Source organism: Ursus americanus, chromosome 22 (genome assembly GCF_024610735.1).
Source record: "Ursus americanus isolate L20-20 chromosome 22, mUrsAme1.1.p, whole genome shotgun sequence".
NCBI lineage: Eukaryota > Metazoa > Chordata > Mammalia > Carnivora > Ursidae > Ursus > Ursus americanus.
The window spans coordinates 6,642,351-6,786,529 of record NC_142148.1 but is presented as its reverse complement, the minus strand read 5'-3'; the positions used below and the strand labels follow the sequence as shown (position 1 = coordinate 6,786,529).

At 44.4% G+C, this 144,179-nt stretch overlaps 1 protein-coding gene across 1 annotated transcript; it reads right to left on the bottom strand.

Moving 5' to 3' along the window:
- Window positions 1-59,678: 59,678 nt before the first annotated feature.
- Window positions 59,679-123,543, bottom strand: CBLN4 (cerebellin 4 precursor). The gene is made up of 4 exons (XM_045808475.2): window positions 123,253-123,543; window positions 120,041-120,157; window positions 118,247-118,382; window positions 59,679-59,764 (listed from the first exon to the last, which is right to left on the bottom strand). Exons 1-4 carry the CDS (start codon window positions 123,541-123,543, stop codon window positions 59,679-59,681), a joined length of 630 nt encoding a protein of 209 aa, XP_045664431.2.
- Window positions 123,544-144,179: the final 20,636 nt, after the last annotated feature.

Here is a 144,179-nt window from a genome sequence, read left to right as displayed (position 1 = left end):
AAACGCCAGATTTGAGAGTCACATACACGTGGTTTCTAACTCCAGATTTGTTCTTTGCTACCTGGGTGAGTTCTTGGGTGGATTGTTTAAGTTCTCCTAGTTTCATGACCTTATATGTAAAACAATGATAATAATAATACCGACTTTGTGGGTTCTGCTGTAAAATAATACAAATTGCTACATATTTTGAGTAGTCAGTATTATATATAAAATTATCCCTATACAGGCTTTAAAAATGTAGTGATGTATTTATTGCCTAGACATGATCTCAATAAACTGGTGAACTGCTTGAAAATTCCAGTTTAACTTCTTGGACCCCACTCCTAAGCTTCTAATTTAGGGCATCCGTCCCTTCAACACCATAACAACAAAGAAATCTTCAGGAGTGATTTCTTTTTCATCAATGTAATGTCATCGAGACATAAATTTGTTGGCCCCTTTTAGTTGTTTACCTACATAAAATATATATATATATAAAATTCTAGAGTCAGTCAAAGTTTTCTTCATCTTGTTTCTGAGAAATAACACGAATCCAAATGTATTCTGTCAGCAAGCTTAGAAGATGCGACTGGAATCTTCACCGGAGGGAGAAACACAGAGGAAGCCTGCTCCGATGACACTTAACTCAGCTTCTCCCTGGAGTGACACTTTCTGACTATGCTGCATAACCCACATCAAAAAGGAAAAAAAAAAAAAAACAGTTCCCCACATCTACCCCACAGTGTGGACATTGTTACATTCTGGCAATCTGTATCTAGAGCCTCAAGGTTGTTCCTCTCCTTTGAAGCTGGCATTACACTTTCAGGAAAAAACCCTGGAAAATATTGTCCGATACACAGACTTCAGTGTAAGTGTATTCACCACAGAACAATTTCTGAATGAAAAATCGAAGACAAACTTACCACCGAAAACTAATGAATTATGGCTTCTTCCTTCTAGTGGAATATTATCTGGCTATCACACGCCATTTTCCCCAGAACTCTTAATGATTTGGAAAATGCTCACAATACAATGTTAAAGTTAAAAAGAATATAGAATTATATGTGTTCCATTCTGCCAATTTTTTAACATTTCACATGGATACGCACCCTGAGCGTAGGCACACACACGTGTACATAAGCACGCGGAATGAAAAACTGGAAGAAACAGTCCAAAATATTTATATAATGCTTATCTCTCAGTGGTGAGATTATGGGTGATGTTTTCATTTTTCCTTAAGCTATTACAAATTTCCCAAATTTTCAACAATGAGCATGTGCTACTATTATAGTCACTAGAACAAATGTTATAAAAACAACAAGCTGCAGATGGTATCAATAATTATGCTTAAAGATTGCAGAAGTTTCCATTGATAGCTGAGGGCATCAGCCAAAAAGAGCACGGAGAAGGTGTTCGCTCTCATTATGGCTGCCGCCGGTATCCCCGGAAAAGCCCGGATGCACCGCCCCTATGAGCCATGTCACCAAGGAGAGTTCACTTTTTGACTTTTTTTGCCCGAAACTGACTTCAAGCAGGAGATTGGAATTAGGTAAAAAACGAATTGTGACACACTATTATTTTGTTTGACTAGCCAGTACTCCGCATTGTTCCCACTGTGACTGTACTGTTTGTCAACCTCAAGCCACCTTCGGAAAGTCACTCTTCATCAGAAAGATGTACAGGAGCAAAGCAGTCATTCTGCAACCATCAAAATGGCGTTAGATTTTTGCATTCATATTTTATTCTTATTCCTGATTTCTGACAACCCTGATGTTGACAGCTTTCAGGAGTTCATGTGTTTTCTCTCTCTCTCTCTCTCTCTCTCTCTCTCTCCACTACCTAGAATCTCTTCTCAGAAAGCTAAAGTTTGCACAATTTAAGGGGTTAATATAGTAAATTTGAAATTTTTATTAAGCTTCCTTCTTGCTAAAATGTACAGCTTGATTATGTACAAAACAATTTTAATTAAGTAGTATTTTTTTGGCTGTAATAAGAAAAATCATTTGGAAATAGTTTCCTAAGCCTATCACCAGTACCAAGTGGAGCTATTATGTCTTCAGGAAGAAACAAAAAGAGAGCTTATTTAAAAATATATATATATATATATTATATATATATATATTATAATATATATTATATATATATCCTTTTAGAAAGCCATTATTTTATTTATGAAAATGAAAAGACCCTGATCATTGATAACCGTGATTAATTCTTTCTCCCCAGCTTTCAGAGAAAGAGCCTAACTCTCTCGCAAAGTGGTTCATCCAGTTCGACACACCTAATTGAACCTGACGTTTCCCACGTTCTGCCAGATGATGTTAATCTAGCAGCTTCCTTCATCTCCTAGCTCCGTTAAAGGCAAAGAGTTTATTGACAGAGGCTGTGATTGGCATGCCTTTTGCTGACCAATTGCAATTTCCTCTCCTTGTAAACTCTATTTAGTGTTACAAAAACAATTCGAAGGCAGATTGTAGGTGCCAGGCTTTTCCTCTGACCTTTAAATCAAATTTAGAATTTCACAGGGTAGTATGCCTTCAAGCAAAATCTGTCAGCTTAATAAAGTGGAAATTTTCTGCAATAAATCTGCAGTAAATTTCCACCATTCACAAAGAAAGGTAAGCTTCACTTATTGTTCTGTAGCTCTGAACAACGGGCTGATGATTCTCGGGTCAAATAAAAACAAGTGCTGTTGAATGTAAGGACACCTCTGAATAATGGAAGAAAGAAGGTGAGCGGCATAAATCTTATGAGGGAAGAAAGACACACAGAGAAAGGGGGGAAGATAAAAGAAAAAAAGAAGAATATAGAATTATAAAGCGGCAAGACCAAAAAAAATGAAGGAAAAGGAAAAGAAAAAAGGGTGTAAGGAAAAGCATTATTACATCTCGTCTAACTCTACCAAGGAGTACAAAATCATTGAAATCATAAACCCTCCTGCTGGAGATACGGAGAATGACGACTGCTCTAATCCCCGCTGAGTCTCTTCCGGTGTTTGCTACAGCGCAGAATGACCACTTCCCAAACAAGTAAATGTCAAGCATTTGCTAATAAGCAAATCGAGACTGTATATTGTCTCTATTGTCAGAGGAAATCCCAGTGATTGCCATCAATAGACGGTCATGACTTCTGGGAGACATAAAAGCAGTGAGAAGTCTTCCCTGATGCCAAAATTTGGCTCATTCCATTTTATCAAACCAACGGTCCCCTAGAACATGTTTCAACAAAGTGTTTTCTTCAAACTGAAGCATTCTTCCACGCGGAGAACAACTTTCTAGACCAAATTGTTTGCCTAACTATTAATGGAAGATGCATGAAAAGCATGCTGAAGACCTCTTCTCTCATTTTCCACCCCTGCTAATGATCACAATAATTAACCTTCCGGCAGACACAGACGATGACCTAAAGTGCTGTACGACTTGACGGGCATCATCTCATCTCATCTTCAAAGAAGGGGGTTCCGTTTTACAGATGAAAGTCAGGCCCCCAAACCATTAATGGACTTGCCCAAATTCACACAGCTATTAAATCCATCTGTGGCTTGACCTTGGCTCCTCTTTGCAACCGATTTATAACATCTGATTTATGATACCGACTTACGACACTTTGATCAACTACCCTAATATTCTCATTTGAAAATGTTTGTACTGGATATACAAGTGAAATGAGGAATTAAGAAAAGGAACGAGAAATTTTTAAATTGTTCACCAAAAACAGTAAAACAACAAAATCGACTTCCTCCTAACTACTTGGAGAATAACCCTAGAGTGCTGCCTTGGAAAAAGCAAATAGCTGGATTACAGGGCTTTGGAGAAAGGGGAGACATATCTTTGCTTAAGGCAGGACTTTAAATCAAATCCATTTGAGGTTATGAAGGAGAATGAATTAAATACTGTGACAGTGAGATGTTTATAGTGCTGGTCGGTGGCAGGTGAAAGGTGATTCCTTGATATATTTGGCCAGTCTGTTTGCATTTTCCTTAGCCATATTCTCTCTATGACCTTGAGCTGGCCACGTGGCCTCCAGCCTTACTGTTTCTGGTTATGCACCTGTCAAATAGAAACTATTGCTCTAGCCCCTGTTTGCCTTACATGGGGGCTAGAGGAATAATTTGAGCATAGCTCAAAAAATGAAAATCCTGATCTAAAAAACTATTTGGGGAAGCATTCCAAGTCTATCTCTGCTCTTGCCTACATCACCACCTCCCTAATCAAAGCTGTCCTCACCTCTCACTTGCTGCGCGCTGTAGCCTCCTACCTGGTCTTGGTGACTGCATTCTCCAGCAAACGTGCTCTCCATACTGCCACCAAGGTCATCTTTTTAGAGCACACCTACTGGATTTTTCCTATTTAAAACACTCCAGTAGCTTCTCCTTGCCGTTTGAATAGGAGCCAGATGCCGTAATGTAACTCACAGGTTGATCTGGCCCCCTGCCTGGCCCCTCTGACCTCATCTTCTCCTATCTCGGGGGCCTTCCTGGCTTCTTTCCTTCTCAAACCTTCCCAGAGGCATTTGTCTCAGTCGGAGACGCTCTTCACCAGCCTTAGCACCTGGACCAACTGCTACTCATTCTTCAACACTGGGTTGCTCATACGAGGCTTAAAGAGAAATCCTGACAAAGAAATATCATCTTGGGCTTTCTACACTAACCCGATCCTTAACTTCCCACTGCACCTTGCAAATAACCCTTAGTCATTTCCATGTATCCAACCTCCAATCCTGGGCCATCAGTGTATTTATGTAAATGAGAGGGTCTCGACCTTGGGTGCAATCGCTTGGGGGGCATTATTAAAAACCAACCACCAAGAAAGGCTCTATTCCCAAGGATTCTAACCCAACTGGTGTAGGGTGGGGTCCACATGTTTGCCTGAAGTTCCCAGGTGAATCTTGTGAAACCAGGACTGAGATCCACCAACCAATAATGACAAAGCCAAGAAGCAACTGAATACTTACACAAGTCTTTCTCTCTGAGAAGTTATCTGGCTGAATTATTTAGTAAGGTGAATTGTCAGCAAATATGGGGTATATATGTTTAGCTCTACAGGGTGCTTAGTCATATACTGGGTGCTTAGTCATATGCTTAATTGTATACCTTGTCCTATAAGATGAACTTAGAACAGATGAAGGGGTGCAGGGCAGACCAGCTGTAATCATCGGATATCACAGCGCACACAGTTCTAAGTGCATCAACACTGTAATTACAATTGTCAGGGTGAGCAAGGTGGATGAAGGAGTTCTGCTTAAAAGCGCAGGGCATGTGGGTGAGGGAAGCACATGCTACAAATAGTAAAAAGCTCACTTAGGCCCCAGGAAGGTGGTAGTAAGACCTCCTTGCATTGCAGGGTCAACTAAAAGGTTCTCCATCCCATTTCTCCAACAAAGAGAGCTCAAATCTGTTTTAAATAATGCTTTTTTGTAAAAACGCTAATTTATATTTTTATATTGAAAGCCATCCTTTTGAAGGCAGAAAAGTTAGAAATACAGAAAAAACATGAATTTGGTAAAACAAAGTATTGATACAATGTGCATGTTTTAGTTAATTCCTTTCTCTGTGGAAAAGCACGCTTTATGAATTTGGGATAACACGGTACATAAAGTTTTACACCCTTTTTATCAGAGAGAGAGCACGAGCGAGGGGCGGGGGCAGATGGAGAGGGAGAGGCAGAGAATTTCAAGCAGACCCTAGGCTAAGCCTGGAGCCGGACTCGGGGCTGGATCTCATGACCCTGAGATCACGACCGGAGCTGAAACCAAGAGCCAGACACTTAACTGACTGAGCCACCCAGGCACCCCTATATCCTTTTTAAAAAACAAATTTAAACTGTATCAGGAGTATCTTCTTATATCATATATTTTCAGAAAATACAGTTCTGTTGTATATATAATATCTATTATATAAACCTACCCTTTTTATTTAACTATACTTATCTTTATACATTTTGGTCGATGTCAATTTTTCATTTAGAATACAAAGAATATAAAAATATAAAAATGTGTGCATTTGTGTCTAATTATTATTATATAGAATGACCGGGTTTGGGGAAACTAGTAACTCCAACATTATTTTCTGTAAACTTCATTACTGTGTTCTGGACCCACCTGTAAACCACAGAACCACCTGCCGCTCCCCTCCGAGTGTTTCGATACATTCGGTCTGAGGTGGGGCCGGTAATCTGCATGTTTTGGTAAGCGCTGTAGGCAATTCTTATGCAGATGATTCATAGCTTCTACTTGAGAAACTTATATCAGCCTTTTTAAAATTCGCACACATGTTGGCAAACAGTCTGTCAGAAAGACAACAACTTTTATTCCCTTGACCGGCGTATGATCTTTTAAAACTTCTGTGCTGATTTGATAAGCAATAGATGTATGTGTTGCTCTTTAATTTCCAATGTCTTTGATTGCTAGTGAAGATGGAGGTTTTTCATTTTTTTCCTGGTCATTGTGTATATTCTTTTGCAAATGTCTCTTTCTTTTCATAACCTTTGCCCATTTTTTTCATTAAGATGTCATTTTCTTTATTTGTGTGAAGAACTCTTTCCATATTAAAATTACTCCTTGGCTGAAAATGTTATTTCCCAGTTTCTCGTTTGAGTTGTAATTTGGTGGTGTTATTTCTTGCCCTGCAGAAGTTTCTGGTGTCTGTGTAGGTACGCTTATGTATCTCTTGTTAAGCATTCATCAGATCTTCCTTCCGGTTTTCTGTGTCATTGTTTTCAAGAGTTTCTTGGCTTTCTGTGTCATTGTTTTCAAGCTCTTCTTGGCTTTCATTGTTGTTATTGTTGCTTGTTCTTTCTTTCTACTTTAACTCTTCACATCACCTGGTTTTCTTTTCCTATGTGATATAAGGAAATAAACTCATTTTTCAAGAGTTTCTGTTTTTGCTAACTAAGGATCCTTTTTATCTCTTGGCATGTAGGGGTCAAGGGCAGGCCACCCCCCCCCCACGCCACTGTGGCATATTCATTATTTGAAATAAAAGTTACAGCCTGCATTGTGAAAGAGCAGCCCTGTGCGAGGACACTCACACCCTCCTCTGTCCGCCTGCAAGAAGGGGGGTGTCCACGTGAAAGGTCCCCTCCCTATACCAGGAGGTAAGGAGACATCCTTATCACCAAAGAAGGGAAATTTAGAGCCAAAAAGTCTGTAGAAACAATCTTTGTTACTTTTTACTAATTTACTCTCCCAGCCCAAACTCTATCCGGAATTTCTTACTCCTTGAAGCTTCCAAAGTTAAGTTTTCTCCATCCTGCCAACTCCTCACAGATTTATTGTGTCCTGTCTAAAAAATAGAAAAGCTGCCTTCCCTGGTCGTTTCTTTAGGTCTCAAGGAACACACTTTCATTGGGTGTCAAATGTAGTCATTATCTCCACATGCACCGACCACATAATCAGGAAACCGTGGAAGGACTAGAGACACAAGACACAACATGCAAGCTCAGCTCCCTGAGGAGAGAGTCCTGACAGAGACCACCTGCCCCTCCCCAGAGGCCAGGGTGGCACACACCTGTACATCGATGTCCCGTCCCACATGCCCAGAGCTCGGGTCATCCCACAGAGAAGGTACTGAGCACACATGGGCTGACGATGACTAAGCTTTACACCAGACACAGAAATCAGAGCTTCGGAGTTGAGGAAGGATCATCTATGAAGAAATAAGGAAAGCTCTGTTTCCACACCTGAGTTGTATGAGAGGTGAACGTTTCTAACGACCAAAGATGTATGCTTAAGGTTGTTTTTCTACTTTCAAGCAAAACCAAAATTAAAAACAAAACCAAAAACCACTTATAAGCGCACAACCAAGTTGTCCCCTGACTTGAAATGGCCCTTTCATCACATTTTTAATAATTGACTCTATTTCTCTGATTATCCTTTCTTGTCCATTGTTCTGCATATCTTCTTGGTTCATAATCACACTGCGTAAACTGCCATCAGTTTATAAACACTTACATAACTGGTAACAAAGCCCCACCTAATTATGCTTCCTTAAAAAAAAAAAAAACCTCAGCGAGCTTCTACATCATTTATTCTTTCAAATGAACATTAGATCCTACTCTGTCAACGACAGGGAAAACGCATGAGTTCTTCTGGGATTTTGATTAAAATTCTTTTAAAGCTACAGATAAATTTGGGAAGACTTCAGATCTTTAGAATGCTGATATTTACCATCAAAAATATGGTGTTATATTACAGTTAAGTGTGCATGCATCCATAAAGATTTCCTTATTTTAAAAGCACACATTGCTGGGGCACCTGAGCAGCTCAGTTGGTTAAGTGTCTGCCTTCAGCTCAGGTCATGATCCCAGAGTCCTGGGATCGAGCCCCCCGAAGCCCAGCATCGGGCTCCCTGCTCAGTGGGGAGTCTGCTTCTCTCTCTCCCTCTGCCCCTCCCTCCTGCTCGTACACTCTCTCTAGCTCAAATAAATAAAGAAAATCTTTTTTTAAAAAAGTACACATTTCCTTTAGGTTTTTTTTTTGGGGGGGGAGGGTGCAGTTTATTACCAATGCAAATTTAATAAATTTTATTCTACATTATTATATGTGAAGATATTGACTTAAATGTAATTACTTTATATTTAATCCTTTTTACTAAATGCTCCTCATTCTTCTAATACTTTTTACCTAAGTCTCTGAAGTCCTCCAGTTGACAAACTTACTGTCTACAAACAATATTTATCTAACTTTTTGTAGTCGTACCACGCAGGCTTTGCTGACGGCAGATCAGTCCTTCTCCCTGCTTATTCTAACAGTGGTAATGCACTCATCCAGTGAGTCATTCTTGAGAATGCAACACTGTTTTTCCAAACACCCCTCCAATCCTAGAGCCAATCTATGTCTTTAAGGGGCTTTTCCTTTGATGCTTCGGGCTGTTCATTGCTTAAAACTGGAAGATCAGGAGATCTTCCACCTCTGTCCTGAACACTTTCTGCTGTACCAGCTCTTAGTTTCCCCTGAAGGCCCTTTTCTGGTTCACCTCCACCTTCTAAAGCAAAAGCCGGTAGCTCTGTATGGTTCTCATCTACCTATTTCCCGGAAATTGCATGACAGTTCTACCAAGTGTTTGAACTCGTTTCATCTGCACACTGTGCCGCTCAAAATGTCTGACCCACAGAGGGTCCTTTTCCAAGTCACCACGTTGTTGCTACTTTTATCCTCAGTCCGATCCAGGAGACTTTAGAAGGACCGGAATTAAATGTCTTTTGTCACAGGTTACCCAGAAGATGACAGATGGTGGATCGCAATTTTATATTTCAGAAACAGCCACCGTACGCGTATCCAGTGAACATACCAGCAATGGAAAGCGAGGACAGAAGCAAACCCTATGGGGACACCGGGACTGCGAGAGAGGAGCAAGCGCCCAGAAAGCCCCAGAACACACATCATCGCGGAGTTTTTAGGGCGATTTTACAGGGAAACCTTTATCACTGAGGTGGATTTTTCCTAATGATGAGCCTGTTAAAATCTTTCCCTGCTACAGTCCGCGAGGAAGAGGGAGAGAGAGAAGAGAAAAAGGAGAGGAAAGGACAAGTAAGAAGAGGGTGCTTTTCAGAGCGGGCGCCGAAGCGAAGCCTCATCCTGCGGTGCTGCAATTGTGTGGGTCCCAACAGCAGCCTGTGTTTATGTGAAAATGAGCACTGTGGTATAATAATCACCGTTAGCGCTGCTAAGTTAGCCTCACTGATGGCCAAGACCTGTTTTTAAGTATCATAAAACGTCTGTAAGAATTTGTGTTCTCTGTCAATCCTTGAAATTCTCAGCCACCATCACTGCCCTTCTCCATATTCTCTCTGTGCTTTATTTTCTCTGCCTTTTTACCCTGTGTCTCAGGCTCTCCTTCTTCGCCTTTTTCTCCCTCCTGGTCGTTACTAGCAACATCATCACCTGGTCTTCTTTTTCTGGTCGCCTTGTTCTTACCTCCTGCTTTTGGTTTTTTCTTTAATGCCTTTGAATATTTTATATGCTGTTTCCTAATCTTTTTCCAATAATTCCATCATCTGAATGTATCGGGGCTATCATTTGGCTGATTCCTGCTGATGATGACTTGTTTCCTCCTATATCTTATAATTTTGGATTGTGGCATAATTCATAGTAGGACTTTATCTAGGGCAGTGACGCTCGACTGGGATAATTTTGCCCCCCCAACCCCCGGGCATTTGGCATTGTCTAGAGACTTTGTGACTTGTTGAAACTAGGTGCTAATAGCATCTAGTAGGGGTAAAGGCCCAGAATGCTGCTAAACATACTATTTACCAAGCGAAGGAAGAGGAGGGGAGACAAACAAGGGAGACAATCCAGAGGTTTTCAACAGTAGGGGTTGCTGGCACACAAAGGCCTGGATAGACCCTGGGAGGAGGTGGTGTTACCACAGCCCAGAAGCTACAACCATTAGGTAAAAGCCAGAACCACAGCAGGGACTGGCTTGGGGGAACTGAGTTAATGGAGAGAGGGCTTTGCAGCCAGAAGCTGGAATCATGGAAAACATGAAAACTCTTGTCTGAAAAATGCCTCCTTGAGTAGGAGAGGGAGAGAAACACATTAGCTTCCCCGTTCTGCCCTCCAGTTTTCTATAGATGCCTCTCATTGGTCAGACTAGCCAGAAACCAGTTCTCAAGGGATCCCAAGAAACCGTTTTGAAGAGAAGCTAGAAGGAAATAGATCTGAAAGCAACAGAGGATATCTGCACGTGTAGTCACCAAAGCAACGGAGCCAGTGTGCATCTCCGTCCAGAACCCTCCTCCTCTGGTTTTCACATCCCTCTTCAGGGATGTCCTCTTTTTGTTCTTTTTTCTAGTTTAGCCCTACATTAATAAGATGTTTATTGCGGTATATTTATCTACCCTTCCAAGTTGTCTCATAATGGGAAATTGTTTTAAAATATCTTTTCTGCACTGTTGTTAGAAACTGAAATAATTTTTTTTCCTTTTATGGTTAAAAGGTTTGCTAACATCTTAAGGAAAGACAATTGATCGTTTATAACAAACCTATGCTGTAGGGCATCTGGGTGTCTCAGTCGGCTAAGCACCTGCCTTCAGCTCAGGTCATGATCTCAGGATCCTGGGATCGAGTCCTGCATTGGGCTCCTTGCTCAGTGGAGAGCCTGCTTCTCCCCCTCCCTCTGCCCCTCCTCTCTGCTTGTCCTCACTCTCTCTCTCAAAATAAATAGTTTTAAAAACTATGTTGTAGTCATTCATGTATATGATCAACGAATATTTATGCTATACCTACTATTGCACCACTTTTCTGAGTTCTACCGAAATAATGAGGAACAAGTTCCAACGTCTCACATCTTCATGATTTTGAGATATATATATAGATATAGAGAGAGAGAGAGAGATATACACGCCTCCACAGATACATGCATTTTTAGAATTGAATCAGTGTCCATTATCTCCTTACTTAGACACAACTAGGTATACAATATTCATTAAAATACAGATATTCTAGTTGTTACAGAATGTGTGAGTTTGTATGTGTGTATGTGCAATTAAATGGGCAACTTGGCAGTAATGACATAGAGACACTGCTTACAGCAACACATCCTTCGTTTCTTCCTAAGACATTTTTTATCCTTTTATAAAGTCCCAAGTTTAACAAAAATTAGACATTACTTAGGATAAATGGCTGAATTTCAGAGCCTAGAGTTGGTTTATCAAACATTAGTTCTTATAAGACAAAAGCAAGCTTACATTTGTGCAAAAGTAAAAAAGCAGCAACAACCACATCGACAAACAGCAAGACTATGTTCTCTAGTGTTCTCCATGATTTCTGCCTGTTGACTGCCTTCCCGCCTTTCTAGAATGGGTAACCTTTCAGATTTCAAGTGACAAAGCACCAAAGTGATTGCTCAGGCCCTAGAGAGTTTTAGGTTCCAAAAAAAAAAAAAAAAAAAAAAGTCTAAGTAATTCACATTTGTAACTGTTGTTTTGGTTTTGGTCTATTTTTCATCTCTTAACCAATCTCTAGAGAAGAAATGTTCAGAGACGAGGCTTCAAGAAAGCAAAGTGAAAAAACACCAAGGCAGTTACCAATTGCGATTATCCAAATCCAAGCTTAGATCCCTATCTCAAGGCATTTTTATCTTTCGTCATTACGGTAAATGTATTGTTGACATCCAAAGAGCCTTTGAACCTCTAGCCAGGATGTCCTAGAAGTAGGAACTCATCTGGAAGGGAATTCATTGGTTCTCTCTTCACTGAAAGGGGAGGGGCACTTCGAGCTTCAGGCTTTAATCAAGACCCATTATACTTATATTGAGGTCATAAGATGCATACATAAAAACAAGCTCCCACTATTTTCATTCCTAGGAATTTGGACTCTGTTAAAGTTCTGCCAATGGGAGTGGAACCTACTTTGAAATTCAATTGTACACTTGTTATCCTCTCATAAGATGTATAGTTTTTGGCTCAACTCATATGAAATGCAGTAACTCATCCTTCAATTGTAAAACACAGGTAAAGATACACACAAATCACTTTTAGTTATCATTATAGATATTACACAAAGTAACAAGTTAAAAGTGGAAATATTCTATGGTGGTGTTTGGATGAAGTCTTGACAAGTATTCAAGAGTCCAGATGTAATCGAATCTTCAGAATATCTTCCTTACATACTAAACAAATGTGAAATCTTTGGTTGTTTAACGGCTCACCGTGGGATTTTTTTTTTTCTTCTGTTATTTACCAGGACTGGGGGAGAGAGAGAATACCGGCGGAGATTTTGTTTTGTTGAAAATATTATCCATAAAACAACAGACTGACAAGTTCTTCGAATAAAATATGGAATTTCACACTGGCCCTGTATTTTAACAGCAAATGAACTGGCATTTGCTCCTGTTGGCTAATGAAACAATTGGGGACTTTTTGGAGAATGAAAAATGGGTGATTAACAGCTTCATCTGGAGACAAAGAAGATTTGCTCATCTCTTTTTTTTTTTTTTAAGATTTTATTTATTTATTTATTTATTTATTTGACAGAGATAGAGACAGCCAGCAAGAGAGGGAACACAGGCAGGGGGAGTGGGAGAGGAAGAGGCAGGCTCATAGCAGAGGAGCCTGATGTGGGGCTCGATCCCATAACGCCAGGATCACGCCCTGAGCCGAAGGCAGACGCTTAACTGCTGTACCACCCAGGCGCCCCAAGATTTGCTCATCTTTTTTTTTTTTTAAGATTTTATTTATTTATTTGACAGAGACAGAGACAGCCAGCGAGAGAGGGAACACAAGCAGGGGGAGTGGGAGAGGAAGAAGCAGGCTCATAGCAGAGGAGCCTGATGTGGGGCTCGATCCCATAACGCTAGGATCACGCCCTGAGCCGAAGGCAGGTGCCCAACAACTGCGCCACCCAGGCACCCCAGATTTGCTCATCTCTTAATGACGAGTTGGCAATTCCTTATTTGGGAAATTTGTTTTGAATGCTCTGAGAGGAGGAGTGTGGAGAACTGCAAGTTTTCGTGTCAGAGTATTATTATTGCTATTATTAATTTTACTTCTACAGATGGAAAGATGAATGCCAGAGGCATGGAGAAATCGCTTTCATTTACTTTCATATCATAAGAGTATTTCTATCAAATTCTTGGTGCAAAAGAAAATTTAGAAAGTTTCCAGCTTGGCAACTCTGAGATGAAGCAGAGGCAGTGGACTCCAAGGGGTAGACCAGTGGTCCTTCTGGATGGTATCCTGTCTCCAGAGTTAGGTAATTGAATGTGATAAAGATATTACCAGCCATGCTACATAAATCATGAGACATAACACAGTGGATTGTAAATCAGTCATTAAAAAGTATCATGTAGACAGTAAAACATAATGTTTAAGGTCACAGACAATGGCATCAGATAAACCAGGGTTCAAATCCCTATCCTACCATTTATTATCCATATTACCTTAAATAAGTTATTTCACCTCTCCCAAAATAATCGTCTCAGAGAGTTGTAGAAATTACATGAGATAATGCACTTTAAAAGCTTATCATAAGACTGATAGTGGCTCAAAGATATTTATTATATGAATGAATGAATACTAAACAGATGTTTGCTCTTTTCATAGTATTTTTGAGCTAGAACTATATCCATAATATTGCTGAATTTTATTTAAAAAAATCAGTTTGCAGACCACATGTAAACTACAATCTCATTTACAAGAGTCCCCTGCATGTTTCTCTACATGTCTCTGCTCACGTGAGCTATACGGAAGGGTGTTCTAAAAATGAAAACAATTGTTACTTCCCTGAAATGATATTTCCAGTGCTTATCACTCATTGCTTTGTATTTTTCTCTATATGGCATCTTACAGAAACTATTAAGTTGTATGTAAAAAAATCAATATTCACCAGACAGGTCTCAACATTTATCTAAATATTCAGTAGATGAGGATGAAGTCTTACTGGAGAAAGAGACTAGGAAGAAAAGAACATCAGGAGCAATTTATCTTTAGAGACCTCTTCCAAAGAGAAAAGATACAAAGGAATGATCTTCCTGCTCGTTGGGGCACAAAGGAAATTGTCTCACCATTCCGGTGCTGCCATGCAACTGTCCTTTGAAGATTGTCTCTGAGACGCCCATGTAATAAAGAGACATTTATTACCCATTTCAAGTGACCGCTTAGAAAATCCCCACTACTAGACAGCCAGAAAATTTTAAAGAAAAATTAAAAGAGGTCAGTTCCCCCTTTGGGTTCCTGTCAAACTGCACCCTCTCGCTCACCAGCTTATGCACGAGGGGTAAACTGCAATACAATTTTGTGACGTAGGAAAAAATCCTGCACCCGGACTGACAGCCAGGTGAAACTTCTGTGCGTTATACTCATGTACGTGAAGTTAATTCATTTTCATTTACGTGATCATCAGCCATCCCCAGCGAGTCTCTTTCTGCTTTGAATTTCATTGAGTAAATTTCTTAGGATAGATCCAGGAAAGCTTTAGGGGAAAGACTGACCAGAAAACTGGCATTTCCTGGTCTGGGACAGAGAGGGAGCTGGCCACCATCTGGGACTTCATGTCCCTTTACTCTGTGTCAATGATTTTCCACAGGCAAAGCCTAAGTTTATGGGCTCAATCAAGGGGCACGATCATTCCCAGTTGACCCATATTGACTTAGCTCCCAAGCATCAAGAGCACTCATGGGGGGAAAAGAAAAACAAACAATTTTCATAAAAATAAGCATACATGTATATAAATGTGTAGAGTGCCCATGGAGGAATATAGAAAACCTGGAAACACAAGTAGCTTGGCAAAAGACAGGCTTAACGGCAGGAATTGTGTTGTCCAATATCACAGCTATATGAAGTTTTAAAATTAAAACAAATTAAAATTAAAAAATCAGTTATTTAGTTGTACTAGCCACATTCCAAGTGTTCAGTTGTCCCACCACAGCTAGTGGTTACTGTAATAAACAGCACAAAAATAGAACATTTCCATCATTCTAGAAAATCCTATGGAACAGCACTGGGCAAGAGTATACACTATACCCTTTGACCTTTCCAACTGAGTACTTTGTGCATGTACTTCTTATTCAAAATTTTAAAATTATTACATATTTGAAAATGTTTACATAATAATTTTTAATGGTTTCACATAATTTGTATCGAAAAATCAGAGGGACTTCTCTGTTTTTTCATTAGGGGGCTACTAGGATTGCAAACTCATAACACCCTTAAATGGCCAAATTCAAAAATCCCATTATAGGTTGCTCTCCCTAGAGCAATATAACAAAAAATAATTTAAGGCAAGCATTAAGTAAAATCATGAAGTGCAAAGCCCTAGTTTTGTTTCAAAGGCTAATAATAAGTTGCTCCTTTAAAATTGATTTTCACTCCCAGGTACAGGAATCATATCACAGATGGAGGGTATAATGAGACAAGTGTCAGATGGTCTGTGTTGAAGCTCCAGGTCCAACTGTGCACAGCAGGCCTGCAGCAGTGACACTCACAGGTATGTGACGCCCAGCCCTCTCCCTCCCTGTTGTCTTTATTAAGCAGAAGAGCAAGTACTGGGTGAGTAATGACATTTGAAATTTTGGTCTTTGTCAGCATTTTCAGAAGCCCAAAATAGAAACCTTGTGAAATCACCATTGATGCTGTTTATATTTGGGGGGAATGACATACTAATGAATAAAAATATTCAAAAAATATATTCAAATAAATATATTGAATGCTGACTACAAGTGAGGTTCTGTTTCAGGCCCTGGGGATCGAGCAGATAAAATCCCGGGCCTCAGATCGCTTATTGGCTAAGCTCCTTGATAGCCAACAAACAAATAAGTAAAATAATAATAGTAAACAAGTAAGTAAAAGCATGACAGGTGGAGGGGACTGAGTGTGTTCTCGGAAGCATGCCAATTTACACAGGAAGGCTGTCGTGGGCAGAATAATGGTCTCCCACAAAAGCTCACATCCGAATCCCAGAAATCTGTGTATGTGTTACCTGATAACAGTGAAAGAAACTTTGCAGGTGTGATTAAGTTAAGGATCTTGGGATGGGAGAGATTATCCTGGATTATCTGGGTGGGCCTAATGTAATTACAGGTGTCCTTATAAGAAGGAGGCAAAGGGAATGCAGAGAGGCGAAAGAGATGTGGAGAGAGAGGATGTTGGACTGATGTGATTGCTGGCTGGAAGGACCAAGGAAGGTGGGCAGCTTCTAGAAAGAAGCTGGAAAAAAGCAAGTAAGCTAATTCTCCACCAGAGCCTCCAGAGAAAACAAAGATCTGCCAACGCTTCGATTTTAGCCCAGTGAAAACCATTTTGCACTTTGACCTCCAGAACTGTAGGATAACACACTTGTGTTATGTCACTAATTTTGTGGTGATTTGTCAGGGCAGAAGAGGAAACTAACAGGGTGGCCATGGATGGCTTCATTGAAAAGTTGACCTTTGTACAAAGATCTAAGGGCAGTGGGGAGTCATGCAGGTATCTGAGCAAAAAGCTTTCCAGGCAGAGAAACAGTAAGTGCAAATTCCCTGGGGCAGGGACACCTTCGGCGTGTTGGAAGAGATTGGACTGCAGCGGGCAAGGGGAGAAGCCAGGTGGACAGTTAGGAGGCTATTTTGATAATCCAGATGAGAGATGATGGTGGCTTAGACAGGGGCAGTGCAGAGTGGTGGGTCTCTAGGTGTGTTTTACAAAGATCATTCTGTTTATGAGGTTGAGAAGAGGTTATGGAAGAGGCAAGTGAAGGGACCATGAGACCACTGGGAAATTATTGTAATCATTTATGCAAGATATTAAGGTCACCTGGACCTCCATCCAAGAGTTAATGGTTGACATTGGAATCTGTTTTCAAGGTAGGGTGGACAGAATTTTCTGACACCTGCTAAGAATGAGAGTTATCCAGAGAGAACTCCCACTCATAGCTTTGCCTTTTCCTTTATCACTTTCCATAATCCTACACCCCAGGCAGCCTAAATATCCTCCCTGGGAGACTCACTTTCAGGATCCATTTGAACAATCTACTAGATTGTTTATAACAAGGAAAGAAAAGGTTTGGGTCATTAAAATCAAGTCAGGTCTTCAAATGATACCTACAACCTCCTTTGCCTGTCAACTTTCATCAGAACAGTGAAACAATAGAGTTAAAAGAGGCTGGGGCAGCAGCTAGTTTTCTAGACCAGGCAAGTCAAGCATGGGTTCCAGGTACCAAAGAGAACGTTGGGCTATGTAAACTGCCTGCAATATTTCAAAAATCCTCTCAGGAACTTTCCACAGAAGTAGCATCTTGCATCAGCTTTCTGGTTTGGGTTATTTTATAGCTGCTTTGTGTGGTCCAAATTATACTAGTCAGTAAGCAATTAATAAAAATAAGAAAATCAACTATTACTTAAGAAAGTCAATGGGTTTTGAAAATTATCTTTAAAACCACTGGGACTATAAGCTAAATAATACAGAGGGTGCCCAGAGGGGATTTTGGGGACATATGGAGTTAGTTGCTTTTGGCCCAGGTGATTATCCTGACGCCCCCCATAGCTTTTTTCAGATGGTAAATTTGTATACCTCGTCTCCCACCCACTCATCCAGCATAGTAGGCAATTATGATTTGCCTTACCAGCATTCACTCCTTCTCACTTTTTGAGGAGCCTCGATACTGTTTCCACATGTTTTCGGTACATATCTACAATGGAATATTACACAGCCATAAAAAAGATGAATCCTGTCATTTGCAACAACATGGATGGATCAAGAGGGTATCACGCTAAGTGAAATAAGTACACTGAGAAAAACAAATACCATATGATTTCATTCATAAGAAAATCTAAAAATCAAAGCAAATGATAAAGAGACAACAAAAAGCAGGATCAGATCAATAAATAGAACAAATTGATGGTCGCCTGAGGGAAGGGGCTGTCAAGGATGGGCAAAATAGGTGAAGGGGAGTGGGGGATACAGGCTCCCAGCTATGGAACGAATAAGTCAGGAGAAAAGGCACAGCATAAGGAACATAGTCAATGATATTGTGATAGCATCGTGTGGGGACCGAGGAGAGCTATGCTTGTGGCGAACTGAGCACGTAAGTATAGACTTGTTGAATCACTACGTCGTACATCTGAAACTAACGTAACATTGTGTCAACTATACTCAAATAATTTCTTAAAAATTTAAAGAAAGAGAACTGACTAGCACTAAGAATTAAATGACAAGTTTTGGTTCCTGTTTCTTTAATTTACTTGCTATGGAGTAAGCCACTTAGTCTTGGCAATTACATTCAGAACTAATTTATTATCAAGGCTGTTAAGAGAAATAATTACAAAAAGTCTTTGAGAATAATTTGAAATGTATAATCACACTATACGAAAACAAAAGAACAAACTGAAATTATTATTGTCGGCTATTTTCCCTGTCTACTCTAATGAAAGCAAGTAGTGAAACTATGGAATGGAAGAGTCAGCAAGGCAAGGTCCAGAAAAAGTTGAGACTCGTTGACTGTAAATAATTATTTTGCTATAAACCTTTAGACTATGTTTGGTGTATATACTCTGAGAGATGTCTTCCACCAACACCTTTTACCTCTGTGTACTGTAATCAGCCCCAAAGAAACTGTGTGTGTGTGTGTGTGTGTGTGTATTTCTCCTCTGTTAAGCTTGAATAGGACACAAGTCATTACGGACTCTCTTCATCCTTTACAGGAGTATGTGAGCCTTTCAACATTTGCATATGAATAACTAAAAGAGATTTATGACTTTATCTTTGAACATAAAAAGGGTTTGTTGCATAAATTACACAAGCCCATTTGGCTTTCTCTACTGCCTATCCATCCAGCATGCATGAGTCGTTCCTGTGTCCCACTGGGAAGTGTTAAGTGAGATACATGCGTTTTAGGATGTTTGAATTACTGTACCCTCAAGTGGAGTTTGCTGACACAGTGTGAAGAGGCAGAGCTCCCAAGACTGCCAGAGGAGCCTTGCCAAGTTCAGTGTAACTTGGTTCCTTACATGCTGTAACCCAGGCCAGCAGTCTCCAACCGTGCACTTGCGTTCAAACCAAACACAAACCACAAATATGCTTCCTGAACAACACGGGAGATGATGTAACTCGAGAGGGCTAGAGGGAAGTAATGTGAAAATTGAAGGAGTTATGATTATTGCCTCCATTTCAAAAGCCTCACCAAGCCCAAAATTCCAGCCTAGTTGCGTGTACCCCCAAAGCCCGCCAATTAAGCTGCCATGTTGTACTTTGCAAACTGCCCCAACTCTTGAGACCTAACATTTGAAATAATTCTGTCCACAAGTACTGTACTGTCTTTATCCGTATCTCGTTCCCTCATATCTATCGGCATCATTCTTTAAACATAACTTGATAACTAGAGCCTTGAAAACTTGCCAAGTGTTCTGGTCACTTAAGCTGATCTAACTTATCTGCTTCCCCCCAAGCCTGGATCCAATGGTCCTGGTGAACTGCTTCCAATGCTAACACCACTCTACAGCTCTTTGGGAACTTGAACCCTTGACAATCCTCCTGAGCCCAGCCCCAGCCATAAGAAACCCTGTCATCTACTTGCTTGCATCCCACTTCTAAGCTAGCAAATACAGCCAAAGACTATGATAAAATTGGCCTGAATTAGGTCCCCTACAAATCTTTGTTCTCAGCAAGACCCACACAGGGCCACAGAAGCAAAGTGGCTTAACCTTATTATAAACAATCCAGGTAATAACTAGAGTGACCAATCATTGTCCCAACAAAATGATTTTATCTGAGACAAATAATAAATGTCATTGGATACTAGGGCTGTCCTAGGCAAACAAGTTATGTGTTTACTGGGGTTCTAACATACTCAGCCACAGAGATCAAAGGTTGAAAGCAAGGATTCTAAACTCTGATCCCACATTAGATCCCAGCGATGCCATAGTATAAGTTTGTGACCTTGACCATCTTGCTTAACCATAGACTCAATTTCCTTAACTATCAACTATGGATAAAACAATACCTAGTCCTAGTATTGCAGTAAGAATTTTAAAAATTAAGAATATTTTACTATCCTATTTTATTTAACTGCTCTCCCTAACATTGTTCTAGGATAGTAAGAAGTAAATCTATGTGCTTCTCCTTACCCTGGACCTACACAGAGTACCACAGTCTTAGGTAAAGCTACTCTGTTATAACCCAATCCTTGGATTGCTCTGAAGGACAACTGCCCTTATCTCCCAGAGTCCTGTGAAACTGACCCCCCCCCATGACACGTAGCCTATAAAGAAGTACGACCAACCTTAAGACACTTCCAAATTTCTCTTTTTTATTGAAGTATAATTAACATACAGTGTTACATTAGTTTCAGGTCTATAATATAATTGTAGTGTTTTCAACAGTTCTATACATTTCTCAGGGCTCATTAGAATAATGAGAATAATAAGGCCCTTTAATGCCCTTTATCTATTTCACTTATCTTCCCACCAACCTCCCCTCTGGCAACCACCAGTTTAGCCTCTGTATTTAAGAGTGGTTTTTTTTTTTTTTGTCTCTTTTTCCCTTTGCCCATTTGTTTCTTAAATTCCACATATGAGTGAAATCATATGGCATTTGCCTTTCTCTGCCTGACTTATTTCATTTAGCATTATACCCTCTAGGACCATCCATATTGTTGCGATTGATAAGATCTCATCCTTTTTTATGGCTGAGTAATGTTCCAAGTGGGGTGTGTGTGTGTGTGTGTGTGTGTGTGTGTGTGTGTGTGTGTGTCACATCTTCTTTATCCATTCACCTATCAATGAACACTTGGGTTGCTTCCATATCTTGGCTACTGTAAATAATTCTGCAATAAACATAGGGATGCATATTATAATCTTTTTGAACTAGTATTTTTGTTTTCTTTGGGTAGACCCCCAGTAATAGAATTACTGGTCATATAGTAATTGTATTTTTAATTTTTTGAGGAACCTCCATACCATTTTCCACAGTTCCTGCACCAATTTGCATTCCCACCAACAGTGTACAAGGATTCCTTCTTTTTCTCCATGTCTTTGCCAATACTTGTTATTTCTTCCCTTTTTCATTCTAGTCATTCTGACTTGCACATTTTATGTGAATTAATCCAGTTGTTGTTACATAACGGAGTAACAGATACAGAGGTAAGAAACTTTATATTAATGGAATAACTTATATAGAGAAGCTAACATGATTCTCAGTATACAGTAAATGCTTAATAAATGGTCACTTACCCAAGTATCACTCTGGTCACCTAACTTACAGAATGCACAAAGTATAGAATGCCCCAAGCTAAGAACTCTAACTAAATATATCTCTAGGATTTGGAAATATTGGCCAAACTAAAAGGATAAAATTTATTAGAAATAAATGTAAATTCCTTGAATAGTTCAACAATCTTCCACAGCAGAAGATTCAGAGATCCAGTTTAGCAATGATTTATGGGAAGGAAACTTAAGCATCTCTTTAGACCAATGAGGGAGGCAGGGAACATGGCTAAATGTAAAGGTAAATCCATCAATGGTGCATTCCTACACATCTATAGATTTCAACAGAGCAAAAGTAGTGGGCCATGAGCCATCAAAGTATATGGAATTTTACTCACAATGTACAATATATCTTTACTACAATTACAGGTTCATTCATGCAACTACAAAGAAATCTATGATATAGAAACAAACTTGGTGGGTCATCTGGCACGGTGGAGTATAGGGTGTAGTTTCTGGAAAGTGGAGAAGAGAGACACTACCCTAATGTCATGCACAGACAAAAAATTAAAAATCAAATGGAAATACAAAAAGCGCTGTTCTTAATTATGTAAGAGTATGTCAGGGCAGCAACAATTTCTCTTCAATCTGAGAAAAAAAAAAAGAGAATAGGTCTCCTACAAATCGCTGCATGTGCAAGACTCATATAGGGTCACAGAAATGGATTTACCCCACTCAACCTTATCAGAAACCACCTGATAGGTAGCTGGAGTGACCATATAATTTATCATCCAAACAGATGTTTTCATCTGAGACAAATGATAAATGTCAATGGACATCAGGAGTGCAATCAAGTCATGTAATAATAGTAGATATAATTGAATCCCTTTGGATGGGTCACCATTACTTCTAGTTTTCAAAAATGTATGGCTTAGAAATACCTCCTCTGGCAAACACCAAAGTAAAAAATTGGTAGGCAATAATAACCAGCGGATGCCAAAGGAGGGAGGTAACAGAATGGGCAAACCCATAGAGACGGAAAGGAAATAAGTGGTTTTCCAGAGCCTGTGAGGAGGGAACAATAGAGATTGGCTGCTAATGGGTATAAGGATTCTTTCTGGGGTGATGAAAATGTTCTGAGATCAGACAGTGATGAGGATTGCACAACCTTGTAAATATCACAAAAACCACTGAACTGTCCATGTTAAAGAGTGAATTTCATGGTATGTGAATTATATTTCAGTAAAAAATAATAATAAAAATTAGTGGACAAAAGAATAATGAGGAGCAGGATATTTACATAGTCTGAAAGGATCTCACCAGAAGATTATCGTTTGCAAAAGAAAATTAGTAACTACAGTGGAGAAACCTGCAGGAAACCATCTTAACTAAGCGATCACAGTGAACATCACCAGTAATGGGACAGATTGATGCCAGGTGCTGCCTGATTCAACGCACTGGAGCCCCAAGATGACTTACGTGTTGTTTTTCCCAAAATGCATAACCTGAGCCTCATCATGAGGAAGTGTCAAAATGTCCCAAGTTGAGGGATGTCCTACACATAGCTGCTGCGTACACGTCAAACGCACCAAGGTCATTGTAGCGGATTGAATTGTGGTCCCTAAAGATATATCCACCTAAAACCTGAGAATGTGAGTTGATGGGGGACAAAGGTCCTTGCAGATGTGATCAAGGGAAAGATCTCAAGATGAGATCATTCTGGATTATGGTGGGCCCTAAATCCAGAAATAATTGTCTTTATAAGAGACAAAAAAGAACACATAGGAACACAGAGAGAAGAGGCCTCTGCCAAGTGGAAGCAGATATTAAAATTAGGGAGCCCCAAATCAAGGATTGCCAGCAGCCCCCAGAAGAAGAAACAAGGAGAAGATTCTCCCCAAGAGCCTCCCCAGGGGACAGATCTTGACGGCACATGGATTTTGAACTTTTGGACTTCAGATGTGCGAGAGAATAAATTCCTGTTGTTTCATGCTGCCGAATGTGTGGCAAGTTGTTATAGCAGCCCGAAGAAGCTGATATGGTCACAAAAAAGAAAAGTTGAGGATTAGTTCTAGATTAAAAGGGACAAAGGAGGAGACCTGGCACGCAAATGTAACACGTTATCCTGAACTGGATCTTGGACCAAGAAAAGGGACATTAGTGGGACAATGTGTAAACGCAGATTATATAATAGTGTCGTATAAATGTTAATTACATTTTTTTTTCATAATTTCACTGAGATGATACAAGAGGTAAACATTTGGGGAACTGGGTGGAGGGTATATGGTCATTCTTCACACTATTTTTGCACCTCTTTTTTTAAATCTGAAATTATTTCAAAGTAAGTAATTTTTTAAATAATTTAAATGGTACAGCCAACCCCAAATGTAAGAACTGCTACTATGGTTTAGCTTTGGGAGAGGCTTAGACACACTGCATTTTCTAAGCAGATTTTGAACAATTAATTTGTTGTATGACTCAAAACGTGAGGATCTGGGATCGTCTGAGCTCCCTAATTGCTTACATATGTGTTCCTGAACACATTTCTTAATCTCTGCTGGCCTCAGTGTCCTTGGGTGTAAACTGAGAACGAGCAGAATACCTACCTCACAGAGTTGTTTTGAGGATAATTTAGGTAATCTATATAAAGTGCTTGCTTCACAGAGCACCTGGCAGGTAATAAGAGCTTGTAACCATTAACTGCTTTTACTGCACTGATCAGTGAATACACCCAGCCTTATGCTAGTTACAGAATTAAGAAAAAGAAGTAGTTTTCTCTTTTAAAAAAACATTCACGTATTAAGGCGATCATAAACCCAAGTAGAGGTGATGGGTAGTGCCAGATACTCTGAGGGAAGACCTCACCAGCCTACAGTCTTTTCTCCAGAAGATTATGGTCCTAACTGCAAGTCAGGGGAAATCCCTTACATGGGAAAAGACCACTTGCAAAGACAAGAAGATCAATGAAAGTTACTGAACACAATCGGTGACTGGCTCACAGTTGGACATGACATTGCAAAGGCGAAGCTCACCATCACTAGAAGTACTCAAGCCCAGGGTAATGTGCTCTCAGGTTTAGAAAATGGAATTCCTCCAGTAAGCAGGAGGTTGGAAAATAGGACTGCTGAAGGTCTGTGTCTTGGTCTGTTCCGGCTGCTTTAACGAAGTATCACAGACCGGGTGGCTTAAAAACAACAGAAACTTACCTCTTACAGTTCTGAAGGCTGGATACCCAGATCAGGGTTCCAGCCAGGGTCCAGCGAGGGTCCTCTTCTCAGTTTATATCTTGTGCCTTCTCACCGTGTCCTAGCACGGTGGAAGGAGCCAGGGAGCTCTAATCCTATGCACGAGGGCTCCACTCTCATGACCTGAACACCTCCCAAAGGCTCCACCTCCCAATACCCTCTCATTGCGGGGGTTAGGATCTCAGCGTAAGAACTGAGGGACACAGGTATCAAGACCACAGAAGTCTGGAAGTGTGTATTCTCTGAAATTCCTCCCTTCTTTGTGGCCCCTCCCCAGATCTCTTCACATCCTCCTCCATGTGGATTGGAAAGACATTTTCATCTCTAAGACTGAAAGCTGATTAAATGTTTATTGGGACCATCAGCTGAAACCAAACAATATGGCCAAGACTGAGGCCCTATATCGTCTCTCTGTTCTCATTAACTTCATCTAGAGACCATCATTGTCTCTTTCAAGTGACTTTGGGCCCTGCAGGGGCTGAGGACATTACCCTGTTCCCTGCCAGCTCTGCAGAGGGCAGGCGCTGTGCCTCCCTTCCGCCAACCACACAGTTTGCCAGCAACTCTCCAAGCTGGGAAAATGCACACACATCAAAAGATCCGTGAGGGGGTTCAGGAGCCAGACACAGAATGGAGGCACGATTGTAATTCAAGTCAAGACCACCAGCTCTCTGCAAAGCCTCTGTGAGTGGCAACTGGCACACTCCTCGGGAGCATTCTGCGGTCTCTCCAAATAACACAGCCGCCAAGAGGTACCAGAGGCACTTTCGTGACTTCCCCTTCATAGCAACCAGGAGGAGGGAACATATTTCACTTAGCCCACACCCAGACAGGTTTCCCCTCATTCTGCACTTCCCTTAGGGTTTCCTCTACACTGAGAAGTAGCAGGAGAATCCTGTCTGCTGGCAATCTCCCCAAGGAGGGCACACACAATTAACAGTCTTGAAAAAACACGCACTTCAAAGGCCTCATCCTCAGAAGGATCAGAGATGGAGCTGCTTATTAGCAGAAGCTGGAATTGGGTGCCAGGGGCCTTTGTTCCCACGAATGGTTCCTTCTCCTGCAAGCATGCCACCTGACTCAAAGAAGCCCACTGAGAGGACGGGCTGCAAAGAAAATTAACCCCCAGACCCCCGCTCCCCACTTACCTCCCCCAACGAAGAGAGATGATTCATTGGACAAAGAGGAAACCAACTTAATGCCATTTAGCTGCTTGAAAGGTTGTGCTTGCTTCTTAGTTTTTAATCAGGGAACTGGTTGGCCTACAGTTCATGGAGATTTTTCATTTACCATTTTGGCATGCAGTCTCTCAATCAATACTCATCTTTCGCATATCCAAAAGGCAGTAGCAGCTCCAGGCACTAGCTTGACTATTCTGGGTTATTCATTTACAAGAAGAAATTGCCTCACTAAGACATGGACGACCTGCCAGCCTGATACTGGGGCACTCAGCTTATTTTGGGGGCAGGGTCAATTAGTATTTGTTCATGTAAGCCGGGTAGCCTCCCTTAACGTGCGAGAGAGAAATCCCAGACGAAGTAGAGAGCTCTCCCTAAGCAGTTGGGAGGACAGGAAAATACACATGTCATAAATCAACAATACCTCACTTAATGAGTCATCATCTCATTTAAACTGGAGAAACTCTGTAAGGTGTCTATTATTATTCCCAAATGACAGGTAAAGAAGCAGGGGTTCAGAGATATGAAGTGACCTACCCAAGGTGACGAACAAGAAAGCACGTCATCTAATTGTTAAGCCAAAGAGAAAATGCTCCCCAGATTAACACATTGACCCTTGAACAACACGCATTTGAACTGCACAGATCCACTTACACATGTTTTATATATACACACACACACAGTACAGGACTGTAATGTATTTTCTCTTCCTTATGATTTTCTTCAAAACATTTTCTTTTCTCTAGCTTACCTTACTGTAAGAAAGCAGCATATAATACATAGAGCACACAAAATAGGCATTAATCCACTAGTTATGTTACTGGCAATGCTTCTGAGCAACAGTGGGCTATCAGTAGCTAAGTTTTGGGGAAGTCAAAAGTTTTACTCTGGTTTTTGACTGCATGGGGGACTCAGTGTCCCAACCCCTGAGTTGTTCCAGGGTTAGAATAGAACTCAAAAGTCATGAGTTTTCTAAATTTGGAAGAGACCATTGTAGCCCCTGGAACGTGAGAGATTGGCTATTCAACGCCGTCTCCATCCTCCCCACGTCCATTCTGAGTGTCCTAAGCTTCACAAAACCTGGTGTCAGCTCATTCTCTTTTCAAATATCCAAACTTTTATTTCCTCCTTTAGACCATGAACCTCAGCCAAAAAGGTTATCAGATCATTAAAGTCTACGTCAAGGAATGTGTCAATGATTGTGTCAGCCCCATTTCTCTTTAAATGGACTTTTTAGCTCTACTAAAAATAAGTCGTGCAAATACTTAGCAAATACGGACAGACACACACAAACACACATACACACACACATATATATATATTTCAAATAGATATGTATTTTAGATATATATATATTTCAAATACATATATATTCAAATGGATACATATATTCAAATAGATATAGGTATCCAGATATCTCTATCTATCTATCTACCTCCACAGTGGTTCTTTCTGGGACAGTGTGATTTGGGGAAGAGAGGAGCACAGGATGCTGAACGGCAGGGAGGTAAAGAAAGATTTTAACATTTTACTCTGAACACTTTTTTTTAAAGATTTTATTTATTTATTTGAGAGACAGAGCACGCTCAAGAGCACAAGTGGGGCAGAGGGAGAAGCAGGCTCCCTGCTGAGCAAGGAGCTGACCACGGGACTCGACCCCAGGACCCTGGGATCATTACTTGAGCCAAAGGCAGATGCTTAACCTACTGAGGGACCCAGGCACCCCTCAACATTTTCTTTAATCCTCTTTGATAAAAAATATTCCTATGCTTTAAAGTCATTTTTAATAAAGTAGAATAATTAGTGGTAATCAGTAGTATAGAGGACAAGAATTTTTTGGGAGCGATTTAATTGAATATACGCCAAATTTTGTCATAGGAACAACCGTCTTCAGGTAGATAATCAATGTAAGGAGTCCTGTTGTCAGAGAGTTTCTTACCCCCGCAGTGGGTGCCTCTGGGGCTCCACCAGAGCCCTTCACAGGGCCCGGACACTCCAGAGGCTGAGTGTTGGCTGCTAAGAGCTTAGAGTGGCTCCCTTCTCTAGAGAATTGTTCTCTGCCCCGTGGGAGCCTCCTGCCTTTCCAGGGAGGTTATTTTTCTACCCAGGCCCCATTTCCTGGAGGAGTAGGAGCAGTTTAAAGAAGCAGGCAGCAGCCAATGCTTGAGTGATGCAGGGGTCTACATGCCCAGCCTCCTCGGCTCAAGAAGACTAAGCCTGTGATGCTGTTCCTGCTCCAGGCTGGGATCAGGCTGAAGCTCAACTCCAGCTGTGACCATATCCTCGCTGAAATCCTTCTCCTGCCCCCTCCTGCTTCCTTGTTTCCTTTCCTTGAGTACTCCCTCAAAAAGTCTTTTGCAAGAATCCTTGTCTCAGGCTCTGCTTCCAAGGAATACAACCCAAGATGTCCCCACTGCCGCCCCTCCCCATAGGGGCCACATAGGGCCTGAGCTCCTCACAAATGAATCCAATAAACCTTCAATGAACAGACAACTCCAAACCTATTTAAATTGTTCCAGAACGTGAAGGGAAAAAAACCCACACAACCAAAACCATCTTGTGAGGCCTTGACATCATTGATAACTACCTTTACCAAAGCACAAGAAAACAACCAACTGGGTGGGGGATTGGGATAGGCCGGTGATGGGTATTAAGAAGGGCACGTATTGCATGGAGCACTGGGTGTTATATGCAAATAATGAGTCATGGAACACTACATCAAAAACTAAGGATGTACTGTATGGTGACTAACATAATAAAAAAATTATTATTAAAAAAAACCCAACTGATCTAACATATATAAGTATTAATGCAAAATTTTTTAAATAAAATATTAACAACAATAACAAAATTAGCTATTGAAAGGATGACTAACCATGCCCAAGTGAGTTTCATAACCTATTGACATAATTTGCCCTATTGGGTGGTCAGGGCCCACAAAACCTATGATATTCTGAACATTATAAAAAGATATTTGATTAAGTTCCATATTTATTTATTATTTTAGGAATAGTGGATACTTTAATAGAGATATGTAATGTAGATATAATAAAAACATCTGGAAAGTATAAAGGAAGAATAGCTTTCATTTCAAAAAGCAGAAAAAAGATTTTTTAAATACCAGCAAGTAAATTTAATAAGAAATATATAGGATCTTTAAAAATCTATAAAACATAACTACTAGAGTATAGAAGGTATTAATAAATGGAACAATATTTGCTACTCTTTTCTAAGATAGCTCAATCTTATTTAAAAAAATCAAATCTCCCTAAATTAAATAAAGTATGAAGGTAATGTGATCCCTATTAGAATTCTAAGAAGTCTATTTCATTGACTGGTTGAGTTTTTTTAGGAAGAAAACAAGGTCTCAGGGAACAATAATGATATAAAAATAACCAGAAAGACCCTGAAAAGCAGAGTAAGTAGGTGGCAGGATTAGGCTTGAAAGACAAAACATTATAAAGTTAGAGTTAATTTAATGAGATAATGAATGTAAATTGCTTAACACATGCCTGACACAAGAATGGAGAGAAAGATTAATGGAACAAAATTGAGTAAAAAAACCGAAACAAATACAGATGGAGATTTAATTTATGATAAAGTTTGCATTTTAAATCAGTGGGGGAAAGATGGATTGTTCAATGAATGGATTCTGGATTCCTGCAAAGATTTCTAAATGCAAAATAAAATAAAACTGAATCTCTTCATCATTTCTCTTATCAAAAATCATCAATCCAGTGATACGAACAGTAAGAAATGAAATCTTAAAAGCGCTAGAAGAAAACATAGGAGTTTAAGAGATTAGTTTCTAAGCAAGATCTTTCTAGTCTTGAAATAGGGACAATCTCTCGAATCAGGGAGTTATAAATATGACTATTCAATTTTTGCCTTTATTATCAAAAAACAAATGACCAACAGAGTAAAAGTACTTAAAATCCGTATGAGAACATAGTAATTCCCCTACTATAAAAAGAACACTTAATTTAGAAGATCATCATCCCAATTTATAGAAGTGAGACAAAGCTTTATAATGTCGTTGATATGTGGGTCTCTATGACTTTTGAACATATATAAAGATACCCACATTTGTCATCTAAAGATAATAGCAAAAATCAATACATCGTGCTTGGGGAACACATGAATAAACAGATACTTTCAAATCCTATTGTGTGACTGAAGATTAGTGCAAACCCTTTGGGGGGAAACCTTTGGCAACATCTGTACAAATGTAAAATACGCTTAGTGAGGGCTCCCAACAATCCCAGTGCTAAGTAGTTATTCTACAGACAAAGCCCCTTTTTTGCCAAAAAACTTTAGTAGAAGGAGGTTCATTGCAGCACTGACTATAAAAGACTGTAAACAGAACTGTTAAAACAAAAACAATCCATATAAAATTTACTCATTTAATCCATGCAGGCAAGGTTTAAATAATTAAATAAATAAACCATACGCCATACAGAGGTTGTCAAACTTTTGCTGGAAAAGGTCAGGTCGTAAATATTTTAGGCTTTTCATGCAACATAGTCTCCGTCACAGCTATTCAGCTCTTGCCATTACATAAACAAACAGTTGTGTCTGTGTTCGAATAAAACTTTATTCACAAAACCAGGTAGGAGACTGAACTTGACCCTGGGGCCATAGTTTTTCTATCCCTGACTTAATGGATTTATTTATAGATAAATTATGTGGGTTTATTTATAGATAAGTAGGTTCTATTTATTGATGGATGTATGGATACAAATATAGAGATTATATGTGCATCTGTTTATGGAAAGATACTCTGGAACAGTTTAAGTATATAATATATATTAAGTAGTATATACATGTTATATGTGTCACATCATCTATTTATTATATGATATTCATATATGGTAAATACGTAAATAGTCCCTGCACGATGACACTCCATAGCTGTGAGAAAGAATGAGGAAATCTGTGTATTATGATACAGAAAACCTCAGACATGGTGAGCAGAAAATGCAAGTGGCAGGCCCATGAGAATAAGTATACTCCCATTTGTATTTAACAATTTATATGTTTCACACAGTGTTTTGTAAATGATACAGAAGCTGTTATTATCTCTTGGGAGGGGACTGAGGGACTGGCTTTCCAGGGAAATAGAGAAAAATTCACTTCCCTTCTATAAAATTCTTTTTCACTGTTGGTTTTTTCACCATATGTATATGTAATTTTTGAACGCAGAAACATATTTTTAAAGAAGAAAATTAATACAATTTACAGAATGGTGCAGCAGAGTTTAGTAACATAACAGGGCTTGAAAGTTGGGCAGCTTGGTATCCGAGCCGGGATGGCCATGGAAGCTATTAAAGTGTTGAAATGTATCTAGACCAGTAGATAAACAAACATTGCCCTAATCTGAAATGTCCCCCGTCAGCCAGGCCATCCTGGCCCTTCCTTAGGAACCACCAAGTCCCCAGCTCCCCGTGATTCAGCAACTGTAAGCTCTTACCGAAACTCATAACTTCCCTGAGTTTCTTTTTATTTGTTGCCAGTCATACTTGGCCTACCCGGCCCTGGAGTGTGAAAGGAAGTAACATATCCAAAAGCATTGTGCAAGATATAAAGCTCTAGGCTAACATAAGATAATTAACATCATTTTTTTGCACTTAGAGCCTGTCGGCAAAAATAATGTAAAGTATTTGTTCTGGGAACACAATCATTTTCTACCATCCTGGCTCAAAACATCACCTTTCATTCATACGTCTATTACATCAAGAATAATACTATTGTCTAGTTTTTGAATATGTGTCAATTTCCTTTGCTATCTAGAATTCTTTGAGGACAGAAAATGTGGCTTATTTATTCAGACATAGTCAGGACCTGGTATAATGCCTGATGTAGACTCAATATGTTTGACGAATAAATACATAGGAAGGGAGCAAAGGAGCAAAAGGAGAGAGACCTATAAAAAGAAAGTTGGTTTATGTGTTAAAACTCTACTTCCCAATAGGTTCCTGAGTAACTCAGTGACTTAGTTCATAACAGCAGTCTCAGGGTAGTAAGAACATGATCAATGAAGCATTGTTTGAGTCCACTGATGGGATTCTAACTCCTTATTTTCTTTTATTTGACAAATATTTGAGTGGCTCTAGAAATCATGGTAGGTACTTGGAATTCAATATAAGCAAAGCAGACACCTCTCCATCTGTCTTGGAGCTTGTGGTCTAATGGGTGAGTCAAACATTAATGAAAACTATCATGAATGGAGGCATTTTTTTTATTTTTGAGAGGGAGAGTAGTAGGGGGCAGAGGAAGAGGGAGAGAGAGAATTTCAAGCAGACTCCACCCAGACTGCAAAGCCGATGCGGGGCTCAATCTCACGACCCTGAGATCATGACCCGAGCCCAAATCAAGAATCAGATGCTTAACCAACTGCCCCATCCAGGTGCCCAGAGGGCATTTTTTTTTTTTAATGGATGTATGCGGTGTGAACTGACCAGGGTTCTGTGAATGCATATAACAAGAAAGAGTCTTGGCGAAGGCAGTGGTGGGGGGCGAATTATCAGAGAGGTCCTCCCTAGGGAAATCACACACGGGCTGAGGGCTGAAGAAGTAGTAACTCAATCAGGAATGCGTCCATCTCTCTGTCCACTGGAAGTATATTCAAGGCCCTGTGGAAAAACAGGCATGGTGCCTTTAAACAAGGTGAGGCAGCATGGTTACAGCGCATGGAGAGAAGATGAAGTAATGATAGGTTGATTTAGGAAGACACACCGAAGCCCTTATCTTCCTGTTCCGGAGGGACACAGGACTGCATTCTCCAGCTTCCCTGGCAGTTGGGTGGGGCCAGAGGAATGTAAAGGAAGTGAGGTGCCCCTAACCCTAAAGGAGCAGCTGTCCTTCTTCCACATTTCTTTCTCAATTGACCTGTTGGATGAAGGTGATGATGAGGTCCCACAGGAAGGAGGAGCCCAAGGATAGAAGGACCCTGGGTCCCCCAGGAAAACTGTCAGCCACCTGTAATGTCTGTTTAGGCTTTTGTGTGAGTGAGAAATACACTTCTTTTGTGTTTGAATCATTATATATATTTTTGAATCTATTTACTTCTGCAGCCCAGCCTACCCTGCGAGAGAGAAGGGTGTGGATAAGGTCGTGCAAGGCTTGGTGGGTCACATGCAAGATATTGGATCCCCGAAGAAATGGGGAGTCTACTGAAGAGATGGCAAGCCATGATCAAATGTATATCTGAAAAAGATGATTCTGGATGCTCCGGGAAGAGGGATACATTTCTCCAGTTTTCCATTTTACTTTGCCTGGTTGACCATGTGGTGTATTAGATAAGGAGGTGGCAAAATGATCACATACTTCAGAGAATGGCAACAGGTTAAAAATAATGGAATAAAAATCATGAGTACGAGCAAATAGGCACAGAACTGACAAAAATATTAGGGCATTTTCCATGACCAAAAATTGAAGCAAGTATGGTCATCATGGGCAAAGAAGAAGGCGTAAAGTACTGTTAGGAGGATGTGGGGTTTGGAGTCAGGATGCAGCTTGAATGTTCACCGGCTCTATGATCGGCACTTTTTTTAAATAATTTTTTATTATGTTATGTTAGTCACCATACAGTACATCCTTAGTTTTTGATGTAATGTTCCATGATTCATTATTTGCATATTACCTCTCCTGGGTCTTCGCGATCCCCTATAAATGAAATGGGGTGACAGCGTTTGCACTGCAGAATGGCTATGAGCACAATGAGGCAATGGCGTGGGTCATCCGGTCCAGCTCCTGGCGTGGGGCTGGTGTTCATCCAGACCAGCTGTCACGAGCATCAGATGCCGGGTTGGGAGGGAAAGGGTTAAAGGCCCCAGTAAATGCCCAGGAGCCAAACATTCAGATGGATTCCAAAGACTGAGATTGGAGGCAGATGATTACATATTTTAGAAAACCATCAGGAAGTTGGTATCTGTGGAAACCAGAAGGGTCATGAAAGGGAAGTAGGGGAAAGTCCATCCCACTGAGAAATAAAGATCTGCTAACTTAGGAGCTCTCAACCTCAGCACTACTGGCTGGGTGTGCTGGGTGTGTGTGTGGGGGGGGGGTTGTCCTGTGCACTGTGGGGTGTTTAGCTGCACCCCTGGCCTCTACCTACTAGACGCCAGGAGCACCTCCCTCAGTCGCAATAACCAAGTGTCTCCAGACAATGACACGTGTCTCCCACTCTTCTGTTCATTCATTCGGAGAATGCTTCTCACGGGGGATATAAGAAGAATTACATGGATACATCCCCACCATCATGAAACTTGCGTTCAAGAATTCACATTTTCTCTTCCTCACTACTCAGCTCGTCATCTCGTGGATGCAGTGTCCCTAAAACATTTAGAGACAGGTGAGACAGATAGGCTACTTGAACAGAGTACTATTAGGTTTTGATTTTTCTTTCATCTCCTCATTGAAAAAAATACATTTTAAAAACTGTTGCTGAACAGGTACTGAGACATGTGATCTCAGCTGCGTGCCGGTTTCCTGTACTTTTAAGACTGATCTTGAAGTCAGAGATCTATGTCGGAGTCATAGCGTGACATTTACTTCTATGGGGTCTGGTGTACCTGCCTTTTCAATTACTTCTATGGGGTCTGGTGTACCTGCCTTTTCAATTCCTGAATTAGTTTTCTACCCTGTATAACAAATCACCATAAACTTAGCTTCTTAAAAACAACACCCAATTATTATTATAAAATAATAATACTCATTATCTTTTGGTTGTGTGGGTGTGGAAGTCAAGAATTCTGGGCAGGTTGCACTGGGTTCTCTGCTCAGGGTCTACCAGGCAGAAGTCCAGGTGTTGGCCAGGTCGTGTTCTCATCCGGAGGCTCTGGAGAAGGATGTGCTTCCAGGTTCATTCAGGTGGTTGGCAGAACTCAGTTCCTTGTGGTTTAAGGACGTGCGGTCCCATTAAACAGTCAGTAAGGGCTCCCTGTTGGCCAGGAGTTGTTCTCAGCTTCCAGCTGGTGCTTTCTGGTCCTGACACGTGGCCCCTCCATCAAAACACAACTGCCATGGTGCCTTGAATCCTCTCGAAGCATCTTGAATATCTCTGACTTCTCCTTCTGTCATCAGCCAGTGAAAACACTCTAATTTTAGAGGGCCCACCCGACTGGCCAGACCCACCCAGACAACCTCATTATCTGCAGGGCAGCTGACTCAGGACCTTAATTCCTCTGCAAAATCTCCTCACAGCAGCACCCAGATTCATGTTTGACTGGACACCCTGGACATGGGGCTCTGGAGGCATCTTTAGAATTCTGCCTACCACAGCCCTCCAGAAAGTGGAGAGTGGGGCCCGGAAGGAGGTCCGGGATCTCATAGTTTTCTTTCATGCCCTCCTTTGCCTGAGGCTGGGGACCTGACCATTTCACTTCCCTGGGCACCCGTAAGCCACAAGAAGGCAGTGAGTGCTGTGCTTGGTAAAGATAATTTAATCCTGACACCCATTTGCCTTGGAACCCTGAAAAGGCTGGAGGTGTTCAAAGGTGAGCAGAATTCACATAAAATCAAATTTCATCTTTCTTGTTACATGATTTAATGTTTACTTTGTTTCCTCTTACTGGGGTTTTAATTTAGTTGCTACAGAGAGTGAAGCCTCCCTGCTCTGCACTCATTGTGACATCCCAGTTGTCACCAGGCGCTGGATTATAGGCTTCACAAAAGTGAGGGGGCAGAAATATTCTAATTTCGTTTTTAATTATACAATAACAAAAGCTATTACGAACCAGAAAGAATACCTTAAAATTAATTATCAGCCAAAATAAGATCCTCAGAAAGGCCTTTCAAAGCTTAATCAAGATAAAATGAAACGAACATAAAATTAAATTTAAAAAAATCCAGTGAAAGATGAAGGAATTCAGAGAAGAACACGAAAAAAAAAGATAATTTATGGAAGAATAAGGGCTCTAAATTAGATACCTCTCTAGAATCATTGTCAAGGACATATCTTACTTGAATTATGATCAAAAACCCATATCAATCTCCCTCCACTAGAAAAATAGGAAACAAAACTCGAATCGTCATCTACCTTCCAAGTATGACTCAATTCCCAATTCTATGACAGTTTTCATGCTGTTTTTACAAAACACCAGAACAAATGAATGTCAACTTAGGTACAGAGAGCAGAGATCTCTTGACCTCAGTCTAAGGAAGAGTCAATAAACATTTGAAGATTCTCTAGCTTCTAGGAAACACCACCAATCTCAGAGATAAAATGCAGATGTGGTTGTTCCATAGAGAAGAGGGTCCCACTGTGTCTTTAATATGAAACTAGTATGTGTCCCAAGATGTCATCACAACTTATTTCTTCAATGAGTCAAGAGGGACTCTCTTAAAATGAAGGCACTCCTTCCAAGCCCACCCAAGTACTCGTTTTAGCCTTCTAGGATACAGTAAACCACCTGTATGATTTGTTTGTTTGCTAATTCACCTTCCCGCTGTATGTTTCATCTTCTTCTCATAGCAGCATTCTACTTTCCAATGGAGAAACTTTCCTCCCTTCCCTTAATCCATTTGCCTCAGGGAAGGGGACAATGACCCAACCTTAGTTCAAAAACAAAAAAACAAAAACAAAAAACTGTGTGTGTGTGTATACGCATGTATATATATTCATATATATATATATATATATATATATATATATATATATATTCCAAGTATATACATATCTCCGAGATCAGAACATTGGATGTTCTAGCCTCAGTGATTCATTCCAGGATGGGTATGTGATATCCGCTAGGTCAATAAGACAAGTATCTCCAACGTTTGCTAAAATTGTTGGTTCTACCATCTGGGTTGTCTAATCAGTGGGTAAGTCTAGATCACCTGGCCTCATATTTCTTCCAGGAAGAAGCATTCCTGGGAATGAAACTAATACAAAAAAGAAAAAGCAGAGTCAAGAGATGGAGAGAGAAAAGGTCTTGGCACTATAATTTGAGCACCTGGATCCAGCTTTACCTGAAACCACTTACACATGTAATTTCCATTTACATCAGCAAATAAATTTACTTTTTGCATTGAGCCAGTTTGAGCTGGTTTTCTGCCATGAAATCAAGAGTCATGACTAATCACTTTGTCTGGAAAGACTGTCACAGCTGCTGTGTGCTCTCAGCATTTTTTTTCTTTTGCCTCCTCTGCTTCCTCTATACTATGCACATTTCCTTCTCTATGGCTTTATTGACTTGCTCCCGCCAGTCTGAAATGCCCTTTGTGGTTCTCCTTCCTTATCAACGTCACAGCCCATATTAGGTCCCAACCTCAAGAAGTCATTCTGCTCTGCATCTAAATCCTGTTTCAAAAGTCTACACCGCTGTCGTTCCACCTTCTGTTGTTTATGTGCTAGCACGTCTGTTTACGAAGTCTGTCCCCAGCTACCTTACAGGATCCTAGAATAAAACACTTCTCCATCAATCTTCAGAGTTTTAAGACCATGTTCCCCTCAAGCCTGCAGCTTCTCTCATTTGAGCTGCTGCTAAAACCTCCAGACCGAACTCTCCACACCCACACTGCTCCTTTACCCTGCGCTTCCCCGAGCTGATAGATACCCCTGATGAAAATCCTTTGGTGCATTTGGAATGCTCTAAGAATCATATCTGAAGTCCTTAAAGTGTCCTACAAACCTCTGCAAGGTCTGGCCTCTGCCTTGCTCTTTACCTGCCTTTCTCACACTTCTCCTGCCTCCTCTGCTCCAGCTGTATTCAAAGTGCTCAGTCCCCCTTACTCACTATGCCCCCCCATCGCAGGGGAGTACCTGCTGTCCCCTTTTCCCTTAACATGCGCCCCTCCCTTCTTTCCTAATTAACTCTTCTTTATTCTTAGACCTCAGTGCAATCTCCCATTCCCTTGGGAAAAATGGCTATGACCCCACTGATTCAATTACCTTTCACCGTCGCCATTATAAGCTCTCATGATTCCATGGCCTTTCTTTCACTGCATTTGTTAAATGTGCCATTATTATGTTAATGTGTATATTCACATATATGACCGTTTTGTTAGCGTCTCTCTCCTGCTTGAACATGAGCTCCATGAGATTAAGAACAATGACTGTCTTTCCTCACTGTCCTATCTCCAGCACTTAGCAAATACAAGATCTCAGGAGGCACTGAATACTGGCTGAATCAATGAAGAATCACCTGGCTGGGGCCCAGCAAATATTGCTGGCTGGTTGGAAGGACAGACAGAAGGAGGGATGGACAGAGGAAGGGTGGATGCATGAAATTAGTGAAGAATGCACTTCTTTCCTCCAGCTGTGACTGCTGCCTGTATCAGGAAAGCTTAGTAAAAATAAATAAGGCTCTTAAGAAACGATTGCAGACTTGTCTGGAAAGATGAGCCCTTGGATGAGACACGGCAGTCACGGAGCCCTAAATTGAGAACAGGACAACCTCTAGGACAATAGAAAGCAGAAGAAGCACGGAGAAGCTTTGAACGGTTGATAATTTTGCCCTGTGAGTGGCAGGCACCAAACATGTAATTCTGATGCCTAGCACCCCAATTCTGTAATTGAGCTCCATGTTTGCTTTGGGCCAAAAGAACAGCTAGGTGGGGACTCTTTATATAATCACAGAGCCTTTTTTTGATGTAGATTTCTAAGGCACTAGAGTCATATTTTATTAACACAGGTTGTCTTTGTGTGAAAACTAACAGAGTTTCACAGACCCAAGGTATTTAAAAACTTTTTTATCATGCCTGTCTCTATCCAGGTAAGTCAAGCTATTGAAAAAAAATAAAAGAAATAAATAAAAATAAAACAAATTTCATTCTTACAAGTCCTATCACCGGCTGATGGGTTTATGTGTATTAAAACATGCACGGATGATAAGGATTTCGATGTTTTCGAATAAGTTTTTAGTTTCCCAGGAAAAATGGGCTGTAAGAAGGATGATCAGGAAAATAATTTAGCAGTTAAGAACTGCGGCAGGCACTTCCTGAGAGCTTTATATGTATGATTATATCATGGAAGCTGCAAACAGCCCCAGAAGTCAAGCATTATTTTCTTTTAAGAGATGAAAAAGGAAAGGGTTGGAGAGGTTTAGAGTCCTGTTCAAGGGCGTTCAATAAGCAAGACGCAGAACTGGGATTTGAACCCACGTCTGCCTGGTTGAGTAAACCTCCGAGCATCTTGCCTCACTTCATTGCCTCTCTGTCAAAGAGAGGCCCCATCTAGGAGTCTAGAGTTTTATGGTTTTTGTAGAAATATTCGCCAAACTAAAGGAAACTATGAATAGCTGTTTCCCTGATGATAATGACCAGCTCTATGCTAAACGTTGGGCATAAATAAATAGGACAAATCTTGGCCTTTGAGAGGCTCATAATCTAGATGGCTCTGTTCCTAATGTAAGAAGAGTGACTCTGGGCTCATTGGCTTGGAGGGGAAGGGAAGAGGGGTAATCTAGAAAGTCATATAGGGCAGGCAGTATTGGGAAGTCTTGGGGACCCTTCGGGGAGTGGAGGTCCCAACACAAAGCCCTCTGAGAGCCACAGGGAGAAAGCGTGCCCTACAAGTGAAAATTTGAAGTCTAAGTGTGCGTCCACTTACCAGATGAGGTTACCGTGCACAAAGACAGATATCAAAACCATATCCTAGGTCACCGCAAGCTTTCCGTACCCATAAACATATAACCACTGAGGCTCCCCCTAGGGAGTATCTCAGAATCAACTAGGCACAGTGTCAAAAATACAGGCTCCTGAGGCTCATCCCCAAAGGATTTCGTTCATTAGGTCCGAAGTGAAACTCCTGAATCTACACTTTTAACAAATGTTCCCAAAAGATGGTCACACCAGCAGACCGAATTTGGAATAAACATTATACTGGTAGGAGCTGACCATTATAAACCGTCCTAATATTCTGGTTTATTTTTAAAACCTTTCATTCTGGTTTTCCTAGCTTTCATCTTTAAATTACACATCTATTCGTCCACGGATTTACTCCATCAGTGTTGTATGTTGTGGGTGTTATGTGGCTTCAGGGAGACTCTGGTCTCAAGCAGGCTGGGCCGCACCGCTTATTGTCATACAACTTAGCGAAAGATATTTATCCTCTGGGTCTCTGTTTCATAGGAAGCGAAGGTGATCACGCCAGCCACAAAAGTGTTGCTTTTGAGTATTTAGTAAGTTAAAGTTCAGAAAATGCCTACCACCCAGAAAATGTTCAATGAATTTTAGTTCTCCGAGAGTTGGCCAGGTTTCAGACACTGTGCGTGGCATTGGGAAAACAGAAACAAGGAAGATATGGCCTCTGTCTTAAAATATGCTCACAAGTCTGCGGGGTGGATTCTTGGGATGCAATCCACATAAACCCACACTGGGTGACAAGCAAGAGGAAGGTTCTATTAGGAGGATAAAACAGGAGCTAAATTAAAGCAGAAGCTGGGGCACCTGGGTGGCACAGCGGTTAAGCATCTGCCTTCGGCTCAGGGCGTGATCCCGGCGTTATGGGATCAAGCCCCACATCAGGCTCCTCTGCTATGAGCCTGCTTCTTCCTCTCCCACTCCCCCTGCTTGTGTTCCTTCTCTCGCTGGCTGTCTCTATCCTGTCGAATAAATAAATAAAATCTTTTAAATAAATAAATAAATAAATAAATAAATAAATAAATAAATAAAGCAAAAGCTAAACAGGCCTCACACAGGAGGGAAACCAAAGCAGCTCTGGGAATGTGGGAACAGGAACCAGTGGCCAGTCATCTGGGGGACGCCATGGTCAAGAGCTGTGGTTTTAATGATCAGACTCAACTACAGGCCCAGGCCCTGCCTTTACTTGCTTAAGATTCAAAGTCAAGAGAGAGACTGATTGGCTGAGTTTGGGTAACATGCATGTCACATCGTAACGACAGCACCACCAAGGATGCATGGATGCCAGAGAGGGGGTTCTGTGAAAGACTGTGGAGAATGAGCTCTCGATGCCCAGCAGACAGAACCATGCATCCACCACGGACAGAGAGGGGAGGCAAGCTGCAGCTATTTTGGAGTGATTTTTTTTTTTTCCAAACTCAGTGAAATTTTTTCTTTCAGACATTTGCATGGAAAGCATATACTTCTCACCTCATCAAAGAAGATATACAGATGGCAAATAAACATGAAAAACCGCTCCACATCAGATGTCACTGGGGAATTGCAAATTAAATCAACCAGGAGATACCACTACACACCTATTAGAAGGGCCCAAATCCAAAGCACTGGCGAGAGTGAAGGCTGGTGAGGACGTGGAGCACCAGGAACGCTGATGGGAATGCAAAATGGCGCAGCCACGTTGGAAGACGTTCGGCAGTTTGTTACACAGCTAAACGTGATCTTATCGCATGATCCAGCAATTGTGTTCCTTGGTATTTACCCAGATGAGCTGAAAACCTATCTCCATACAGAATTCTGCACATGAATGTTTATTACAGCTTTATTCATAATTGTCGAAACTTGGAAGGAACCAAGACGTCCTTCAGTAGGTGAATGGATAAACAGACTATAGTATGTTCACACGATGCAGCATTATTCAGAGGAAAAAAGAAATGAGGTAAAGCCCCGGAAAGACGTGGAGGAAACTTCAAGGCATATTGCTAAGTCAGGAAGTCAGGCTGAGAAGGCCGCCTGTTGTATGATTCCAACTATACGACATTTCGGAAAAGCAAAACTGTAGAGACAGTAAAAAGATCAATAGCTGCCAGTGGTTAGGGGAGAAAGGGATAACAGACAGAGCTCAGAGGACTGTAAGGGCAGTGCAATTATTCTATGATACTGTAATAGTGGATATATGTCATGACACATTTGTCCAAATAGAATGTACAACGCTAACAGTGAACCCCAGCATAATGGACTTGAGATAATAATAATAATAATAATAATAATAATAATAATAATAATAATAATAGTGTATCGGTATTGGTTCATGGATTTTAACAAAGGCACCACATTAATGCAAGAGGTTAATAATAAAAGAGAAACTGAGGCAGGAAGAGGAATCATATGGCACTCACTTTCTGCTCAATTTTTTTGTAACCAGAAAACTCCCTTTAAAAATCTATTGATGTTTTAAAGAAGAGTAATACTTAAACTCTGGTCCGTCAGACTACATGCCACATAAAACAAAATACACATCACTATTGTAGCACTGTGGCCTAGAACACTACCTGACTCACAGTAGGTGTTCAGTGTTGAAATCAATAACATGTAAATGAATAAATGAGTCAAGGAAACCATATTCACTCATTCGGCATTTCTGATAAGATCGTTCTTACAGCTATAGATTCTGAATCCATTAATATCCAGGGACAGGTTAGAAAATTGCATGATAGAAATACAGAAACTCAGCAAATCATGAAAAAGTTGCCTCAAAACAAAATACATCAAACAGATACAGTGACGAGCTTTAACTACGTTTGAGAACATATGCACGAATAAATTTCTATGGCTTAATTCTATTAAATTGTAACCATAGAGGTTGCGTAGGAAATTGGAAATATGTGCAAATTATTTTCTGAAATTTCTTTCCTCTTTGGCATGCTTCATAACAATACATTTACTACAGGATCATTAAATAGAGACACCACAAAAAGATTTTTGCCTCTGTAGCAGGTTAATATTATGTTAGAAAACAGCTGGTATTAACTTGTTGTAGAGGTAAGCATCTTTATTTTTGCTGAGCACTTAGTATGCACCATCACGAAGATACAAAACTGGCAAAGACCAAGTCCTTTGTAGTGGGCAAGACTGGCCAGTGACACGGATGGCTCAGGTTCCAGGAGAAGAGAGATGCTAGGATTGATTCTAGAAAATTCTGGAAGTGGTGACCATGGGTCTTGCTGATGGTCTGGCTGACAGCAGTGAGGGAAAGTGTTTCAGCTCCCTACTTGAACAGAGAGAACTCTTTTGGAATAGCTGCAGTTCACCTAGGAACCTCTGCACTGAGGATCACAGAAGATTATCATTATACAACTCTAACCCACTACATCTTCAGCTGCCGAAAACTATTGTCCCCTAAATACAGGTGTGAGACAGGGATCCACGTCTATGGAACACCTACTATATGCCAGGCGCTCAACTACACATTACATGTGAAACCAAATAGAGGGCCTTGGAAAGGATCCCAGCTGGACAATGTTCAGCAAAAATATAACATTTTTAAAGTCAATCAATCCAGTTCAAGTGTGAACTGTCTATGCAGTGGTATAATACAGAGCCACTTTGAAAATAATGCGAAGGCTGTGTGTATGCTGATGTGGACAGAAGTGCAACAGTGGCTAAATGAAAAAAAAGATTATATCATGATTTCATTCTTGTTAAATGTTTTACACCACATAAATTTATGTATACATACACACGGCTTGTGTGTGTAGAAAAGCACTGGGAAGGGGGCTGTGGTAAAGGTATTAACGGTGGCTACCTCTAGAGAGGCTTTTTATTTTTAATTTTTTGCTTGGCACCTGGTTTCTGAGTTTTAGATAATGAGCGTGATTGGGTTTTAATAAGAGGGTAAGTAAACGTGAAAACCCCCTTAGGGGAGAAATCCGTCAATTCAATCAAACTGTTAGCCATTCATCCTGGAGGAAAATTAGAGCAGCCAAATCAATGGGCCTCACTTAGAGATAATAGCTTGCTCACTGATTTGACCAAATATTTTAAAGGTATTCCTTTGACATCTCATTCCAATTGTGATGGATTGTTTCCATCACATTTTAATAAGCACAAATTTATCGATTGATCTTGAGTGCCAAGCACCATGCTAGGCCCATGTGGTACAGCAGAAAACAAGGGAATGCATCCCCAAAATTCGTGTACTTTGGGGACATGTCTGTGCCTCTCCTACTGTTCAACAGATCCACAAATAGACCCATCTCCCACAGATGGCCAATTACATAAAATAAACGAATAACCTATTTAATCTGCCTACATTTTTGTTAATGTGTCAACAGGGGTTCTTTTTTTAATGCAAACATTTTTCCTCAAATGTAAAATTATTTAATAAGTGCAAATAATATTTTAAAAATCCTAATAAAATCCCTAACAGGGGCGCCTGGGTGGCTCAGTCGGTTAAGCGTCTGCCTTCAGCTCAGTTCATGATCTCAGGGTCCTGGGATCAAGTCCCATATGGGGTGCTCTGCTCAGCAGGAAGTCTGCTTCTCCCTCTCCCTCTGCCTGCCACTCCCTCTGCTTGTGCTCTCTCTCTCTCTGACAAGTGAATAAATACAATCTTAAAAAAAAAAAAATCTGTAACAAACCGTGTTGAGCTGACTTGAAATCTACCATCCCCGAGACAACGCACATTAACTTTCTGGTGACATCCTGTTGGCTGGTTTTCTATAGATTTGTCAACAACCAATCATCTGTATTCACCTGGACACTGGACTTGCGGTACAAAAACAGGGATTATCCCAAGCAAAGCAGGACAGTCACACACCCTAGATGAGTGTGTGGATTTCTAGTGCCATCCCCATGTTGGCATAGTGAGTGTTTCATCGTATGGATTTGCCATAACTCATCTAAACAGTTCATCACTAGTGGAGATTTAGATTGTTTCTAATTACAAGCCATTGTTTCTATTATAAACCATCTGTGATGAACATACTTGCACATATATCTTTGCACACTTGACAGTGATCTGTTTGGGATAAATTTCTGGAAACGAAGTTGGTGAGTCAAAGAGTATGTACCTTTACATATTGATTCATACAGCTGAACTGTCCTAGTAAAACATTCTGTTAGTTCATACCTTTGACCAGTTGAACATGAGACTATTTTCATGTATCCTTGTCAAATCTGAGTTTTGCCAATCTTAAATCTTTCCCAGTTTGATGGGCAATCCAGTTCAAATTCTTAATGTATGCATTCATTTTGTGGACAAAGTATTATTTTTCTATGAAAAAAATCAAATGCTTTATTATGAAATATAATTTCACAATCAATCTTAAATAGCTTTATGGAGATATAATTTACATATCATAAAATTCACCTGTTTTAAGAGTAGGAGTTGGTGAATTTTAGTACACTTAGTGCGGTCAGCCATCATCGCCATCTACTTTCAGAGCATTTCTATCACCCTAACAAGAAACCTTGTGCCTGTGTACGTCACTTCCCATTCCCTATGTAACCACAAATCAGTTTATGACTGCCTCTCTCAGAATTAAAATTGTTCAGTACAGCGTAGGGTGACAACCACCCTGGCTTACCCAGGACTGACGGATTTCTAGGGTCATACATAGGATGTGGAGCTAACACCAGGACAGTCCCGGGGAAACCAGAAGTTGGTCACTCAACCATAGTGTTTTTCGTAAACCAAACTTTCTGGTCTCCCCTCCCCTTCTCACCTTTCACCTGACCTCTGCCCACTGAAGTCGCAGGGTATGGTGAGTCAGGGTAAAGGCATCTTGCAAACGGAGAATCCCCTGAAATCAATGTCAGTAAAACATTCTGATTTGAAGAGAATACAGCCATGAAGCACTCTGCAAAGTGCTCCTTCCAACTCAGAAACAGCTGGCCGCCCCAGGGAAATCACTGGGACACAATGGTGATGCTCCTTATTTGATGTCCCTGACACACAATCCACTCCATCCAACCATAACGTCGAGAAGGCGTCAGTACCTCCACGATACCAAGAACTGCGAAGAGGCGAAATGGATGTTGCAATACTCTGGGAGAAGTAACTGGTGCTGAGATGTGCCACAGGACCACCCTGCATCCTCTCCTCTCCCCCTTCCCACCTGCAAGGGGTGGGTACCATTAATCCCATTTTACAAAGGAGGAAACGCAGAGCCAGGCAGATGACATCACCTGCCCACAGCACATAGCTGGGCTCAGAGGCAGGATTCCACCTGAATCTCAGCCCAGCACCAAAGTCTGGCTTCCCACAGTTACCCCCACGCCCTCCTGGAAACAAGGAGGACTAAAAAACCCTAACTCACAATGTAGGTAGAAATACACTCTCTAAATTTACATCCTTTTCCCAACAAACACAGAAACATAAAACCACTGTGATTTTTTTCCCCAAAAAATGTCTTCTCTCCATGAAGGAATATTAAGTTGAAGTGGGGGAAGAGTGGGACGGGAGTGGAGGGATTTGCAAGTAATAGGGAAGCCAGTATAATTCAAAGTGAAACTGATTTAAAATTTTGCTAAAATTTTTTATGTTTGCATATTTCACACTTACAGCATACCTTTAGTCTTATTTACAGTTTTGATTAAAGCTATACTTTGGTACTTTACATAGTATATAAAAATATAGTTTTATGTAAATATTTCTCAGGGAGATCTGTAAAAGTGTCTCCTATACTTGATATGACATTTCAAAATACAGTCAGTGTTTCAGAATCAGATACATTTGCTGGGCTTAATGGTAGAAGCCACCTCACATTTATATTTACTAGTTTTTAATTACCTCATTATCTATAGTTGTGAGTATCTCTGATTTACCCAGACAGGAGATCCGGGGAGTAATATATTTGAAGTTACTGGATAATTTCCATTTATCTTGGCCTAAAACTTTTCTCCTTCTTAGAATAACGGGGGTGGAGAGAGAGACTCTCAGCCTTGTTCTCATATCACTGGATACTGATTCCCATGTGTATCAGTCGGCTGCAAAACTTCACTTGGCCATAAAATTGGAAAATGTAGCTGATGTCAGGACTCGCATATTTAAACCCACACCGCCAAAAATAGATGCAAAGATGTCTGATATGTCATTTCATATCTAGATTACTAGATTTCACTGGTACCATTAACATGGCGGTGTGGGGAGAGCCACTTGAACGTGGCTTATACCTACTTTACCCATATCTGAGAATGAGGAGCTGAGTCCCCAGCCGTAAACAATTTGCATTTCCTGACACCGTATGTTGTCTTTTGCATGCTCTGTAATGTGGGCAGATAACTAGAAAATCATCCATTTCTGTTCCCTAAAGCCATTAAGTTCACAGCAAGTGGTTACAGCAACCATCGCAAATGATCAGAGTTGTGAAAGCAGAGAGATCGCTGGGACTCCAGATGTGGCTTCGCGGGAGGTGATAGTAGTTTGGACCGGGAAGCTGGTAGCGTTTCTGGACCTCCACACACTGACAGTTCGAACCAGAATGCTGTTGATGTGGGGAACCGTCTGTGCATGGCAGGGTGGGTCACCAGCTTCCCTGGTCCCCACCTTCTAGATGCCAGCAGTACCTCCCCGCAGGGGTGAAGACCTAGAATGCTCCAGACGTTGCCAAATATCTTCTGGCGGGCAAAGCTGCCCCAGTGGAGGCCTTCTGAGCTAGGCAAACCGGACAGAAGGCAGAGGGGTAGAAGGGGTGGAGTTAACAAGACTCGTTTCACTTAACCCTATGTTTTCAAAAATAAACATCAACTTTGTAATCAAGTTCTAATTTTTCTTAAAGTGCTAGAACCATTATCCAAGAGGTAATCCAGAGCCGTCTCCCTCTAATCTGCCCCTTCCTTCTCTGGCCGTTCCCCTGGCACTAGGAAGTACTCTTGCTGTCTCCCCTGCCCCATGCTGCGGGGCATGCATGCTTCTGCAGAGTGGCCGTCTGGGTCTCTCTAGGACCTAGAATGAAGAAGCCCAGACTGTGGCTCCCAGGAAAAAGAATTTCACAGGCTCAGATCAAGCGTGATCTTCCCTTCGGTTCTTCTATTTTTTTTTTTCAAAATAATAGCTTTATTGAGATGTAATTCACATATCATAAAATTTATCCTTTTAAAGTACACAGCTCAGCAGTTTTTAGTATATCCACAAGGCTGTGCATCCATCACCACTCTCTAACTCCAGAACATTTTTATCACCCCACGAAGAAACCTCATGCCCATTAGCAGTCACTCCCCACGCTCCCCTCCCTCCAGCCCAGGGCAACCACTAAGCTATTTTCTGTCTCTATAGGTTCACCGGTTCTGGACATTTCATATACATGGAAACACACAATAGGCCATCTTCGGTGTGTGGCTTCTTTCATTTAGTGTCAAGGGTTCAAGATCCACTCACGTTGTAACTTGTGTCTGAACCTCACTCCCTTTTGTAGCCGAATACTACTCCATCCTGTGGACAGACCACATTTGCTTGTCCACGTTGATGGCCATTTGGGTTGTATCCACTTCCCTTTGGTTCTTATTGGTGAGTTTGTCCCCTGAGCCCCTTCGTGGTATAAACAAAGTAAAACTTTCCAGTCTGACCCATGTCTGAAGTAAAGGAATAGTTGATTCTTTTTTTTTCTTTTTTTTAATGGTCTCCGCTGCTGTTTCTGAGGCTCTTGGAGTCTTTTTTTTTTTTTTTTAAGATTTTATTTATTTATTTGAGAGAGAGAAAGAATGAGCAGGGGAAGGGGCAGAGGGAGAGGGAGAAGCAGACTCCCCGCTGAGCGGGGAGACCGACGGACCCAAGGCTCGATCCCAGGACCCCGAGATCATGACCTGAGCTGAAGGCAGATGCTTAACAGACTGAGCCACCCAGGCACCCCAATAATTGATTCTTTTATTCAACGTGCATTATTAAGCACCTAATGTATGTTGGTTCTAGGGCTCTGTGTTAGCTCCTGGAAATACAATAATAAAAAATAATAAAAAACAAAAAACCCCAAGCCCCTACTCACAGGGATATTTCATTCTAGCAGGAGGAAACAGACACCAAACAAACTGGGCAGGACAGAAATTCATTGATTCACCCCCCTCTATTGAACACGACCACGTGCAGGCACCTCACCCGAGCGGAAAGACGAGAGTGGAGAAGACATAGAACTTACCTTTCTTACACTCACGTCTCCCCAGGGAAAGCTCAGACACAGGATTACGGTAGTGAAGGGGCTCAGGGCAGGCCGCCCCCAGATATGCCAAAGGAGCATATTGATTATTTTAAATAAACGTTACTTGAGAAACAGCTGGTGGAGGAAGAACAGCCTGCAGGAAGTGACTTCCCACGTGAGAGGTACCCTTCCGGCCCGGGGGGGGGGTAGAGAGGCATCCTTATGGCCGGGGGTAGAGAATACAGGGCCAAGAAGGCTATCTAAACAGAGTTTGTTTAGACTCTGCTCAGTTTCTCCAGTAATTAGTACCCGAGCCGAAGTTTCTTTGTCTTGTCAGTTCCTCACAAATTTGTTGTTTGTCTTAAAGGTATAGGAACAGCCCGCTTTGGTCACTTCTTAGGCTCCGTATCTATGAGACCCCCGTCCGTGCAAAATAAAATTTGCGTTATTTTTTTTCTCCTGTGAATCTGTCTTTGTGTGAATTTAATCATTAGCCAAAAGAACCAAGACAGCGGGGAAGATCTTCCCCTCGCAGCCAGCAGGTTGTGCCGAGGGCTAGAATGAGCATGTGAGCTGCAGTCTTTGGGAAAAGGCAGTAGGAGAATAAAGAAAAGCAGAAAAACCGTCATCGGGGAGGGGCACTTTGAAGTGGCCCCTGAAGAGCACGGACCCCTGTGGGGGACCCAGTGGATGGGACGGGGGCGGGGAGTCCTCCTGTCCGGCACATACATCACCGAGTCCCCGCCACTCTTAGTCTGGGTCTGCGACTCCCTCCGCCTGACTCCTAGTCTTGCTTTTGTCCCATCACCCCTTTGGTGTCTGTCCCCGCCTACCCATCACCCCCAGGTCTTCCAGCCCCCATGGCTTGTTTCCTTTGTGATCTATCCGGACTTAGAAGGTGGTCACTGCTCACCAGACATGAACCCTTCTCTTGGTAACTACCCCTAGACGTGAACAGCCTGGGGGGTCCCCTTATTCGGTCTCAGCCTCACCTGGATCTTCTGTGGACCAGAAGGGGGCAGCCCTCATGTCTCAGAGAGGAGGGGACGGGGGCGGGGGCACCCTAATCCAGCCCTCACACCTGAAGAGGTACAACCCTCTACTTCCTCAGTACCGATGAGGAAGCGTGCTCTGGAGGCAGACGTCCTGGCCCAAATCCCAGCCCCACCAATGAGGTGGGCAAGTGAGTTCAGGCTCAGTGTTCTCGCTGGAAAAATGGAAATAAAATTTAATCTTTGGCTGTCTGCTCTAAATGAGATCCTATTAGGTAAACCCCCTTCAGGACACAGCTGGCACTTGATAAATGTTAGAGCCTACTTCCTATTTATGTGTCCATGGCCTTTAAACCCGGCACCGAGAAGCTGCAGAGACCACAGGGGCCTGAACATAATGGAAAACGGTCTCCCTTCCTTTTAGAACTCAAGACGCCATCACTATTTACAGGATAATGTGTAGATGTTACGGCAGCATTTAATTTTAATGATCTATAGATGTGAATAAATGAAGCTGAACAACAAAAGCAGGTCGACGTTCTAAACCTAGGCAAACTCTCAGTTCAGACCAGCAGCGCATGCAAACGTGGGCAGAGGCGACACCACTGACCCCGTGTTCCCTCCTGCAGCACTTAACGGTTTGCAAAAGACGTCCCACCTCCTGCCTGGCTTCCCAGGAGAGCAGGAGATCGGGACCCCAGTGCCGGCACGTTCTCTAACAGTCCCCTCCCCTGTCTGACCACAATCCCTTTTGGAATATAGGTACTAAAAAGCCATTCGCAGGCCAAGGTGGAGTACTTCTCCTCCACTCTCTGTGACACTCAGTGCCTTGTGTTCCCTGCCATGGCCCCTGTGGTGACCCTTGGGCCGAGGCACTGCAGCTGGCAGGCGTGCGGTCTCTGAGGTCACACTGCTTAGATCTAGATGCTGGTTTGACTTCCCCCATCCAGGCAACCCTGGGCAAGCTGCCGACCTCTCTGTGCCTCGATGTTCTTACCTGCAAAATGGGGCAGTATCAGAACAGACTTTGTTATTATATGCCTTCAGCTTTGACGGGGGTTTGAATTAGACAAAATACGTAAGGACAGTGCTCAAATGTTAGCGATTTCTCCTTTCCCCAGCCAAATTCCATCAGAGCCTCGAACAAGCCTTGCAAGGGCGTAGCTGACTCTCAAACACTGGCTGGCTCTCCTCCAGGACAACGAAGGGCTTAGGGAGGTGTCTGAGGCAGGATTTCCATGTATTCTCTAGAACTGTCCCAAGAGGAGCAATGAGGAAAGAACTAAATTCTTAGGAAGTAAAAAAAAGGGAAGGGAGAATCTTCAGGGTTTCTAGAAATGATCTTCAGCAATATCAGCAAAACAAAACAGAGTTCACCCACCCTCCGTTCTTTAACATGGTCAGGGGCCAAGCAGCTATGCAGTATTGGGGGGCTGCTAAATGCCATTCAAAGGATTTGTCTTATTTTATTTCAAGTCAACCTGAAGTGAGAAATATTTTTACACAAAGCACAGTAATTTATGCAGCAACCGCCACATAATGATCGGGTTCAATAACAGATAATTATATGGAAAGTACTTAAATGCTAACTATGTACTTTTAAAATGTTGCAAAAGTAGGTTCCTAATTAAATTATAATTACAAGTAAAAATCAAGACAATGATTATTCCCTGAGAAATTTGTACATTTTTATTTCCAGGATTGCATGCGGCTTCTCTCACACTCCGATTCATTTCTTTTGTTGGTAGCTCCTCTCTGATCCAACTCGTTTTGCATGATGGATTTTAAATTTAAAATTAACTAAAATTATCTTGCAGATTACTAATTACCATATACAGTGATTTCAATAGAATGGCTGGGTTGCCATTAAAAAGCAGTTTGTGAATGTATACGTTTGAAATTGTGCAAGATTTATAGTGAGGAGAAGGAGAACACTGGCTGATCATCTAATAGAAATTTAGCTATTGGCTAAAAGGCTAGAAAGCCCTATCAGGAATTATGAACTACTTATGGGGATGGGGACGTGTAGCTGTGAAAGTGGCAAAGCTGTGAAACTTTCCAGAAGTTTGTATTAATGAGAACTCGTCCATCTGCAAGTGAAAAAATATACCCAGCTGGCTAAAGGAGAGAGTGTGAGAGACAGAGAGGCAGAAACAGAGAAGAAGATGGAGGAGGAGGAGAAAGACGGGGAGGCAGAGTAGTAGGGAAGGGGGAAGAAGGAGAAGAAGAAGGAAAAGAGAAGGGGAAGAGGAAGGGCAGGGGAAGGAGAAGAAAGGGAGGGGGAGGAAGAGGGAGATAAGATTTGTTGATTCATAAATTCAAAAAGTTTAAGTGTAACTTCACTTCAGGCCTGCCTAGATCCAGAGTCTGAAATAATATCATTAGGGTTTAACTTCTTGCTCTGTCCAGCCCCCAACCCTGCTTTCCTCTGAGGTCACTTTTCTCTCAGCCAGGAACTCTCCACATGGTGGAAAATGGCTGCCAGCAGCACTAGACTCCTGTCCTCAAAGCAGAAGCCCAGTGGAAGATGAGGGCTCCTTCCCCAAGAGTTTCAGCAAAAGCCCCAGGTCTTAACCTCATGGGCTCAAAGGAAGTAAGTCACCCCCTCATCCGGGCAATGCGGTACTCGGGCCACACCTGGAGCTAAGGTGGAGCCGTGCGCTAACATACAGGGGGTGGGATTCTTGCAGGGAAACTGAGCCGTTGCTCCAGCCGCAACACGAGAGCTGACTGGATGCCTAAAGCTCTCTGGGTGAACAGCCGCCCGACCAGACTTTGTCCCCATTCTCTACTCTCTCCCATCATCTTAGTCAAATAAAGGAGTTTCCTTCTCTGCTCAGCTTTCCCTTACCCTAGGATGAGTCCTCTTGTCATTCGGTCAAATCTAGGCTTCCAACCAACATATACTTTACAAACTGAGCCAGAGAAACTGTTTACATGCAGATTTGATCGTGGTAGCATCTCTCCATCACCACCTCTGACCCTGACTTTTGACTATTGAAGCATACGAGAAGTAGAAGAAATAATATAATGAACCGCCACAAATCTATCACTCAGCTTCAGAAATCATAGCCACTTGCCAACTTTGTCTGTAACCTCCATCCTCTGCACTTTTTTTTTTTTTTTAACCAGAGAATTTTAAAGCAAATTCCCACTGTTTCCCTTCTAGGTTCTCTGTCTGGCCTAATAGCTAAATTGACATAAGACAGATTAATAGGAAAAAACAAATTTAATTTTGTATGTGGGGAAGCCCCATAAAGACATGAGAGGCGCCCTTGGAGGTCAGGTAATTGAGGCTTATCCACCGTCCCGAGCTGAAGAGAAGGAGGCAGGGGTCTGGAGTCTCAAAACCGAAGGAAGACAGTTCCCAAGAAGACGAGAGGAGCTGATGTTGGGTAAACATGCCATGCAGATAAGTCTTTCTGATATAAAAAGTTGTTTTTGCTAATAGGTCTGTTCCTGGTACAGGTGCACTGGGTACATTCTTTTAGGCCGTGGGAGGGAGGTAGAAAGCTCCTCCTGAGTCTGCCTGGCCTTGATTGCCTTGAGCGCTAAGTAATCCACATGCCAAGGTGGGACATTCTGGGACCGCCCGGCCTGCACCCCCCCCAAAACTTGAGCTATTGACCACCACCCTGATTACACACTGAATCTTTGTTCCAGAGAAGAAGTACAATGGGGGAATTTTCCCCAAGTTTTCACTTCGAAATTAAAAAGGTTTGATATTTCTTTTCAACAGAGGATTATATCCTTTCATGTGATTCTAAGTACCCCCCTTCTTCAGGGCCAGTGACGGGACGTTCTGCTGTGTTCTCAGGAGACAGAAAATATTGCAGATATAGAGTAGCCATAATAAATTACCAAACTCAAATGCAATTCGACGTATGCAGGGCACCCAGTCACCCTCCACTATGTCCCCATATCTTGATGTGCTATGACATGACTTTGGAGCAAATTTTCTTGTGACAATTAACTAATCTGTTCATTTGTTTCCAGTTTATCCTAATTACAAAGCAACATTACATGCTTTAGCCCAAACAGCAAACAACAGTATTAATGAGAGGATAATTCCTACAATTTGGGGAAGATTGTACAAACAAGTCGGAATGCCTGCGAAAATCTCCACTCGTGTTCAAACACACTTCATCAGACTTATCAAAACAGCAAATCAAGCTACTACTTAAAAATAGTTCAGTTCAAGCAGCCATACTCATCAGAATATTCATTCGCTTTGAAGAATAACACTCAGTGAAATAGCTTTTAATCAGTTCTAGGACACTCTAACCTCGGGGGTTCTGGGCAAGCGATGGCTTTATTATGCTTCCATGAGATCACTGAGCTTCCCAATTGAATTTGAAATCCATTTGCTGCACGAGGATGTGTAAAGATCAAATGCCAGGTAATGTCCTCAGCCAAGAACAATTAGCAAACTCAGTTCTTTCCCACCTCTTTTATCAAGGAGAATCATTGGTCTGCTTTAAGGGGTTTGTTCAGCTCTGTTAAAATCACTTGGGGACTTTGGGGGGGAAATTCTAAATGCTCAGAATTCCATAAGAATGAGCGACCTACACAGAGTTCAAGACAAGGAACCAGACCTAACCAGCATGTCCATGAACAGATGGAAATAGGTTCACGCGCACACACACGCACGCGCGCGCACACACACACACACACACACGAGCTCATAAAGAATAATTTCAGTGATCGTAACAAAATTGATTAATAATCGAAATTAAGAAAACAGAAAAAAACAAAGCCATATGCCAAGCCTGTGGTCTGAATCCGGTCCAACACCTATTTTTTTTATATTTTAAATAAAGCTTTATTGTAAGACAGCCATGCTCATTCACTTATGTATTGGCCTAGACTGCTTTCCCTGACTGATGGCCGAGCTGAAAAGTTGAGGTACAGCCTGTCTAGGCCACAAAGCCTAAAATATTTACTATCTGGCCCTTACAGGAAAGTCTGCCGGACCCTCGACTAGACATACGAGGCTCAAAGAGAAGATATAAATTATAAATGGGCTTCAGGTCTACAGAGGGGATAAAAAGAGACATGATGAGAAATTAAGAGAGCAGTATGAATGCTTGCTGAATACAGAGATCTGTGTTTTTAAGGCCAGTGATGGCATCTCCTAGAAGGGGACTTTAGATTTGCAGAAGATATTTCAAAACCTCCCACTCTCCTCTCCCCACCGCATCGGGGAGCATAGCATCATCCACACAAATTTGTCCGAAGCCCCCGGCGCCTTTCCTAACTTCTTGCCAGGCATTCCCATCACACTCTGGGGCTGGCAATTTAGTGATTGGCTCTCCGACTCTTCTTTCCTCACTTGGCTTCTCTGATTTGGCATCTTTTCTGCTATTGACTCGGTTTCCCTCTCAGCAGAACCCTGACTCAGTTTCAGTCTCTGCACCAGGTTTTGGTCACCAGCCTGAAAACGCTGTCATTACTGCCCTTGGCCTGCCCTTGGCATCTTGGTGCTGACAGCTCAGATGGTCACCACACCATGAGAGTCCACAGCCAACACCAATCACATAGCCATGTTTTCAGTGTATTTTTTAAAAAGAAGCTTAAATTTCCTAAGTGCCTTCCCTGGCTAACCTGATGGCAATCACAGCAATTTTCTCCCATCTAGAGGCTTGTACATTATGCCCCTCTATGTGTATGCAACAAACACATAATATTCAAGAGAAAATGGGAGCTGGCTGAGATGGAGTCTAGCCGTGTGTGGTAACCTTGAAACTCAGTGCCTACACGTGATTCAATGACGAATCATCCTGTTCGAGACGTGCTGTAACTTTACAGACATCATGCTGCTGTTGTTCAAACTTCCTCCTTCAGCCTTCCACTTACAACTCCCAAAACCTTTGTTCGAGGATTACACACTCCTCCCTTGCCCTAACATTTCCCCATTTTGGTTTTCTCTTGAAGCATAAATTATTGACCCATAAATCATTTACTTATAAAGCCCTAACTTCTTCACCATACATCTTGAGAGAACAAGTCTTTCTAGCCCCTGATACATTAGGAAAGGGGAAAATCAGGGGCTCAAATCCTTCTGTAACATCTCCCTTCCTCCTTTATCATGAAACCCTTGAACACTCCACTTTACAAACAATTCAAGAAATTTTCAAGGATGACTCTGATACTACGGGATTTTTTTGCCATTTATGATTACCGGCTTCACAGCGTACCCAGTGTAAGGGGAGACACTACTATTTCCATCCCTAGAACACGCTTGCTCCCTGAATCCACTGCCCATGAGACTGCAGAGCTGGGGAGAGCAGGGTGGTAGCACGCCCCCGCCAGCTATCACAGTGCCTGGCACATAATAGGTGTCCAAAAAAATACATATACAACTGATGAATAAATGTAGTAGGAATCAAAATGGATGATTTGGCTTTAGAGCTAAGATGCAGAAAGACTATGGGTCAACTCTAACGTCCATCAGTAAAGCAGTGGCTGAAGAAACCGGGCACTGCTCACAGTATAGAATGTGTAACTATTTAAAGAAATGGGAGATATATAATAGGTCTGCATAATAATAGACCACAGAGAAGAAATAACTCACAGACACATATATATTATTACTTCTCCTAGGTCTATTATTGAGTGGGAAAAAAATAAACTTCAGGACAACATGAATGGCATGATATCATATACGTAAACAAAAAAAATTAGTTCTATATAATTTCTATGGATATGTATATGTACACAGATGTCTAGAAGTGTATTCTTAACAATAGTTATCTCTAAGGAGGGGGAGAGTGGGTCAAAGGAGACTTTGGCCTTATATGTAATGTTCTATTATAAAGAGAACATATGTCTTTCTTAGGCAATTAAAACCACTTTTTTTTAAAGTAGGCTCCATGCCCAGCATGGAGCCCAATGTGGGGCTTGAACTCACAACTCTGAGACCAAGAGCTGAGCTGAGATCCACAGTTGGACGCTTAACCCACTGAGCCACACAGGTGCCTCGAAAACCACTTTCTAAAAAGCAGTGAATGAGAGGTGATCACACAGGCCTACCCAGTTCAGCTCCAGCAGCACCAGCCTTCCTACCAATAAGCAAAGACAGAGCTGCCGCATAGAAAGCCCGTCTCTGTGCTCAGCCCGCCCGGAGCCCGTCCAGTCTTTTTCTCCTGCTCACTCATTCTTCCCAAGCCTCTTGAGCTGTCGGGTGCCTCTCATTCCCATCCCACTGACTCATGCCAGCTCCCAAACCCTTCTCTCTCCCCCTACCCCTATCTCTGCACCCACTCTCAGGATCCCAGCACCCGACCCTGCAAAGCTCCCGGAAGCCACCAGTCCAGGGGGCGGCGGGGGTGGGTGTGCTTCTAACAGCGTGATACACGTGGTGAGACCAAAATGTGAGAAACGGTGATTTGCTACAATATAAAAAGCCCCGGAGTGATTTTCTCGATATTTATTTTCATGCATTATCCCACTTCATCTTTACGGCGGCCTCCTGAAGCCGTTTCTATTAGCATTCCCACTTCACAGATGAGGAAACTGATCACAAGGTGACAAAATCAGTAATTGGGAAAGCAGGAATCCGGGCCGTCTCACCCCGGAGTCTTCGCCCGTGCCCGGCACCATCTCAGGGTCCCAGCCCCAGGGGGGAGCACAAGCTGAGGCAGGGAAGCGGTGGGACGAGGGGCCGGCGTAGAAGACAGGACCCGAAAGCGAGGTTGAGGAAGAAGAAAGGAATTTACACTACGGTGCCCGGATGTTGTTTACTACCCAGGTGCGGCCGCGGAGGGCTTACGAGCCAGGCGGTGTTCTAAGTCCTGTGCTTCAGGAAGATTAACCCGGTACAACGGCTTGGAGAGGCAGAAAGAGACCATTTGGAAGTCCTCTATTAAACTAGCCCAAGCATGACGTGATAAGGGCTTAAACTTGCTGGTGGAAAGAAAGAATGAGTTTGAGATTACTTACAAAGAGCACCTCGCCTTCTGTTGTCAATTCGGTCTTTGTGTGGCAAGTCTGTATTTTTCCTTCAACGGTTCGCAAAGCTCTCGCCCTCCCGCCTTCGGAATTTGCTCCATCCTTGAGCCCTTCCATTGTATTCAAATTTCGTCCTGCTTAACATTAAGCTGCGGTGCAATCATATATTAGGATGCCTGAGAAATATTCTCGAGGACCCCAGAGCAGAAGTAAGTTGGTGATTGAGAGCAGGGAGCATTAAGGTTAATTGCCTAATAATTTACTACAGTGAGTGCATCTGTAGACATTTTGATTTTCACTAATTGTGGTGTTAAACAAAGTAAACAACACTCTGTTCATATTCTAGCTGTGGAACTGTGTCAAGGGGAAGCTTTCCTGTGATTTATAACCCTTGCTTTACCCTTGAGCACAGGCCACTTGATGGGAAGTTGGAAAGAACAACGGTTTGCAGACCCCATGGATTGGTTTAGTAAAGATTTCCCTTAATATGACTGTGAGCTGACCAGCCTTTGCTCCACCGCTGAGTGTGACATTCGGAGAAACCAGGCACGAGCAATGCTAATGTGATTTGATGAGTCTTGGAGCAGCTGTTGTTAGCACGGATCACCCTCTGTGCTTGGGGGAAGGTTGAAGAAGGAGGGTAGGATGGGAACACTAGAACAGGGACAGATAGAATGAAACAGTCAAGAAGAGAGTCAAGTCTAGACTCAATACCCAGCTTTTGCAATTACTAACTGGGTGGCCTTGAGCAAGTGAGTTAACCACTCCAAGCATGCTCCCCTTCATCTAACCAGAGACTATCAGTACTACTCCAGGAATTATTGTGTGACAGAAATGAGATACTTCATTTCTATGAGGCATCCAAGATTCCGCTAACCCAACACCCTTCCCACTTCCTTGATTCTGTCTGAGAAAATTGGCTTTTCTTCTCCTCTCAGTCTGAGTGTTTTGAATGGGGACCGAATCCCCATCTCTGGCTTCAAAGACAGACATGTGACCTCGCCATGTCCACTGTTAATCAGTTTAAGGGTGCACACATCACCCAACCCAGACCAATCAAGCCAAATAAGGCCCAACTCAAGTTACTTTATTTTACTTTTCAATGAAAGAGAGATGTTCAGCTTAAATTACTAAAAGAATTGGACATCAGATCAGAACAGACGGCAGTCACATCACCACAAGAGGAAAACCCAATTAAGGAGGCCAACCAGAGGAACACGGACCAAAACCCTGAAGGAAGAAAGACCAGGTTCCTATGACACGGAGTTCCTGGATCCAACCATGCCTGAAGCTAGAATATACTGAAACTATTTCATAAGCAAGTAAATTACCTTTTGTGCTCATGAAAGTTGAGGTAATACTTTTGGAACTTGCAACCTGAAGAGTTCTAGTACTTTAAATTTTTTTGTTTTTGGTATTTTTTTAAAGAGAGAGAGAGTGCATGAGCGAGTGGGGGACAGGGGGCAGAGGGAGAAGGAAAGAAAGACCATCTCAAGCAGGCTTCATGTCCAGCAAGGAGCCCAACATGGGGCTTGATCTCACAACGCTGAGATCATCACCTGAGCTGAAATCAAGAGTCAGAGGCTTAACCAACCACCTTTAACATAGTTGGAGACACATAGAAGGCACATAAAACTACTTATTATTGAAGGCTCCAATATGCAGCCCAATTCGAAAGCCATATTTATTTTCCAAATTACCACAGGTCCATAGAAAGGGGATCCATTTCACAGTTTCTGATTTGGTTCAAAATAAAGCAAATGTTCTTAATTCAGATCACCTCTTTGAACTAACAGAAAGGCCCAAAGATGTTTAAAGTAGTAGTAAAAAGAAACAAATCTCAGCCTTTGGCCCGATGCCTGGTAATCTGGAGGCCATCCCATCCCGGCAGTGTGCCTGGCCATCGCTAGTCCAGAATTTAATCCCCTCGAGGGAGGTCCTTTGTTCATTCATGCCATCAAGTATAAAGTTTTGCACGTTTCACTTCTTCCCTTGCAAACTCATTCATGTTGTCAGATCTGTATCATAACCCACAGGACACACACCCTCTGACCAAGGTGGTATTTGGAGCTCCGCTTTCCCGGTGAGGAAGCCAAAGGGGTAAGAGATTCAGTGACACGACAAAGTCTCATGACGTGCCCCAATCATGTGCCCAACTGTTTGCTCACCATTTCCCCCAGAGACAACTATTAGCCTTTTGGAATCTCTTGTTCCTCATCCCTAAACGGAACTGGTATAACAGGCCCCACCTTACTAGTGACTGATGGTTTAAATGAGATGACAGATACAAGCACATCTAACACCAAGCCTGGGACCAAGGAAGAGTCTGGCAAATGCTTGTTAGGTTGGAACCTGTGAGCACAAATCAAACTCCTAAGAGGAGAAAATATCGATTGGGAAGCTCTGCCCAGAAGACTCACGTGGCGTACCAGAAGCACGTCAAGACTGGTCCGGGCGGTCTGTTTGTATTGGCAAAAAATCAAAAGCGATCTGAAGATCAGCCCCTACACAGACGTGGCAAAGGAAAGCACAGCTCCACAACACAGAATTCCACCTAGCAATTAAACAAAAAGGTATGCAATGCAATGAGCCCCGACACAGCAAGATCTAGAAGACGTATTTCTGAGCAGGAAAAGAAAAGGGTGACAAATACACGTGTAACAGAATAAAATAATATACATCCGCAAAGGATACACATGTCTCCTTCCAAAGAATATACATGGAAATGCACGTAAAGAGAGGTTTGCAAGGACACACACAAAACCTATGAGACAAGTACTGAACTGAGTGCAAGGGTCAGAAAAGAAACTGACCACATCTACTGTGTTTCAATTTTTAACAACGAAAATGTGATCGTGAATTACGGATGCAATTAAAAATTAACAATAAGGAAACACTTGAGGCAGTTGAAAGTAACCTCGGGTTGCTTCTGGCTAAAAATAACCTGCTTGATCCACACAGTGCTGAAATAAACAAGAATAAATAGGAAAAAGACACATCCAACCACTTACTGGGATAGAAAAAGAAAGGGGTGAGAAACAAGCTGATGGACTGAATTCTTTTTGCTTTAAAATTTTTATTTTATTATTATTGTTATTATTATTATTACTATTATTATTGCTTCTAACTGGCTGTGTTCCATATACACTCTGCAATTATCTTTCCTCAAAATATCATCACTCAGTTGAACGATCTCGCCACATGAAAAACAGGTTTGGCACAATCGTTGCATATTGTTGGGAAATTATCATCAACTTTCTTTTCTCTCCAAGAAAAACCTCACAATGACACTGATGAGTTCTGTTGTTCTTCATCTAATACCCTAACCCAGTATAAATTCATAATCTGCACGAAGTCCTTGAAGTGTGACATTAATGGAGGAAATATCCTTCTTGGAGGGCTGCGTCCAAAATACGATTCTGCTGGACCCAGCCCATCGGACAACGGCACATTCCCTCAGCCCCCCCCCACACAACATGCTCTCAGCTGCCTAGCCGCGTATCCCGTGCAGTACATGAGTTTCTACTCTCAAGAACCCCGCTTCTGGAACCCTGAAGGACAGGGGCCAGTTTGCAGAAGTGGTGTCAAGCCCACACGACAGTCTCTTCTCTCCCTTGGCTGACTTGGCCCATCTCTCCTGGCTTTAGATAATGTTTTGGCAACATAAATGTCTTTCTTTAGCCTAGATCCCCTTTTCTGAGTCTTAGGTGCATATGCCCACAGCTTCTTTGACATCTTTACTTTGATGACTCATCTGCATCTCAAACTTAACGTGTCCAAAATGAAAACGGTGATTTTTCTCTCCTAAGTCTCTCCTGGTCTCCCCCGTCTTAGTAAGTGACCCCAAGATCCAAAAGGTACCAATGTGAGAGTCATCGCTGGCTCCACGGTGCCCCTTATCTATTGGCCATACTCACAAGCCCTTCCGGTTTGACCCCCAAAGTGTCTCTCAGATCCACCTGCTTCCCTTCTCCTGTACTATCACCAGCCTGAGATGAGCACCATTGCCTCTCACCCGGTCTGTGGCCACACCTCTACTTGCGAGCTGGGAGGCTGCCAGGTTCATGAATCATTGAAGACAGCCAATTAGATCTTCAAATTCAAAAACAAAGCAAAACAAACAGGATCACTCCTCTGCTCTTAATCCCGTCAGAGGCTTTCCACCACACCTAGATTAAAACCCCAGCTCCTCCCTGGAGTCAGCAGGACTAGAGCCTGCGTGAATCTCAGACCCTAACATATATTCCATTCCCCGACGTCAGCACGCTGTAATCTATCCTGTTCTAGAGAACAATCTTTTCACACCACTCTTTTTCCCACCAGTCTCTTTCCTTTCCCCTGGATCTTTACATCCCTGTTCCTTTTCGCCCTCTAATATCACCTCCACATGGAGCCTTGCACGACCACCCCCTCTGAACTCGGCCCCACCTGTAGGAACAACCACATGGCTTCCTTCGTGACACCTTCGTAGATTTATCTACACCAGCCCTGTGTTGATTTGCTCAATAGCAGGAATCTTCTCTAGCTTATATATGGCTGTAGACCCACTGCAAACCTCAAGGCCTGACACACAGCTGAGCTGCAATAACTCAGGAACACGTGTATGGGGTTCTGTGCTATGTGGGCAACACTTTGATGGGGGAGGGGAGACTTTATAAAAGGCATAGAATTGAATGCCTGAGCTCTGCCCTGAAGCATGGTGTATTCTGTTGAACAGACAGAATCTACACCCCGAGAGGTGAAACGAACAACGTAAGCCAGGAGGTGCTTGAAGATTCAACTGAAGTACTAACCTGCATGCTTTCAGTCATGTGGAGTTGGCCAACCCAACTTCCGGTGTGGCAGGCCAAACACACAGGGGACTTATGAATAAAAGGGGTAAAGTCACAGAAGTTGAAGAGGTGAGAACTAATGAGCTCTGGAGTGTTCAGGAACAGTTCCATGGAAGAGGCTGAATTTATATCAACCCGACGGGTCAGAATTAGTTGCAACCACTCGAAACCTCCTAGAGCTGTAGCCTGACGGTCCTGGAGGGATGTAAAAAAACAAAAAGCCCATTCGCTTGCCAAATAGCCAGACATTTTACTCTCTCCCCAGTGTCTCCCATACCACGGAGTTCTGGTAATTTCCCAAGTCAACTCAGAACTGGAACGAGACGCTGTGTAAGATCTCTTTGGTTCCCAAACTCCCAAGTCCATGTCTCCATGTCCCCTCCCTTCCCGACCCAGTCCCTGACTGACTTGTAGGATTTTCCTGAGGCCAAAGAGAGACAAGGAAACCCTTCCGGAGAAACAGGCTTCTACCATCTATGCCCTTTGTCTGAAGGGTTCTTATCTCCCATCTTGTCCTTGTTAGCTCTAGTCATTTTTGTCTCGTTGGCATCTTCCCATAAGCAGTGACAATTTGGGACTTTGCGAGACAGCAAGTGCCCTCCACTAAGCCTCAGGAATCTTACCAGCTAGATGCAGATGCGTGTTCTTCACCTTCCCCGCCTTATTTACCTAGGGTTGTGACAGGTCCAAGGTCCAAGGTCTTGCCTAACAGATATATCCTCATGCAAATTAACTTGGAAGGAATGGGGAAAAATGAAGAAGCAATGCAAATGTTAGCCACTCACATTTCTCTATCTTAAAAATAACTCCTGGAACAAATGGGGGAAGGAGCAAAGTTCACAAATTCTTTATCCATTCTGAGTCCCCAGCTAATGTTCTTTTCATACCAGACCTTCATACGATTAATAAGAATATAGATCAAGAAATCGAAGGGCATTCCAAATGAAGGGAGGGAGAAAATTTGGATCGAGGGAGAAAGCTCTACGTTTGGTGTGCTCGGAAGACAATATGGGGCAAGGCTGTCTCCAAAGTTTCCATACAGAAAAAGTGGGAGGATGACAATTCGTTTGGAAGGGTATATAAGAGGAATGGACGTAAACTGTGTCTGCATGGCAAGCACGCTGCTGTGACTCATTGCTTATGTAGGGTGGCGGGACTGTGGAAATTACAGAAGGGGCTGAATTTTCTTCCAGCCACCTCTTGGCACTACCAATGATGAAGAGACAGGTGTAACGAAACTGAAGATGCCCACTGGAGCAGTGTGAAGGGAGGGTTGGAGCCCCCAGGAAGAGGACAAGACAAGAACAGGTGAAAGCCTGGAATATGCTGGTGACAGTGGGAAGGAGAGGGAAGATACAGGACCCGTTCCGGCGGTGGGGGGGGTGGAGATTCAACAAGATGCGGTGGTGACTGGATGCATTTTGGAGATGATGGAGATGAGCAAGGCAGAAATTCTCTAAGGTTGCAGGCTTGGCAAGCTGAGCGTGTATCAGGGAAGTCAGGAGGAGATATGGGTTTGGGGAGCATGATGATGAATTTGTTTCTCCACCTGCTAAATTTGAGGTAACAGCAGGATATACAGGTGAAAATGTCCAGGTTGTTATTGGAGATACAGGAGCCAGGTCCAAACAGAGTGCCTGGTATTTGTTAAAACAGCACGGGCTGAAAAACTCACCTACAACACACAAACACTGCAGGGCTTTGCTGAAGCCTCCGAAGCTTGTGAATTGTCTGTTCTCAGTTCCTTGTGATGCCCGGAATTACAGATATATAAACCCCCCAAGGCTCATGACACCCAGATCTTTCTAAACAGATAGCTATGAGAGCAAAGATTCACAGGGTGGGGAAGTGTATCGGAAATCTTCCAGTTTGGTCTGGAATTGGGACATTTGCCTCCTACCTGTATGATGCTTACGCATCTGGCTTATGTTTGTACGTATGTATCTTATCTTATGTATCTGTATATGCTTTATGATTGTGACCATATCTGGCTACCACTATATATCCATTCATAGCAACATGGCACCTGTATACTGTTATTAAGCTCTCATCTTTTTGTAAATCAGTACTGGGTTTGTTTTTTTTGTTGTTGTTTTTTTTTTTTTTAATAATGATTTTTTATTATATTATGTTAGTCACCATACAGTACATCCCCGGTTTTCGATGCAAGGCTCGATGATTCATTAGTTGTGTATAACACCCAGTGCACCATGCAATATGTGCCCTCCTTACTACCCATCACCGGTCTATCCCATTCCCCCACCCCCCTCCCCTCTGTAGCCCTCAGTTTGTTTCTCATAGTCCATAGTCTCTCATGTTTCATTCCCCCTTCTGATTACCCCCCCTTTCTTTATCCCTTTCTTCCCCTACTGATCATCCTAGTTCTTATGTTCCATAGATGAGAGAAATCATATGATAGTTGTCTTTCTCTGCTTGACTTATTTCACTAAGCATTATCTCCTCCAGTGCCGTCCATGTTGTAGCAAATGTTGAGAACTCATTCTTTCTGATTGCTGAGTACTATTCCATTGTATATATGGACCACAACTTCTTAATCCAGTCATCTGTTGCAGGGCATCTCGGCTCCTTCCACGATTTAGCTATTGTGGACATTGCTGCTATGAACATTGGGGTGCATATGGCCCTTCTCTTCACTACGTCTGTATCTTTGGGGTAAACACCCAGTAGTGCAATGGCTGGATCATAGGGTAGCTCAATTTTTAACTTTTTAAGGGACCTCCACACGGTTTTCCAGAGTGGCTGTACCAACTTGCATTCCCACCAACAATGTAGGAGGGATCCCCTTTCTCCACATCCTCTCCAACAATTGTTGTTTCTTGCCTTGTCTATTTTTGCCATTCTAACTGGCGTAAGGTGGTATCTCAGTGTGGTTTTGATTTGAATTTCCTTGATGGCTAATGATTTTGAACATTTTTTCATGTGTCTGTTAGCCATTTGTATGTCTTCATTGGAAAAGTGTCTGTTCATATCTTCTGCCCATTTTTTGATTTGTTTATTTGTTTCTCAGAGTGTATTGAGTTTGAGAAGTTCTTTGTAGATCTTGGATACCAGTCCTTTATCTGTAGTGTCATTTGCAAATATATTCTCCCATTCCGTGGGCTGCCTCTTAGTTTTTCTGACTGTTTCCTTGGATGTGCAGAAACTTTTAATCTTGATGAAGTCCCATAAATTCATTTTATCTTTTGTTTCTCTTGCCTTTGGGGATGTGTCATGAAAAAGGTTGCTTTGGCCGATGTCGTAGAGGTTGCTGCCTATGTTCTCCTCTAGAATTTTGATGGATTCCTGTCTCACATCGAGGTCTTTCATCCATTTGGAGTTTATTTTTGTGTATGGTGTGAGATAGTGGTCAAGTTTCATTCTTTTGCATGTAGCTGTCCAATTTTCCCAGGACCATTTATTGAAGAGACTGTCTTTTTCCCACCGGATGTTTTTTCCTGCTTTATCAAATATTAGTTGCCCAAAGAGCTGAGGGTCCATTTCTGGGCTCTCTATTCTGTTCCATTGGTCTATGTGTCTGTTTTTGTGCCAGTACCATGCTGTCTTTGTGATCACAGCTTTGTAGTACAGCTCGAAATCCGGCATTGTGATGCCCCCAGCTTTGTTTTTCCTTTTCAACAGTTCCTTGGAGATTCGGGGTCTTTTCTGGTTCCATACAAATTTAAGGACTATTTGTTCCAGTTCTTTGAAAAACGTTCTCGGTATTTTGATCGGGATAGCATTGAAAGTGTAGATTGCTCTGGGTAGCATGGACATTTTAACTATGTTAATTCTTCCGATCCATGAGCATGGAATATCTTTCCATCTTTTTATGTCTTCCTCAATGTCTTTTAAGAGTGATTTATAGTTTCTAGAATAAAGGTCCTTTACGTCTCTGGTTAAGTTAATTCCAAGGTAACGTATGGTTTTTGGTGCTATTGTAAATGGGATGGATTCCCTGATTTCTCTTTCTTCGTTCTCGTTATTCGTGTACAGAAATGCAACTGATTTCTGAGCATTGATTTTGTATCCCGCCACGTTACTGAATTGCTCTATAACTTCTAATAGTTTGGGAGTGGCTTCTTTTGGGTTTTCCATATAGAGTATCATGTCGTCTGCGAAGAGAGACATTTTGACTTCTTCTTTGCCGATTTGAATACCTTTGATCCCTTTTTGTTGTCTGATTGCTGTTGCAAGGACTTCTAGTACTATGTTGAATAATAGTGGCGAGAGTGGGCATCCTTGTCGTGTTCCTGATCTTAAGGGAAAGGCTTCCAGCTTTTCCCCATTGAGAATAATATTTGCAGTAGGCTTTTCATAGATGGCTTTTATGAGATTGAGAAATGTACCTTCTATTCCCACACTCTGAAGGGTTTTAATCAGGAAAGGATGCTGTATTTTGTCAAATGCTTTTTCGGCATCGATTGAGAGGATCATATGGTTCTTGAGTCTTTTCTTGTTGATATGATGTATCACGCTGATTGATTTGCGAATATTGAACCACGCTTGCATCCCAGGTATGAATCCCACTTGATCGTGGTGGATAATCCTTTTAATGAACTGTTGGATTCTATTAGCAAGTATCTTGTTGAGGATTTTGGCGTCCATATTCATTAGGGAAATCGGTCTGTAATTCTCCTTTTTGAGGGGGTCTTTGCCTGGTTTGGGGATCAAGGTAATATTGGCCTCATAGAATGAGTTTGGTAGCTTTCCTTCTGTTTCTATTTTTTGAAATAGCTTTAGGAGAATAGGTATTATTTCTTCTTTGAATGTTTGGTAGAATTCCCCAGGAAAACCGTCCGGGCCTGGAGTTTTGTTATTTGGAAGGTTGTTTATCACTGACTCAATTTCTTCATAATTAATTGGCCTGTTTAAGGAATCAATTTCTTCCGGTTTCAATCTTGGTAGTTTATAGGTTTCCAGGAAGGATTCCATCTCTTCCAGATTGCTTAGTTTATTGGCATATAGCTGTTGATAAAAATTTCTAATAATCCTTCCAATTTCAATGGTGTTCGTCGTGACCTCTCCTTTTTCATTCATAATTTTAATAATCTGGGTCTTTTCTCTTTTCTTTTGGATAAGTCTTGCCAGTGGTCTGTCAATTTTATTGATTCTCTCCAAGAACCAGCTTCTAGTCCTGTTGATCTGCTCTACTGTACTTCTGGTTTCTGCTTGATTGATTTCAGCTTTAATTTTGGTCAACTGCTTCCTCGTGCGTGGATTAGGCCTGTCCCTCTGTTGCTGTTCCAGCTTCTTGAGGTGAGAATATAAAAACTGCATTTTAGATGTTTCTATTCTTTTGAGTGAGGCTTGGATGGCTATGTATTTCCCCCTTAGGACTGCCTTTGCAGTATCCCATAGGTTTTGGACTGTTGTATTTTCATTCTCATTGGTCTCCATAAATTGTTTAATTTGATTTTTGATTTCCTGGTTTATCGAGTCATTCCTGAGCAGGATGGTTCTTAGTCTCCAAGTGTTTGAGTTTCTTCCAAATTTTTCCTTGTGGTTGAGTTCCAATTTCAGAGCATTGTGGTCTGAGAATATGCAGGGGATAATTTCAATCTTTTGGTATCGGCTGAGACCTGTTTTGTGTCCCAGAACATGGTCTATTCTTGAAAATGTTCCATGGGCATTAGAATAGAATGAGTATTCTTTGGTTCTGGGGTGTAGTGTTCTATATATATCTATGAGGTCCAACTCGTCGAGTATGGCATTCAAAGCCTTTGATTCTTTGCTTAGTTTTTGCCAGGGTGTTCTGTCTATTTCTGAGAGTGGAGTGTTGAGGTCCCCTACTATTAATGTATTTTTATCTATATGTCTCTTTATTCTGGTTAAGAGTTGGCTTGTGTATCTTGCTGCTCCCCTGTTGGGGGCATATATATTTATAATTGTCATATCCACTTGTTGAATACTTCCTTTAAGAATAATATAGTGCCCTTCTGCATCTCTAACTATAGTCTGTAGTTTAAAATCCAATTTATCTGATATGAGAATTGCTACCCCAGCTTTCTTTTGAGGTCCATTTGCGTGAAAGATGGTACTCCATCCCCTTACTCTCAGTCTGAATGCATCTTTGGGTTCGAAATGAGTCTCTTGTAGACAGCAAATGGATGGGTCATTTCTTTTTATCCAATCTGCAACCCTGTGGCGTTTGAAGCCAGAATTTAAACCATTAATGTTCAGGCTGAGTACTGAGAGATATGCTTTTAATTCTGCCATGTTGTCAGTAAAGTCTTTGTTTGTATTGGCTGTGACTTTCTGTTTTGTATCACTCTTGGGGCCTTTTTACTTTTATAGAACCCCCCGTAATACCTCCTGTAGGGCTGGTTTCGTGGTTACGAAATTGGCTAGTGACTGTCGATTCTGAAATGTCTTTATTTCTCCATCAATTCTGAATGACAGCCTTGCTGGATAAAGGATCCTTGGCTGCATGTTTTTCTCTGAAAGAGCTTTAAAAATGCTCCCCCAACCATTTCTCTCATTCCAGGTCTGTGTAGACAGGTCTGACGTAATTCTGATGCCTTTGCCTTGGTACGTGAGAAATTTCTTTGCCCTGGCCGCTTTCAATACTGTATCCTTGGATCTCATATTTGCGAATTGTACTATGACGTGACGTGGTGTAGGTCTGTCATGGTTGAGCTTGGGAGGGGTCCTCTCTGCCTCTTGGACACGAATTTTTGTTTCCCTTGCTAGATTAGGGAAGTTTTCAGCTACAATTTGTTCAAATATCTCTTCTAGGCCTCTGTTTTTCTCCACCCCCTCGGGGATGCCGATGATTCTAACATTGGATCGTTTCGTTGAGTCAGTAATTTCCCGTAGCCAACATTCGTGGGCGTGGATTTTTTTAAGACCATCTTCTATTTTTATTTTTTCCTCTATTAACCCATCCTCCAATTCACTAACCCTTTCCTCCGCTTCCGTGACCCTGGCCGTCAGAGCCTCTAGTTTTGCCTGCATTTGGCTCATAGAATTTTTAATTTCTGTCAAATTCACTCTCATTTCCACCCTTAGGGATTCTATATTCTCAGTAATATTTTCCTGAATACTTTTCTCAAGTCTACTCATTATCTTGACCATTGTTACTCTGAATTCCATTTCTGATAATTTGGTTACATCCATATCCGTTACTTCTGTGGCAGAGGCCACTGACTCACTGTCTTTTCTTTGCTGGGGGGGGCTTCTCCTTCTTGTCATTCTGATGAAGAGAGGTTGCGGGGTTTCCAGAGCCCAAAATTATTGACTGGGTCCCAGGCCGTGCCCCTTGTTTTATAGGGATCTTAGAGATGTGGGCTTCTTCTTTAAAGATTTTATTTATTTACTTATCTGAGAGAGGGAGACATACAGTCAGCAAGAACGAAACAGAAGCAGGGGAGTGGGAGAGGAAGAAGCAGGCTCCCAGCGGAGGAGCCCGATGAGGGACTCCTTTCCGGAACGCCGGGATCACGCCCTAAGCCGGAGACAGGCGCTCAATGACTGCGCCACCTAGGCGCCCTGGGTTGTGGGCTTCTTGATTTTTCAGCCTGCCTTCTGTGTTCTGGGGGAGGGGCCTGCCGCGCCGATACTCAGGCAACCCTGTTTGGGTAGAGTCTCCCTGTCCCCTGCGAGGGGGGATGGGGATGGACCCTCTCTGCGCCGGTATTTCCAGGCTTTTGTTCTCTGGCGGCTTTCCCTGGCGGCCGGCTATGCCTCTTCTGAGGGTCAGAGCAGCAGAGACTGCATTGTCACAGAACAGAGGGATTGCGGCCCATTCTCCACTGATGTTCTGGCCACTTTAACTCTGTTACTGTTGGTGCTGCTCAACCCTGCAGCGTCCCGGGATGTGCGCACCAACCCGGCGTCCCAGCCCTCACTTCCAGGGCCGGCGCGTCTCTGTCCTTTGTGTTTCTAATGCCGCCAGCCACCGGCCGCCCCGCGCGCTCCCGGGTCTCCCGGTCTCAGTCTATGCCCGGTGAGCGCACCTCGATTCCGGAGTTTCGTGAGAAGCCTGGTGGTGCGCGCACCCGGTTCAGGGTCTCAGTCTGCTGTTTCGCGGGTGCCGACCGCGAGTCCGCCCGCTCCCCTGTGCAGGTGGCCCGCCAGCCGCCAGCCGCCCCGCGCGCGCTCCGGGAGTTCCCGGTCTCAGTCTGGATCCCGTGAGCACACCGGGATTCCGGTGTTCCGGGAGATGCCTGGTGGCGCGCGCGTTCACGGCTCACCGGTCTCAGTCCGCTCTCTCGCGGGTGCCCTCTGTGAGTCCGCCCGCTCCCCCGTGCAGGTGGCTGCCGCTTCCCGGCGCCCAAACGCGGCGGCTCCCTCCCCCTTCCGTTTATCTTCCGATATCCATGCACGGTTTACAGCTTCCCTCTTCGTACCTCAATACTCAGCGCTGGAGATGTTCATTTGTAGAGATCCAGATGCATCATCCTGCGTCTCAGGCTGATTCCGTGGTTATTTAGGCTGGTCTGGTACCTATCCAGCTCGACTCAGGGGACCGGCTGAAAAAGGGGTCCCCTACTCCTCCGCCATCTTAACTCCCCTGGGTTTGGTTTTTTTTTACCTAAATAAATTTAATTTACAAAGCAGTACTATTATAACTGAAAAAAATAGCATCATTTGTTATAAATAGAATATAATTGTAAAATAGAGCCAAGGAAGAGAAAGACATTGAATTTAGCTGCCCGCTAGCTTTTCCGGTAGACATTTGTCATTTTATTTTATTTTATTTTATTTTATTTTATTTTATTTTATTTTATTTTATTTTATTTTTTTGCATACACGGCCTCTGAAAATTCTCCCTTTGTGGGGAAGTCCAAACTGTAGGGTCTTGATGTTCACAATGGGTGCTGAAGAAGCTTTGAGAGAGCTATTCCCATCTCTTGGCAAGTGACTTAGACTTGGCCAGTCAGAGGTTCTCGCTCATGACTGCGAAATTTAAAAGGAAAGAATCAAGGACGAAGAGATAGTCATAATGAATTCACACTGGGGCACCCAGACAAGGGCACGTGGTACATTGCAAATATCATCCACATACCCATGCAGCCTGTTTTCATGACTTAATTTCTCAGATTTCTTAGACTGTCTTTGGTTGCAGATAGAGTGAGCTGGAAAGTGTCCCACCACCACCCCCCCCCCAAAAAAAAACCATGTCCACTCAGAACCTCAGAATGTTCTGTTATTTGGGAATATGACATTGCAGATGTAATTAGTTAAGGATCCCAAGATAAAATCCTGGATCTGGGGTGGGCTCTAAATCCAATGATGGGCATCCTTCTAAGAAGAGAGAAGAAACAGACTCGCAGAGGAGAAGACCATGTGAAGGTGGGGGCAGAGACTGGAGTGATGGGTTGACAAGCTGAGGAATGTCAGAAGCCAGGCAAGAAAGGATTCTCCCCTGGAGGCTCTGGAGGGAGTGTGACCCTGCTGGCACCTTGATTTCAGACTTCTAGCATCCACAACAATAACAGAATACATTTCTGTTGTTTTAAGCCCCTGAGTTTACAGCCAGCCGAGCAAACGAATACGCTGCGTGTGGGGACATCTCTTCTGATTACATGGATTCCCTTACACCCGAGCTATGCCTTGGATGAACACATCCATTCATCCTGCTGGTAATTAGCATTTTCTGGCCTTGGGCTCTCATCTTCTGGGAGCTACCCAATTCATTTTCTTAAGTGGGTTCTGTTGTTTGCAACCAAGGACCAGGTTGAAATGCCTATCTAAGTGAGTGAGCCTGAGATCCATTTTCCGCTGAAATGAAAGAAGCAAGAGTTAAAGAGCAGTTGTGGTATAATAGCACCAAATTGAGACTTTCTCCTTGGGGCAATTGGGAAGACGGAAAGCATTTGAAAAGTAAGTCTGTGATTTAATGTTATTTGATGCCACATCTCTTTACTGCCTGAAGTCACCTAATATAACACTGGTGATATGTCTCACATCCTGGGAAATACCAATTTAGTAAAATGTCCCAACTTCACAAATAGAGAGACTGAATCCTGGTAAGGCAAAATAAAAGGACTTGCCTACGATCCTACAGAGAAGCCAAAAGAAGAGCCACGTCCATGATCCTGTTCTATATTTTCTCATTCGACACCCCACCCCACACTTTCACTATACTACACATCTCTTCTTAGGGTTTGGATTCACCGAATCTCCAGCATCAGTAAACTTTATGCTTTACCATCTGCCCTTCGTTCAAATATAGCAAGGATACACCTTGCTCGGGACAACTCCATAATATGTCCCAGCTACCCTGCCCTGGCCTCCTGTTTCCCTCATTACCACCACCCACTGGGGTGCTTTTCAGATGCAAACCAACCAACCTTAGAGTCTCTAACCCCTTCGCTCATCAGGCTCTCATACTCCAGGCCACTATGCTCCTGCCCTCATCACCCCAGGGCCAAGTTCGAGACAATCAGGGACAGCCCCCAGAGCCCACCGAGATCATTCAAACCAGCCAGCCCTAACCCGTTTATCCTGCCTGGCCTGGTCCCTCCCTCAGAAACCACAAGAAAGGCTCTTACCACGCTTTTCCCCTTTTTCTTCTGCCTCTGACCAGCCTCAGAGCTTCCCAGTGTGGCTCCCTCTTCCTGGGGGGCGTGAGTGACAAACTATCTTTTCAATGCAGTCATCTCCTGATTTGTTGGCTTCTTTGTTCATTCTGCACCTTCAAGTATTCCAAACCTAGCTTACTTCCAACACAGGAATCTGATAAAATTTCTAGAGAGAATTCCCTTGACTTGGAGAGAATCTCACTTTTCCAAAAGAAAAAAAAAAAAAAACTGATTTCATTGAGTTTTATCTTTTATACTCACTCAGAAATCATTTGTTAATGGCTCATGAGAAAGCACTACAGCCCATGTCACTGGAACTATAGAAATCATGGTGACTGAGCAACAGCACAACTACCTTATGCCCCGTCAAAGGTTCCAATAACTCATGATAACTCTGTAATGGCTTAACACCCAGGTCTGAAAAGAAAGGCTATTTTCCTGGAACATTTTACAGAAGCATTCTTCAAAAGTGATTCATTCTTGGTTGGAACTCTTTGGCATGTTTGGGGATCATTTATCAAGTGTGTTTACAACAAAGGTCTCTCTCCAAACTTAGGATGTGTGAAAACAGCCCTTAACACAATAAAAATAATTCTAACCACCAAAGTAAGCAGACAGAGACTCTGGACAGTCAGCTATAGGTCAAAGCAGACAAAGTGAACATGAAGTGGGGCTTATGCCGGGGCTCCAGGGATGATCTTGCTCTCCAAAGAAGAACTACGACTTGCTCACTGCTGCTGAAATTTCCACCCTTACAGCTCCATGACAGCTCATTCAGCTGTCTGTTTTGATCCTAGCTAACATGCAAAATACCAGGGCGCCTGCTGGCTCAGTGGGTTAAGCATCTGCCTTCCGCTCAGGTCGTGATCCCAGTGCCCTGGGATTGAGCTCCCACATCAGGCTCCCTGCTCAGTGGGAAGTCTGCTTGTTCCTCTCCTATGCCCTCTCCCTCTGCTGCTCCCCATGCTTGTGTTCCCTCTCTCTGTCAAATAAATACATAAAATCTTAAAAAAATAATAAAAATAAAATAAAATGCAAAATACAAAGTCTGCTGTTGAGAGATAATGCCCCATGAGTCTCTTGCATTTCTTCAAGTCTTGTGACTGCCTTTGTAATAGGCCATTCTTTCAAGAATTGTGTATAGACGACAGCGTTGGAAGAGAGGGATGGTGTCTCCTTAGAGAGCAATGGGCAAGTTTCCTGTTCAAAATAGGAACGCTAATGTCTCTCTCCACGGCAAAGGGTAGAAATTGCCCATTACAAAAGATTTGGGTTTCCTAAACTTAAGATTTCTCTCTTGTAACCCAACCCATAATCCACTGCACATGCAGGCATCACCTGGCCCTCTCTGTGGTACCCTGTGGGAACTTGCACTTGGAGAGCAAGCACAAATGCTAAAACTCTGGCCTACTACCTTTGCAATGAGTAGTGACCTGTCCTTTGTCTCTGACCCAGGACTCTCGTGTTTTCAACAACATCTGTAAACTGTAAAGTCCTTAACACTTGCTGTCTCATTAATGTTTCTTTATCAGTTGTAAGTTGGCTTTCAGGGGCTTCTCCATCAGGCCCTCCTTACATTTATAATATAAATAAAATCATAGGTTTGCTCTATGACTAAGGTGTCAGGACAAGTCACCTCAAATCTTTTTTGGGGCAAGCTTCCTCTTAAGTTCCTCCCATACCATTCCATGTAACTCAGCTACCCCAAACTAGGAGAATTTTGAGAATGCTGAAGACCTAGCAATGAGGAGAGAAGGAGCACAGAATGAAAAGGGAAATTATTCCAATTCTTGGCAATTGTGTCAAAAGTCAACCCGGCCAGATATTTTTAATTCAAAGCTGTGATCGATTCCAAAACTCAGTTTATAAATGCATCTTTAGTAAGAGTAAAGAATAAAGAACAGCTCAAAATCTTTTGTATCATTTTTTGTTTATTTCAGACCAATCTAATTGTCACAACTAATTACCAGGCTTAAATATTCTATTGGAATACCAAGGTTGCCAAACTGCAGGGCACTGATGAAATCCAGCCCCCTGCCAATTTTTATAAATAAAGTTTTATTAGAACACAGCACAATCATTCATTTATCATTGGTTATGGCTGCTTTTGTGCTACAATGGCAGAAGTGAGTAGTCGAAGCTGAGACCAGACCGTCTCTGGTCCTAAAGTATTTACTGTCTGACCCTTTACAGGAAAAGGTTGCTGACCCCTGGAAGACCCTAACTTTCTTTCAGTCACCCTTGTTGCCTGAGTTACCTTCCTGAATAACGAAGCTGAGCTTCCTTACTGAAGTCTTCTGGTGACTCATAGGAAGAAAGCAGACTCCCCAGCTCTGTGTGTAGCCCACACTGCCTGAGCCCAGCCTTCCTCTCTGACTTCAACTGCCCTCACACACCCCTCACTTCTGTATCACCAACACCCCAATCTTTCCCCCTCTCCTAGGGTCTTCCAGGTCCTCCCCCAGCTCTGTACGTTTGCAGACAATATTCCCTCTGCCTAGAATTTTCTTTATCAGAGCAAATTTCTCACCCCGCTCCCCTCTCACCTTTTACAGAAACCCATCCTCCTCAGGTCCCAAGCAGAGTGTGCTGTTCCATCCTGTGTCCCACTAGCATCTCTGCTGAGCAGGAGCCCTGGGGTGGTGTATGGGCTGGGCACATGTCTCTCCCCTGCCACGGTGAGGTCGAGCCAGAGGTCACTCCCCACATCACCTCCCCCTCGTGCCCAGCCTCCAGTCACTCCGGTTCTCCAGCTGTCCCTCGTGCCCTGAGTCATGGACACTGCACTTCCCCCTCCTGCTTTCCCGCTTCCACACATTACCCTTCCAGAAAGGTCTTTCCTCACCGCCTTTCTGACTCCCTCTCACCAACACCTACATTCCAGCAAAACACTCCATTGCCTTCTTAGGAATTATCATAAGGCCTAATGAACTTGTTCATCTTTTCATCTAGTTGCTTTTTCTCTCTTTTTACTAAAATATAAGATCTGCAAAAAGGCAAGAGACCTGTCTCGTGTGTGGACGTTTCCACAGTGCCTAATGTTGTCTGGATTCGATACGTATCTGTTGGTGGAGGAGGCAAATGTGTCTCAGTGCCTACAACCAAGCTTCACGGGAGGGCCAGAGCTGCTGGTCAGGGAAGCAGGACCAGTTCTATGAGGCCGACAAGATTCACTTTCACACCTCGATGACATCGAGCTGGCGGAATGCCGTGCTTCTCAGCCTCGGCTGCACACTGTAATCAAATGAGCAACTAATAAACAAACAAACAAGCACGGATGCCCTCCCCCTCTCCCTAGAGATTAGAATTAAATTGACATTGAATTTTAGAAGGTGTTCCAGGTGATTATAATGTGCAGCAGAGGGTAAGCGCCACTTTACCTTGCTTGGTATGCAGGAAAGAGAATAGACCCCCGGCACTGGGATTAGAGAGGCTTGTGTTACACAAATGAGAGAGACGGAACAAGGCAGGATGGAGGAAGGAAACCAGGCCACGTGTGGCCCCGCGATGGGAGGATGAGAGTGGTTCAGGAATGAAAGGCCATGACTAGCCCATCTCTGGGCACCTGTGGGTAAAGACAGGTGGAAAGACAGACAGACACAGAGATTGGACTGAAAGTAATACCGATGGCAAACAAACACACAGAAGTATACTCGACATCATTGCAATCACAAAGTCTGCAAGCAGGCGTCTTTTTTTTCTATCAAGTTGGAAATTTAAAAACCAATTGAGTTTTTTTACTTTAAAATTTTGAAAACTGCTCCATAATACTAGCAACAGCCAGTGCTGGTGGAGATGTGAAGAAACCGACACCCACAATCAGTGATCTTCCTGAATCAGGTTTGGAGGACGACCACTGAGACCCCACTTAATGGTAACATGGCGAGACCCCAAGATCCCTCCGTGGGACCAGTTCCCTGGCTCCAGGCACACTGGCCTTGTGTATTCTCTCGGCCACACCGGCTTCTGTGCTATTTCTTGAAGAATCGAAAGTCCCTCACACCCTGGGACTTTTGTATTAGCTGTTCCCTCTACCTGGAACATCACACAAAGAATCACACAACAGTTCTGCAAACGTGACTTTCCTCTAGAGACACCTGCCCTGACCAGGCCATGTAAAGGGAGCCCCTGGCCCCCCGCCCACATCCCTGGTCCCTAACAGGTCCTTACTTCACTCTGTCCCGCTGATCACTACTCCTAGTAAGTCCTGCTTATTGTCCACCCACGTAATGTTTGCAGCTCACAGATGCAGGCTCTGTGCGGGGCTCACCTGCTGTGCTGACAGCTGGATTCCCGGTGCCCAGAACAGAGCTTGGAACTTCCTAGGTAGTCAGAGAGCCAAATGAATAAGTGCTTTTGTTCAGAACTGCATCCTTAATACTGAGAAAACTGCATGGCACAAAATAGAAACTCCCTTACCAGATCTGGAAGGAAGGACGGGAAGAAATGGATTCTAGACGCTTCTCTGAGTGTGAGACTCAGTAGGAGGGGAAAATGGAATGGCGTAGGTGCAAAATGAAACAGGGAAGGACAGCACCAGGAGAGAAATACAGGACACGGAGCCGGGCCACGGGGTGGCTGTCCAAGACCAAGGCCACCAGCCCATCAGGGTCCCTCATCTCTGGGCACGAGTCTTTGACCACCAGCCACATACAGCTGACCCCACACAGGTCCCTGGAAGGACCTCCAAAGGGCCCAGGCCTCAAGGTCTCCCTCATGAGCAAACACACAGGATTGAGGGAGCAAGGCCTTGCAGCCCTGCCCGGCAGCCGTCACCCCCAACCCCACCGACCCCGGCAGGGCATCTCGTGGCAGAGTGTTAAAGGGCGTGGACGCGGAGGTGACTTGGCTCTTCTTCCCAGCAGGCATGACAGCTTGGGCAGGACTCTACTATCAGAGCCTCAGTTCCCTCATCTAGAAAATGGGCTAATAATGGGGCACCTGGCTGGTGCAGTCAGGTGAGCGTCAGACTCTTGATTGCCACTAGGGTCATGATCTCAGGGCTGGGGGATCGAGCCCTGTGTCGGGCTCTGCACTCAGTGCGGTGTCTGCTTAGGATTCTCTCTCTCTTTCTCTCACTCTCTCTCAAATAAATACATTTTAAAAAATAAAAAAATAAAATGGGCTAATAATAATTACTGTACCTCCCCTGTGGGATTGCCATGAGGGTGAAATGAATGCTTCTTTGTAAAACAGAATTGTGCCTGAGATGCAGGACCCACCCAGCATGGCTACTTGGGGATGGAATCTCTGCCGGTCACCTCCCCCGTCCTGTGACAGCGTGTCGTAATAATAGCTAATCTCTGTTACATCCTCCCAATTAGCCAGCCTTCACCTCAGCCCTTTACACGCACAGTCTCAGTTACCCCTGGTAAAGCCCCGATGGGTCGTTACCGGAAACGAGGAACAGCGATGGAAGACTTGCCTAAGATCACAGAGCTAACGTCTCAAAGACGGTATTTAAACGCACTCGGTTCTGCCTTTAGATCCATGCGTAAGTCAGTAAGTGAAGAGACCCAAATAAAGCGAGGCTTTGAGAAACCGTGAGGGAGAACCTTGGCGGGGAGGGGACAGTGATGGCCCCAGTGCACCCCTCCCTGAAGCCAGCTGGTTTTATGTAACAACCTCCTACTGGTCACGCCCTTTTAAAAATTTAAAATTATTCCCCAGGGCACTTCAGCTTAATCTTCTCTTCAACTGCTTTATTAAGACATAATAAAACACCTAACCTAGATAGGAAAGTCTTGCAGAGACACCAGCTTCAGTCAGGGGCTGGGGTGCCCCCCGCCCTCGCTGGCTCACCAACATCTGTGCTCGACACCGAGGGGGAAGTGCTAACAAAGGGAGGCCCAACCCAGCCAATGTTCATCAGGAAAAGGTGATTTATTCGGAGAAAAAGAGAGCAACCTACTTGCAAGAGACGGCCCTTGCAACCAGATCCGCAATTAAAGCAGAACCGTGCAATCTTTGCATTTAAAAGGAAATCGATGGCATCGATTGAGTCCAATAAGTCAGCCACCTATGAACGCGTTACAGATCTGACTGCTGCAAAACACGGTTTTGAAATAAAACATATAAGAATCGCCGTGAGCGCTTTATGGCCAAACATAACTCGGTTACCCGATGGGGAAGCTAAAGAGTGCTCATTTTATCAAGGGAATGGGGTGCAAACACTCTGAATGAGGTCTTTGCTGGAGTTCCTTGCTCTGTAGTCCCCTCCACTGCCAGTAATTTGCTGGAGGGTTGATTTAACAGGGAGGATTTGAATGGAGTCTTACTCCCTTTCCTGGGGTTGCACACAGCAGTCGATTAAGTTAGTGCCAAAACCTTAAAAGACTCCAACCAAGGTAATCAGTTTAGGGGGATTTAGGCCACATGGGCTCCAGATCTGGTTCTGCAAGGCAATTCTAAGTCTCCAGTCAGCTGGTTTGAGAATGATGCCCCTTTTCACTGGGAAGAAATTTAGCAGTGACGGAAGGCTGGCAGACTGGGGAGTCACCTTCCAATGTTAGCAGCATCGTTCCAGGCCGGCACCGAATTTCAGTCTTACTAGTTTTCTCAGTCTTAGGGAGGTTGAATCGCAGTAATTAAAGGATTATCCAACTCCCCAGGCCCAGTGTACAACAGGATATTTAAACATGTGAGTTGCTGTAAATTATGCAGAAACTGGGACAGATGGGTGGCTCCATGGTTAAACATCTGCCTTAGGCTCAGGTCATGATCCCAGGGTCCTGGAATCAAGTCCTGCATCGGACTCCTTGCTCAGCAGGGAGCCTGCTTCTCCCACTGCCTGCAGCTCCCTGGTCATGCTTACTCTCTCTCTCTGTCAAATAAAGAAATAAAACCTTTAAAAATAATAATAAAAAATAAATTATGCAGAAACAAAAATGTTAATGCCACATTGAAATTGTTGCATAAAGATCTGTTTGAAGAATTTGGGTGTTTTTTTTTTTTTTTAACAGTTAACGCAGATTTGGAAAAGGCAACCAAGCCAGGCACCAAAAGCTGCTTGGAAAATACTTATTCTCAAGCCATGATATTCTGGCAATTTTTTTTAAAAAGGGAGCCCCCGGGAAGCGTCAGAAAAGAAATGATTTTCCAAGCAACGCTGAAATGGAATTTCAGGTTTAACTTAGTTATATGGGGGTTTGGGGCTTTTAAGTTGCTTATGGCTTCATAATATAACCTGGCAATATTTTCATCCCATTACTAGGGTTTCCATTAAATCGGATGCTGGGAAAAAGAGAGGACTCCGAAGAACTGAAGGAAAGCACAGGCAATTTTCGTATCTCTAAACGAAAGTGAGGGGATGAAAACCAAAATGCGGCCAATCACTCCCGGGATCCTGGTGAATTGACCTCAAGGGGTGAGTAGCTAAACTACAAATAAAAACGAAACGAAATAAGGAGAAAGAAAACTGTACATCCAAGAGCTAAAGCTTTGCTTTTGTTGCTTTTCAAAATATGTAAATCCATGCATTCATTCAACAAATAGTTCTGCAGCACCCACCATGTGTCAGATAGAACTCCCAATACTGAGGATAGAGCAGTGAACAAAACAGACAAACCTCTCTGTTGTCCTTAAGCTTACGTGTTGCAGGGAAAGCTAATACACAGGTAACAAGAGAGGCACCTGGGTGGCTCTGTCAGTTCAGTATCTGACTCTTGGTTTCGGCTCAGGTCATGATCTCAGGGGTCGTGAGATCAAGCCCCCACATCAGGCTCCGTGTTCAGCAAGGAGTCTGCTTGAGATTCTCTCCTTCTGTCCCTCCCCTCACTCACGCACAGGCTCTCTCACTCTCTCTTTCAAATAAATAAATAAATCTTTACAAAAATACGCAGGTAACAAGGGTAGCATATCAGTATTCAGAGAGACGTGGACAGGCTGCAGCCAGCACAAATCATGAATTACATGAAGGTGCCCCATTCTGGGTGGATCAATTAGAAAAAGATGTCCCTCCCTCCCCTTCCAAATACCAGGAGTGCATGAAAGGCAGAGTGTGGGCTGGATTCCAACCACCCTCAGACTCCCTCTTTTGTGGAGAACACAGCTAGTACACGGCATCACAGAGGTTTACAGGTGGCCAGGAAAACCTTTTGGGGTAAGATCTAACATGGATGAGGAAGCAAGACGTTTTGATATCTGAGGGAAGAGTGTTACAGACAGAAGAAACAGCAGGTGCAAATGTCCTGAGGCATCATGCCTCATGTGGTTCACGGTAGAACAAAGGGGGGGGGCGGCGGGGCTGGATTGGAGGAGTCATATTTCCTTCATCTGGAATTCTAATTCTAGGTACTTTCCTTTTAGTAGGTATGAGACCTAGCTGGCTGCTGCAGACCTGCCTTGAAGAGAGATCTTCTTCCCTTAATGATCAGATATCAAAAAAAAAAAAAAAAAGTTTAAACTCATGTGGTCTTGTTTCTACATGACAGACTGGCAATCCTGATGTGATCTTGGACATTCATTCAACAAACACGTATTGAATATCTGAATATTTACTACGAACAAAGCTCTATGCCAGGCACCGAGTAAAAACATGAACACTGCGCTCATGATACCTATGGGCCACAGTGTGGGGGGAAAACAAACAAGCAGAAAATTTAAATAACAAACATTGTTAAGGGCTTTAAGATAAACAGCTTGTGTGGACTGCAGAAAGCAGAAGGTGGGGGCGTTCAGCACTTTAGACAGGAAAGGCCAGACTGAGTTCTGAAGGACTAGCAGGCATTCTCAAGAAGGTGGGGTAAGGGAGGCAGTCCTGGCCATACAGAGGAGCCAAGGTGCTGAACCAGGAAAAATTGTGATCTGCTGGAAGAAACGAAAGAAGTCCAGGGTAGCCAGAAATATGCCTGACGAGGAGAGATACTGGAACAGTCTGCCAGAGCCAGATCTTGGTGGGTCTTACAGCTTCGGGGAAGGAGCTTAAAGGGCTCTGCTATGTGCAGTGGGACACAGGGAGCCCCGGAAGAGTATTAAGGGAGTAGGGCAATCTGATCTCTTCACGTTGCTACACTTGATCCTCCCTAGGGAAGAGGTTCCCAACTACCTGAGTCTGTTCAGGCTGTTAGAACAACAACAACAACACCCATCTGTGGCTTAAACAACAGACACAGATTTCTTATAATTCTGAGAGAAATACAAGAAATGCCCCAAGAGCAACGTGCCAGAAGACTGGATTCGTACTGAAGACCCTCTTCCAAGTTAGTAGAGGGCCATTTTCTCATTGTGTCCTCACGTGGCAGGGGGCAAAGAGAGAAGCCCCAGTGGGACTGGCCTGGGCTGTCCAACTTTATGCCTTGTGTTCTGACATAATTCTGAAAAGCATCCTCTCTCACTGCCACAAGTACCTTGGCTTGGACAAAAAAAAAAAAAACATGATCGCAAAACGAGGAAGGACATCTCTCACCAAGCCCAATGCGCAGTTTCCCCCCAGTGTTGGAATGAGTTACTGTTGCTTTAGTTGATCCCAGATAAAGTAGCAGCTCACATTTAGTGGCCATGCTGTATGGAATACATAAATCATTAAGTTCTAGAATGATTGCATGAGATACTTGAAGACGATAACATGGACTGGGAGTAGAGAGGAACTTCCATTATGTGCTTATTCCAGGCGGAAATGCTCTCATTAGAATTTCTGGCAGTATCAGCTGCACAATTTAAATTGTTTCTCTCTCTCTCTTGCTATCTCTCTATCTCTCTCTCTCTTCTCCCCTCCCCACCCGCCCCATGGAGGGGTCACAGTTGAAATCTGGTAGGCGAACTGTAAATACAACGAGACCAAACTGTAGCTGTCTCACGAGGCTGTGAGATCATCCGTGAGAAACACTTGGTATAGTTCCTGGCATACAGGAAGCATTCAGGGGGGACTCTTGCTTTTGCCATCATTATAGATATGAACTATTTTCTTGGCTTAAGTAGGAACCAACTGCTCATCGTAATTTAGATATTGGTATTCATAATTTTCTCGAACAGGATTCTTTTGGGTAAAGGCAAAGTAAAGATGGCATGGCTGAGACTAATCTCAGAAAAAATTGTAATCTACAAGGATGGGAGTTTGGGAGTTGTTTGTTTTGCTGGATTTGGGGGGGGGGTGTTGGAAATGGCATTCCAGGCAAAAGAAACAGCAAGAGCAAAGAAATGGAAGAATGAGTTTGTGCACTTCAGGAAAGGGCTAGTATTTCTAGTACAGTGAGTCACAGAGAAGGATGGCTGCAGATGGTTAGAAAGAGTGACGGGGGCCATTTTGCCAAGACTATTGAATGCCAGGCTATGGAGTTTGAATTTCAACCACTGGGTGTGGGGGAAACTGAATGTTTTTAATGCAATGGAGCAACATAATTACAATGCTTGATAAATAAAGCTATAATAGAAAGTTAAGAGATGTAAATAGAGGGTAAGATTGGAAGCAAGGATACTGGTTAGGTGGCCACGGCCATAAACGGGAAGAGAGGTAACTGACCAAACCATAAAGGAAGAGAACCAGAAACGGAGAGATTAACTCACTTGTTTCTCATGCAAATAGCGTTCACTGTGGTTTTTCTCCTCTCCAAGTCTCACTTTGACCCGCTTTCCCATCACATCTTGCATTTGAAGAAGAGATGACCAAATGTGATCAAAAGTCAAAGATGGAAAAGTCTAAACGTGTTTCCTCTTATCACATGTATTGATGTAATAATGGCTACCATGCCTCGTGTACTCTACCTGCCCAGTGCTATCATAAGTGTTAACTTTCATTACCTGATTTAATCCTCATGATGATTCTATGACCTATGCATTATTTTTATTCTTCCCATTTTGCAGATAAGAAAACCGAGGCATAAGAGATTAAGTAGCTGGCGAAGATCATGCTTTGAGTAAGAGAGAGAGCTGGATTCAACTCTGAATCCAGAACCTGCCCTCTTAATGTACCCCTCCCCACCTCCTGATATAAAGAGCTCAGTCTGGACAGCTTAGTGGTGAGGGATATATGTGATAGTGTTGCGGGACATACATGATATTGTTGAGGGATATGCATGATATGGTATTCCACATCTTCAAGCAGGAAAAAAAAGCTATTTTTAAGACCAAATATTACTTTGAAGAGCATTCTCAAACACTATAATTTCTTTTTAAGGAATTATTTCTAGTAAATCCATTAAAAAATGGCTTGTGTTCTGCTCTGAAATTGGTTTAATCCTATCAAGAAAGCTGCAAGGCGCAAAGATGGGGAGATGGTATCGATGCTTTGTTGTCATTTTTTATTTGGGGGATAGATCTGTCCTGGTACTCTGAGGGAGACATCGCTCTCCCACCAAGCCCCGAACAAGAACTCAGATTTTCACACACCGAGATCTCTCCAATGCCAAGAGCAGCCTTTTCCTTCAAATCTCAGCTCTTCCCAGCACCTGTGCTTCTCCACGTTCTTAAGGCCATCAGATCTCTGGGATTCCAATGACAGCCCGGCTTTTGTGCTGTTTACAATGGCTGCCCCTTCCTCCTAAAACATACAGTGTCGGCACATCACAACTGAACCTAATAAACAAGAGCAGGCTGAAAGGAGTAGATGAAAAATGAACCCAGCTCTTTTCCCCCAGATGGTTCTACAAAAGACTCCATTCCACCTGAGTCTTTCTGTGCATTGGTGTGTACGTGTCTCTGTGTGTGTGTGTATGTGTGTGTGTGTGTGTGTGTGTGTGTGTGCATAGATACACAAATCCCAGGGGTCTCAGGACATTCATTTTGTGTGTCTTGAAAGCTGTAATATCAAGATGAAGAGGGAGGTATGGGGGTTGGGGGTGGGGAGGGCTTTTTGTTGCTGCTGTACTTTTTGCCAAAGCTAAAAGATTCTCAGATGGCCACATAGAAACCTCATCCTACTATAATGCTATAATGTTTATAATCATAAACAGAATTTCCTGCCTTTCTTGCCATTCAGAACCTGAGTCAACTCATTGAGTTTAACTATGTTTCATCTTCATTTTCTCCCAACAGACTATAAGCTTCCTTTATTCAATATGTATTGCTCCCCTATTATGTAGCAGCCTATATAGGACTCTAGAAGCCTAGAGGTGAGCAAAACTGATGCACATTCTGCCCTTCGTGGAGCCTCTAGTCTAGTGGGAGGGCCAACTGTAACGAAGGCCAGGACACAGCTATCACATAATCCACCTGCAGTGTGTTCTATCTAGCGGACTTCTGCTGCTCTTGCATCTCTAGTGCCCATTCTCTTTACTCAAGCAGCACCTGGCTTTTCTGCTCGTGCCCTCCTAGGTGAGGTGGTGTGGTGGATTGACCCCACCCTGCCCAGGCTCTCGGGCCACACACACTCTAGGCATGGCTGTCAGCCTCTGTGGTTTGTTCCAAAACGAGCAGGTGGTACGTGTCTATCCAGTGACAAGACTATCGTGGGAACCAGCGGAGCAGAGACGCTCTGCCAAAGACCCCCCTGAGACCTAGACCAGGCTGAGACCGATGAACAGCTAGAAGAAAGCAGCCGGCACACTGGACGCAGATCAAGTCTTCCCGACCCCTGAATCCAGCTGTGCCTGTCATGCTCCCCTCCTCTGCTCCGATGGCTATACGAGTTACCAGGTACATGAGTCAATGAGTCCTCGTTCTTTTTTCTTTCCTTCTCTTTGCTTAAGTCAATTCCATTGGGTTTCTCTCACTTATAGTAAAAAACACCCTGACGAGGGGTGCCCAGCTGGCTCAGTCGGTCAAGTGTTTGCCTTCAGATCAGGTCATGATCTCAAGCTCCTGAGACTGAACCCTGCTTCAGGATCCCTGCTCAGTGGGGAGTCTGCTTCTCCCTCTGTCCCTCCCCATGCTTACGCGTGTGCTCTCTCTCTCTCTCTCTCTCATAAATAAATAAATAAATAAATAAATAAATAAATAAATAAAATCTTTAAACACGCGCACACACACACACGCACACACGCACACACCCTAATTAAATAGAGCCGCAAGGAGAAAGCGCAGAATAACATGAGATAACACGAGACTGGGTCTTATTCACGGTCGTGTGAAACTCTGAAGTGTGAGTGACAGCAAGCCAGCTGAAGAGGGACGGACTTGAGGTTGGGGACCACGTCTTGGCTAATTCATAACTCTCTACCCGGTGCCTTCCACAGGGCACGTATCTAATACCTCTCCATGGAACAAATAGAAGACTAGAGTAGGAAATACCAGTTAGTCTCTCGTCCCCATTTCGGCCAGCTTACTTTGGCCACAGCAATTCTGCACCACAAACCACAGACCGTTGGTTCTCACAGTTTTGTGGGTCAGGGACCCGCGAGGTGACTCTGCTGACCGCTGCCCTCCACTGAGCTCACTCACACGTGCGCAGTCAGCAGGGCAGAACTGGAATCGATGTGCAGCCTGACTCTGTTCCAACGTCCTTCAGCCTCCCCTGGACCAGCAGGCCAGCCCAGGGACATCACTGTCATGGCGACAGCTGAGGTGCAAGAGGGCCAGTCAAACCACAGAAGCATTTCTTAGAACTTCGATCGTACCACGCCCCTAATATTTCATTAGCCAAAGCAGATGACGCAGACAGACTCAAGGTCCAGGGAGAGACAAATGTCTTCTGCCCCCTTAGAGGAAAGGACGGCAAAGTTGCTGCAAAACGCATGAACGCAGGGTGAGATGAAGCGTTGGAGCCATTCATGCAATCGACCACGCCAGTTTAACCGTCTTCGTTGTCTCCAATTGACTTCAAGCTCAGAAAAGTGAGACGTATAGTCCGGATATTAAAAATTTAGAGTTTACTGTCAAGAAAATAGGTGCTTCACAAAAACCAGCAGAGGAACTCACGGATGAGAGCTTGCTAAACAGGAATCTTCCCGTAAGAAACACTCGACGTGAGACTGAGTAGGCAGTAGTCTCCAGCCAGGTTTCTGGAATATCTTTAGTATAATCATTTTCTAGTAGCGCCACGTAACTTTAGAGCGAATCGCCTGCCTGAAATCCAACCACAGACAACACAGTGTTCGTATCATTCTGTCCTCGCCATGCAGCAACAAGTCGGAGGTATCAGGATTCCAGCAGAGAACAGCCCACTCAAAGGAGGAGAGGAGGACAGATCGATGAGGAGACTGTTCACAGAACCATGGGCGGGGTTGTCAGGAGCAACCAAAGCTAGTGTCTCACCCACGCACTGGCTCAGAAGCTGGGGCTGTGCCACCTTACAATGCACGTAAAGGGACCTGTTAGCAGAACCCATCAAAAGCTTCACTTGTCTTTTGTTTTTTTAAAGATTTTATTTATTTATTAGAGAGAGAGTGCACAAGCAGATGGGAGGGGCAGAGGCAGAGAAGTAGACTCCCCGCTGAGCAGGGAGCCCGACCCAATGCAGGGCTTATCCCAGGATCCTGGGACCATGACCTGAGCCGAAGGCAGACACTTAACCAACTGAACCTCCCAGGCACCCCCAAAATCTTTACTTGGGGGAGAGGCCGCCCCATGTGAGTTGTGGACAGATGGAGGAGAAAGGAAAGAAAGAAAATAAACTACCCCATTTTTTTTCTTTTTCACTCTCCAATCTCCCACAAGCACATCTCTTAGTTGTACCCAACCAGAAGCCAGAGGTTGAAGGGAGTCCAGGTGATGTATTCTGTGGAGGTCCTCATCCTGGGCACAGGGCCAAAAGAGAAGGGTGGAAGGTTCAGCAGAGATGTCAGGAAATATCCAGGCCACTTACGTATAGTTCCAGTAGAACCACTGCTCTTCGATTTATCTATACATTATCCTCTGAAGCGGTCGATAGTGTTAGTTACCAAATACCCCAGCTCTCTGCCTCTTAAGTGCATGACATGATCGCACTGTTCCGTCTCCTGGTATGAGTGGGCCCAAGAGATTCTTTCTGGCCAATGAGCAGGGACGGAGGTAATGTGAGGCCCTTTGGGATCAATTGCTTATTTACTAGGTTAAGACCCTTCAGGGCTCTCCTTTTCCTCTGCCACAGTAACCAACAGCATTCCGGATAATGGATACTCCACCAGAAGGGGGTGCCCAAGTAAGACAGGAAGTAGATTTCCTCCTCACCCCTGCCCCCAGCCACACATCAATGGATATGTAGAATAAATAAGAAATAAGCCAGTATTATTTAGGCCACTGGGACTTGTAGGTTGTTTTGTTACTGTAGCATACCAAGCCTATACTGACTTACATGCCCCCATCTGGAACTATACAAGCCTAGTTTGGGGGCGGGGAAAGCATTCTGGGAAATTTACATTTGACACTTATCCAGATGGTAGTTAATGAGAACCCACCATATGCAGCCCTGTGCTTTAGGTACAAAGATAAAATGAGTTAACTCCCGTCTTCCAGATGCTTTCTGCTTGCCAGATTACTTTCTCAAAGTAGGAATGTGCTAGGTATTTACTGTGTGCATGATGGCAAGACCCTAACGTGGCTGCCATAACCCAGACCTTCCGATGTTTATGCCTTTGTGTGATCTCTGTCCCGCCGTGCAGGCAAGATCTGTGAATTGCTATTAACCAAGAGAATATGACAGAAGTGACAGGATGACATGATGACATGTATTCAATTACCATATAGAAGATTGCAACGCCCACTTAGGGAAGAGACCATCTCCCTTGCTGACTTTAATGAAGCGTGCAGTTGTTTCTAGGGGTGGCCAGGGGTCAAGGCACTAAGGCTGGCCTCCAGTCAGTAACTAGATAGAAGCTGAGGTTGGTGTCCAGCTGACAGCCAGCGAGGAACTAAACTTTGCCAACAACAATGTATCCTTCCCCAGTCAAACCTTCAGACGAAACCCAGACCTGCCCGACACCGTGACTGCAGCCTTGCAAGGACCTAGCTAGGTACCTACAGAAACTGCGAGATGACAATTATGAGTTGTTTTAAGCTGCAAAGTTTATGGCCATTTGTTACGCAGCAGTAGATAGCTAACTGACTCGTGAGGGACCATGTAGGCGCTCCATATGCATCACTCCGTTAATCCTCACAACCAGACTGTGAAGTGGGTTCTGTTATTATTGTATTTATTGTATAGAAAAGGAAGAGACCAGAGACCTAGAGAATTTACGCTACTCACCCAAGGTCCCAAGTCCAGTGAGGGGAAGTCAGGACTCAAACAGGCTGATTCCAGAGCCCACACTCTTCATCTGTTCTCTGCCGCTCACCCGTTCTGAACTTTTGACCTTGACATTGTCCTGCTCAAAATCTGTCAGCTGAGAGCAGTGGCTTCCACCACCCACGAGATGTCAGAGACTTACAAAATGCAACAGCTCATACTTTCATAGCACTTACAATATGCCGAGCATCTCATGTGCCCTTCTTCATTTAATCTTCCCAACGGCCTCATGATGAAGGTAATGTTTTTTTCCCCACTTGACAGCTAAGGACATAGAGGTAACAGAGAACTTAAGTAAGATACCCAACATCATCCAGGGAATAAATAGAGAAGTCAGAAATCAAACCCAGGCAATCTGGCCCCTAAGATCATCTTCTAAACCACTATATAATCTATTGCCTCTAAATTGTCATTAGAATTCCAAAGTTAGGGAACGATTTCGTTCAAAATGAATCAGATGGGATCCATCCCTATGAAAAGTCATCCTCACTCACTTGCCTTCCGATATGCTCCCCCAAATGGAAGACGAAGGTATGGAATTACATCAGATCATGCAAAACCCTGGCTCTTCCCATAGGGAAGAGATGCGTATATGAACAATATCCATCAAGTATGTCAGGACAGAAGAAGTTTATGAACCACTGACCCAGAAATCCCATATCTCCCAGCCTTGCATTCAAGGCACTCTGTGGCTCAGCCCTGCTCAGTCATTCCCACTTTAATTCTAACAATTCCTTTTCCATGGAATCCACACTCCAGCTAAGCTACATTTCTTACACACACTGCACGAAACCCTTGCTCACGCTGGGTTTTTCCACCCTCCCCTCATCATCACATGCCCACTTCCCATCATTCAAGGGCCATTTGCAATTCCACATCCTCTCAGAATCATTTTTTATTTCCTGGTCTCAAGACCTTTGCCATCTACGTTCAAACCCTTGGAAGCAAACCCTCTCCTCTCTAAATCCCCATGCCGTCTTGTTTGTATTTTCTTAAGATGCTTAATGCCTCCTGACTTGTGTCATAGTTATCTACACACAAGCCATGATGACAATTACAAGAACTAATTTTTTCTGCATGAGGGCTCCACATCACAGGTAGCACTGAGTGCTTTCACACACCTTTTTCCTTGAAGACATGCGTCTAATGGGTGATGCGGTTATCCCCCAATTAACAAGCAATCCCCGTGCTCGGACATAGAAGAGATGATGCTTGAAGAAAGAAAAAAAGAGAAACTTTTCCCTGAAGTTTACCTTTAACAGAATCCTAGAGGTTTCAGCCCTGATAGCATCATCACTCCAGCCTTTGCACAACAAAGGCAAAGAACAAGGCCCTTCCATCAATGGCCTGAGCTGACCCTTCCTCCTGAAGGAAAGGGGAGCCAGTTAGGATGCTGTGGGAGTCGGGCTGACCCTCTCCTCTTTCATATCACTATGAGTTCAAGCATAGACTCCAGTCAAGAGTGAATGTGTGTCCCTATTTTTCACTCTGACAGTACTATTTGTGGGAATTGAACCTCAACGTCTTTTGGGAACTTTATGCTCTTCCATCCTGAACTAGGGGCATCTATGCTTTTTGGATCCAGAACTGTTATATGCTACATATACGGTAATAATTGCAGCTACTGTGTTTTGAGCTGAACACATTATATGTGTGCCTTTTAACCCCTGAAAAAAAATGACCCAACTAGCGGATAGAGATATGGGATCCAGAGCCCGAACTTGAAACCAGAATGTTACAGGACAACCAGTTAGAAACTAAAGGAAGTAACCTTTTTAAGTGTGTATTATGTCTCACCACCAGGATAAAGAAATACCCTTCCGTGCAAAATCCATTTAATTCTCACTATGATCTAGAAACTCATTGTGCTCACTTGACAGGAAGAAAGTACAAATCAAGGAGGTTAAAGATTTTGTCCAAGGTCAGCTGAAGAGCCGGTGGGAGCCGGTTGGAGCCTAGCATCATCTGACACCAGGCCCCGCGTTCTCAAGCACAGTACTGAGGGCGCTGGCATACATGGCGGTGAGCAGCTGAGTCACCCCGCTTCGTGTCTTAGTAAATTGCTTTTGGAAAAAAGAACCAAAGAAACAAAAAGGGCCCCACTTCCCTTTTAAAACAATTAAATATTTTTTTTAAATGTTTAATTCCAGTATACTTAGCATACATTGTTATCTTAGTTTCAGGTGTGCAATATAGTGATTCAACAATTCCATACCTTACTCAGTGCTCATCATGATTAAAAAAAAAACATTTTTAATCAAAAACTAAAATGGTAAATATACACGATAAAAAAGTAAAATTAACTGCACTATTATCACGCTTAAAATATGACATTTTAAAACCAAATTCTTACCTCATAGTCATACTAGAGTATGTATAGACAAAATGGAATCTGCTTCAAAAGACTATGGGGGAGGGGGATTGAGTGGGAACATGGATGAAACGAGATTGGGAATGAAGGAACATTGCTGAAGCAGAGCTATTGCTACGCCGGGATTTGTTGCAGTTATTTCTGAGTGTGTTTCATACTTTTTCATACTACACAATTCTCTTGACATAAAATAAAGAGACCTATAGAAGCAGAAGGTAAGCTCTCCTCCTCTGAGCCCAGATCAGATCCCTTGCTCTCTTTCCCAAAACAACCACTACTGTTCCTGGTCTATTCATCCAGAAACTTCCATTCCTATATGAATGAAGATAATCCTCTGACAAATGGAAACAACTACCCCTTAGTTCTTGCCTTGGCTTTTCTCACCTACAAAGTATCCTCCCTGCCTTCCCAGGCCGCCCAGGGGCAGCAGGCTCCCCACCCTCCCCATCCCTTTTGTCACGTTCCTTCTCCCCTCCTTCATGGCAAACAACATCTATATTCCTGGGCGCAAGGATTTACTTCGGATTTTTTTTAATTGAGGTAAAATTCAAGTAACATAAAATTAGCCATTTTACAACGTCCAATTCAGTGGCATTTAGTGCATTTGCGACTGTGCAAGCAGCACCTCTGTCTAGCTCCAAAACTTCTCATCACCCCAAAAGGAGACCCTGTACCCATTAAGTGGTTGCTCCGCATTCTCCCCCCACCCCCTGCCAACCCGCGGCTACCCCCAAACTGATTTCCATCTCTGGGCATTTACCTATTCTGGATATAAATGGGGTCGAACGATACACAGCCTTTCGTGTCTGGCTTCTCTCACTCGGCACCCCGCTTTCAGCGTTCGCCCTGTGGCAGCATCGTACTCCACCCTGCGAAGAGGCCACATCTTACTCAGCCTTCATTGGCCGATGGACAACCGGGTTGCTTCCACCTCCTGGCTACCGTGCATGGTGTTGCTATGAACATTCCTGTACAAGTGTTCGTATGAACACCTGTTTTCAATTACTTGGGGCACAGACCAAGGAGTGGAATTCTTTCGTTCGTCTGTTTTTATAACCGACTTATCTTTCCTGTGGCTCCTCTCCCCGACTGTAAGCCCCGTGAGGTCAGCTCCCATGGGCTGCAGTGACCACTTCGTCCCCCGCCAGCAGCACAGCGCTCAGGCGTAGGGGGCACGCAAATATTTGCTCAAGCAATGCATCAGTCAGTCAAGTAAGCAAACCAGAGCACAGCACCTAAATCCACCCTACTCGCTCCAAAGCCGCACGGTGAGTTCCCTTGCAGACTCGCCATAATTCCTTCCCATGTGGACCTGATCAAATATCTCCTCGGGCCCACATTCTCCCGTGGGTCCCACTTACTCAGAGTAGCAGCCGCAGTCCTAACAATGGCCTGTGTGGTGTTACGTGGTCGGCCCCCTCCAAGCCCCCGCATTACCGCGTGCGCGTCTCCTGCCCTTCTCCTGCCTTCTCTGCTCTGGCCAAACCAATCTCCTTACTGTTCTTCGATCTTGCTAAGCGTACCCCCACCTCTGGGCCTTCCCTCTGTCTGGGGAGCTCTTCCACCAAATAGCCACGTGGTTCCCTCTGTGCCCGCCTTCCCGTCTTGCTCATGATTTATCCTCCCAGCCAGCCCTTCCTTTAATGCTCGCGCCCATTAACACTGTCCGCACAGACTCACACACAGGCAGGCGCTCAGGAGCACAGCCCGGCCCCCCTTCCCGCCTCACCGTTGCCACAGCACGTAGCCTCAGAAAGACACTGTACCTAATGTCCAAATCAGCCCACCTGAAAAAGCAGCTTCATGAGGGCACACATCTCCGTCCTGCACGTAGTAGGTCCTAAGTGCATATTTGTTGCACGAACAGAGACACAATGAACTAACCACCTTCTGACAACATTCCGTGTCCTAACCCCGCCTCAGTGCGGAGGCTTCCTCTCATCTCCATGACCTGGGCATCAAACTTATGGATCATTTGCTTTCTGAATTCCGGGTCAGGCTATATCACCTAGCAGCAAGCCCTGCAAAGACCAGCTTCCGTGGCTCTGGGACGCTGAAATTAGCCCTGGACCATTGATGGCCCCTGGCTTGTCTGCACCAGTCCCTGCAGCCTTCACCATCATCAGTGGGAGCGATTTCCAAAATGCTCCCCCTGACTCGAACAAAGAATTCGATTAATTATGATTCTTTGCTCATAGCATGCTCTCATAATTGGTCCCTATGTGTTTATGTTTGTGTTTATTTTGAATAATATAATAAGCACCTAATACAAAAAAGAAAGGAGAGAGGAGAGGGGAGGGGAGGGGAGGGGAGGGGAGGGGAGAGGAGAGGAGAGGAGAGGAGAGGAGAGGAGAGGAGAGGAGAGGAGAGGAGAGGAGAGGAGAGGAGAGGAGAGGAGAAAAGGAAAACACTCCTCCTGGACAGAGTTACAGGCAGATCACTGACAAACCTACAAGAAAGCCAGGGAGTGATCATGGCTGGAGTATTCTGCACTCAACACAAATGCACACGCACAGACACACACACGCGCGTGCACGCACGCATGCCCATTCCATGCATGGAGACAGCATCATAAAATGCATGGATAAGGCCTTTCCCCACAGTGATCTGAGCTCTCAGACAACTTAAATTACAACACTAACCACGTGGCTTTTTGTTAAGTATTCTTTGGGCGCTGGAGTCAGAAGTGTATGGTTCAAACCCAAGTTGGGGGGGAACAAACACATCATTAACCTTGCTAAGCCTCACTTTCCACATCTACAAAACAGAGATGATCGCATAGGGATAAACTGGGGTTAAAATGAGATCACGTATGTAAGATACACGGCACTGAACCTGGCTCACATCTGGGGCTCATTCACTGCACATGGATTTATTGAGCACCAAGCATGTACCAAGCACTGTGCTGTTACATCTGCTCAGTGTTATGACACATGTAGACTGCCCCAACCCTCCTGGAGCTTCCCTTTATCAAGGAAGACAACCTTAATTTTACAAGTATTTGTGTGACCACAAGATCAAAAACTCAAATAAATACTTAGAAGAAAAGCAATTGCGTGCTGGCAGACTGCGTATTCTAATCGAGCTCAAGTGGTCAGAGAAGGCTTCCTGGAGGAGGTGCCACCCGAGCTGCCAGCTACAGGAAGAACACTAGTTCACTGAGTGAAGAGGGATGGGAAAGCGAGGGGAAGCATTCTCCATGGAGGCAGCATGGTCCACCTGTCTTGCTTTGTCCAGAACTTTCTTGGTTTTAACACTGAAGTTCCCCCAGCCTGGGAAACCCCTCAGTCCCAGAGAACTGAGCTGGTCCCTCCAGGTCAGGGATGTGCAGGTGGAAAGACCCTGAAGCAGAAGGGAGCATGGCTCATCTTGGGAACTAAGTGAGAGCATTAGTGGCTAGAACACAGGGATTAGTGACGATGAGACAGGAGAGTTGTCTTCAGAAGCTCTTGCGCCATATTAAGAAATGTATTCTTGGGATGCCTGGCTGGCTCAGTCGTTTAAGCGTCTGCTTTAGACTCAGGTCATGATCCCTGGGTCCTGGGATCGAGTTCCACATTGGGCTCCTGGCTCAGTGGACAGCCAGCTTCTCCCTCTGCCTGCTGCTTCCCCCTACTTGTGCTCTCTTTCTCTGATGAATAAATAAATAAAATCTTTAAAAAAGAAAAAGAAATGTAGTCTTGATCCAGTGAGCAATAGGGAAACCTAAAGAGCTTGAAGCAGGCATCGATGTGAGCCAAGGTGGGATTTTGTAAACTTCACCCCAGCTACTGTGTGGAGAATGAACTGGAAGATACTGGAAGCAAGTGAGCAAGTAATCAACTCAATAAGTGCTAGTTCTGGTTAACAGCATTAGTGTTATTTCGAAGTGGGGAGAACCCCCCATTACAGAGGCAGCGTCCGTTTGGGTTTCAGGTGTTTGGAGGCCGGTGGGCCTATCTGTGGAGTGCCACGGCAGCCACAGAAGCCAGCTCTGCATTTCTGCCACACGAACTTCCAGAGAACGTGGAGCAAAGACTGAATTATGCTTTGACTCGGGTCAGCAATAATAGAGTTCCTCGTTGTGAAGGACTGAATTCAGTCGAAAATTTAATTTTTTAAATAAATAGAACAGAAAGGTCAAAACACTGCTGGCAGAAATGGGGATCTGCAATTGGAAATTGCTCAGAAATGTCTTTCACTTCCTCTCTGTTCTATTAATGACTTTTCCAAACTCTCTCCCAAAGGAATTTCTCTTAGATATGCTAATGTCACTCCGTTTTTTCTAAAACATCAGGTCAAATAGTGCTATTGAAAAGGTCCTGATAGAAGATACACTTGGAAATCACCTGTGATTAGCAGTTTTATTTAAAGTGAAATGAAAACGAACCATCCCTATGGGTTCAAGTGGGAAAAAAACAGTAAGGTTTGCCACCTAGATTCCCATCTACTGTCTCCCCGCTGCCTGGACCATCCACACCCCCCCCCCCCCCCCGCCTCTCCCTGCACAGTCCCTACTCGTGGCTGGCTGACCTACGCTTAGCTTAGAAGCCAGATTAAACACCACTTTCCCCAGGGAGCTGTCCCCACCCCCAGGCCAGATTAGAAACCCTTCCTAGACCACCCGGACATCCATATTCCCCCTTATGTATCCAGCTTTAGTCTTGCTGGCTTAATCCTCCCTCTTTCCCCATCAGACTCTAGGCTGCGGGAGGGCAGTGACTGTCTGTACGTCTGTGTCCAACAAGCCTGCACGTCAGTGAATGCGTGCTGCGTGCTGAACGACGGTTTGTGGGTACTTAGTGCTCAAGGTGCTGTATTATCTGACATGCTCTATGAACGCCACATTCCATCTGATCCCCTCCACAACTCTCTAAAATAGATATAAAGTTAACAGACTGAGAAACTGATAGTCAGCGGTTCGATACATTTATCGAAGTCATGTTGCTCATACGTGGCTAGGCTGGAATTCAAAGCAAGTGTGTGACTCCAAATCCCATGTTCTCAGCCATTTCACCAGGGACTCATGACACAAGAACAGGAGGACGCACCACATTTTGCTTTAAGAAAAACTTTTTTTTCTGTTTTTAACCACATTGAACTCTTTCAGCCTATGGTGCTTTCCTTCCCCGGCACAGAACAAAACTGAAAGGGAAGCCAGATACCACGCCATGGTGTTTTCTTAAGACTGAATTCTACCTGCCCTCACAGAGAAGGGTATTTGCAGTTACTGATGTGAAACCCGGGTTGAGTGGGTCATCGAAGCCCTCCCTGACCAGCTACACGGAACGGTGACGCAGGAAGGGAAGACGCTGGGGCTGGGCGAGTGCGGCGGGTCCAGCCCCTGGGTGGCACTCGCCCTCAGGCTCAGCAGGGACAGGGGCAGCTCTGGGAGCCGCAGCCGCCTCCTGTGTGCGCCCCAGACACCTGGCCATGAGCTGAGGCTCCAACCAGTCCTCACAGAGGCGGGATCTTGATCTTTCCTGTGGATCAGAAAGGGGGTGGCACCAGGAGACAGAGGCTGAAAGAGGATGCAGGGGAAACCAGCATGCCTCCTCCAAGGGTTGAGCAGCCACCAGGAAGCGCCTGAGAGGCTGCTGCACAGTGGCCACAGCGATGGGTGGTGGCCAGCCAGCCAGCCCACAAAAGGCACCTTCTCAGCAGCACGCCGTCAGAGGGTCCCCGCTGACCATCCAGGCCGCAGCCAGGACACACCTTGCTCCCACCGCCGGAAGTACTCTGAGCAGCTGGCCTTCCAGCACGGCACTTCCAGACGCACAGTGAGGGCCCACCACCCCCTGGGGTCCCACGGTGCCCCATCCCAGTGACACTCTCAGTTCAGCTGTAAGACCAAAGGAACTACTTGATGGCTAGATGGATGGGGGAGTCGTGTGCGGGGAGGAGGAGGCCAGGTTTACATGGTGCCCTTTGTAGCTGATGCTGGGACCATCAATAGGCATTGGTCCACCCAACCCTAGTCCCATAGGATGCTGAAGAGATGCAGTGGGGGCTACGGTTTAAATGTTTAGGAGATGCACAGGGCACTGGGGTGGCTCGGTCGGTGAAGCGTATACCTTCGGCTCAGATCATGATCCTGAGGTCCTGAGATCAAGCCCCATGTCCAGCTCCCTGCTCAGCAGGGAGCCTGCTTCTCCCTCTCCCTCTGCCCCTCCCCTGCTCATGCTCTCTCTTGCACTCTCTCTCTTAAATAAAATCTTTTTAAAAATTAAATTTAAGTTAAAAATAAACGTTTAGGAAACACAAAATTACATCAAACTAACGGTGTGTTCATTCCAGGTCATTTCATATGTGAGCAAATTTTATCAATCTGTAAGGGTCGGGGAAGAATGTATTATGTCCCTAATTGATGTGGCTACAGAACGCTAAAAAGTTTCTAGTCCAGACATCTCATAATGGCTGCCCCACAGACGTGTTCAATCTGTCCGCAGGAGTTTTGAAAATGTTTGAATCCAACTCCCATATTTACAGATCAAGAGGTTTCATCAAAAAATAAACCCAGATGTCTAATATTTCTTGAAAAACATCAGAGGATCTGACAACAGAAATTCCACATTCCTACAAGATGGCGTCCCTTAGACGGCAGGAAGGCTGTTTGCCGGTCCACAGCAGTCCTAACGTCCCCGTCGCCAACCAAGGTCAAAGGTCCACTTCCGTTTGTCAGTCCGCTTGTTCTGCATTCTTCATTACAGTTATTTTTCTCTGTAGCTACGCTTCTAGCAGGAGGCAGAAAATGAAAGAGGCCAAGTAAGCCCTATTTTTATGCCCAGCCTTTTCCTTCCACGTACGTGTTACCCGCCTGGTCCCAAGACCCCAGGTCGGTCTTGGTCTGCTCTGCTGGGATCGGCACCCCAGGAGCCACACCTTGGAAGGGAAGCATTGCTCACTGCTGTAACATCGAGGCCACATAGTGTGACCCTCAACATTTTAACCTATCCCCACTGAGACCAGTCAAGGGGTCTCCACCCAGCATGCCATCTGTTATAGGCTGAATTATGTCCCCCCCCCCCGAAAATTCATATCCCCAGGGTGCCTGTTTGCCTTTAAAGTGGTCACTGAGATCAAAGGAGGTCATAGGCAGGGCTGTAATCCAAAACGACCGGTGTCCTTCTAAGAACAGGAAGAAGGGTAGGGAAGCCCAGAGAAAAGGCTGTTGTGAGGGCAGAGCCAGAAGGTGGCCCTGTGCAGGTAAGGGGAGAGGCCTCAGGAGGAAACAACCCTGAAATCACCCTCATCGTAGACATCCAGCCCCCAGGCTGTGAGAAAACAAGAGTCTATCCCTTAAGCCACCGGATGTGTGATACTTTCTCACGGCAGCCCCAGCACACTAGCAAGCAGCCCTCCTCAGGAGCACATTTCACACGGAAGTCCGTGAGACCACCTCGGCCTTCTTGGGGGCAGCCCCTCTTCACACCCCCAGGGTATGACCCCGGCAGCCCTTCTTGCACCCAGAAGTCACACTGTTCGGGTGCTCCGCTCCTCCCCCTGTGCCCCGCAGACCCTGGAGTTGGGCTCCCAGGAGCCAAACACATTGCAAACCATTTGCAGGACCCCTGCTCCAAGGCAGCACTGGGGAAAACAGCTCCCTAAAACGAAATCTCTGAAGAACGACCTCCTTTTCCTGACTTACCTGCAGGCCCGATGTTTCACAAAGACCTGTCAGTCACTTCCCTGTGCTGTCTCTCTCCGGGGCAGGCTCAGGTCTCCTCCCACCCTTGCTCTTGCCCTCCCGTGCCCTGCTCCCTGGACCCCGAGTGGGTGGATCGGCGCTTACACACAAGCAGGGGCCAATCAGTGGATGAGATCATGCCCATCCTTCTCACTGTTGTGTTCCTGTGCCCAGCATGGACTTTGGTATCTAGTGCAACTTCATAAATGTATGTTCAATTAATAAATGTTGCTCATTCAACAGAAACAACTAAAAGCTACTTATAAGACAGTAGAGCGGCAGCTGAGAGTAGCTGGATCCCAAGCCCTACTACTTACTAGCTGGGTAAACCTGGACCAAGTCACTTACACTCTGTGAGCCTCAGTCTCCTCATTTGAGAAACGGGCATAGTAACAGTGGCCACCCCACAGGGCATGTGATGACTCAAGAGAGTACGCAGAAGTGCCCAGCACAGGTCTGATTTATAGCAAGCACATACATGGTATTTATGACATGATCATTACTTTCTTCCCCAGGCGCCAAGTTTGAGCTATTCTTTCCCCCTTCCTCCCTTCCCTCTGTGCCTGATCCTGGGCTCAGCCCAAAAGGAGAACACTGGATATGTGGGTGCACAGTCTGTATTCACTAAATGTGTATTCCATTATCAAATAAATAATTGAGGGAGTAAAAACATCAGTTTCACAAGTAGTGTGTTGTATTGCTCGTATGGACACAGGAAGTGACCTATGGAAAGCTTTCAGTCACTGAATAAATGAAAACAGCAAAGAGTAAGGAGAGGAAGAGATGATGACATTTCAGTCCCAGAGTTTATTTCAGCCTCTGAAATTGACAGCTATTGTTTTTGTCCCCCTTTTATGGGTAGTCCCTCCCCTTTTCCCTGGGGAGCCGCCCCTACTCCACTCAGCCCCTGGAGCCTGGCAAGGCTGACCCAATCGGCATAATCCCATCCCACTGGCCATAATGATTTGTTCAGGCTGTATTCCTGAGCTCAGCTGACCCAACTGAAGTGAATTCTAAAGCTGAAGGATGTTCCTTAAAAGAGAAACTCTCTTTCCCGGCTGGAGATGAGCCACAGATAGCGTGAAGCTAGAATATACACCCTGAAATTGGGGCCACCACAAGAGACAGCCTTACTAGGCTAAAACCAATAATATGCAACTGGAACCAAGAGGTGGAGAAAGAATCCAATTGCTATCGTTTAAGAGCCTGGATGCAGCCATACCTGAGGCCATCATTCCATAAGCTTTTGAGTTTCATGAGCCAGCTTTTTTTAATTAAACCAGTTTGATTTGGATTTCTATCACCAGCAATTGAAATTATCCTAATAGAGTAGTCTTAAATGACCTTTGGTCCAAGGCAGGACACAAAACAAAAGTCAAAACCATGGATGTAATCCTTAATTACACAAAACAGCAACCATTGCGAACACCTACTACGTGGCAGCCTCCAGGCCAGGCCCTTCACACACATTGGCATTAGCTCTTGAAATAGCTTCACAATACCCGTATCATAAAATCTTCTAGCTATCCGATAAACCCTATGACCCTTCTTTTTTTAAGTAAAATAAATAAAACACCCAAATCCCCAATACCCATCTCCTTCTCCTGGTCTTTTAAAATGAATCTTGCGTCTCGGTTACCGTGCTTTGTGTCAGGGGGAAGAAAAACACACATACAAGAGAACCTCCACATAAATCAATCTTTATTCCATTTCAAAGCCTGCAAGATTTTCCAGATATTCCAAAGGTCTCCTTCCCTGAGTGAAATATTACATTTATTTAATAAAGCAGGTAGAATTTACTATCTGGGCTCGGGTAAGCACTTTTTACTTTTCACAAGATAGATGACAGCTGCTGGCAGGCTTTTTTCTCCCTCCTTTTTGCTTTTTTTTTTTCTTCCCTCCTCCTTGCTTTTGCTATGGCTGCACTACTTTACCTATCACAACTGAATTACCAAACCGAGCCCAAGAAAGATCGTCCCTATGGGGGTGCTGTGTAGGCTGCAGCCTTTGTTTTCCTTTAAAGACGACTTTGAAGAATTAGAAATAAATGTTAGCAAGTGTGGTTTTCAATGACTCTGACTTATTGCTTCGGGGGAGGCTGAACACCCCCCCAACACACACACACACACCATCACCACCAGCAGACCCCCTGTAACCTGAATCTGCCAGGGACAGGAGGTGGGACATGGGATGGGGACAGGGGAAGAAGACAGTGAATACCAAAAGCATTGCCAGCCTAAATTCGCCAGAGAAAGACAAAGACTAAGCCAGTAGATTCCTATCCCTTGGCTTAAAACTGGGAAAGAGTCAGCACTTTAAATAGAGTCTTGCCTGTGGAGGAGAGAAAGCAGCTGGGAAAGAGAGGAAAGTGGTTTGTTTTCATTTGCTGCCAGCAGGACAGAAGGTGAGGGTTTCTCTCTCGACATCTTCACCCATCAGTTGGGCAGCAAGCCAGTTTGCTCTTTGGCTGAAAAACTCCAATTAAAAATGCATGACTTTGGTCTTCTGGAAAGGAGGGGCAAAAAGTCAATGCTGGGTTGTACAAACACTCGAGGCAGCAGAAGTGAACTGAGGAATCTCATTACCTTACTTACTAACCACGGTTTGGGAACGAACACCCACGAATTCTGGCAGAGAAAGGGGCAGATCCGGAGTCGGCTTCCACAGGCCTTACGACTCAGACGATTTCATCTTGGGCCCCCAAGCGACAATTTCAGAAAAGGCCATTTTGGGTGCTTGATGAGACATTTTCCGGCCCAAATAACTCTTGCAGGTACTTATTTGCACACACACATACACACATGTGCAAATGTGCACGCAAGCGCACACACATACACAGCATCTTGCCCCTGGTCATGACTTGGAATATCTGTGGAGGCATTTGCTTCAACTCAAATCTATTCACACTGTTATCAATTCTGGGTAGCAACTGCATTGGTCTTTGTTCATCTCTGTATCCCCAGCACCCAGTGGTCTGGCCAATAATTTTCTATTTGTTGAATTACAGGATAGATGAATAAAGAGGAGGCAAACACTCAATTTCCTCTACTTTTCATCTTCTGAATATCTGACATTCCTCAGAGGCAACCCCTTGTCCTCCTCTTTATGTCCCCATAAGATTCCTTCCACAAAGCCATAGCGATCACTGGAGACTTCCTGATGATTTTATAAAAGGAAGTGGATATTTGAAATGAATCTCCTCCCCGATCCCCCTCCGCACAGCACAGCCCTCTCGAGCTGGCTGTCCCTCCCAGCAAGCAACTATGCTGACTTCCCTCTGTGTTCTTATCCTGAACAGTTCCACTCCACACCCAAACTTGCATTTCTGTTTTCATCCAAACAAAATCACCTGGACCCAGAGGTAATTTATGAACCACGGACAACCCTGAGTCCAATTTCTTACGCCAATGGCTTTTCAAAGTATTTCTTCCCAATATCTAGAGTTCTGTGTCTGAGTGATGATCTCGTAAATGAAATTTTATCAGTTGGTAACTTTTAAGTTTTACTGTTCAAACTCAACACCCCCCGAGTGTAAGGATGCTTTCCATTACCTTTGTTGCCGTGGGGTCTCAGATCCAGTTAAACCCGAGAACCAGCTTTATTATGCCAGTTACCCTATCCTTGAATCCATCAGAATTCCCTTTTGATGGTGTACCTTGGATGTAGACAGTTTCCTAAAATCTCTGCTTATCTTTCTTAGTTCAATTTCTTTATGAATCAATTCTTCTTCCTTATTAATATCTCCCAAAATCCCCTGGTATTCTCTCATATAATCCCATCTCTTGAGGGAGGGCTGGATCGATCACTTGCTTTTATTCTATTCACTTTGAATAGAACATGGCAAAATGATGGGGTGTCATTTCTGAGATCAGACTGCAAAACATGTGCCCCTCCCTGATCGTACACTTTGACGAAGCTGCCACGTCGGCAAGGTCCACGTGGCAGAGAAAGGAAGGCAGCCTTCAGCCACCCACCAGTAAGGAACGGGGGCTTTTAATCCACCAGCCCTCCAGGAAAGGAATCCTTCCAACAGCCGTGTGAACGAGTTCAGACGTGGGTTCCTCCACAGCGAAGCCTTCAGATGTGACCGTGGGCCCCGGAGGCAGCTGTGTGCAGCCTTCTGAGATTCTCCGAGCCACAGGCGCTTAGGGAAGCTGTGCTCAGACTCCCAACCCGCAGAAACTGTCGCATAAAATACGTGTTGTTTCAAACCACTGTTGGTGATTCGGAACCACAGACACTTGGAGGTGGGGTCCCATAAAATCAATCACTGGTAACTACTCACCAGGCTACACTACCTTCTCAAAATTCTAAGGACCCGAAACAACCAAGATGAATAATCTCTGGATTATCGTTCTCTGAACGCCTTATGGACATCCTTATTCTTCTGGATTTTATTTAAGCTGCTAGCCGTCCGTAGCTATGGCCCTGCAGCCATGACAATGGCCACTGCTCCCCCTACCAGACTGACCCCCATAGGGGAGCTCTCACCTCCAAGCGGCCCACCTGCCTGGATCGGTCCTCTACTTCCTACAAATAAGTGGAGGCCTTCATCCCCCAAGAGGTCTGCATGACTAAGGTTTTGAGCGGCCACGTCTTGTGGGGAAACTCCACTCCGGAAACTCATTTCTCAGTCGCTGGAGTGACCAGCTCCACAGCAGCTGTACAAAGCTAGCCCCTCCATAGTTCAGCTTCTAATCACAAGAGAGGAGTTCAGCCTGAGCTCTCGAGAAACCACCATGGTGGATACAGAAATGCAGCACTTGGACCCCTCCTTCCGGGAAGGACTTGCTTCAGGGGACGCCCGGGCAGCAGACCTCCCCTGTCAACCCCTCAGGCTTGGCCTGAGGCCACGCCCCTCCTCGCATCCAAGCACCGTGGTGTGGGCGCGTGGCGGACCCGGCCGGTTGGCCCAGTGCGGGACTCCGATCAGCAGTATTTGCTCCAGGGCTCCTTCCTGGCGTCCCTGAAGCTTTGAGGCCAGGCCTGCACCTCAGTTTGACTTCTTTCTGCTCATTCCTCCTTCGTCCCTTCCTTTCCATATGTCGATCTCTCCTAAGGATTTTCTGTGCCCAACTCCATCTCAGCATCCACTTCCTGAGAACCCCGGCTGTGACATCGCTGTTAGAGACCCTCCCGAAAACCTGACTCCTCAGGAGAGTGTGTCAACAAGCCCAGTATAGCGCCTGCTTCCATGTCTGCTTCCATGTGCGTGGTTCTGTCCCTATTTTCTGGCTTTCCTTCGTCTTCTCAAGATGGCGAACTCCACCAGAGCAGGAACGGTCTCCCCTCTTTCCTTATACTCAAAGTTCAGTCGAGGACCAGCGACATCAGTGTCAGCTAGCGGATGCTACTCGTAGTGTGGAGTCTGGGCCTCCCCCCTAGACTGACGGGGTAGGAAATGAACTGTTAAGAAGACCACATCGAAGGTGCTAAGTGCTATTCTAGTCATCGCTACCGCCTGCCAGTGGCTGCCTGAGCGTACGGGAAGCGTGAAGACCTGGTCAGGCTGTCTGAGTTTACTTTAGGTGTGGGATGAGAAAGGTTGAGGAAGGGAAGAGAGACTTTGGGTTCTGACCCTATCAGCTAGGAAGTTGGAATCTTCCATTTTGGAGAAAAGGCACAACACTCAAAAGCTGAAAACGACAGAACCACCCAGCTGTCAGGGGGCCCTAGAGCAGTTTTTCATTCAACTGTGACCTTCTCACCACCACACCTAAAAGGGGCGTTTCTACCATCGGACAGGCCTCTCCACATTCCTCTGTCCCCCTCTCCAGGCCCTTTACATGTCAGGTATGTAACTAAGTGAATAAATTCAAGACACCTGAGAAGACTCAAAGTTAGACAGTTGGTCAAATGGGCCACTTTTGTGAGGTGTGACCATGTGGCCTCTGAGCCGAGTCATGCGAAGGATGATTTAGGCATTTATCACTTAGACACAGCATGGAAACAGAGATGTGCGAGGAGCCTCAGGTCAGCCTTCAAAGAGCAATTTTAATGAACTGGTTGCACTTCATCATGTTGATAATCACAGAAATTAGAGGAGGAAACGAGAGGCTTGGCAGGTCATCAGCCCATCACCCGCCTGCACCGAACGTATCTCCAGTGTATATCTTGTAGGTTTTATGGCACTGCTAGCTGAAACGCTTTGCCGGTCTAGAGAAAATTGGGGGTCGGTTCACACTTGCTCCTTCGCTTCTCCCTCCTACAAAGGTCATAGTCCAAATTCTGTTCTGCTCATTTGCAAACTATTTCTTGCAAGCAGAAAGTGTTATTATGAAGTAAAATGTCATTTTTTGTTTGTTTTAAACAGTGCCTCACTGGCACGGTCTAGGCGTGCAACAGCAATACCTCTCAAACAAATAAACATCAGGTGTTTTTGTGGCTCACACTACATGCCCAACGCAGGTCAGCAGGGGACCTGTTTCTCGTGACTGAGGCCCTGGACTGATACAGTTCAACATGCTCTTCCACAGTCACCATAAGACAGAGATGGGGACAAAGCGAATTGCTCGTGGGCTTTGAAAGTGTCGTCATGGAAGTGACACACGTCACTTTTGCTCTCATTTTATTGGCGTATCACTTAGCCATATACTTATCATACAGCCCACCCATGTGCCTGGAAGCGAGCAGAACCAGAAATATTTTGTGGGCAGCGAGAACGATTACCACAAGGAAGAACTCTACTGCAATGCCAAATGGCCAACCTCAATCTCAAAGAACACCTGACGGTTAGAACAGGACCCTGTGAAAGTGGACAAATATGTTAGCATACTGTCGTCAATTAGGGGTTATCTACTGATTCCCGACTATGTCAAGACTTGCAGTGACAAGAGAAACAAAATCACTTAATGATGGTAGTTACATTCAAAAGAGGGAGACAGGCAAAAGAAAAAAACAAGTCAGAAAATAAACCATAACAAAAGTGTTGTGAAGCACATATACAAGACAGGTTGTAGGCGTGTAATGGGCCAATGCATTATTGATGCCTAAGCAGGGTGAAAAAGGCATCCACATGGACAGGTGACCTGCCTTGAGATGATGAAAGCCCAAGTGGATGAGGAGGGAATTCACACAGGGGAAGCAACCCTATGCCAGGTGTGGAGTGCGGGTGGGGTCAGGAAGGCTTCCACTTTGGTTCGAGGAGGTGAGCCCTGAGATGCTGGATCCTAAGTGAGGTAGGGAGAGCATCCATGCATGGGGAGGAACAATGGTAGAGAACAGAGATTAGTTCCACATTGTGGAACCTCAAATTTCTAAATGAAAATGAAACCTGTGCTGTTGGACTGGAATTAGAGATGATCAGGATAAACTCAGCTTTGACAGATAAACAAACGGACAGATGTTGGATAAATAGATCTGTGTTTGTATGTCACACAGATATTCCCTAGCTTGTCCACTGAGAACGGGTAGGAGCAGAAGGACCCACAGCGAGCACACCTAGTGCCCAGATCTTGGTTTCTAAGTACCAATATCCACTAAAGGGAGCCAGAGCCTTGGAGGAAGAACTGTTTCCTGTGCTGGGGAAGAAAAAGTACAGGAGTCTGGAAACATCTTTTTGTGCAAGACCGTGCTCAAAGAATGATAGAAACAGGTTTTTTAAAAAATCTGAAACCAAACCAAAGGAGTTCCCTCTGACCAAACCGAGGACAATTTGAGCATTTAAGTAAATAATGATAGTAATGGATTATAACCCAATGAATTAAGTAGGAAACCAGGAGTCCATACACGTGCAGACAGTTCAGTGATAAATGGGATATTTACAAGGTCTCAAAGCTCTTCTCCATCAAATCCCTCTTAATTCCAAAGGCGAAAAGAGTTACTACAACAGATGAGCCTCATAGATACCACCATAATCTGACAATCAGAAGGAACATTATCAAGGAGGACACAAAGGTAAATTGTGTGTCACCCGCTAGGATGCAGAGTGGCATCACTTCTGCAATAACCCTGGCGAAGATGTGTGACCTGAATCCAATCATGAGGGGGCATCAAAGAAACGCAAAATGAGGGACGTGTGACAAAATAAAGCATTGGCCTGTCAACCTCGAAAGTGGGCAGGTTGAAGGAGCACCTGGTGGCTCAGTTGGTTAAGTGTCCAACTCATGAGCTCAGCTCAGTTCTTCACTTCAGGGTCATGAGTTCAAGTCCCGCATAGGGTGCGGAGCCTATTTAAAAAAAAAAAAAAAAAAGAAAGAAAGAAAGAAAAGGAAAAGGCAGGCAGGTCGCAAGAGTCAGCCACAGACTGATGAGACATCCTGGAGTAATGGCATCTGAAGGGACGTGGTGACAGAAGCAACATAGGATTTTGACCTGGAACCTTTTGCTATAAAGGACATCATTGGGACAACTGGTGAAACTTGAACAGAATCTGAGGATGGCAGTGATGCAGCAGGATTTATTTCCTGATTTGTGCGGTTGTATAACGGCCATGTATTAGAATTTCCATATTTATAAGAAAGACACACTAATGCATTCAGGGGCGAGGGCACACAGCCTGCAGCGGCTCGGGAAGAAAAGGATTCGGCGTCGTACGGACACATTTTATAAGAGTTTTATTGCTTCAACATAACAAAAAACCTCAAAGTTATACTAAAATGAAATTAATGACACATTAAGAGAACAAGAAACTTACAGAGCTGAACAGTAGGACCCCAATTTTTTTTTAAAAAAAAAAGGAATACGCAGGGGCGCCTGGGTGGCACAGTGGTTAAGCGTCTGCCTTCAGCTCAGGGCGTGATCCCTGCCAGGTGTGGAGCCCCACATCAGGCTCCTCTGCTATGAGCCTGCTTCTTCCTCTCCCACTCCCCCTGCTTGTGTTCCCTCTCTCGCTGGCTGTCTCTATCTCTGTCGTATAAATAAATAAAATCTTTAAAAAAAAAAAAAAAGGAATACACACATCTGCAACGTTAGCGGTCATCCTCTCTGGGTGGTAAGATTAGGTCTAGCATTTCTGTTGTTGTTTCTCCAAATCACCCGCAATTCACTGCCGTGAGCAGGTGCCCCCTCTTGACGAGTAAGTGCCCAGTGTCGCTGGGCGTGGCTGTTCTCAGTGCTTGTTCGGGTTCTCCCAGCGCGTGGATCCGTCGGCCACGGCCTCCCGGAGCTCATGGCTTCACGCCAGCAGCGGAATCAGGGCACAGTCACCTACAGGAGACAGCGGGACTCTGCACACGCGGAGCTCTGCCTGGTGCACACGAGGTATCTCCAGAATCTCTCCAGGAGAAGCCCTGAGCCCTTGAGCTCACCACGAGTAGAACCCTGTCTACACCGCCAGCACCAGTCACTGGCAGCCCGGAGCGCCAATCCTGGCTGTCGTCAGAGCAATGTGAGGCTTGTCCGTGTTCCACAAGAGTTTCCGGTGCCGAGGAAGCCAGGTGGTTGGGTGCTGTCTCAGGGCCTCCCCTCAGCCTGTTCCCCAGGGCTGAAGGCGGGGACCCACTAACAAGCTTCCCCTCACCTCCTCCCGCTCGCCCCGAGAGGCTCAGGGAGAAGGACGTCCGGCTGCTCCCCCATCCCTCACTCTGCCCCCCACACATCCCAACTCCATCAGCACCAAGAGGCTCCTGGTGACGGCACCGTGGCAAGTTTGTCATGATTCCGACCTACAACTTGGAGCAGATATTTTTACAAATTTGAAGTCAAAAGGTGGGTTAACGTTGAGCTCTTGTTTGGGACTGAAGGATGGCAACATCTGAAAAGTCACTCCGGAGCATCTTCAAAACCTCGCTGATCACTGAGTCACCTGGAGAAGCTGAGAACCAGGACCCATCTGTGGGCTTCAACCCCCGAGCCATTGAGCCCAGTAAGCCAGCAGCGAGACCTAGAACGATCTTTCTGATTTTACCCCACACGCGCAGCATCGTCCGCAACGTTTTTAGGCAAACATGCCTTCATTTGATCATTCAGAAGACATGAGGGAAAATTGAACTGCCATGAAAATGAGAGCGGACTCTGTAGGTTGGGAATTTAAAAAGCAACTTCCCACTTTCAGACTCATGGGTTTGGTGTAGACTTAGCGGCTGCATTCAAAAGACAACGAGCAATGATCTGTCGGACGTTCCACGTCACAGGAGCAAGGACAGTCTGCACACGGTGTGGCGCTTTATGGTTTGTAAAACCCCAGGACGTATTTTCACATAACTATTCAAAAGGTCAGAGAGAAACAACTAGCATCAGAATCCCCTATGGTGTTGGGCAAAAATGCAGATTTCCAGGGAGCCACCCCAGGCTTACTGAATCAGAACTTTCGAGGATAGGGGAAGACATTACAATATTTTTAACAAGCGTCCCAGGGGAATCTTATGGCTAAGTTCAAAAACAACTGAAGAGCATTCTAGCCCTCTTATGTAGGCAAGGCAGATCGGACTGGTACTTGCCCAAGGTCACTGCACCCCCCCTTTCCATGAACATGCAAAGCCACAGGGAAGAATTCCTCTGAACATGCTGGAAGCAGGTCCCAGACCCCGCAGTTTTATCCGTGACAGAAGTAACAGAAGACCAAGCACTGAGGGAGGTAAGGAAGCGGATTCCCTCTAACCCAGCAGGAGCCAGGTTCTTCTAGAAGTTATGTTCCCCTGGAATCATGAGAGAAAGCCTTTTAGTGGCACCATGGGAACGGTTTGTGAAGGGAGGGCTCTCCACAGTGACTAACATTTCATCACTTCTGTGCTGTGAGCCCAGACTCCAGCAGTTAAGAAGAGACACACGTGCACGTAGTAGGGAGCACAGCGGCGAGTACCAGAGCTCGAACGGGGTCAGGAAGTCGGAGAGATGGGTGCACAGTCCTGTATCACCCGTACCCCAGGCGAACTCCCTGGGCGGGGCGCATGGTGGTGGCGGGGGGTGGAGGGGACTATTTGGACAAAGTGAATACATGCCTTTTCTCCTCTTCTCTTTCCCTCCTACACCTTTCAAGCATGTAACTCCCTGTTTATCCATTCCCTCGAAAGAAACATGTGGCACGAGACTGTAAGACTTTGGGCCATAATCTCCCTGGCCTCGGACCAAGTAGGCCTCTCCCCACCCACAATCCATAAGGCCCCAAATCACTGCCTAAATCCACGGCCAACTGGGCAGAGCAAGAGAAACAGAAATTTCCTACCAGCCAGCCTAAATTTGGAGGTTGGTCTTAAAAGCAGAAATAAAGTTGAGTTATAGAAGATTTTTGAGGGGCGCCTGGGTGGCTCAGTCATTAAGCATCTGCCTTCAGCTCAGGGCATAATTCCAGAGTCCTGGGATCGAGCCCCACATCAGGCTCCTCTGCTGGGAGCCTGCTTCTTCCTCTCCCACTCCCCCTGCCTATGTTCCCTCTCTCACTGGCTGTCTCTCTGCCAAATAAATAAATAAAATCTTAAAAAAAAAAAAAAGATTTTTGAAGATTTTTGTTTTCCTCACAAACCTAAATTTATAGATTTATATTTAATGTGCTACACTTTTGAGGAAGTTGTGTTTCTTGGCTCATAAGAAGGCCGGCTCTCCTGGAGAGAGTCCCCTTCACCTTCCAGCTCTAGGTGTCAATAGGGACTTCCCATGGACTGCATCGGACTGGAGACCTGAGCTCCAAACTGACTCAGGTAAGCCTGGATGGGTACTGGGTCATCTAACACAGACACAGTGGTATGCAGGCCTGCTGTCCTGACTTCTCATGACCAAAGACATTCTTTAGGAATAAGGTATGAAGAGCAACATTTAGGAAAGCAGGTCACACTTCCTTCTCTCCAGGCTACCACTAACCTCTGAGGTACTTTCATGCAAATTCAGAAAAGGACCTTCTCACTAAAGATACTCTCATCTGTCAGAAGATTGTTGTAATATTCTTATTTTGTTAGAATAGGACATTCCCTACTTTCTGCTAGAAACAGTTCCATGATGTCTAGGATAGAAGCAGCACACCCCTGAAATAGTGCAGTGTACAACCCCCACAACTATACATGGCACCCCTATATCATTCTTCATTTTAAGCAAGGCTGGACTCTGAAAGATAATTATGGTGAAAGAGTGATAAGGTCACCCAGATCAGGTTGCCATTTCAAAACACTTATCATTAGTGTTTATGGAAACTAACACTATGCTCTGCTTTCCAGATTGCAGAATTTCCACCCAGAAAGTGAAGAAGCACTTGCAGAGGTTTGGAACTTGTAGGAAATATGAAAGAGCAGATTCTGAGTCTACAGAATGTGGGGCACACAGTAGGTACACATTAAGTATGTGATTGTTTAGTCAGTTAAAAAAAAAATGGAAGCGTCCAAACTCCAAGAGAAGGTTCTTGCTTACTTCCTTCCTAACAAACTGGGTCTCTAACTCTCAGAAAATCATGGATAACTGTGTGATTCTCGCCAACTTCAACTCATGACTTTGCACCAATCTCTAACAATAAAGGAGGACTTGATATTTTTTTTCTTTAATCTCTAGCTACCAAGTCTGACAACGAAAAAAAAATCTTGCAAAATAGGACTTTTTTAAATGGCTTTTGGGCTCCATCGTTCCCTTTACAGATGCTTATAAAATATTGTCTTATCTTCTCACTAGAGGGAAAGGGGGCAAAGTCCTATCTCCCCGGAGACCAGCCCCAGGCACTTCTGGTGCCGCTCTTAAATCTTGCAGCCTCCTGCGCTGAGCGGCTCTCCCCAGGCACAGCGCTGGACGTGGCTTCCTTCCAAGCTCAGAAACAGCTTCCCTGAATTACTGAAATGTGGGGCGTTCCTCTCCCTGGAGAGAAGTTACCAGACTCCTTCAGCAGCATTTCTCCTTCCAATCAGGCTAGCCAAGAAATGGAAGGGCAGAATCAGGTACACTTTCTGAGCCCCTGGTTCACAATGTCACCCTAATGAAGAGAAGCTGGAATCTTTGCTGGTGAGACAGCATCCTTTTACCTGCCGAGAGCTGACCTTAGCACTCAGAGAGAAAGGAAAAGGAAAAAAACAAAACTTGAACAGAAACCAGAATCAATTTTACTCCTTTTCATTCAATTGTCATTCATGTCAGATATCAATGAAATTTTATCATTCTTTTTTCCTAGATTTTGGTTGAATCTGTTTTTATCCCTGTGCATTTACTTCTTTGAATGCTTCTTATGCTAGTAGTAGCTCCGTTTTTTACATGGGGGGAGGGGGGCATGATGCTTTTTCCACTGTGGTGTTAAAAATGCTAACACTCAAAGAAAAAGCAAAGCTATTTTAGAAGAAACACTCATGACTGCTTATTTCTAAATAGTTAAGGAACTTGGAAGACAAACAGCCCCACACGACTTACAAAGGGAACTGGGTCCATTTCGTGTAAACACAGAAAAGGATCAAAGCCCCGGAGCCCCAACTGGAACGCTGAATCACGCAGACAGGCGTCGTCTTGGGTCAAACAGGATAATTGCCCAGTCACAACAGGGGGCTACAGACTGTAGAATAAAGAAGGATTTTGCTGTGTCACTCGGGGCCTAGAGAGTTTTCTGACATAAGTAGGCAGGGTGGAAGCATTCGGCCTGTTCTGCGTCCAATGCGGCAGCCTCATGGGGTCCGGTGCCACCCTAACCACACACTACGGTCTTGTCCCTTGTCATCGCACAGCCATCTCCAGACCCACCAGAACTTGTTTCCGGCTTAATGATCTTCCGCCGCTTCGACCGTTCGGAGCACCGTATTCCCACCCTGAAATGGGCCCGGACCTGCTCCTGCTTCTCCACACGTCCCTTCTCTCTGGAACCCTCTGAAAGAAAACCACTGGGTGGAAAAGTCCTTTTAAGCCATGTCGTCCTATCCCAAAGGGGGAGAAAAAGTAATGTGAAAATAGCCACTTGACCTGCATTAATGTCCCTACATTTTCTTCCTCTTACTGATCATACCTTGGCAGTGAAGCCGAAACATGACCGACGGCATAAATAAATAAACAATAACAGCAGCCTCTCTCCAGCCCTAACCTGCGAGCGCAGAGCGGATTTCTGGGAGCCCCTCAGCTTCCCGGGAACGGCCGGACCGAAGCCCTCTAGGGTTTCCTGGAAAGTCAGAGGGTCAAAATTTATGTTCTCAAGGTGACCCAAGGGAAATAAAGGCTTCCTTAGCTCAGTACAATGTGGTTCTCATCGTCAATATCACCAACGGGTCCTAAAAATTGTTAAGAAAGACTTCTGCCCTTGGATGAATTTTAAACGTACTGAATGACCTGCTAGAAAATGTTGTTGTTGATCCTTCTGAGCACACACACACACGCGCGCGTGCACGTGTGCAAGCACACACCCTTTACTCGACGGAGCAGTGTCTTCTGAAGCCGAACACCACCTGTGCTTACACTTGCAAAGAAAAAACGCAACGTAACTACATCTTTATTTCAGAACAAACGCTGACAGAATGAGGAGGGCCACTAAGGGTTTTCTCTCTTCACCAGAAAGCCACTTTCCGTGGGTGACTTACCTTCGTTTTCACGCAAGCATCTCCCACACTTTTGCTCTAGGCAAAGTCTTCCTGGAGTCCTTCCTCTGCACACACTGGCAGCAGTCCCTGGAGCCTCTTCCCATCGCAAAGTAAGAGTCCCACGTTCACCCGCACGAAAGCTCCCGGCGCGTTGCCTTCAGCCCGCGGCGTTATCAATAGGGAGGCTAACAGGAGCATCGGTAGTTCTGCGTCACTGCAAAGAAATGCCCTGCACCTGGATGGATTGAGGTTAAAAGAATCACCTGGGGACTTGGTGAAACGGCGGCTGCCTGAAGCCCAGCCCGAGAGAGTCTGATGCTGGCGGTCTCGGGTTTTACTTAAAGACAGTAACTCTGTCTTCATAAACTCACGAACTCTCCTGTGCCTAAAAACCATGGAGCAGGCCAAAAGGACCTTTGGAAAAATGCAGATTCCACGTCAGCAGGTCTGGGGGGAGTCTAGACCCCACCTGGGATTTCTGATAAGCCCCCAGGTGATGTGGACGCTACTAGTCCACAGACCACGTTTTGAGTAACAAGCCTTTAACAAACAACGACGTCCAGTCTCGCCATTCAGCGTGGGGTACCCGGGCCAGGACCATGAGCCTCATCCGGGAGCTTTTTAGAAAGGCAGGTTCAGGGCCCACCCCAGACCCACTATATTGGAATCTACATTTTTATCAAGATTTCCAGATGGTTCTTATGCACATTCGTTTGAGAAGCTGACTTAACAGAACTTCAGAATCAAATTCCCAAAGGAGTTGTTTTCCTTAAAAAGTTCGGGGGGGGGGCAAAAAATTGCATCTTTTTTATATTCTAAGGCATTTGAACTCCATATTAAAGGAAGGCCTGCAAGTAACCTATTTAAAAAACCAACATCTTAAATCCCACCCTCTCCCTACCAAAGGGAACCACTTAGCACAAGAACTCTATTGTAGCTGCAGGGCTCTGAATGCCAACTATCATCAGCTGTCACCTTCCTGTGTTCATCACTTCTCTGTGGGCATTAGGTCAACCAACTTAGGGACCTTGCTATAACCAGTGGATTACCACTGTCCTGGGGACAAGCGGTTTACACTAAAGGGGGATTGATAAAGCCCAGTACGCCCGGTCGGAAGGCAAGTTGGAACCGCACGTTTAGACCTTTGTTGCTCCTTGCAGAGATTCTAACTGTGTCTGATGTTTAGGGAGGTCTGAAAAGGGCAGATGTCACCACTTGTATGAACTCAGCTCCTTAACAAAGCGTGTGACCCATTAGAAGGATAATTTCATCGATGCTGGCTGAAGAGATTTATTTCAAGATTTAAAGCAGTGGTTTGCTAAAAAGTAGAAGCCAAAAGAAGACATGAGGCTATAGAGCTCCAGAAACCAAAAAGAAAGGGGAAAACAGACTTAATACAAAAAAAAAAATTAAAACAAAATTTTAATTAAATAATCACATTCTAAGAGAATCTGGGGTCATGGGGAGCACCCCAAAAGCAGTTGGAATCAGTGAGATCCTATGCACAACCTCTTTATTTCCTTCAGTTGTGTTTTTCTTGGGATTCTGCTCGCTACAGACAATTGCTTGCATTTGTCGATCAATAGATCAAGGAACAGTCAAAGGAGATGGGGAACATCTAGGAAGGGATGGTGCTGGCATTGATGAATGTGGACAGGGCCAATGCAAATACTGTGTTCAATTAGCATTTTTGTGGACCGAGCAATTTCCGGAAACTATTTTCAAGTCATAGAATACACAGGGAGCATCTGGCTCCATTTCTGGAAGCACTTCTGATACCCCTGCCTCCAGCTCTTCCACCAGTCCCCCTCAAATTCAATTCTTGACCCTTTGTCGGGCCAGTCTTAACATCCTCCTTTTGCCCTACTTGCTTCTTCGCTGTGCTGGGGCTCAGGTGTTAGTAATAACAGCCAACCCTTCGTTGAGCTTCCTTACGGAGTGAGGCACTTCACGTGCTTACTAAATTCTCACAATTTCTTGTTTACAAAGGAAGTAACTAGAGCTCAGAGAGGTGAGGAAACCTGCCCAAGGTCACAGAGCTGGTAAGTGAAGGTTGCAGAATTCCATCCTATGTCTGTCCCAAATCCGGACTCCCCTGACTAAATCATTCTGTCCCTTTTGTTCCCTGCCTTCAACCTTACCTTTCCAGCCACTGTGTCTGTTGTAGCTCGTACCTCCTAGACCCGGTCTGGAATAAGAACCCGAGGCTTTCATCGGACCTCATGAATGAGATGTCTCATCTCTCGACTGGGGGTCCTCCCTGCTGCCAGTGTCCTGCCACATCTGATAGCCACAGCTTCGGCGCCTTTTCATATTGAATTTTTCGGGGAGGTTTTGAATGGATTTTGCATTCCAAAATATACACACTGGAGCTTACGGATTACAGTCAAGCCCTTTGCCAACGTTTTTTTTTATGTTCGGAAAAAATCAAGACAAATAAGGGCAAGCCCCAACGGATGGCCACAAGCATGTTTATATAAGACACTTCTACACTGGTCTATTTGGTTAAGCCCCACATTTTCTCTGTTCCATCATAGGTGTCTATTAATAATTCCAATACCCTTGAGCCTCTTTGCCAAAACAATGACTAATGGTGTATTTATTCAAGTACAATCCAGTCTGCTGCAAGGCAGAGACGCAACCCTGACTACAGAGAGCCAGGGCGCAGGTTACGTGAGAACAGGTACGTTTGCGGAGGATGCCGCTCATATTTAGATGAAAGTCCCCTGTGCAGTATTGTTTTCTCACATTATGCAATCACCAAGGAGGAAAGTTTCTGACCGAAAGCCAGCTGGAGAATGAATAACTTGCCAAGCAAAACACTGAGGATCCAATGCCAACATCTCCAGATCATTCTCCTTGGGGCGGGAGGAGCGTGTTCCTGTGATGAATGAATATTCTGAGTTGGTGATTAATCACAATTATGCTAGAAGCCCTGCCTACATGTATTCTCCTACAGGGTCCACTAACACCTTCCCTGCCGCCACCGTCTACAGAAGGGGCTCTCCAAATTTGCTTTAATTGACAACAGACCAGGAAACGGAGCCAAAGCTCCAGATGAGACATCATAATAGTTCCTCCTCAAAAGAAACCTGTGATCTTCTATTTGTCTTTTAGTGTTGTGAAGGGGGCGGAACTTTTCCCCGAAGTCTTCACGTTGAGAACAGCGGTCTTTACACTCACGGCCACGCACTCATTCACTGAGCACCCTTAGGAGATTTTATCCAATTTTTTCAACTTAACTACCTAAGAGTGAGTCCCTTCTGAAAGAAAAGTTTACCAAGTCCATCGATTCTCTTTTGGCAGGCTGACAACTCCCGGGTTTGAACAGATTAAACACAGGGAAGACTTCCTACACCAATTCAGAGAACGTTCCCCCCAGATTCAGAGAGCTTTTCTTAAAATCCAGGAAAAGGCAACAAGAAAGGGGAGGAAAAGAAGGTTTGGTGAAAAGGAGGAAATAAACCACAGAGAATACATATTTCCCAAACCGAAAGGACAAAACAATTCAACTAACATATATTAACCTTTATTCTATGACAGAGACATAAATAATTTTATGATTCATATGACCTGTACAAAAGACAAAATAAGATATTGCACTAAGTTTAGATGTGGGATATTTGGATTTAATATTAGCTAAACAGATAAATATATACAATTTAAGGAATTAAGGCAAAACCAGATGATACTTTCAAACACAACAGAAGGCTTGAAAAATAGGTATAATTAAAAACAAGGGCATCCCATCTCCAGTTAATAAAGTGGTCATGTCTAAGGGAAAAAAAATCCCTTAGCTTTTTAATAAAGTGGTTATTATCCATCATGTTAATTCAAGCTGAGCAAGAAAGTACAGGATTTCCAGTGGAGGAGGGCAGTTTGGTGGAGGTTTGGGGGCTGAGCACTTAGAACTCGGGTAAGCAACTTTTTCCTTGTCGGATTTATGATCTATTCTTCCTATTAGAAAATATAATTTGGAAAATATGACTCTTTCACATATATAATTAAAATACAACTATGAAGCATTCTGTTTCGTTAAGGGAAGTCATGTTGGTGACCTCGTAGGGTAACTTTGAGGGCAAGCCATTCATTACCCTACCTGTAGAGAAGACACAAAGCCAGTCACCGAAAAACAATCCCCAGTTACCGTCAGAGAACAAAACAAACTAATTCCAAAGGAATAAAAACGAGTGTAATCAATATATCAGCACAGCACACAGTTCTTTGGCAGTATCGCACTAACCGTTGATTGAAGTCAGAACTTGAGAGTTTTCTAATTCTTTGACCCGGTTGCCAGTCTTTTAAAAACAAATAAATAAAATTCCACATCTGCAACGAATTCAGCAATTCCGGGAAATTAAATTCAGAATAAACCTTGCAGACAGCTTTTAACTGTGACACTTGAGCACATGTACGTGTTACGTCTGCTGGGGGTCCCCATCCGAGTATACTGAAACGCACACACACACAAAATAACCTGTGAGACCGTGTATCGGTTCGGACAGGCCTAGAATCCTTAAAGAGAATCCATATTCACCCATGAGAAACTGATACAGGACATCAATCCAATGATGAGAAAATGATCTTCCAGTAACTCAGGGGTGGGCCACCCCTCCCCTGGATCGACATCACGGAGAAATCAAATCCTATAAGGGAAACACCAGAAAGCCAGAGAACGTGGAATACTGCCAGCCTCCAACCAAGTTACCTTTCTCCAGTTTTAGGTAAACTTTATCCTCCTTATCCAGGTAGAGGAGCACGCCATTAGTGGCAGCTTCGCGAGTAACATCTTTGTCCCCGGCAAAGGCGGATATTACTGGCTTTCCATTTAACATCAGGTTAACCTATGAGGGAAAAAAAAATCACTGAAGACATCTACCAGGGCTAACGAATAACGTCTGAGATGACAGACCTGGTAAAATATCTGACGTTCAGCAAATTCATCCCAAAGGTGGTGGCTGCACTTAGTAGGTCCACTGCCAACCACAGTGGCTACACTTAGTAGGTCCACTGAGCTGCTTTTTTTTTTTAATCAAAATAGGTTTTTTTAAATATCTCCCACAGAAATTTCGCGAAATGCCTACAAAAGGATACCATCGGTGAAGAGCAACTTAGCCTTGGGAAAACTGGCCTCTCTTCAACACGTAAATTAAGCTTGCTGTTTTATTTACTTCTTACATTCAATAGCAATCTTTTGGTAATGAAGCAAGCCTGAGGCTTCCCAGTATATTAGTAAAAAGAAGCCCAGTGCCCTTTGCTTTGATAAACCCAGACACAGCAAGATTCTACCAACAACATTTTCAGGTTAGTAGTTGACTGCAACAGGCATTAGTGCTGAAGTTTTGAAATTATGGAATGGGGGGGGGGGTTGTGATTTCTTTTTCTGTTTTCCCTGATAATGTGTATTAAAAATAATAAATGTGCATTAAATATGTATTAAAAAATAATAATCACCACTACTAGTGAAGATTTTAATGATGGGTAATTAGCAAAGAATCCATAATTTAAAAACTCAAAATTATTAACAAATAATAAACTCAAATTTTTCTCCCAATTTTGATTATACTGTGTTAAACATCACATAAATTTGTAAATATCAGAGTGTGGGAAAAGCTTTTCCATGCTAGTAAATTTGTTTAGTAGATATTCATTCCTTTTATGTAAAAAAAAAAAAAGTACTGCATAAATTAAATCTGAGGATGATCAATTTACCCATTCACGGGGATCTGTGAAAGTGGCAGAAGAGTAATCCACCTTTCCTGTGGCCGTACTATATAACACATTCACTGAGCATAAGACAAAAAGAATGCTAGAATTCCACAGACATGCATTGGCATTATTGGGTGTTAGCATATTTGAATATTACAGGAACTAGTCTTTGAGTGTAAGGTGAAGCCTATTACCTGAGAAAGGACAACACAAAATATGTTGTTAACTGTGCAACTGAAATTTCTAAGAATTCACTAGGGTCAGAGTAACTGAGGATAGACTATTTAAAGCATGTACAGAGGAACACCCTTTCGTAAAAAGTATAGTGAGTCGTTATTCCTTCATAAATTCGTTTCTAATGGTTAACTGTAGCTCATACTTTTTAACAATGATAGCAAATTCGCTTTATTTAATATGTACTTGTAAAGTTCTGCTAGTCTTACAAGCTTCTTCCTTACACGTTCAAAGAATTTTTGCACAGGCATTAAATGAAATCAAGATCTTATAAAGAGATTTGTGCCACTGAGTTTTTACTAAGCCATGTTTTTTAAATTGTTGGTGGTTATTAAGGTAATACATTCAACTGTTTATTTTTCTATATGTTTCCTGTCATAGCCTTAATGGATGTAATAAAGAAGAAAATTGGAAATTAAGTGTTTTAAGAATAAACTATAAAGATGGTTGTTTATTTTTATAATGAAAACACATCTTTGGAGAAATACTTAAATACATAACCCACTGCCAATAAACACTGCCGTTTGGGGGTAGAGAGGGAGCAGGTCAAAACACATACCTGGATTGTTTGGCTCTGGTAGACTTTAATTACATGAAAGCTGAAACTGTAAATTCCTTTTCTTGGTGCTACAAAGACAGACTCCAGGGTGAAAAAATTACCCACGTTTACTAGGATCTACAAATAAAAATAATAAGTAACAGTAAATTGTTACAATAGTCTCTTCTGTAAGTAAAAGAAGTTCCTTCCTTCCTCCCTTCCTTCTTCCTTCCTTCCTTCTTCCCCTCCCTCCGTCCCTCTCTCTTTCTCTATCTCTCTCTCTTTCTGTCTCTTTCTCTCTGGGTCTCTTTCTCTCTCTCTCTTTCTCTCTTTAACTCTCTATCTCTCTTCCTTTCTCACTTTATTTCTTTCATAAGTAGCTTAAGAAACCATAGAGAATAAAACATTGAGTTCTACTCTTTTCCTCTTTAGTGACTTGGAAAATAGATTTGTGTAATGGAAGGTTTTTCTGTCTTTTAAATGATACAGGAAAAAAATAAAATAACTGCTTTGTATTCATGCCTCAATTTCCAGCAAGGCCTGATGGCTCTGGAAACATCTAGGTAACACGGAGGGCTTATAAATATTAGCTTTACCTTGAGAGTCTGATAAAAGGCATCTGCCCTGTATTTATATTCCCATCCTCTACAAGCCTTTGCAATGTCCAGAGATGACGTTTCCAAGACAGCCAATCGGCATCCGTGGGCTCTCTGCAATCATTCCTGGACACATCACACAGAGGCCTGGGCACCCCCTCCACCCTGTGACATAATCCATGACACTGAATAGTGCACAGACTGATCTGAATGCCTGGCCCTCCCCTGAGTCTCCGCCAAACCTCTCCTAAGATCCATGGCCATTTTTTTCAGTCCTATGCCATCTAGGCCTTAATTATAATATTTTGGCAATGACTCAGCCTTTGCAGCTGCCAAAAAGTAGAGCATGAATAAGGACAGACTGCGAAATTGGTGGCCTTCTTGTGTTCCTGCCAGTGTTATCCATTATCTTCTTATCAATCACCTGCTCTTTATTTAAACTTCAAGGGTCAAAAATGAAAAGTAAAATAAGGCACTATTTCTTCAGAAAGCAGCAATGCATTTTGTATTCCAAGATGTGCAGCCTGTTTCTACTGCTTATGAAATTAACTCTGAATTTCAATAAGTGACCTCTTACACCAAATTTGCAAATGTCACATAAGTAAGTTTCTTCCTATGAGAAGGAGGGTGAGAATGTTTGGGGGTGGGAAGTTGTAAAATAACTGGGGTTTATTCCATTTCTCTCCAAGAAATAAATCTATAACTGGCATTCAAAAAAGCAGATGTCCCTATAAGGATACATTTCCACCGTATCAATGGCAATCTGCCACTATCTCTTGTAAATGCTGCATTTGTGCCAATATTAGGCCTTTTGCATAGTTTCCTAAAAACATATCACCTCTGAGCAATGCACCAGAATATAGTAGCGGGTCAAGTTGATGTACCAGGTCCAAGCCTCGACTTAAAATATATGTATGTGTATAATTTTATTCTGAGATTTCACCTTCTTCCAAATAATCCTCAGATTTCTTTCTCCGACCTGATGATCAACGATCTTTCAACAACCAATCACCAGCTATGCAATAATCCCCAGCAGAGACGTTACAAAGATTTTTTTCAAGCACATTTAAAATAATTTGAGGTACTTAGCAGGGACTTCCTGACTCAGATACAAGTAGCATAATTCATTAGCAATAATGGAAATGTCTGATTAGTGTTGACTGCACACAAGGCTGGGTGTTGACTCCACACTGTAATTAGAGCATCCAGACACATAGAGATTTGTAACTAAATGTGTCTTGTGGTCTCTGAGATGCATGGCTCCCCAAACAGGAGAACAAATCCTCTCCTCTTCTAATTGATGGAAAGGTCATGGAAAAGACGGCACAGTACAGAGCAAAATCCACAACGGTCCAACATTTAATTAATACACTGAAATATAAACCAGGGGTGGTGCTAGACTTTATTTCCATCAGGATGGAAAATACTGCACCCAAACCCCAAAGGGGCTGCTTAATTCTTTAAAAATTATAGCTATCTGATAGTAAGCCCCGGAAAAACATTCTCTGCCTGGCCAGCTGGAGAGTGCATTACTTAGGAACAATTAAGTAAGGAATGGAAATGTCACCTCTTCCCTTCCCTGGCACACACTGCAGTACCACTTAACCTGTGTTCCTACACATGTGGCTTTGCATACAACCGTGAACTACACAAGTGACTTTGGAATTGAAAAGACTCTGGGTGCTGTTAGGGTTGAAATTACAAACCCCGGAGTCAGTTTCCAGTTTTAAGACTCCTTGCTAAAGCTAAGCTGATACCCCTGGGGTTTCTCATCAACCAAACCCCAGAGCTCCAGGTCGCTAAAAAGAAGGCACAGATTTCATCATTTCCTCCCCACCACCTACCCTCAACCCCAAAGTCTGTCTTTCCCCGGTAATTTTCAATTATCTGAAAGGACGGGAGCAGGGGCAGGGAGCACCAGCTCCCCAGGTCTTCCCAACGGGAGGTCCCTGCAGCCGCCCTTCCTTTCCCTCCACAACTTTTCTCCAAGTACCACAGAAACGCTTTCCGCTGCAGCGGTGCGTGCAACGTGCGTGGGGATCCTGGCAGCAGAAAGGTGGGAGAGACCTGACCCACGCCATCGCTGCCCACCCTCTGCCTCCAACTGCGAGAGCTCCGCAGAGAATGTGGACCCCCGAAGCTCTCTTTGGGGAGAAGCTTCTCCACCTGGGGGAAACAAATCATTTATCCAGGGACTGCGAGGGTACCAGGCGGGGACTGCGAGGGTACCGGGCGGGAACCACCTGGGCAGCACCCGCAGAAGAGTCTGAGCCGGGGAGCCAAGCTCTGGCCAAGAGATTTCGAGGTCCAGGGACCACACTCCCGCCAGCTCCTATGGACCTGTTGCTGTGAAACTAGTCCTGAGCTCTTGTGGCTGGGCTCTGCAATCCCAGCCTCTCTCCCTCCTCTCTGCAGAGGCCAGGAGGGAATGTGGGCAGAGGCGGTGGTGGGAGAGACAGAAGTTTCAGACCCAGACATATTTGGGAAGGCGAGTACTGAAATGATCCCCCACATCCCAGTCAGACCAACTTAGCCTGGGCAGGCAGCCTGGCTCTGGGCTGCCTGGAGATCGACCCTCCACCCCCCCCACCACCATCCATACACACACCGGGTGCCCTGCGTCCCTCAGGGTCTGACCTGATCGAAGTAAATGATGCGCGTCTTGTTGCTCATCTCGGACGGCTCATGGTTGGTGCTCCGCACCGCCGAGAAGGCGACCTTGGAGTTGGCCGCCCGGACCGAGATCCCCAGAGGGGAGGAAGAGGAGCCCTTGGAGTCGGTGGCGGGGTTGGAGTCGCATACCACCAGACACTTGCCCTCCAGCACAATGGGCTCCGTGTCGTTCTGTGCCCAGACGGGCAGCCCCGGCAGGGTGAGGGCCAGCAGCACGGCCGGCACCACGGACAGCGCCCGGCTCGCAGAGCCCATGGTGAGCCGTGTGGGGCAGCCGCAGCCGGCTGGCGCTTCTGCTCGCCGGCTTCGCCTCCAACCCCGGGACCCCGGCGCTCGGGAAGATGCCTGTGGCTAGATCGACAGCGCTGCAGGAACGGCGGCGGCGGCGGCGGCGCGCACACTTCCCCCAATTCTGTGGTTTGAAGTCAAAGTCTCCGCTCGCGCTCTCTCGCTGGCTCTGTTACCTCTGTCCTTTAAGGAGCTCATGCAGAACCCCCTACCCCACCCTCCTCCGCCCAAGAATCAGCCCTGCCTGGGGCCCCTGCACCCAACCTTGTTCCTGGACATCTAAAAGTCACCAAACCCTCACATTCACACCTCAAAGAGGAAAACGGTAATAAATTCTCACCCCAAACCCAAGCACACCCAGGTGGACGACGGAGCAGGAAAAACAAAGGAGACTCAAAGAAAAGCCTCGGGGGTAGGTGGGTGCCCAGCGGTGCGGATGTCGGTCCGGTATGCGTCCGGCTTGCGGCAGGGACGAATTACAGAGGCAGAAGGTGTTTCCCGGACTGAGAAGAACGTGAGGCTGTGTTCATGGCCAGGACTCTAGCGACTCCCACTTTCGCCTCGTCAAAAATTCCCCACACCTCGGCGCCTCTTGGACGTCGGCAGGTAGGCAGCAGCCAGCCAGGTCCCGGGCACGGAGAGCACCGGTTCGCGGGATCAGTTCCAGGGCGCAGGGCGGCTCGGCGGCGGCGGGGTCCTCTCCAGCCGCTGCCGCGCTCCCCGAGTCCCTGCGCACAACTTTGTCTGTCCTCGCGCAGCCGGGAGGGCGCCAGGCGGGCACACGCTCGCTATTTATAGGAGCGCGGCGTCCGGCCGGGTCGGCCTCCAGCTCACCCCGCTGGCTCCCAGGAGAGGGGGAGAAGGAGTCGAGTGACCCCAGCGAGCGGCTCCCGCCCGGCGTTGAACGCACCCCGGTGCAAGCGCGGCGCACACCGCTGCTGTCTGCCGAGGTCCGAGGCCACCCAGCCCGGGGAGCGCGCTGCGCGGAGAGTGTGTGCCCAGAGAGACGCGCGCACAACCCCGCGGTCGCCAAGCTCCGCGCCTGCTCGCCCCTCCTCGGTCTGGGCGGGCAGAGGGGGCTGCAGCTCTCCTCGCCCCTCCCCAGCGCGGGACTCCGCCGCCGAGCGCTCTCCGAGCCGAGCGCGGGGCTGCCCGCCCGGGCCGTGGGGCCAGGCGGGCGGCGGCGCTCTGCCCGGAACCTGGGGATCCACCGGCGTCCTGACCGCGGCTGGCCCAGAGCCGGCCCCAAGGAGCCCTGGCGCCTAGCGAGCTCTGAGGAGCCTCGGGGCAGACCAAAGCCGGCGGGGGCCGCTGGGAGGAGGTGCCTGATGCCTTCCGCTCGGGGAAGATGAGACTTAGAAGCTGCAGGGGCGCGCGCCTTCCCACCCACACCGCGAATCTACCCCAAGCCAAGCCAGAGGAAGAGTGAGAGAGAGTTAACACGACAATAAGAAGTCCTCCGAAACCGTACCCCTAAAAAAAAAAAAAAAAAAAAAAAAAAAAAAAAAGCCAACTCCACTGCTGAGAACGCAGCACCCTCTTGTGCCACCCTCCCCCTGGGCCACACCACTGCCATCTTGGCCTCGACTGGCAAGATTTATCTTCCTCTTTCGCAGCCACCACTGGGAGAGAAGGGCTTGTCTCTGGCTGCGTGAACTTGGCCAAGTCACTTACCCTATCTGTGAGGTCAGGACTCTACTATCAAGGTCCTGTCAGCCCTCCAGTTCTATCATGCTTTGGGGTCCTGTCACTCTCTTCCCAAATGCCTTTTAGAACCCCAGCTGACCAAGGACAGGCACCGCATCTTTTATCAAAACAGCATCCCAATCAGCCATTCCTAATTTTTACTCGAGGGGATGTTTGTTGAACACTGTCCCCCAGAGAGATGGCTCCCCTGTTCCTTCCTAAGTGAAGGGCATCCTCATTAACATGGATTCAAGCCCCTCGACAGCAGAAGCCAGACCTGTATGTCCAGTCTTGTCTCCTCAGAAGGTCCCTCAGAAGGGCTGAGTGTTGAGCCATACACACCACACTGCGCGTGCAGTTGTTAAAACTGGAAGTGCTTCCTACGGGTTGGTATTTCCCTGGACGCCGCTCCCCTATAATCTTGCAACTAAAGAGTCAGTGCCTGGAACCAGAGGGGCCCCCAGAAGCCTCTCCAGTGGGACCAGTATCCTCTCTGATTGGCAAGTGCTCTTGGTCGTAATGCTGACTATCACCAATCTAAGGTACAGCCGAAAAGGCTGTTCGAAGATGGCCACCATTTCCCCCAAGCACCCATGTCCCACCCTAAGCCTAGCATGGCTTTTCACATAAACCCTTCCTACCCCGAGTAACTCTCCAGGCTCTTAAGCAGTCAGTCTGGATAGCAGCTGCAATTTCCTCTCATTCGATGCTGTCTTTTGAGAGCAGAGGCTGGATCTAATTTGGTTGCTCTTTCTCTCCTTTAGGGGTAAGCACCCTGTCTTCCTTTGCCAGGACAGATGCTTAGTAACTGAGACCCGGTTTGTTCAATTTCAGGCTGGAAAGAGGAAAAGCTCTGTTGCTGACAGAACTGTTAAATACCCCATAAGCTATCTTCCCCACCAACGCCAATATACTCTCTGCATCTTTTTCTTCTCTGGGCATCTTCCTTCCTGCAAGAACTCAGATTTAAAGAAAAACTTTTGCCCTCCCTCCTCTTTCCTCACCAAAGTATTTATTTTTCAACCCCCAAATCTAGCACACTGACCATATTAAGGGCTCAATAATCAATTATGGAATGACTGGATGCTTCCAGATAGAATGGAACATTCATTTACCTAATAGTATAAGCAGGTATAAAGGAATCTCTCTCAGTAAAATTCAAATTCTAAGCCTCCTAGATAACCAGAGATGAAAATCTTGGTTTTCTATAAAAGATGTTCCCTATTCAGGATGTTGCGAAGAGGAGGAACACTGCATTTCCTGTTGACTCTTACTAAGAGAAGTGATCTGATGTTGTGAATCATAGGGTCCTGTTTCCCACCACAGCTGATCTGATGTTGTGAATCATAGGGTCCTGTTCCCCACCACAGCTGACTGAACAGGGGTAGCCTGTGGATTCTAGGGCTGTCAAGCCATTTGATACCAGAAGCCCATGACTTGTACAGCCTGACTGAGCAGATGAGCTGGGGCTGCCAGATTTTCTCTCTTTGGGATCTGATGAGAAACTGAGATGGCTTCCAGTAACCACTGGGTCCTGCAGAGGAGAGGTCTGTAGTCTCCTAAACTAACCACAGAAGGGCCACATGCAGCTGACCCAGGGGAGCATGTTGGAAGAAACAGAAGAACTGACCACACTTACAGACAGAAGCCAGTTCTGGAGACTGCGCCCTTCTGAGACACGGGGGAGAGTGAACGGCAAATCTCCAGTCCTGATTCCGACTCACAAGAAGCCCAGCAACACTTTCATCTAACTATGGGCTCCTTGAGAACCACCCGTGTCCTTGCAATAAAACCCATTTCACTTGAGCTCAGTTTAATAGCCTACTCCTGTTTCTTGCTATCCCAAATCCTCATTAGAACAACATCCCAGAAATCATTCCACAACTGGCCACGCATCTCCTGCCAAAAGACATGACCAAATACAATTCCCTGCCTATGGGAAATGTTGTCCTGACATTTGGGGAAAGGAAGCATCACCTGCTCCTCACCCTCGCCTCCAGCCCCAGCATCCCCAGGAGAAAAGAAGCAGAATCCAGTTCAGACCCGCAGCACAGATCTGTTTCTTTCTTTTCCTTTTCTTTCAGTTGAAAATGTACTATTAGAAAACCTAGTTGTGTTTTGAATGTTTCCCTATTCTGAGATTTCCCAACTGTACTTGATGTCCAGAAATTTTGTTCCTAGACCTTTAATGATTTCATTGTTCTGCAGTTGGGCTCAACTTGAAGTAAATTGGTAAAGTACATTAGAATCTGAACTCGTCTTGCATAAGAAAGACTACTCCCGAGGTCAGTAAATTCCATGACGGGTTGTCTAACCATCCCCTAGAGAAACCGAGTTCCAAGCAAGCCCACGATAGTAAGGATCCTGAGCGGCTTTCTGTTTCTGAAGAACACGTCTCAGAGAGGGCAAAGGCAGACACCTCGAAGGGCCTCATCTGACAAATACCAGAATGGTTGAATGCAAGAAAACTGTGTGTGTCACGCACACAGTACCCCAGTTTAGTCACGCCAAAGGTGGAAAACCGAGAGAGAGAGAGAGAGAGAGAGAGAGAGAGAGAGCAGTGGGAAAGACTCATATCATCACCAGACTAAGGTCCACTGGGACACTTAATTGCCCTTTGCTCTCCACAGTGATAATTATCAGCCCAAGCAAACATGATCCTTCAAGGGAGAATAAGTATCTTGAGGATAAAAAGGCTCTGTGAATAACCTATACTACCTGAATCCTGAAAGTTCCAGAGCATTGTTGAGTAAATCCTCAGGACTCCCTCTGGAGACGGCCAGACTACTGACTTGCTTTGTATGAAGAGGGTATTCTGGGGGAGAGTAGATGGGTGATTTAAAAATCATTTCTAATTGATTTTATGACTTAGACATTGTTTGAGACACTTCATCTCTGCAGTCCCCTCCAGTCGCCACACTGGACAATAAGGTCCAAGTCTAAGGTGGCAGCAAGCAGGCAGGCTTCTGGGTTCTAGTCACAGACAGACGCCCATGTCTCTCTTCAGCCTTCCCATAAGACCTTGTGCTAGTGCCATTCATTATATTTTTCACAGTTTTCTGAAGTTGTTGATTTATTTGTTGTGTTTTCCATGCAGAATCAACTCTTCGGGAGCCCAGGATTTAGCAGAGAACCAGTAAACAGGGGTGAAAAAAAATGTTACTGAAAAAAGTAACATGTCGTTGCCCTTATTTCTCATAGAGGAAATAATATATCATTAGTAAATGATAGGGAAAGTAAAATTCTTCCTAAAATTTTGAGGGGCTTGAACTGCTTAACCCCCCTGAGTTACTAAGAATGGAGAAGAATGGAGAGCCGTGAGGAACCACAAAGGGGATTTACTGGAAAGACCCTCACAGAGTCCAAGGGCAGAACTGAGCTTTGGGAATGGAATGAAGCCTTTAGATAACCCAAAACATTGCCTCTCTCTCCCCCTCTTTCTTCCCTCTCTCTCTCCCCCTCCCTCTCCCTCTCTCTTTATCCCCTTCCTCTCCATCTCTCTTTTCCTATCTTTCTCTCTCTCTCCTCGGCACGTCTGGGTTATTCTTTTGCTCACTGCAGTCTAGCTTCCTCTGAAGCCTCCGTGATGGACAATGACAACAAACTCCCAACCTTACACACAGCGGATGCATCCACCCAGAGGACACCCCAGAATCCACCCACTGCCCCAGCTGATATCAAATGCCCACCCCTTGGCCAGAGAGGCAGAATTTGGGTGCACACCATTGATTCCCAGCAAGCACGTGTGCTGCCGGAGCGGGGTCAAGGGGAGAGGACAAGCCCTACGGGAGAGGTGCAAGCATATGTAATGGCATGGGAAAGAAAAGATACGGATTCACCTGTACGGTGCGACCCCACATTAACGGTCTGTAAGTCCATACAGACACAGATATGCTTAAATAAGCATAGAGGCAGCTAACTGTTGACTTTCGAGGAACGGACAGAAGGAAAGAAAACCCCCTATCAATGTGGTTCAGAAGTTTATTACTGGAATGGCCACAGAACACATACAGGGTACTGTGGTTTGCATTTAAAATATATATATTTTTTAATTCAATTCAAGTTTGGGGAGAAAAGGAACTAACATGCTTTCTCATACGCGGGCCTGGCTGAACAGCAATTTTCTTTATTTTGTTATATCGATCCAACTCTAAGAAATCATTCACTCAAAGTCTAGGAAGACGCCCAGACATAGAAAGCCTCACAGTAGACATTCAAGAAAAATAATTACATTGCAACAAACAAAGAAAGCTCTGATTACATTTTAGATTCAACTTGGCTCTTTACAGAACATGTAGGGGAAGCCCTGGCTCAGCCCACGATGTGTGGCCGGCTGCACACATAAGGAGGGTTTGAATGTGGAGTCCAAACCAACGGGCCCTACTTGTAAGCATCTGCCCGGACGCTTATCATCAAGGCAGACTCTCTGTCCCTACTCTGAGATGATGGTTTTTTGCCCATGAACTGGGAATATGTTTATTAACTAGCACCCGGTGACCGTGAACCAGATGGTGCTTTGACTTCGTAGATGCCGCTGGTGGGGGTGCGTCCACCAAGGGTCCATCTGCAGTCAGGCTGATTAGCCTTTTGGCTGTAAACAGGGTATTCAGAATTATCCTCATCTCCTACTAGTTCGATGTCCATGGGGAAAGTTAGAAACCTTCCTTTAGCCAGGAAAAATGCAATCATAAAAATAACATCCAGTTGCTAGCTCCCTGTGGGGACTGAACAGGGAAATGTATGCAGGGCACCTAGCAGAGTACTGGGAACGCGGGAGGTGCTTAATGAAATGTAGAGATTATTACCATTAATTTATGGAATCTATTAATGACTAGGGCCGAGTGATGCGCCACGCACCCTGGACCAAGGCCCATCAACTGCATTGCGAGCACTGGCCACAAGTCAACCTCACAGACGTTATCACAGGGAAGGACATAGCATGCCCACATGTGAGACAGACTCAAGGATCAGACACCCAGTGCAGAGACAGGAAGCAGAGCTGCACTGTGGGGGCAAGCACCGCCACGGGATGGGTGCCCGGGTGCGATGAGGCCAAACTGCAGGGCTCAAGGCAACAGGCAGGTTTGTGAGTCCCCGGCAAGGGACAAAAAGCTCGATTTTCTTTTTCTTTCTTTCTTCCTCATTCTCTTAAGCATTGGGTCTCATCACTCAGAGTATCTGAAAGAAGCATTTAGCAGAAATAGATTCTCCAAAGTGAAAATTACACAGAAAGTCCAGAACAGCTGGCCAGAAACAGTCATCACAGCAACAGAGGACTCAGAGAAACAATGTAGTTGTCAAATGCCTTGGTGTCCTCAGAGCCAGACAGAGGTATCTTAAGGAGCTGGAGGTCCAACTAGTTACTTGGCAGTTGGAGGCTGCTAGACACTTTGAATTGCCCTGGGTTTAACAGTAGGCATTTCAGGGAGAAAAGAGGGAAAGAGTTTCATTCCAAAAGGTGACTCTCCTCACCACTGACTGCCCTCCGTGAGCACCTGTCGGAGCGAGTGTGAGGCGGGACACGCGCATGTGCCGCTATGGCTTCCTCTCTGAGATGCATCACTGAGCATGATTCCAGTGTTCATGGAGAAGTCTCTTCTCCCACCACGGCCACTAAAAGCCAGCCACCCACCTTACCTGGTGCTCAGCTAAAGGAGCAGCGACCCGTTTGTACTCTGAAGGGAGAGCTGGCTGGGGTCGCTCCCTGAGAGCAGGTGCTCAGACCCCACAGTGAGAAGTCCAATGATCCTCAAGGACAAGTCTGACTTGAGCAGTCCCTCTCCCTTGTGCCCTAACTTTAAAATCTAATCCTTGAATATAATGCAACTCTATTAGTTTTCTTCTTTTGTTTGGGGAAACCTCAAAAAAATTGCTGATAATGTCTCCCAGTTAATTGCCACGACTCATAGTGGCATAAGAGATAGACCTTATGACCCCCATTTCACAGATGGGGAAATAGAGGGTCTGAGTGGCTGCTGCCAGAGGGTGCTCTGCTAGTAAGTGGCAGGGCTGGATTTGACTGCAGGACACCTGTCTTCACGCCCAAAGCTCTTTCCCCGACAGCCTACGAGAAAGGTTGAAACAAAAATGCAAGGGGCTTCTAGTAGGTTCAGAACTATTTTTTGCCAGTTGAATGACACCAAATTCAGAAGAGAAATTGCTTGTGTTCCTGGAATTATTAATATCAGTAGAGGGCATGTGGGAATGAAACTTACGGCAGAGGAAAAGATAGGCTTCAAGTCACAGAATGTTTAATAAAAGCTATCGAGCATAAACACAAGGTGGAAGAGCATACGTGCACGCACACACGCACGTACATATTAAATATATGTCTATATATAAATAAATACATATTAAATATTATGTCTATAACTAAGTAACTGCTTAGGTCATCTTATGGCCTTCTCCTAGCGTTCTGTGCTTTCATGTAGAGTGCTTACCAGAATGGCAGTTTCACGTTCCGTGGTCTTGTTACGTGGCTCGGAGTATCTACCGGAAGTTCCATGAGGGCACAGGTGGGCTGCCTTTTCCTTACCATAACCGACGCCCCCCGAACAGTTCCCAGCACATAGCACAGGCACGTTAGATGTCGGTGGAGGTTCGTGAATGAGGTGGCGCGGCACAGTGTGACTTTGGGTACCTTCTCTGAGCGTACTTCCGATGATAACAGCAGATAGTCGCAAAAATCAACTTCTGTTTTTCCTCTAATTCTCACTAATTATTTATGATGTGTAAGAAGCCATCCTTCCGTACTTGGCATTTAATGTGTTTTTGGAAAAAGTACTGTTAAGTTGCCCTTCCTTTCCTGGACACCTGTTTCCACAGCTGTTCCCTGTTTTCCACTCCTCCAGCTGGGGTATGAGTATCTAACTTCTGGCCACGCTACCGGCTCAGCCTCTTTCTTATCTATCACGGGGGTTGTGAAAATGCCTCCTTTGCTAGGCTGTGGCCTCAGTGAAGCAAAATCTCTCCTGCTCTGTCCTTTGCCTGCTAATTGGGTACCTGCAGGATTCTAGGAACAAGTCCAAGGTGATGGGCTACGGCTCCTGAATCCGTTGGCCTCTGGCTATTTCAGCTGGCCGCGAGCATCCCGAATGACAAACGGTACCCCAACTAACTTGACTTTCTTGGCCATCTGTCTGTTGGCTAAATAACTACTTCTTGGACAGACCAACTCATCGCTTAGGCAGCTGGTGTTTTGGCGATTGACTGAGCTGGGGCCAATATTTCCTGACCACAAAAAAAAAAAAAAAAAAAAAAAAAGAATTTTGCAGAGCTTTACATGGGCTTTGTAGAGTCTTTATAAAGCAAAAATAGATAAGAAAAGCCAAATGAGTAAGGAAATAGATGGGCTGTGCTTTAGAGCAAAGCTTTTGAAGGCATGAGTCACTTTAAATTTTGCCCCTTTGTGGCTGTATTTTATTCTCTCTCCCTTTGCCTTTCCATGTTTCCTTTGCCTTTTTTCTTTTCTAACCATCTTCCTATCATTTTTTTCCCTGAACTTCCTAGTTTTATACTCCCTTGAACCAATATTGAATTAGGGCTTGGTGTGTACTAGGTGAGAGTAGCAAACTGAAGTGTCTTCCGGGGCTGTGGCGGGTACACGCTGTTCTTCTTGGTTGCTCGATATCAGAAACCCCTCCCCACATCCTCCTCCTTTATGAAACAGAGCCCATCTCCCACCAAAGAACCTGAACGTGCCAGCTACTCATTTTTCAGCTTCTTTTGCAGTTAGGGTGCAAGTGTGCGACCCACGCGCTGCGAATCAGACATGCCTGCCCCGGGCACTGAATTACAAGTGTGTGAGACGGAGCAGGGACCTCCCAGAACCCCTTCTAGGGAAAACACCAGCAGGGCAGGGGCTCTGAGGCGGAAACCGGCATCACGTGTCCACAGCAGGTGATCACGTGAGCAGCAGGCTATGGGGTCTACGGTCAGGAGCCCCCATCCTGTCTGGGTGGTCACAGTTCTGCAGCAGGACTCAGGCCAAGGTGTCACTCCCACCCGCATCACCTCCAACCCGCGTCTCCCGTCCTCTACTGAAGGAGCCACTGAATATATTCGAATAAATCCCTTTTCTACTGAAATTAGAGTCAGCTTTGGTGGCTTGAAAATAAGAGTCCAGCTGGATACCGGACACTGAAGCTAATCAGGGAGCATAAACGGGTGACCCCAGCAGGAAATAACTGTAAAACCCAGGGCTCCTATGCCTCCTCTCCAGCAGGCAGCCGTTAGTAAACCTCGTACCAGATGAACTTGGCAATGATCTTCCAACAGAAAGATAAATTCAGACATTTTGGTGAAACCTTCACTTTTAAATGTTAGTGACTAGTTCACAAATGTTAGTGAGCTACCCAAAACATGGCTGTGAGCTACGGAGAGCTCAAGGATGGCCAGTGTGTAACCTCTTTACTTTTAACTTTTGACTTCTAAGAAGTATTCAGAATACCTGCAATAGAAAAGCTTCCTGTTTCCCCTCTGAGCTCTACATTTTACAGGAACTCAGTTAAGTCACAGATTTAAATAGAACATTGTTTGAGGACTGGGGTGGTGGGAATGGGAACAGTATGTACTAATGTCAAATGACCACAAATGCTCACGCCATCCCGATCTGAAGCCATCAGCCAAGCAAAATGTTTGAACCATGTAAAATCTGCAGCCTCAGATACTGCCCTCTGTCTCAGAGAAGCATCCAAATTATCTCCTGATGTCCCTGCTGCCGCTGTAACCGGGTGCCTTGTTTCCAGCTTAGCCACAGGCTCTGTTTAGTACCCCAATCCCACAAGCCAAGGTCTTAGGGTCATGCATCTCATTGGTGGCACGTATATCTAAGCACAGCCGCAAGGGAGGCTGGACACATATGTTCCTGGCATTTTCAGCTTCTACGGCGGGAAGTAATCCTTCCTCTTGCCAAGATTCATAAGATGTGCGATTCCCCAAACATAGGGGTTTAGATGCTGGTGGCCAAAACTATCCCCCAAACCTGACTCCCCTCCTGCCCCTGCCATCAGCAGAGGAAGAATCAGACAACAGCCACCACAAATGGACTGTAGTTCTTGAAGAATTAAAGTGAAATTCTAAATAACATTCTGAAAGTACACTTGGCTCGATTTACTCTTTCCTTTAAGATTCTCCACTTTGTCTCCCTACTGCACTTGTACTCACTAGTGTTCCCCAAAGTAGGAACCTTTTCAGAATAACCAAGAAAGCATTAAAAATGCTACAGACTCAGGGACTGGCTCAGTCCCTGGCTCAGTCGGTAGAGGGTATGAGTCCTGATCTCTGGGTTGTAAGTTCAAACGCCACCCCATGGTGGGTGTGGAGATGACTTAAAAATAAAATCTTTAAAAAAAAGTTATAGACTCAGAGGGTAAGTCCAGACCCACCAAATCAAATACTCTAAGGATGGGGTCCTGGGAATCCATATTTTAAAGCTTCCTTGGTGATTTTAATGTGATAATTAGTGAATAATTAGTGATTAATGTTTTACGATTTTAATGTTTAATGTTGTATCCACCTGGTGCAGGTATCTTTCAAATTTGAAGATGGAGGAAGTATCCTTGGAATAAACTGAGGTCACTTGTTAGCAAGGTGTGTGGGCATCTTGTTTTTACACACAAGCATATGCCTTTCCACTGGAAATCTGCTCTCCTCCACGCCAATGCAGCAACTGACGGGGCAATGCTACTCTTTGCCAGGAATGTTCCCAGGAGTGGGCTGGTGACCCTGGCCTAGACAATCACCCTAGCCCACGCTCTCAGCCAGAGTGGCTGATCCAGAGATGAACATGCCACCCAAGCAAAACAAGCAGAGTTGTCCCACGAGGACTTTATATATGGAAGCAGAAGAGAAGGGACCCTGCCTTTGCCTTCGGAGCTGGGCACCTGGGTGGCCAGGAATCACAGCCAGCTGGTGGCAGCTGTCTTTGACAGCAATGTTTAAGAATGATGCCAAGAGAAGGAGGCTTAGACAAAAACAGAGAGATGGAGATGCTTATGATGTCTTTGCCCACCCATACATGAGCCGCTCCATATCAGGACGTGGCCAAATGGAGCCCATTGGGAACGGCAGTCTCATGAGTGCGGTCTTTCAACCCCTCAGCCTCACAAGGACCCGCCATGGGTCCAGAACACTTCCTTCCCAAGAGGTAGAGTTCTCACAGCCTGTGCTGGGCTTATCTCCTTGAGCAGGAATACCTTCCCGTTTCAAACTCAATGTATCATATGGCACCTGCCCCCCACCACCACTGCTCTATCTGTCCCCTGAGAGGAGAGGACAGGGTCCTTCTGCTGAACACGAGAGGCGTGTGTGCAGGCCAACAGCCCCGTGCTGGCCTCGGGGAGGGACCCAACCAAAGCTGATCCTGCTATCTCTTCTCTATGTAAGGAAAGCGTGCTCCATCCAGTCCTTGACCGCACTGTGTTTTTCTTAGCAACTCTGATTACCAAGATGCAGTGAGACAGGAAACAGATGCCATTTGCCCGACATCCCCTACACATTCCCTACGTCCTATTTATATTTAAAGTGGCTCAAGCTGAATGTCTAGCCCTGGCAACCAAAATCTCTAGAGTAACAGGGTTATATTTTGCTTTCAGTAGAAAAGAGTAAAAGGATACACGGGCAAATAAATCACCCTGAAATGAACATCTGCCTACTCATTTTTTCGTCTTCTTAGCTCTTACCTTGATTGCGTTTAAAAGAAAGTGTTGATAAAGAAGCCGGTCTGGATACAGTGACGAGGAAGGGCCGCGTGGCTCAAAATGACCTTTTGAGGGCAATTAAGTGAGGACTTCGGCCCCAGTGAGCTGGAGGGGAAATGCCTTTAACAAAAACAATGACGTCATCAATAACACGCGCCCGAGTCTTGGACTAAAGCAGCCAAGGCTGGCTGCCTGCACCTGGTTGTTCTGTGGCTTGGCACCGGACGTGCCCGGCGACGGAGCCACGGCGCGGAGAGCGAAGGGAAAGACGAGTGTTGTTTCCCGCACAGATGGACGCGGGACCTAAAGATGTCATTCCAAAGCCCCCCAATTCAGTCTCCCCAGAGCTTCCTTTATAACAAGCTGGTGCCAAAGAAGCGCAATTAATGATTTTCCGTGGTTTGCCAAAGCTCCATCAAAACAGCCTCTTGAAAACTCTAAGTTCACATTGCTATGGAAACGCTGTCATGTCAAACAGAAAACGCGCGCGCACACACAAACACATGCGGGAGCAATTCTCAAGTTCTAGAACTCTCGAATGTGTGTGTGCGCGCGTGCGTGCACACAAGTATGCGCGTGCGCGCGCCCCACAAACAGCCTGGAAGAAGTCTGCAGATGCTCAGTGTTCGGACTGCAGGTGGATTTACACGGGGTAGCTTCTTTCCAAAAGGAAACGGTCGAAAATCTCTTCACCAAGAGAATCTACGGAAATCGTTTGGCTTTGGTCAGGGGTGAAGGGGTCCTGTTTGATCGATGCGATGTGGAAGATAAAGTGTCATAAAGCTCCCGTCACTCCTCCAAATGCCCCTCCTCGTTCCCTTCCCGGGTTTTCAGTACTGCTTCACTACCTTGCACTCCCCTTTTCTCTCAAGTCCTTGACTCCCCCTCTCAGTCAGAAAGTTCTGAAATTGTAACTTTCTTGAGAATAAATAAGGCATCCGCATCACAGTTCTACAACACGGCATCTAATTCTTCAATGAAAAGTCGGCAGGAACAAAGAACATTCACCTGAAAGTGGGAGTGGGCACTTCTCCAATGATCCCCTAGAATTTCTTCTGGAAGATGGGCTCCACTTCCACTGCACTGTCACCAGCATCACTTGAGTTAAGCCACCACCATCTGCCCCCCCCCGGGGGGGCCTGAAGAGCTTTCCAGCTGATCACCCTGATTCCAGAGGGATTCCCCTCCTCCGTTCTCCTCACTGATGCCGCAGGGATTTTAAAAACACAACTTCGACCATAGCATTCCCCCAGTGAAAATGTTTCATTAGTTCCCCAGGACCTACAGATAAAATCCAAAGTCCTCACCTGTCCTATGACATCCACTAGCCTCCACCAGCCTTGGCACAGTCTCTCCTCTGCTCTCCACCCTCCAAGTACAGCCACAGAAGCAGAGTTGCCCTTCACTTTCGACTTTGACTCCTTCCGTCTGGGGCCCATATGCACACAGGTCCTTCTGCAGAGACAATTCCTCCTCCTGCCTCTGCCCCTTCACCGAGTCACTACTGCATTTTCTCAAGACTGCGTAAACGTCACTTCCTCGTGGAACCCCACCCCCGTCCCAGATTCACTCAGCTCCTACAACCACTAGGTTTGGTTTTCTGGGTAACTGTCACAATTACCATTAATCAGTATATATTTTTTTCTGAAAGTTTATAAACTCCACGAGACCTGTGATCACCTCTGTCTTGTTCAGAATCACAATCCCTATACCCCACACAGTGCTTAGCACACAGTAGGAATTCAATACTTTTTTACTGAATAAACGAGTGAATTAATAGATTCTGGAAATTGGCACCTGTGCGATAAATCCCTTAAGGGCTAACACCTTAGTTTCATCCTGCTGTGCTGTATAGTACAATGTGCAAGTATAAATCTGCATGACGGCAAGTGTCCTGAGCCAGATCTCTACTTGTCCAAAACACATCTGTTAAGTCCCAACTTAAATATTGTCCAGACTTCTGCTGTCAAGATGAAGGCAAGGAAGAGTGGGCACAGGGAACAAGCAAGGAGGAAAAATTATCTTTGCAGATGGATTTAGGAGCTGAGGGTGTAAGATGCCAGAAGCCACACCAAGACACATCAAGAGAAGGTGGTGGCCAAGCAAGCTTGAAGAATCCCACTGGAGTTAGAAAGCAGACTTGACCTTGGCAAAGGCAGTCAAGGTCATAGCAGAAGGTCACAGCAGAAGGATCACAGCACAACTCCAACATGAGGTCAGGGATTATAGGGGAGAACAGATGGTACATTTAGTCCAATAGCGGGCGGAGAAGAGCTTGTGACAAGCGATTCAGAACTGAATCCAGAAATGGAGAGTTTTCAAACTGGGCCAGTGCTCACTTAATTCCCAAACGTGCTTTGGGGCCGCGTGCGCTCTGAGGAGCCAAGTCGGGCTGGACTTCATTTCCTGTGGTTTGCTTGATTCCTTCATCCCTCCTCCTCCAAAACTGAAGCCCAGCCTGCATGCACCGCCTTCATTGCACTTGGCACACGCTGGCTCGGGTCAGAGCCGCCCCTCGGGTGTTCCGGCTAGCCCAGGAGCGCTCGGAGGTCTCCTGTCCCCATCTGAATCTCCTCCCGATCACAAGGAGAAGCACAGTGTCTGACAAATGGAAAATGGAATCCTGATCTCTCCCACTTTAGAGCATCATGGGGTTAACTTAATGTGTCAACTCGACTGGACTGTGGGGTGCCCACATAGCTAGCAAAACGTTATTTCTTTTGGTTCTGTTTCTTAGCAGAACCCAGACTAGTAGAGATTTGGGTACCAGGAGTTGTTCTAGAGGAATGGAATTTTAAAGATGAGTTTTCTAAGTTAGTGTCAGCGTTTCTGGGATTGGCTATTATGACTAGATCTAAAGACTCTATCTCTAGTAGTGAAGAGAATGATAGTCCATGGCGTGAACTGGTCATAGAGACATGCAAAATATCTGCACTGGATATGCTCAATCAACCCTCTATAAGAAGCAAGGAGCCAAGTGATTCTGTATATGACGCTTCCTAACATTTCTGGAAAACCAGGAATATATGACATTGGTTGGCTTTTCCTAATGTTTCTGGACATAGTAATGAAAGGGTGAGTTCTGGGATTCAGTCATTGGATCCAACTGATAATGCTGATTATTCTGATAATAATGACCTAATTATTATAATTAATACTGATCATAATTAAATCTGATTGATAGTGCTGATTAAAACGTTGATGTGAATGGTTTGGGTCCCACATAATTCATTTTAGAAGAGCCATTCATTCAGTGACATCTAGTCAACATTCGCCCATGATTTACATTCAACAATCAGGTACCACAGGTGCTCCACACTCTTACTGCCTCTGATCCATCCTCTTTGCTGCCACAAAAAAAAAAAAAAAAAAAAAAAGTGATTGTTCAAAAAGCCAAATACTCCCATGCTTAAAATAAGAAAGATTAAGTCTTAATTCCGCCACTACAAGGCTTTGCAGGTTCTGTCACCCGCCTTCCATCCTTATGCTGAAATACCACAGCTTTCCCTCAAGTACCCACGTGAACCACACTCCTTCTCACCTCTGGAACCTTGCATGAAAGTTCACTTGTTTAAATCACATTCATTTTCCCAAGCACCGCTGTCCAGCAGAACTTTCTATGATCATGGGGATGTTCTAGATCAGCACTGTCCAATATGGCAGCTGGTAGCAACAGGTAGGCATGGAGCTCTTGAAATATGGACAACGCAACTGAGGAACTGAATTTTACATTTTATTTCACTTTAATTTAAATGTAAATAGACACATGTGGCTAGTGGCTACCATATTGGACAGTGCAGCTCTAGAATTCAGTTCAGGTGCCTTTCCTCACCCTCCAATTTTAGCAAGATATATATGTTAACTGTACTTTTTAATCACAGGATTTATCACACAAATTCCATACGTTATTAGTATGATTATTTGTTTATCTTCAATTTCCCCTGCTATTCAGCAATTTCCATGAAGTCAAGAGGCAGGTCTGTCTTGTTGATAGTGGTCCCTAAGGCCTAGTTCAAGTACCTGGTATAGAGTAAACAACAATATTTGTGAGTGAATGAATGAATGAATCAATGAATGAATGAGATTCTGTGATGGTATGACTTCAGAAAATCATTGCATGTTTCTAAGACTCGATTACTTCACATATAAAGTCTATGGGTCCCGTCAAGCTTATGCACTGTGTAGAAAATATGTAAATGGGGCAGTAGGTAGAAAGTTCTAGATATTACTTAACACCATTTTGCCACCACAATGACTTTCTATAAAGAATTTCAGAAAATGACCAGAATTTATAGTTCAAAAACCAAATATGTTGGGGTGCCTGGGAGGCTCAGTCAGTTAAGCCATCTGACTCCGGCTCAGGTTGTGATCTCAGGGTCCTGGGATGGCGCCCCACATTAGGCTCCACACTCAGCGGGGAGTCTTCTTGTCCCTATCCCTCTGCCCCTCCCTCTGTTTGTGCTCTGTCTATCAAATAAATAAATAAATAAATAAATAAATAAATAAATAAATAAATAAAATCTTTAAAAAACAAAAAAACAAAACCAAATATGTTCTGAAATTTTATCAAAGCATATTTCTGCCACTTCGTTAAGGCACACAATATCTATACAATCCATATTTGACCACTGAAACAATTCAGTGAGGTGACCGTTTATATTTTGCCAGAATTAGAAAGCTTTTCAGACTGTAAGTTAAAATCTGGGGCCTCAAAATGGGAGAGACACTCCTGGTAATCACCGCACCTCTACTTTATGCAACCTAGCAACTAATAAAATATGGATCAGAGAGATTTAATATCAATTTATAATTATCTTTTACTTCTATTTACTTTTGGTAATAACTTTCATAGGCTTTAGTATCACACACTCTTCTTTCAGAACAAAATAAACCACCCCAAAAGTGCGGAAGGGTTCATCTGGCCAAGCTGTTAAATAAATTATATAAAGAGTAGAAAGATGGGGGTTCTACATTGAACCTGAAAAGTTTACAATGACTTTAAACTTGGCAAGGGTCTTGTATACAACACTAAGTTAAATGCCTATTGTTAAGATTCAGGATTTAGATAAATCATAGTCCTCCTCTAGAACTCGTTTAAAATCCATCCTTCTTTCCATATTGCCCTAGCCAAGCTAAGGCCCTCTCTCCTCTTTGCCTGAGGCAAATGCCTAATGAATGATAATGAGGACATCAAAGACAGCATAGCACAGTGGTCAAATGCATAGGCTTGGATGAAGACTGCTTATATGTTAACCTTGACCTCAGTTTCCTGATCTATAAAATGGGGATAATCAGAGTACCCACCTCTAGAGCTGGCTTGAGGATTTAATGAGGTAATACATGTGAAGCTTAACACAGCTTATATGTCAAAGAATATCAACTATCATGACAATAATGACAGAAGAACAGGAGCAGATCTGTCTGTGAAGTTCTCATACTCAGCAACTTTGTAAAATAGTGTTAAAAAATAAATAAAATAAAATAAAATAAAATAAAATAAAATAAAATAAAAGCGTTGTCAATAAGCCTAATGGGCCACACTTTCTAATGGCATTTATGTTTAATTTAGTAACTACCATTTATCAAGCATGCACTGTGTACCAGGTATACATAAATCTTATTAAATCATCCCAATAACCCTGAGAAGTAATAGCAGTTGTATTAGTAGTAGGAGCAATAATTGTTGTAGTGATAATCAGAATGAAATAATACCTAGCAGTTGTTATGTACTTACTGCGCCTGGCGCTGTGATGAGCCCGTTACATGCATGACCTCATTTAACTCCCCCCCTTCGCAAACCTAGAAGATTAGAATGATAGCTACTGTCATTTTAGAGAACAAGGGCTATAGTCCAGAGGGTTAAGTAATAAGTCCAAGATTAGACAGATGGTCTATGTGCAGGAGACCTGAGACAGGAACCAGGTTGGGCTACTTCCTGATAGCTCAATTCTACTGTCTTGGTAATTTGGAATTTGAAAACAGAGTGTTTTCATAGTCACGTACTGCTATTTTTCATTAACAGTAAAAATATGAACCAGGTGATGATGTGAATGAGGGCTGGGATGAGGAAAACAAGGTGTCTAGGATGCAAAATCCAGTGAGGTACTCGGTCTCAGGAAGAACCCAGAGCAGCTGGGATGGCATTAGCAATCTCTTGTGTGTGTCACTGAGAATCGTGCCAAGTGGAGTCACTCATCCTTCTACTCCTTGGTTTCAAAACCTATGTTTTCTGACTGTAGGGGACAGAGCATCATATAATGGACCTGATTTAGGGTGTCTGTTGAACCCCAGATGATGACACCCCATCATCCCAAGATGTCATCTCAAGCATCTTGAGTTGCATTTTCACCAGCCCGTTCTTTACTCTATCTGACTGGCAGCTTCAGGGGCTGTTGAAAGCATTAGGTCCTGAGCCACACCTCTGTTACTGTAAAGTGGTCCATCACCATATTATACCAGATCCCGTGCTCATGGATCAAATATTGTAAAGCCTTGGGACATGGTGCTGGTAGAGACCCTGGGAACAAGGACAAGAAAAGCCATCCTAGAATCGACACTGAAATCAATCAAGATGAAACGTTGTGCCTTCCATGTAGGAAGGGGACTAATATAATCATTTTACCACCAAGTGGCTGGTTGGACTTCTCATGGCATGGTACTTTATCAGGGGCTCAGCGTGCACTGATGGGGGCAGATTAGACATTCAGCAGTAACAATAGCTGGGTCAGCCTCATTGATCAAAGGGTCCTGCTTGTTGGGCCCATGCATAGTTCCCATCCCTGCCACCATAGCTATGTCATCATGCACTTATGCCAGCACAGGGTGGCCAATGACAGATACTGGCTGACATCCTCTAGCTGAGTTATTCTATCTCCTTGATTATTTAGTGCTTCCTCCCTGGTGGTTGCCCTCTGGTGGCAGTAACATGCGATACAAGGATTTTCATACTTTGTACCTACTCCCATAACTCATCCATATGCCATATCCCCAAATCATCTCGATCCCGTTCTTCCAATCTTTCTCCTTCCAGGCCCTCACCCAACCATCCAAACCAATCTTCACCATCCAAGAGTCCCTAATTCTATCCTTTCAACACAAAGTGGATAATGGAGTGCACTGTCCAAAGCTCTACCATTAGGAGGATTTCTCTTCACTACTGTTTTCTGGAACATCCAAGAGCATACGACAGCTTGCTCCCATAAAAATGGGCTAACTCATCCATGAAACAAATTTGGTCCCTTTAGTTCTTTATCAGCTGGTCATAAGAGAAGCTCCGAGTAGCCACAGGTGTGAACTGATGGACGATCAATGGCATAACCCCGGTGAATGACATGGGGGACTGGGCCACCTGTTCATGGCGTTTACTTGTACTCTCTGGCATTGCTCCTCCCAATCCTAGATATTCCATGCACATCTTACAGTGCATTGTTACTGAGCCTGATAGATCTTAGGTCATGATGGGTAGCCTTGACCACATGGTCACTTGATATCCCAGGATCAGGACCTCATCTGGACCAGTGTCAGTAGCATGCCAGAAGCTGGTTTTTTTTTTTTTTTTTTTTATGGTGTATAATTCTCTGCTGAAGATAGCCTGGCTGTCCTACAGAAACCTAGGGCTCTGCATTATTATTTTTCTACTAGAATTTGCCATAAATTCCATTTTGCATCCTTCCCCACAGCAAATACTTCCAATGCCATATGGACTGTCAGGTCATATAACCCAAACAGCAGGACAACCGCACTGAAGTCTGGATCTCTGCAGCGCCTTTTTCTGCTCTGGGCCCTACTTACTTATGGAAGCTCTGAAATTATTATGCCCATTCAGTTTCGCACCTTGAGAAAAGGAAGCCAAGCCTTCATATCTCCCTGACAACAAGTATATGGAATCAGGCTCCCTCCAGGGCAAAGAATCTCTCTTAAGCTAAAGGAAACCCAGAGAGCAGCTCAACTGAGAGCCACTGATCACCAACACTTCCACCTGCTGAAGAAAAAAATGCCTCAGTCCCAAAAGGGGGACCTAGGTGACAAACCACCCCATCCACTACAGGATTTGTTTGAAATGCATAAAGGATGTTGGCACAGTCAGAAAAATTAAGCAGAGCATGGCTAAGGTAGAAGACCACGTACTCAAGTGAGAGACAGAATCAGAAACAGAGTGACAGACACACTGCCTGTTTCTCAGTTCTTCCCTAACATTGTTTTCTGTAAGTATCCCAT

Bases quoted from the DNA above. Each gene is read 5' to 3' on its own strand.
- CBLN4 (XM_045808475.2), bottom strand. From the start codon at position 123,543: ATGGGCTCTGCGAGCCGGGCGCTGTCCGTGGTGCCGGCCGTGCTGCTG. The intron at 118,383-120,040 runs GTATGTGTTTTG...TTTCCCTCATAG, and splicing joins ACCAGAGCCAAACAATCCAG to GTTAACCTGATGTTAAATGG. The intron at 59,765-118,246 runs GTAACTTGGTTG...AATCTCTTACCC, and splicing joins TTACCTAAAACTGGAGAAAG to CTTTGGCTTCCTCACCGGGA.